At 42.6% G+C, this 144,179-nt stretch overlaps 1 protein-coding gene across 4 annotated transcripts; it reads right to left on the reverse strand.

Moving 5' to 3' along the window:
* Positions 1 to 7,090: 7,090 nt before the first annotated feature.
* On the reverse strand, positions 7,091 to 80,047 carry IL1R1 (interleukin 1 receptor type 1). Of its 4 annotated transcripts, XM_059134411.1 has the most exons (14): positions 79,715 to 80,039; positions 76,599 to 76,697; positions 31,618 to 31,694; positions 29,981 to 30,072; positions 28,579 to 28,645; positions 25,355 to 25,589; positions 25,057 to 25,246; positions 24,094 to 24,262; positions 22,128 to 22,193; positions 17,040 to 17,157; positions 15,162 to 15,313; positions 12,616 to 12,759; positions 11,694 to 11,861; positions 7,091 to 10,344 (listed from the first exon to the last, which is right to left on the reverse strand). In XM_059134411.1, exons 5-14 carry the CDS (start codon positions 28,637 to 28,639, stop codon positions 9,926 to 9,928), a joined length of 1,722 nt encoding a protein of 573 aa, XP_058990394.1. In that variant the 5' UTR covers positions 28,640 to 28,645; positions 29,981 to 30,072; positions 31,618 to 31,694; positions 76,599 to 76,697; positions 79,715 to 80,039; the 3' UTR covers positions 7,091 to 9,925. The 4 variants fall into 4 exon arrangements, with proteins under 4 accessions (XP_058990394.1, XP_058990392.1, XP_058990393.1 ...); XM_059134409.1 differs by lacking the exon at positions 76,599 to 76,697; XM_059134410.1 differs by lacking the exons at positions 76,599 to 76,697; positions 79,715 to 80,039 and adding an exon at positions 41,490 to 41,757.
* Positions 80,048 to 144,179: the final 64,132 nt, after the last annotated feature.

Raw genomic sequence — 144,179 nt, forward strand, 5'->3', positions numbered from 1 at the left:
AGAGTGTCTGACAGCAACAGAAACTTGATGAGTGAGGATACGGTTTGTTCTCATCCTCCCACTGACCCATCCTCCTCACAGTCGTTTCCAGTTGCAGACATTTTTGCAATGGGAACATTTTTGGAAGTTTTATGCTGTTAGGCAGAAGCCATGGGTAATGGACTCTTTCCAATTGTTTTGTTTTGTTGTTGTGATTGTTTTCTCAAGTGAAAGAATTCCTCCAAGGATTCATCGCCTCATCCTGAGAGCAGGTGTGAAACAACAGTCTCTGGGCGAGGGAGGCATTGCTGAGTTCAGGTTGGTTGAATTTTACCCTCAATCTAGTTGCTCACACAAGGCTGTGTTGCATATATGGAAGAGTAGCAGGGCGGTGATTTGTGGCGAAGGTCTCACCTATGAATGTACATTTTACATAACGGACAGTGGCTTTTCTGTGTTCTAGTTAAATATCTAATAATTTCCCACTGAACCAAACCTGCACGTAAAGTTCTCCAGGGATAATGAAGCAGAAATATGTTCTCGTGTAACAGGAAAATGCTCAGAAACCCAGATTAGGCTAGGGTGAGGGGGTGGAGGTTCTGCCCAGATCTTTATACCTTTAAGGTTCTTATGTTCTTACATTTGTCCTCCCCGGGAAACTTGAAATCTACAGTAGCAATGCTATGGCAGGCTGTTGTTGCTGAGATGACATGAACTTCCAGAGACGGACAAAGCTGCAGGGCAACAGCCTTTGGTTTCCTGAGGTCCCTGGCTGGCCCTCTCCCCCAGGCTCAGTGATCAGCTAGCTCCTGGGCTCACACGCCGAGCACTCACACAGCCCCTGCCACACACCGGAAGACATTCTTGAGTGCTGGAAACAGCTGTAGAGAAGACAGATCCTCTCAGAGCTTGCAGTCCCATGGCTGGTGTGTGTGGGGACAATAGATATGGGAGAGTCACTGAGTAGGAGATGGGTTTACGTATTCACATAATTATAAAGGGTAGGAAATATGATGAAATGATAGCATGCTGGGAAAGGCTTCACTAAGGAAGAGATCCCATAGCTGAACTGACGACAAGTAGCCCACCAAGTAGCTATCTGGGGAGAGAGTTCTCCTTCTAGTAGGGACAGCTAGCATAAAATCTCTGAAGGAGGGGAGCATTGGCACATTTCAAGATAAAATAAGACCTCATGTTACTTGACTTCACTTACATTAATTTCAAAACTAGGAAAAATTAATCTGTGCTGTTGATAGTCAGAATGGTGGTTTCCCTTGGGGCAGGGGCTGTATGTGTCTTGAGGGGGCACATGATGGAAATGTTCCGGTGTTGGGCATCTTCCTTTCTCAATTTAAATGCTGGCAGTGGAGGTAAATTATGTCTGTAACACTTCATGAAGCTGTTCCTATATGTTCTCTTCTCTAAATGTAGGTTATACTTCGATTAAAAAAATCAAAGAAAATTTCCCCTGGATGCTGTGTGAAGAATTGGTTATGAGGAGTGGGGTAGCAAGAGGAGAAACATGGCCCCAGGTAAGAGGCTACAGGAGTAGACCAAGAAAGAGGTGATGTGGTTAGGTCTAGGTCAGTGATGGTGGAAATGAACATATGGAGACCCATTTGGTATACCCTTGAATGTCTCTCTGTTCTCAATTTCAGTCTACCTTCAGTCTGATTCAGAAAATCACAAAATCACAGGGCTGGAATAGAACTACAGTTTAGCTCTGTGTTGGGTAGAGTAATATGCCCCCTCCTATACAAGGGGCATTGCATGGTGCAATCATCAAGATTTCTAAATCCTCACAATTTAAGGCCTTTTATGTTACACACACACACACACACACACACACACACACACACACACAAAATCATAACAGCCTTCCCCCACACCTGCCCAGCACCAGTTGATCTGGCTCAGGCATTGCCTCCCACTAGAGACATCTGCTGTATATCACCTGGTTTAATCTTGCATCTGCTGTTTGGATTTCTTCATATCCCTGCTTAACTTAGACTGGGAGGAATTCATTCTCTCCATGGCAGCCCAGTCCGGTAGCAGGCCTATTAGCAAACCAATCCTTCCGAATGAGAGGAAGAAATGTCATCCACTTAGGGATTATCTTTATACCCTGTGGGTCCATAGAAAGAAGAACCTCGTCTTCCACATTGCCACACATCTAATGTTGCTGATGTTCCTACAACGGTCCTTTTCCCCAGACCAAGTACCTGACATCAGAGACTCCACCAGGTCACAAGGCCACTCAGCTGCTGGCTTATGTCCTGGCCTCTGACAAATGGAGGACATGGGACTTCCATCACTATAATTATAAATGTTCAACTTGTGTCGATATAACCTATGGTCTGACTGGACTTGGGTGCCATTTTGGCTTGTTCTTGCCCCACCTTGCTCATTCATTCATTCATTCTAGAATTACTATACGAGAACATTATAAATACTTTTTTTCACTTTTGTTGCTGCTAAACCATCTTACCACACCTATACTTACACATTCTTTTATTGTAAGTGAAGGGTCTTACATTTATCCTTAATCAATGTCATCTGTTGGCTAAAAACTGGAAGTAATCTAGCTGTCCAAACAAAGCAGAAAAGCTAAATTATGGAGCATCCATTTGATAGATTTAATTGTTCCTCTCAGATCACATCTCAAATAATAGTAACATGGGCAAATATTTTTACTAAGTTAAAAAAAGTTAGGGAATTAAACTGCACATATTAAATGATCTCAGTTGTATCAGTCAAAAAACAATAAAATGTTAGTAATTAAGGGCACCTGGAGGGCTCAGGCTGTTAAGCATCTGACTTCTGCTCAGGTCTTGATCCTGGAGTCTGGGATGGAGTCCTGCCTCCAGCTCTCTGCTCAACGGGGAGTCTACTTCTCCATCTCCCTCTGCCTCCCTCACCCACAACCCCATTGCTCATACTAACTCTCTCCCTCTCTCATACCCTCTCTCAAATAAATACATAAAATCTTTTTTTTTAAATGTTAGTAATTATTGGGTGCCTGGATGTCTCAGTGGGTTAAGCCTCTGTCTTCCGCTCGGGTCATGATCCCAGGGTGTTGGGATCGAGTCCCGCATTGGGCTCTCTGCTCAGCAGGGAACCTGCTTCTCCCTCCCTCTCTACCTGCCTCTCTGCCTACTTGTGATCTCTGTCAAATAAATAAATAAATTTTAAAAAATGTTAGTAATTATTTTCTTAAACATTATATTTATTTGTCAGAGTGAAAGCACAAGCAGGGGGAGCAGCAGGCAGAGGGAGAAGCAGGCTCTTTGTTGAGCAGGGAGCACAATGTGGGGCTCCATCCCAGGACCCTAGGACCATGACTAATGCTCTGAGCCTAACGGACTGAGCCACCCAGGTGTCCCTAAGTATTTTTTTTTTTTAAAGATTTTATTTATTTATTTGACAGAGAGAGATCACAAGTAGGCAGAGAGGCAGACAGAGAGAGGAGGAAGCAGGCTCCCCACTGAGCAGAGAGCCTGATGCGGGACTCGATCCCAGGACCCTGAGATCATGACCTGAGCTGAAGGCAGCGGCTTAACCCACTGAGCCACCCAGGCGCCCCCCTAAGTATTTTTAAGTTGTAAGGTTATAAATGACTTTTTTCTTACTTGTACATTTTAGAAATTTTTACATTCTCTCAAACCAATATTGTTTTCATAATACAAAAAGTTTTTTTTTTTTTCAATTCATTTAAGAAAAATGGTTCTAATACCAACAACTTACAGAGGGATTCCTATCCCCGCTTGCTAACAGCCTCCGTAAGCCTTTACTCCCTAATTCCTGCATCATCAGGTTCCACCAGCCAACATTTCGTGAATGTCCTCCCACCCAAAATCTCTGATAACTCCCCTATACCATCTCCGAATGATAAAGAGCAGATATTTCAGTCAGGGATTTAAGACCTTCTATGGTATAAATTCATTTCCTGAAGTTCCATCTCTTCACACTTTTCTCTTTGGCTAGATTTAAGTGTTTTCTGATTTTGAAGTGTTCTCAGTGTCTGGTATAATGTGAGGCAGATAATCAGCACTTTTAAAACAATTCAAAAGTAAACTTGAGAGCAAAAATATTTCCCCTGCGTTTGGGAATTTGAGGGAGGACATGGAGTCCATCTTTAGGAAAGAAGAAATCCAAAGAAAGCAGGATTACAGGACGTACTCTAACTATAGCGTTCAGGCAGACAACCACCGTGCACGGCTGTGAAGGTGATGAGAAGCTCGACTCTGTCTGAGGCTAAGTAGGACAACTGAGGTAAGATACGAGGAGAGATGCAGCAGCAGCCACCAGGCAGGACTGACTGACCACAGAGTGAAAGAAGTGGGTTCCCTTGGGTGCGGTTCCTCAAGCAATGCCCCCACCCCCGCATACTAAAGAAGTCCCAGGAGTCCCAGTCTTAGGCTATATTTAGTGAAAGGAAAACCAGGGAACACTATGGAATGGTATCAGTGCAGCTTGTCCCTGATCCAGAAGAGGGATCCCAGTGACACTTGGGATCACTTCCAGGTCAAAGGTTCTGAGAAAAACAAGCTTCACTGACTTTCACTCTCAGTCAATTCATCTTCCAATTCCCAGCACAGGCTGGGTTCATGTTGGGGGTAGCCTCCTACCTGGGGCCATGTTTCTCCTCTTGCTGGCTTAAGGTGAACACACAGGGTCTGTGTGCTTTAATCAGCCAAGACCTGAGCAACACGTGTCAAGATGAACATGTTTTTTGTTTTGATAGGTTAATACTCAACTTTATTTTTTTAATTTAGTTATTTTTTTCAGCATAACAGTATTCATTGTTTTTGCACCACACCCAGTGCTGCATGAGATCCGTGCCCTCTTTGGTTAATACCTACTTTACATAGTGTTCTCTGTTTCCTATAACTCTTCCTCTCCCTAAAACAAATATGTGCACACACACACACACACAATCATATTTTGGCTGTAAAATAAATGTTGATACAGCAAAAGAAGATCTCTCTCACCTATCTCCCTGTGTACATTTTTTATGTGTGATCTATTTTTCCTATTTTATGAATTCTGGTTACTGCCGTGATCCATTTGTGCATCTTATCTCAGTGAAAAAGGAACAACTAGCCCCATCCCAATTCCAGAACATTCTCTTGCTACCTGCTACCCTCTCTTTGGCTTTCACATCAAGCCCAACTCACCACACTCACACATTCTACCTTGAAATGTGTGATGAAAAGATTTTCTTCTGACAAATTAGCTTGAGGAAATCTGACCTGGAACGATGCGCAGTTCAAACCTGCATTTTTCCAGGATGAATTGTACATTAAAAATAACAAGCCAGATCCTGACTTGGTAAAACTGAATTAAATACAAGCTATTATCATTTTTAGAAGTTAACTCCAAAATGATGTGCTTTTTTCTCTGCTCAGCAGGGAGACTGCTTTTCCTACTCCCTCTGCCCCTCCCCCTGCTTTTTCTCTCTCTAATAAATAAAATCTTAAAAAAAAAAAAAAAAAAAAAAGATTATATACCTTCCTCTCCCTCCACACCCAAAACCCCAGAATCTGAAAAAGATACATTCAGGATAAATGGATTTTTTTGTTGTTGCTTTATCTGATCAAAAGGCAAAATTAAAAATATATATATTTTGAGGTTCTTTCTCAGATGCTGGACAGAGGCTTTCCATGCATAAAAATCTTGAAACACAGGAAGTTCTATTTCACAGATGAGAAAACAGAGGTACAAACCAACAAAGTGCTTTGCTCTCGCTTCAAAACTATGACAGTGCAGGAATTTATAACCAGGAATTTTTCTACCAGAGAACATCCCGACTAAGAAAGAGCAAAAAACAAACAAAAAACAAAGCAAAACAAACTGTATTCTGAGGAAGTTATTTGGTAAAGAGAATAAAAATCCTCATTCAAAAAAAAAAAACCCACTTTTAATTATTTTTTTAAGATGATTGTTAGCATTGACATGTTTGTTTGTTAAAAAATATATTAAGTGGTAAAATAACCAAAATCTGGTGGAAAGCTCTCTGAATGTTTCTGGTAAGAAATTCTGTAGAGGCAAGTTTTCTGGATAGCTGATCCCCAAATTTTCAGAGGTTCTTGCATTTTTTCATTTTTACTGAGAAATCCTCCAGGAATGTGTGAAATCCCTTTCTTTAGAAACCAGATATCCCTTCAAGTCCCTGGGCAGCAGAGGGCCAGTGTGAATGAGCATCAGTCACCGGTCCTCGGTGACACAGTAATGCTGATCCTCAGTCCTCGGTGACACAGTCACTCGGGGGTTGATGGGAGCAGGGCTCTTGGCCTCTGTGTCACACAGCTTCATCTGAGCATTTGTACTTTATTTTTCCAATAGTTTGACTTCCCACTTCCCTCGGTGTCAGCTGCCACTTCTGGTTTGCAGATTCTCTTATGCAATTCCATTCTATTTGCGGATTCTAATATGACCAAAGTTTATTCATAGAACTGCTACTAACCAAGCTTCCATTTACTGAGGACCTGCTGTATGTCAGGCACAGTGCCTGTCAGAAGATACCTCATCCTTCTAATCCTTATACAGCTCTATGAAGGAGATATTATACCCATTTTATAGGTGAGGAAACTGGGGCTCCGATAGTTTGTCCACATTTGCACACCGAGGAGGAGGCAGAATTTAGGGTGGGCCTTCAGACTCTGGGCTGACCTGCCTCCCTTGGGCGTGCTCCCTGGGTGCTGCCAGAGCCACCTGCTTGTGAGAAGAGCTGGGAGATGAGAACAGAGCAGCACTGACGGGCCAGGGCTCTCTCTGATCCCTAGAGTTCCTGAGCATTTGTGAGCTTGCGCTGTGGACACCATGTTGGCTGATTTCGTTCACTTCCAGTGTCAAAGGAGAAAAACAACAGAAACTTTTTGTAAAATGTAAAAAAGTCCATACAAATGCTGCCCTTAACTTTTTTGAACTAGTAAACAGCAAATAATTAATCCATTTTAGAAGCAAGCAGACAGGTAGACTGGCCCTGAAGCTACAGATGGGATTCAGGGCTCAGTGGCTGGCTAATGGCCTCCAAATACCCCAGGCACCAGGGGAGTGTGCCCAGTAAGCCCAGGACATGGCCATGCAGAAACAGATTTTCATGAGAATATTCAATACCAGGTTTTGCCAATTTTATTGGAAAATAAATTCAATCCATTGACCAGTGATACATGCTGTACATGAATCAGATGTTTTACTGTATAAAAATACTTGGTATCTGCTCATAATCATATAAAGACATTTCTAAAAACCCTTCATTATTAACCAGTAAAAATATAATTTTTCAAAAATACCACTGGAAAAAATGGCTCAATAACTTTTATCACAAATACACAAAGAGGCAGTAGGAGAAGGAAAATACAAATTCTGCTAAGCCAGTTTTCACTACTGGCGAAAGGCTTTCTTGGCAAACTTCCCTTCAAACACTTAGGCTTACCACCATCAGATAATGCAGTAAAATCTAATTAATGAGGAAGGCCTGAAAGGAAGAGCTTAGAAGAGGTTTTGGGGGAAAACAATAAAACAAAGGAAGTTCCCAGAGTACTAAGAGTGTCGCTCCTTCCTCCGGAATCCTCCCCTGGGAAATGGGAGTGACATGGTGACATGCGCTTTCCTGTCAGGGCTCCTCCTGGTCCCAGGCACATCCCTTGATTCTTGTCCCTCCCTGAACTCCAGGTGCAATGCCACTGGTAATTCTTGGTCGGTCTCCCCGCTCCTTATTTTTCTCGCCAACTTTGCTGCTAAGTCTAGGTTTCAGAATTGGCTTCCTTGGTGCAACACACACAAGTGTATTTTATAGATGACAGACTAAAAATCATCAGCAACCTAGGTTTTAAGTAGCTGATAGGCCTTTTGGAAGGACAGCCCCAAACCCCAGCCCTGTGTGTGCTGCCAAATAAAAATAAGGCTATTTTTTTGGAAACAGCAGTTCCAAAACCGTGTTATTACTCGAGGCTGCCAGCTCAGATCCAAGAGAAAGCAGGGGGAAAGTGAAGAGGCAGAGCATTCAGCTCTGTTTCTGTCTAGCTCTGACCACTGTGGAGGACGGGGATACACTGCGCCAGTTTGCGTTCAATTGTTAACAATGAACATTGAAAATAAAAAAACAGAAGGCCTGTCCATGTCCATCAACCTTTAAAATGGGGCAGGTGGCATGTGAACTTGGCTTTTCAGTTTTCAGGGGTTTCTCTAAGGAGTACCATCAAGTTCTAAAAAATAGTTTCCTATACCAAAAATCTAACTTGCTTTCACTTTTAATTCACTAAGAAATATTTACCTTTCAGGAAAGAATATATGAAAGCAGAAACAGTTTTCAGAAAACCTAACCAGAATTTTCATCAATTCCAACACTCAGAAGTTTAGAATTTGGTTTCTTAAATGCAAGCCTTCCTAGACTCAGCCACCATCCTGGAAAACAATCATTTCTTCTCACAAAAGAGCTAGGGGTAGGACTGAAAGGGACATTTATTGACCCGAAGTCAAGTGTTCAAGACACTACTACACTCAAAGCCAGCAACACAGTTGTGAGCCCTAGGTCCGACAGCACTAAGAATGTATTTTGTTTAAAAATAGGTCACTTGCTCTCTCTATAACATTAGGATGATTATGAAACTTAAATCTGATCATCTGTGGGCATTTTTCAATAAGAAAGCCCTACCCAAATCTACGTCAAGTAGGCAAATTACTTGGAAGGCACCCCGACGAGGAGAGACACCCACAGCCTCCCGAGCCAAGAGCAGAGTTTCCAGCTGGAGACAGAATGCCTTCTCATAAAGTGACAGCCAACAGACTAAGTGCTACCAGACTCAGAGGAGAGAGCTGGTGTCCTAGGGCAGTTTCCTAGGGAAATCTCTTAAAGAGAGCTGGAGTAAATTTCAAATTCCATAAAACTTTGGTCCGCTGGAGAAAATTCGAGAAGGCATTCTGGTCAGAGGAGACAGGAGGAGAAGCAGATATGAGGGAGCAGGAGTGGTGGGCGTGAAGGCACACAAGGCTGACTTGGGAATTCACACAGCAGGACGGGGATGGGAACAGCCATGCAGACAGACCGGGGAAATAGGGCGTTGGCTCCTCAACCAGGAGCAGCCCCGCAGAGGGCTTTTAGTAAGAGCAGGAGAGCTTTTAGTAGAGCAGCACTTCATGCAGGACACCTAATCAATCTGTGGGCCTGGAGTGTGGCAGAGAGGAGGAGGAAGTGACTTGGAAGCTGTCCTTCCAAAGAAGCGGTGAGTCCAGTGGAACGCAGAAGAGGAGGGTAGAACAGAATGGTCATTCCAGTGAGGGAAGCATGCAGAGCTGGATCAGGTCTCGGCAATTCCTGCTTTACAGTCTCTCTCTCCAGCACAAAGCTAAGGTTATTTCAAAAACATGCAATCCTGAAGAATCCCTCTTTTCACCAAAATGAGAGTTATAAAGGTCTGTAAAATGAAATGCGGTCTTTGGAAAAGGAGAGCTGGCTGTCGATGCATATGGAAAAGTGCGAAGCAAGTGGAAAGTTCTCCTACCCTTGTCTGTGAAATACCAGTCTCATTTTGCCAAGGAAAGCCAGTGGGGGGGGCGGGGGCAAGGAACCAGGCAGTACCCAGACTGGGCCACGGCCCCACCCTTGGACTGTAGACAACTTCATAAAACCGTTTATAGATGCTAAATATTTCCTGCTAGTTCTTCCCTCTCATTTGCGGTCCTGGTGCCTGTTAGCAGTCCAAACACTCAGGCAGGGCATCTGTTGCTTTCTAAAGGATTTCCTAGCCCTCAGTTCTGAATTGGGCTGACCTGCTATCACCACCACATTCTGTTCCCTTAACGATTTGATTCCAGATGACCTCAGGGATAAGGGACACCACAGGTGCATTTTATGACTGTACAGTCAGTGGGGGCACAGCCCAGCCTACAATGCCTGAAGACGGGAGTCACCCAAGGAACTCTGGGCCAAGCTTCTCCCCTGCTACCCGAGAGGCACCTGCACCTCCTTCTGCAGTGTTTTCTTAGAGTCTGGCCTTGTGGCCCAGGAGAGAAACTGGGGTTTGGATGAAGGGGGCTGCGGCTGGACTGGCATATTGTATCTGACGTTCTTCCAGAACCTTGTCTTTGCAGACCATGACCCCTCTCTAAAGTCCCCTGACCAGCGTATAGCCCCATGTTTCTGCCTGATGAATTTAATGGTTTCTGGCATTTTTTCATAGTCTTGGATATTCTCCAGTTCGAGCAGGACAACTTTAATTCCATCCTGAACAAAAGCATTGTACATGGCTATCTGCTCTTCAGATGAATTCCCCAGGCAACCCAATCCTGTTGCTTCTGGGACCAAAATGACAATCAGTCTTCTGCTTTTCCTTATGTTTTCATTAGTGACGTCAACAATGTCTAAAAACATGAAGCACAGTAAGAGTGAGTAAAATTTCAATTAATAATCATTCTCTCCCAAACCAAAACCCCACAAGGTTTTTCCCACCCCATCCCTTTTGTCTTCTAATGCTCTTTTATCCCATCCTTTTTTTTTTTTTTTTTTAAAGATTTACTTATATGAGAAAGAAAGAGAGAGCATGAGCATGGGAGGGGCAGAGGGAGAAGCAGACCCCCCGTTAAGCAGGGAGCCTCTTTGGGACTCTATCCAAGGACCCTGGGATCATGACCTGAGCTGAAGGCAGCTGCTTAACCAACTTAGCCACCCAGATGCCCCCTCTTTTTTCTCATCTTAATTAAGATGAAAGAAGTTTCTGATTTTATAGACCAGCTCAAAACCTGACCCACAAAAGCTGAATATTTCATTTAGGACTCAATCTATTTCTGGTAAAATATTAAAACCTTAAACCATTTGATTTCTTCCCCTCCTGTGTTGCTGTCTCAGGTGGAAAGTAACTATTGGATCTAACGAGTTGTGAAGTTTTCCAAAACTAAATAAACTTAGTTAATTACTCTACCAGCAAAATATGAGAAAAGTAAGTATTTTGCATTTAATAGATGTGAAAATCGCCATCACACACCACCAAGGAGGTTCTTAAAACGGCCAAATCTGTGTACCTACACCGTGGTCCTTCTAGAAAGACGAAACCTAACTTTAGCAATTATTATTATTATTATTTTTAAATTTCTTTTCAGCGTAACAGTATTCATTGTTTTTGCACCACACCCAGTGCTCCATGCAATACATGCCCTCCATAATACCCACCACCAGGCTCCCCCAACCTCCCACCCCACCCCCACCCTTCAAAACCCTCAGGTTGTTTTTCAGAGTCCATAGTTTCTCATGGCTCACCTCCCCTTCCAATTTCCCCCAACTCCCTTCTCCTCTCTGTCTCCCCTTGTCCTCCGTGATATTTGTTATGCTCCACAAATACGTGAAACCATGTGATAATTCACTCTCTCTGCTTGACTTATTTCACTCAGCATAATCTCTTCCAGTCCCATCCATGTTGCTACAAAAGTTGGGTATTCATCCTTTCTGAAAGAGGCAAAATACTCCATAGTGTATATGGACCACATCTTCCTTATCCATTAGTCTGCTGAAGGGCATCTTGTTCTTTCCACCGTTTGGAGACCATGGCCATTGCTGCTATAAACATTGGGGTACAGATGGCCCTTCTTTTCACTACATCTGTAACTTTTGGGTAAATACCCAGGAGTGCAATTGCAGGGTCATAGGAAAGCTCGATTTTTAATTTCTTGATTATTTTTACAACGAAGACTTTTACTCTTTTCCACGACACACTCACCTTCCCCAACATATGCATCCCTTCCATAAATGAACAGTTTATATCCATACTGTTCTTCTAAGACCTCAGGCAAGACTTTAAACACAAAAATATCCGAGGGACAGGTGGACCCTTCCCCAAGAGTCTTTGGATATAGTATGTAAGCATCATAGATCTTTCCATCTGAAGCTAGAGGAGAAAATGTGAAATATTTAGATCCAAAAAAAGGAAAGAATTGGTAACATCAGTCTTCCCAACATGCAGTTCAGAATGAATTATGAATTTGTGTGTGTGTGAGCGTATGAATGAAGCAGCTATACCAAAAATACATTAACTTTTTAAAGTGGTACTCTCCTACAAGTCTCTATTTTATTGTGTCTCACTCTGAATGTATTCTTTATTACTGAATGGCCTCCTCATGGGCAGAGATTCTTTTCCTCTGGACCGGGGAACTATCCTTTGCAACCTGGTCTTATCTTCTTTCCTGTGTCTTAGCCTTGAATTCTATCCATTCTTTCTTTTATGTAGTATTGTAGTATTAATTTTTTTTTTTGCAAGGTTTAAACAAAAGAGAAAGCGAGAGCTTCCCTGATGCATGAAAATCATCGTTTCTTTCCTCTGAAGGCAGATCGTGGGGACATCTATGTCCTACCCAGCAAGGGGCCAACCCTCAACATTACTAAACTGGACCAGCAAACAAATGCTCTGAAATGCCTGTTTATCCCTCTGTGAGGAACACGAAAGCAGGAACTTGCAAAGCAATGCTATTCAGCCTGTTCAGTCCCCAAACAATAATGATGTATAAGAGTAACTACTATGCTTGCTTGTATATGCCACTTTTCATTTTAAAATTTAAGTAAAAAGTTTCTAATTTATCTTCTGTTATCTCTTAACTACCCCCTCTCTCCAACAAGGAAAAGTTGCCCAGAATACAAAATCATACCTTTTGCGGGGAGAAAAACATAGCAAGAATCCCGGTACCAAAGCACAATGTCAACCTTGAAGATTTTGTAGATGAAAACAGAGCATGTAATTATTACTGTTAACATGACAAATACACCAATTGTGTGCTTCCTGAAATCAGGCACTATAGCAGAGAAGAGGAAAAAAAGATATTAGAACCAAAAGAATTAAAAATTTGGACATACCAAATTAAATATTATCATCTCAGAGAAACCATTTTTGGGACTGTTCTGCCATCCCAAATCCCAGATGATATTAACGTATTCATTATTATCACTTAATAAAACATACTAATGTACAAAGCCATCTAGAATTGATACTTTATAAAACTGAGGTGCACTGTATTAAACTTCCACCTAAATTTTACAATACAGTTGACCCTTGAACAGTACAGGTTTGAAATGCATGGGTCTTTTTTACAATACAGTTACTTTTTTTTTTTTTTACAATACAGTTACTATAAATTATGATTTCTTAATAACATTTTCTTTTTTCTAGCTTACCGTATAGTAAGAACACAGTATATAATACACATAACATACAAAATATATATTAACTGTTTATTGGGTCAAGAGCAAGCTATCAGCAGTAAAGTTTTGGGGACTCGAAGTTATACTCGAATTTTTGACTGGGATAGAAGTGCTGGTGCTCCTGACTCCCATGTTAGTCAAGGGTCCACTATATACGATAACACAGAAAAAGTGCCAAAGCGCATAGGATAGAGCACTTCAGAGTAAAACAAGTCAAAGTCACTCAAAACCCTACAGAAGTTTCTGGAGCTATAAGAATCAGGTGAGGAAAGCTGAAGTCTAGGGGAAAGGAAAGAAGGGGCTTAGGAATGCCAAACAGAATGTGTCACTCTTCCACATTCTTCTAGCTTCATTCCCTCCAATGATTACAGTGGAGGAGAGGCAGAGTAGCAAGGTGAAGGAAAGTAAGGGGGTATGGTGTAGAGAAGAAAGACGAAAAAAGTGCCTTCTAAATGTCAGGGCTCATGTAGGCATCCAGAAGAGAGAGTCTAAAAGCTCTATTATTTTAATTTCCCAATCTGGTCTTTGATCCATCTGCAGCTGATTTAAATATGAAATAGGAACCAAGATATATACCATTTTTCAGACCAATATCCAATTGGCCCAATGGATAGTTCACACTAATAGCCTTAATTATGGTAGTTTCACACAAAATCATGATACCTGTAGTGTAAATCTTCCAGATTTGCTATTTTTATTCAATACCACCTTGATTATTCTTGCCCCTTAACAGTTCCATATGACTTTAAAAATAAACCTGCCCACAACAACACACCCACATAAACACATACCCAAACTTGCACAAATACTGTTGGAATTTTGATTGGAATTTTTTTTGAATCTATAGATTCATTTGGAGAGAACTGATATCTTTATAATACAAAGTCTTTCAATCCATGAACATTGTATATCCTTCTACCTATTTAGGTCTTTTCTAATTTATCTCAATGACTTTTTTTAGTTTGTATCACAGAGGTTTTAAATAGCATTTGTCAGGGGCGCCTGGGTGGCTCAGTGGGTTAAGCCGCTGCCTTCGGCTCAGGTCACAATCCCATGATCCTAGGATCGAGCCCCGCATCGGGCTTTCTACTCAGCTGGGAGCCTGCTTCCTCCTCTCCCTCTCTGCCTGCCTCTCTGCCTGCTTGTCATCTCTCTCTGTCAAATAAATAAATAAATAATCTCTTAAATAAATAAATAAATAAATAGCATTTGTCAGATTCATCCTAAGTATTTGATAATTTTTGATACTATTATAAATTTAATATTTTAAGTTTAATTTCTATTTGTTGTTAGTATTTACTGACTACATAGAAATACTGTATGTATGTACATATATGTGTTTACATGTAGAGAGGCACTAGTGATCTTGTTAAATTCATTTCTAATTCTAATAGTTTGTCTATAGGTTTTTAAATTTTCTCCCATGTACATATTCATAAATACCCTATATTTAATCCAACTACAAATAATCAAAATATTTCACAAATATTTTTAATATTGTGTTTGATTATATAATTGAAAAAAAACCAGTAACTTCTGACATCCTCTCTGGAAAGTGGATATTTAGGCTTCCCCTGTCTATTATGCTGTCATTTACTTAAAATGTTCATTAAATACCTATGATATGCCAGATTTTAGTCACTACTAGCTCTGGAAATAGAATGACTATTACGATAACTGGTCAGCACCATTACAGAATTTAAATCAATAAGCTAAGTATGACAGATACTGTGACAGGGGCATAGGGTTCTCTGAAAGTATATAACAGAGGCACTAACCTTGTCTGTTTGGTCAGAGAGCTTGTTAAGGGCAGGCAAGAGGACAGAAAGCTTCTAGGAGAAGAAATGGTACAGCTGACAAGTGAAAGAATAGAAGTTTGCCAGGTTAAGAGGACTCCAAAAGCATTCCAGGCAGAGGAAACAGCACTGCAAACCTCAAGGTCATAGACTCTTGCAACAGTAAACCAAAACTGCATTTCAAATATTCTGTTGTTTACCTGGATGTATTAATTGGATATATGCTGAACTTAGGCCATCTGTATTCTTGGCTATACAAGTAAATGGATATAGATAAAACCTACTTTCCACTTCTGAAATATTAAGAATGGTGATGACTGTATCCTTTCCCCTTTCTGAAGGATTTTTCACTCTGTTCAAAAGAGAGAGAATAAATGAAGTTGTTTAGGGAAAACTATAACTGAGACACATATACATGGTTTATCTCTTTATTCACCACATGAATTGCAGCAGAAATTATCACCAGCCCTATGCACAGGAATAATAATCATCAGGCTGTTAGCAATACTGATCTGAGATTTTATAGTGCAAAGACCACTGTCTGTAAAAGACTTAGAAGCAGAGATCAAAGTAAAATTACCAGCTTCCAAGAAGAAAAAGATGGATGTGCATTCTAGTCACCATGAGGGCACAGAGAAGAATGCATGAGACGAGGAGCCTGGAGCAGATGACCAAGGAGAATGCTAAGGAGTCGGGAGTTGATCCCTAGAGAGGAAACAGAAAGCCACTAGAGACTTGAGACGTGGAGCCCCTGATTCTTGGTCTCACTTAACGAGTCCTTCCTAAACTTTTTAAAAAACCAGAATACAAACTCAACAAGGCAAGAAACAACAAATGTTGGAGAGGATGTGGAGAAAGGGGAACCCTCTTACACTGTTGGTGGGAATGCAAATTGGTGCAGCCACTTTGGAAAACAGCATGGAATTTCCTCAAAAAATTAAAAATAGGGGTGCCTAGGTGGCTCAGTGGGTTAAAGGTCTTTGCCGGTGGCTCTAGTCATGGTCCCAGGGTCCTGGGATTGAGCTCCACATCAGGCTATCTGCTCAGCAGGGAGCCTGCTTCCTCCTCTCTCTCTCTCTCTCTCTGCCTGCCTCTCTGCCTACTTGTGATCTCTGTCAAATAAATAAATAAAATATTTTTTAAAAAACTAAAAATAGAACTACCCTATGAACTGGCAATTGCACTACTGGGTATTTACCCCCAAAGATAAAGGTGTAGTGAAAAGAAGGGCCATATGCACCCCAGTGTTCACAGAAGCAATGTCCACAATAACCAGACTATGGAAAGAGCCGAGATGCCCTTCAACAGACGAATGGATAAAGAAGATGTGGTCCATATACACAACGGACTATTACTCAGCCATCCGAAAGGACGAATACCCAACTTTTGCATCAACATGGATGGGACTGGAGAGGATTATGCTGAGTGAAGTAAGTCAAGCAGGGAAGGTCAGTGATCATATGGTTTCACTTACTTGTGGAACATAAGGAATAACATGGAGGACATTAGGAGAAGGGAAAAATGAAGGGGGAGAAACCGGAGTGGGAGACGAACCACGAGAGACTATGGACACCAGGGAAACAAACGGAGGGTTTTAGAATGGAGAGGGGGTGAGGGGATGGGCTAGTCCAGTGACGGGTATTAAAGAGGGCATGGATTGCATGGAGCATTTGGTGCTATATGCAAACAATGAATCATGGAACACTACATCAAAAACTAATGATGTACTGTATGGTGACTAACGTAACACCATTAAAAATAAAGAAAAAAAACCCAGAACAACATGAAGGGTAATTCAGGAAAGTTGCTTCATTGGAATGTTATAACATATTTATCCAAATTCAAGAGAAAGCCTTCCAAGTGGTCTGTTATTTGCACCACAATGACATGTACTTTTACCTGAAGTGTAGAAGATCTTCTAAGTCCTGTTTAGCTCAGCAAAACTCAACAGGGACAGCAAAACATCAAGGGCCTATCAACTAACTATCTCTATCCAACTAAACCATCAAGGTTGTATACATTTCATGACATGAAATTTAATACCAAAACTTCTCTGTTACATATTTTAGCATACTTACAGCACATATTCCTCTGCCAGCACTGAGTCGTCATCGTCAATTGCTGACCCATTCCACTTCCAGAAGACAGAGTCACTAAACTGGCCACTGACATTGCAGATTAATTGTAGCTTGGATCCTGCAAAGCAATGTAGTTTTAATCTTAGCAATTGACTTTTATCTGATCTATCTAGATTAATAAATGGCCATTGAATAAAGATTTTAAATTATAGAAAAGTACAAAGAAAAAGAAAAATTGCCCTTAAACCCACCAGTTGGAGATAACTGTGATTAGTAACTTCATGCCTCTCATTCCTCATCTTCTCTGTGTACACATGCAATTTTTTAAATGGAGTGTTATGGTCTACCATTTGCAAATATTGTATCCTGGCAATTCCTGCTCATGAGATCAGCCTTCCAAAATAGTCTGTTTCAAGGCCGTTCACTTTTTTTTTTTTTTTTTTGAGTTGATGGTCTATTTATTGAATTTTGGTCAAGGCCGTTTACTATTCCATAATACAAATACATTATGACTGATGCTTTTCCTATTGCTAAACACAATTTGTTCCTAATTTTTTCACTATTAGGATTAATATTCTAATGATTATTCTTGCACATCAATATTGTACATATACTGAAGCACTACTTTGAATCTGGAAGTACAGATTTAAAAAGCTAGCCCCCCGACCCAAGTGACACTATATTTGACATCACTTTTTCCAGCAGTATAAGTGAGTGCTTTTTATACCCTTAGTCCCCAGATTCCAAATACTTTTGGTCATTTACCAACAAGAGAAAAAAAAAATTCCATTTAAATTTTCAACAGCATTGCTTGAAATCAGGGTGAATGAACGTGTCCTTTATAAGTTTAGTATTCATTTGCCTTTAAGAACTGCTTGTTATGGGCGCCTGGGTGGCTCAGTGGGTTAAGCCACTGCCTTCAGCTCAGGTCATGATCTCAGGGTCCTGGGATCGAGTCCCATATGGGTCTCTCTGCTCAGCAGGGAGCCTGCTTCCCTCTCTCTGCCTGCTTCTCTGTCTACTTGTGATCTCTCTCTCTGTGAAATAAATAAATAAAATCTTAAAAAAAAAAAAACAAAAAGAACTGCTTGTTATGCCATTACTTAATTGAGTCTCATATAAACCTCATTGTTGTGTGGGAGCTCTTTATAATAGCCATGACATTAACTCTTTATCATGCATGAAAACTATTCCAAATACTGTTCAGAGTTCACTGCTTTCCTTCTATTTTTATTTATGGAAATTCTTTGAGTACAGATATTTTTATCTTTTACTTGGTCAAATTTCTGTTTTATCTGTTCTCACAATTTTTTCTAAAATCGGGAAAATATCTATGTACATTTTCATTGAGGTATATATAATGTTTTCATCGTTTTGATTGTTTTAGTTCTTTACTCTATCTAGAATATAATTGGGTATGGTATGAGGGAGAGATTTAACCTAAGGCTTTTGTCCAAATAGCTGACTGATCATTTCCAGAACCACTTATTGAATAACAATTTGTAATGCCACTTTTATTAGAAAATAAATTATTTATTTGAGACTTTCCTGATTTGAATGTGTATACTGATGCCAGTGGTACCACAAATCTTAATTACTACAGTGTTAGGGTAAATGTTAGCATCATTTCGATTACAGTTTTCCTTAATTTGGTGTTTCTCAAGATTGTTTTCATTACTGTTCCCCTTTGGAGCCTTTTAAGACATTTTTATCCTAACTGCTTCCCTCCCCGTGAATTTTTAATACCACAGACACAGTATATCGCTTTAGATTTTTTTCCACTAAGAACAAATTTTCTCCCCATTGGAAATAAGATCACTCCCACTCTGTCGATATGTAAGCTTTAAATCTCAATTTTCCTGAGAGGTCAGAATTTGTGCGGTTTTTTTCTCTCCTATAAATCCTATATATTTTTTAAAGATTTTGCTAAGAATTTTATAAACAGCTCTATGACTTGTTGCAAATGGGATCTCTTTGCCCATTATGTTCTCTAGCTTGTTATTGCCAAACACGTTTACCATTTTAGAATATCAATTTTAGTCACTTGCTTGCTTCTACAAATACTTTTATTTTAATAAAGTTAGTATAGACAATGTCCATTTAAAACCCCTATACCTAGGCCAAAAAGTACAAATAAAATAAAAAGAGCAGTGCTCTGTTGCATACACTTCTGCATTAAAAATTTTATTAACTACTTATGAAAATCACAAGTTTTCAGGGAGTCTTATGACAAGATCTTTCTTTAATCTTAAAATGGTTTATCTTCAGTGAAGCCATCTTTGGAGTTAGTCCCTATCTTCACCATCTCTACGGCCCCTCAACTTCAGCCCAGTATTCCTGTTCTTTGGGGCCGACCCTCAAATTATAAAAGCAGCTTTAAGTTAAGGAAAGACCATTTTTCCACAGTTCAGTTCTCTGAGAAACTTTCATCTCCTACTGAAAGCCACATGTCCAGAAGGGAAGTAATCACGAGCCAGAATTTCAGGGCCAGTTGGAAAGCCATTATGAACACTAGCATCAGCGAGTTATTTACCACAAGCCTGAAGACGCACAGTCCTGGAAAAGGGTGGCCCCTCTGTGCACATGTGTAATTTGTAAAAAGGAGAGGGCGACAGGAACTGAGGTTTCATCACCAAAACTCAGTGCCAGGAAAACAAACGATAATGACTAATGGACACCAGAATTCACACCACCAGATGCCTTAAGGAGGGAAGGGGCCAGTCTTCAATTCCATCTTGAACACCACATGACAAAAGAATTATTTTTGAAACTAAAAGAAGATTGAGGGGAAAGAAGAAAACAATAAAAATAATATCTAAACTGTGGTATGAACTCCCTGTTTGTTCCTGATAAACTTCAATCACAACTTCCCCCCTTCCCAGCTCCCCTGGACTCATTATCAGCAATCCTCTGACCTTCAAAGAGAACCTTGAGTGAATTCACGGGAACATCCGGTCTTTGACAGTAGGATTCTTTGAGTTCCTGAGATATGTCGTCCACCACTGTCACTTCAAAGTGAATCTCACTGCCACCATGTCCGGTGACTGAGTTTAATGTACGCTCTTTCCTTCTCATCCCTCAAGTCCCCCTCAAGTTAAAGGTTTTGCCTCCTGGTTAAACACAGTGATGACTGCTTCACCCAGAGTCTCCTCCCCGCAGTAGTGGTCTCAGGGAAGCAGGACCTCGCTCGGGGACTTACAAATCCATCTCTTCCCCACAGCATACCTTCACTACACCTTGAATATTAATTTTGTATCTGGACAATTAATAATATATTAATTCTAACCTCTCCCTGGTAACTCTCTTGAAAGTAATACACATATTATATGATCTGAAAATAATAAAGTCCTTTTCTCCATTACAGTAAGCATGCCTTGGTTCTTTTATGTATGATGTTATCAACAGGGCCCTTCTAGAATATGTAAAGCAATGATGGTTATTTGGGCATCTTTGCTTGGAGGGTCTATGCCTGTAGAACGTCTCACACTAGTGTCATTGTCCATTAAGAATATTAGGGACTGGGACGCCTGGGTGGCTCAGTTGGTTAAGCAGCTGCCTTCGGCTCAGGTCATGATCCCAGCGTCCTGGGATCGAGTCCCGCATCGGGCTCCTTGCTCGGCGGGGAGCCTGCTTCTCCCTCTGCCTCTGCCTGCCATTCTGTCTGCCTGTGCTAGCTCTCTCCCCCCCCCTCTCTCTCTCTGATAAATAAATAAAATCTTTAAAAAAAAAAAGAATATTAGGGACTATTAGTTTGAATCAATGTTATTTATTAAGTTAAGGAAGTATACCCCAGTTCTATTTTTCTAAGTCATTTTATTGGTACTGAACCTTAGCATAAGCTTGTTTGACACCCTTCAGGATAATCATATGACAGGGTGACATGTGCATCTGGTCAACGGGGTATATTAAAATAATTATTTCCTAACATAAAGCTATTTTTTAGATTTGGAGATCAATGCCACCTGAACTTCAGAAGCCTAAAATGTATGCCTCTAGAACACAAATTCTAAACAGAAGCTATGGCCAACAGGGCAAAAAGTGGTTTGTGAGGAGAGGGCAAGAAAATCCTAGATATTGCAATGGTTTGTGGCCCGGCAAAGTGCCGTGGTAGAGCAACAGATATACAATAGATCTGTGGCGTTAAAACTAAGAAGGGGGGAACCTGGTTGATTCAGTGGGTAAAAGCCTCTGCCTTCGGCTTGGGTCATGATCCGGATGGAGCCCTGCATTGGGCTCTCCGCCCCGCACTGCCCCCTCCGCCTGCCTCTCTGTGTACTTGTAATCTCTATGGTCACAAATGTTTTCCTTCTAATCTCCGTACAGCTATTCCCTGTCTTCATGCAGTGACTTTTACAGAAAAGAACTTTGCATGCCAGCCTGGCTTTTGATCCTCTGATACCAAAATCTGTTTTTATGTTTGGACCAGTGGTTTTCAAGAGAACATGCGGTGATGGGAAAAATGTTCTATATTTGTGCTAATATGGTAATCACTGGACACATATGGCTATGAAGCCCTTGAAATATGGCTAATGTGACTGAAGGGCTAATTTTTAATTGAACTAAATTAATTAATTTACTTGATTTAAAGTTACATGTACATAGCCACATAAGGCTAGTGGTTACTGGATTGTATAAAGTAGGTCTGGATGCTTATAGGATTATGTCTTTGCTCTTGAAATAAAAACATTTCACTGACTTGGTGGTCATTCTAGAAAAATACTTTTCCTTTTTGGTCTGATATCCTGCCCTTCAGTCTAAAAGCTTAGTTCTGATCTTAAGAAATCCATCCCATGCCAGTCAGATAAATTACATTTCTCATTCCTAGTCCTGTTGAACTTAGCCTTTGGCTGATGTTTTCATGGGTAATAAACATCCACAGGAAAGTGAGGGCGGGCAAATCAGATGTGAGTAGATTTCTGCTAGGAGAGGCAGGAAACCGAAAGAAACATTTAAAGACATACTTTGTTTTTATTTTCCCACTAATTACAGATCTACTCAGTAAAGGGTTTTGGTGATGTGTAGCAAAGGTAGAGTTTATCTTGAGTTCAAAATAATGATTTCAGCATAGGGTGATTGGAACCCACTTACCCAGTCCTACTTCCACCGTCTCGTTAGCTGGACTCACAATTACAGGCCTCAGAGGCTTGTATTCTTCTGAAAGACAAACATCCACAGGGCTTCTTAGTCTCTTACAGATCAGAATCTCAACTGATGACAACAGTTAGCAAAATGTACGAAGACATACCACGTGGCGGCGGGCCAGATATGCCCCCACGTGCCCAAAGCGTAGTCGGCAGGAGACAGAAGACAAGAGATGAAGGAAAGAGGCCAATATGGATGTCATGACTAAGTACAATGCCTGCTGGTAAGCCTGGGCCCTGCGCAACCCGTTGAGTTTGGTGCTACAAACACACACATCACAGGGACTCCAGACAAGTGCCTCTCGTGAAGCAAATCAGAAACAGCAAGTAGCTATGGAGAGGGACTTCCGTGGATGATGCATGAACCGGAGACACCACCCACGCTAAACCTGCTTCTCTTTATTAACTGCAGTCATGACCCAAGAGTGCAATGCCAGGTGATTTGGCAGAATTTATTTAAAAGGGCAGCAGAATATCAAGGAGCTCCAGAAATTTGTCTGTGTTTTATTTCCAAAAAGATTGACTTCGAAGGTCCATCTGTGGCCAAGCCTGAGAAACTATGAACTGAAATGCCCAGTATTCCACCACAGTAAAAAATAATAATAATAATAATAGCCTCCATTAGGGCAGGGTCTTGTCTCTTTTGTTCCCTAATGTATACCTAGAACAGTGCCTGGTATATAGTAGATGCTCAATTGATATTTTTGAGTCTGTTCTATGCAAACAAAATATGACCTCTTCTCTGAAGTATATTATTTCTATAAAAGGGATCAGAAAAGACAGAGTATTTAAAAATATATTTGACCTATTAAAAAAAGTCCCTAGTTCTCTCTAAAATTCTCTCTGCTGGTCTGGTTTCTGTATATCAAGAAAGACAAACCAGAGCTACCCCACAGCTGCTAAGATGGTTGTAAAGTAAAGGGTGTTGAAAATTATGATTCACTAATGCTTATAGGAACTAGGCAAGGAATTCATTTTGATTCAATAAAATTAATGTTTGAAATATAAGTTATTAGGGAATTGAGAAAACTTCGCTCTGTGTAGGGTGATTGTGTTTAGGGTTTACCCGAGACAGGCCCCATCTATGCCGGTTGTCCCAGCATAACCAATAATAAGGTCCCTTTAACTTTTAAAGTCATGGTTAGAGGAGCTCTTGTTACTGAAAGTTTACAAAATCTATTTACAGAAAGGCTGAGCATTCTGCCCATTCCCAGGTAATTTTTAGGAGTGCATTTTCTTGTAAAATCACTTTTAAGGTGAAACACAGTTAACAGAAAACTGAAAGCCTCGGGAATATTTACAAGAATAATTATCAATGCCTATTTATTTCTCCTTTGTTTTGCACCAGGCACATGATCACAGGATGAGCATACTTGGTCACTAATCTTCCCAACAACTTTGGAAGGTTGTATCATCTTACAGAGGAGGAAACGGGCTTAGAGAGGGAAAGTAACTGAGCTAACAAGAAACTAACAAGAGGTACAGTACACTCTAGGAATGCAACACATTCCAAAGCCCATTAGCATCCACCCCATCAAGATCAAGTAGATGTTCCTTACTGCTAGACACTCAGACTCCCCAAGCAAAAGCACTCAGGACTGCCCTCCCTCATACTCTAGTCACAAGGAACCCCAGAGCTCTCTGGAAGAACCATCTTCAGCCATGGCAAAGAACAAGCCTCTTACTTCAGTTGGAAAACACAGCTCTTACCCTCTAATTAGCACTGCATCTGAAGCAGGAATGCAAAACGTGTACACAGGATTAGCAACAAAAAAGCTAAAGCCATGCGACCTTTGGCAAGTTATCAAGCTTCTCTTGGGTTTAGTTTCTCCCTAAACAATGAAGGTACCATTAGAACCATGTTTACTGGGCCTTCCCAGATTCAAACTCCTAGGATTAGAGCTATGACTCACCTATAGTCTTCAGTTCTATAACCCGGGTAACACGATATTGCTTTCCCAAGTACATGTAGAATATTCCACAAGTATATTTCCCATTATGTGCTGCAGTCACATTTGCTATAACGAGTCTATCTTTCACTCCACTAAAGTATATATTGTCAAGAAGTAGAGGTTTGCAATCCTAGAAAGATGGAGAGGAAGGAAGTATTAAAACCAATTAATGATTTTCCCCAACCTACTACCAGCAAAAGAAACTCCATTTTTCCATATTGGCAAATATTTTATGCATGGGGTGTGTGTGTGTGTGTATGTATGTATATATACATATTCATATATATTCATAGATATATATATTGAAAACCTCAGGAAAATTTATAATAAATCATCATACACCCATTTTACACCAAACACATGACTGCAAGCTGAGCACATATATGAATATATATGACTATGTTTCTTGTGTACGAGTTTTAATATAGTATTTTTTTGTTTGCAATAATCCCAATCACATTTCCAGGATATTATATCTTTATGCCTATGAGCCTTGCACTTTGAAGACAAGTGAAGACAAATTTACTTTGCAAGGAAAACATGTTTGAGGGCAGAATGCTAATGCCACAGTTTCTTAGTAATGCTATACTTCCTTTCTGCGTTGATATTAATTATTTTGTATTTCTTAACCTCTAACAAGACAATTCCCCATGTAAGTTCCGACAAACTAGGTAGATCAAAGTTACCAAAACATGAAGTAGAATGCTACCCAATCCAGTTTCAAATAAAATTAACAGAAAGTAAGACTTTCATTAAATGTATGCAGTCTAACAATTTAAAAAAAAAATTCCTATTAAGTTTCACCATGCAAAAGCAACCAATACGTCAAATGAAAAAGCATTCTGCAGATTCACCCTATTGTCTAGGTCAGGAAACTTTTCTGTTTGCTGGAAAAGTAAAATACCATATTGAATATAAAATTACCTTCTGCCACTGTATTTTTGGTAACTCATTATTTTCATCTTTAAAAAAGTCCATATAGGGACACACAAGTTGTCCATCTGCTGCAACAGGTAGTCTCTGCGTAAAGATAGTTTCTGTGTTGTAACACAAGTTAGGTTCATGCTGTACAAACCTAATGGTTGTTTTAATTTTGAGGCAGTAAGTTGCATTCCTAAAATCAATCAAAATAGGTGAATTCAGCACAATTAAAAATGTTTCTGTCCTTACCTATTGCAGGCACACAGAACACATGTCTGCAACATATCGATTCTTTTCTTACCTCACGGTGCAAAAGTAATACCCCGAATCCTCCACCATGGCAGGAACAAACCAAAGTTCATCTTTGTGCTGATGAATCCTGGCACCTACATCCATAGATATAGGTGTCTTGCTGTCATTTTTATACCAAATTATAGGGCCTTTCTTTTCATTTGGGTTAAGGAAACAGGAACGTACATCAATTTCATATGCAGATGAAACTAAAATTACTCGTTCTGTCCGTTCCTCACATATATCTTGAAAAGGGAAAAAGAGAAAGCAATGTCTGTGAGAAATTCATCCATTTCTTCATGCAATATTGACATTTAAATGCATCAATCATAAAATGTATCAATTCATATTATATATGAGTTTTAACAGCTTTATAACGAAAGGCATGATCTTGGAAGACTGAAAGATTTATATTCAAATCCAGTCATGCCACTTACTCTCTGTGTGCCCTTGGGAATGTTATTTAACCTCTCTTATCCCCTCTTTATTCATCTAAAGACTGATGCTAATATAGCAGGAGAGAGATCTGCTTCAGTACAAAATGGACTAGATTTGCCCTGTCACCTGAACAACTGAAAAAATGGACCAAGTATATGAAATATTCAAAACACTGAACATCGAGGAACAAAGGACAGAAATGCCAGAAAGATGGAAAACATAGTAGGTGAACCCTACAATTTTCCCAAGTTACTGCCTAGAGAAAGATTCTAGGTCATGACATTGCAAGGAGGAAACACAAACAAGACCAGGGTTCTGTCTGAATGGCGAAGACAGAGGTGGAAATCCAGGTAAACCACGAGTTTGGAGGACAGAGCAGGAAAGGGATTGGAGATGTATAGATACATAGACAAAGAGAGGGTTTTGGAGATCTGTACAGTCTCCCTCAAGGTTTCAGCTGAGTACCAATTAGTATAAGCACATAAGGAACTACCCAAGGTCAGAGTGAAGATTGCCAAAAGGATTGGAGTGAATATCCACTGGACCACATACTGCTGTTCTCAGCAGCTGGAATGGAAAACCTCATGGCTCATGGAACATCAGGTAGAGAACCCAGAGGGTTTTGACCCTGTAGATGGAGCAAATTAGGCCTAAGATAAGACTTTTTCTGATCTTGACTAATTAAGCTTAAAAGCAAAACCTGAAAAGATCAACTATTTCCAAGTAACAACCCTGTAGCAGAATGGTTCAAGAACATTTTTAGTAATACGAAAACACCCAGCACCCAAAATGGTAAAATCTATACTGTCTAGCATTCAATCAAAAATTATGAGGTGTACAAAAAAGTGGGAAAATATAATCAATGATGAGAATAAAATCATCAGGGCGCCCGGGTGGTTCAGTCAGTTAAGCGTCTGCCTTTGGCTCAGGTCATGATCTCAGGGCCCTGGGATCCAGCCCTGCATCAGGCTCTCAGCAAGGAGTCTGCTTCTCCCTCTCTCTCCATCCCTCCCCTCACTTGTGCTCATGCTCTCTCTCTCTCTCTATCTCTCAAATATATAAATAAAATCTTTCAAAAAAAAAAAAAAAAAGACAAAAGTAATCAAAACTGACCCAGAAATGATACAAATCACAGAATTAATAGGATTAAAATAGTTATTGCCACTGTGCTCCATTTCTTCAAGATATTAGATCAAACATGTTGAGACATAAAAAAAAATATTTTTTTAAAACTTGAATTTCTAGGGACGCCTGGGTGGCTCAGTTGGTTAAGCGGCTGCCTTCGGCTCAGGTCATGATCCCAGCGTCCTGGGATCGAGTCCCACATCGGGCTCCTTGCTCGGCAGGGAGCCTGCTTCTCCCTCTGCCTCTAGCCTGCCACTCTGTCTGCCTGTGCTTGCGCTCTGTATCTCTCTTTATATATATAACAACAACAACAAAAAATCTTTAAAAAAAAAAAACTTGAATTTCTAGTGATGAAAACTATAAAGTTGACTTAAAAAATACATAGGATATGATTAATGGCAGATTTGACACTACAGAATAAAAGATTAGTGAACCTCAAGCCATAGCATTATTAAATCTCTTTAAAGATAATTGAATGTTTAAAGTAAAAATTTAAAAAGTATTGTGATATTTATAACATATAAAGAAATAAAACATGGGAATAATCTGACAAAGCTCAAGAAGGGACAAGTGGGTGTGTATTGTTCTAAGTTTTCTACAGTATATGTGAAATAGTATAGTATCACTTGAAAGTAGACAGCAGTAAGTTAAAGATGGATACCATAAGCCTGAGAGCAGTTATTTTAAAAAAGATAAGCTATTAGCATAAACCAGACAAAGGATATATTGATGGCAAAAAAGCACATGAAAAGAAGTTCACTATCATTAGCAGGAAATGGAAATTGAAATTACAAACAATTATTACTCCTTTCAGTATTAAAATCAAAAAGGTGGACAATATCAGGTGTTGGTGAGATGTGGAAATTTCATTTACTGCTGGTGACCACATAAAATGGTACAACTGCTTGGAAGACACTTTAGTAGGTTCTTAAAAAGTTCCACATAAGCCTACCATATGACCCAGCCATCCCCCTCTCAGATATTGACCTAAGAGGAATGAAAATATATGTCCACTCAAAGACCTGAGTGCTAACTTTCATAGCACCTTTACTCTGAATAGTCAAGAACCAGAAATAGCTGAAATGTCCATCAAGTGTGACTGGATGAACGGGGATATACCCATATAATAGACAACTACCATGTAATAAAATAATATCTATCCATTTATACAATATGAACAGATCTCAAAATAATTATGCTGACAGAAAAAAGCCAGACTAAAAAATAAATAAATAAATAAACAAAAAAGCTAAAAACAAAAACAAAGACACTGGATGGAGACATCCAGATGTCTCTGGATGGTTCTCAGCTATGGGTTCCTAAGGGCTGCTTTTAACACCTCTTCTGACTGAAAGCCAGGATCTCCCATCACACTCCTCAATCGGCAACAAAGTTGGAGAAGGCCTGGCCTTGACATTGGAGGCCTGGAGCTTAGCTGCTGCTTTGACACTAGCTATGTGAGCTTAGGCTCTTAGCCTCACTGTGCCTCAATTTCCCAAATCACAAGTGAAGCAATATATAGTACAGTTCTGTGATCAGGAGGCTCTCTGTTCTGGGATTCAACAGAAACAGGTGAGAAGAAAAAACTGACTCTGTCAGGGAAGATACTTCATGTATTCTAAATAATAGGGCTTCTCAGCAGACAAGAAAATGAGGAAATGCTTAACTTACCAGCTTCCACAGAAGAAATCAGTAGAGCTATAAAACAAACAAGCCTGAGTAACAGTTTCATATTCTCCTGAAAAAGAGAGGAATGGGTGTGAAACAAGAATTAAAATGTTATTATTCCAGAAAAATCTCTAAAACCATATAAACTAACTCCCACCTGCTTCCACCCTCATCCTCAAGTCATGATGATGGGTTATTAGTCTCCCTGCCTCAATGTGATCCTCTTCTGGACCTACCTCACAGCAGGAGGACTGCATTCCTTAAATATCCTGTAATTCTGACATTTTACTCACATAAACCAGCCTTCCCCCACATTTGCCCAGATTAACTGCATTATTATATTTACTATCTTATATATATATAATATATAATATATAATATATATCATAATATATATTATATTATATACTAGTATTATATTTACTAAACTATATTTAGATTATTAAAGTAAGAAGTCTAGCAACCCAGCTTATTAGCTCTTTCTGTAACTGTGTGAGTGTGTGTTTTAAGGCTCCATGATAAAGAGGCAGAAAATAAAGGGTTAAAATATTTCCCAGTGGCCAGTTCCAGGCCCATCAATTGCTGGTGTTAGTTATCTGAAACAACGTAACGATATCAGGAAACTTAATGAACAGTGCCAGTGGTTAGTTCATGCAATTACAAGATCGGACTTGTTTGATTACTAAGCATGGGAGAAGAAGCGGAAGGTGCCGGGGTGAGTTTTATACAGATTATATCTCAAGATGTAATTTGAATTAAGTGTGGGAAAATGCTGACTCATACATGTCCAAGGCTAATGGCCTGCCACCGCAGGGCAGTGTGGTGTTAGACACAATGGCTCCCTGGGTCTCAGTTCCCTCATATGTACCAGTGAGGGGGCAGTCAGATCATCACTGAGCCATTCCCACTCCGATAGTGGAACATGGAAGCCAAACCCCCTGGGTCCAGGTTTTGCTTTGCCTGTTCCAGAACTGTTGTGAGAAAAACCAGGGGAGAGAGCAGCCCCTTCCTCTCAACAGAATCTTAGGGCAAGGTGGTCAGCTCCGGGCCATGAGGTGGGATTAAGAGTCCTATGTCCAAGGATGGACGGTGAAAGTGAGAGATGTAAAGACGCACTCGAGACTAAATGAACCATGCTCCTGACAAAAATTACCACAGGGGCTCCTGGGTGGCTCAGTGGGTTAAAGCCTCTACAGCTCAGGTCATGATCTCAGGGTCCTGGGATTGAGCCCCGCATCGGGCTCTCTGTCAGCAGGGAGCCTGCTTCCTCCTCTCTCTGACTGCCTCTCTGCCTACTTGTGATCTCTGTCTGTCAAATAAATAAATAAAATCTTTAAAAAAAAAATTACCACAAACCCCACGAGGCCCCCCACACAACACAGAAATTTCAAGGATGATGCCAAACCTGACTAGACTTGCACTGCCAATAGTTGAAAGGCTGGCCAAGTGAGGAAGTCTCTCAACAGCATCTGTGTTGTGCTATTTGAAGGCAGAGTGCTAGAGCCAGAGACCAAATAATAATAATAATAATAATAAAAATGAACGAAATAAAAAAATAAAGCAAGAAGTCACTCTTCAAGATGGCCACCATTTAGGCATAAGTCCCAGGTGATCACAGTTGCATCCCACATACCCCCTTCCCCCCCACATCCCTCCATCCTCTGGTCAATGCTTCCATTCCCCATTTGACAAGACAGGGATGACATGAGCAGTATTTGTGGTTGACACCTGCTGAAGGTGAAATGGTTATCATGTGTGAGGGGCACTGAATCGTCAGGTAAATGGTCACCCTCAAATGTAAGCTATCATAACCACCCCCGTGCTGATGACAAGTACAAGCTTTGGTGAAGTGTTTCCAGTTATCCATTCATCCCTTCATTCGGTCGCTGCTAAATTTAGCAATTGTGTGCTGGCTATCTACTGCACGCCTGCAGCTACACGTGGTCCTGGGAACACACAGGAATAACAACCAGGGTCTGGCTCAAGGAGCTAGCTCATCAGCCAGCGGGGAAAGCGGGCAGGGCCACAGAGTTATCCAATGATGCAGAGGTGTCTCTGGGGAGAGCAACACCCAGGGCCCTAACTCAGCCTGGAGGAGGGCTCCTGGAAGGGGTTACCTGAACCTCAGGAGGTGGTGGGGAGCACATCTACTTCTGGAGCATAAAAGGTGGGAAGCCAAGGTGGGAAGGTGGGAAGCCAAGAAGCAAAGCTGGGGACCAGTGCCCAGAACACAGAGCCCAGCTTGGAGTTGGGACTGCAAGTCGCAGGTGGCAAAAAAAGAGACTCACTTAAAGGTATTATGCTACAGGGTGGTGTACAATCAGATTTCACAGAGATCTTTGGCACCTGTGTGGAATATAAACCGGAGAAAAGAGGGTAGGTGGAGAGAGCAGGCTGCCATGAAGAGGGTGTCCACATGAGAGCGGATGTGGCCTGAGCCAGCCAGCAGTGAAGGACAGACAGAAAGGGGGTGGATCTGAGAACTGCTCAGAGGCCTGCGAAAGGAGGGGTGACGAAGCGGGTCTGGGATGCACCAGCCCTGATTCACTCAGGTGGGGACCAGTGAGGGCTGGGCCCGGTAAGAGGGACAGGTTCCAGCATGCACAAGACAGTCCGAAGAGAGGTCCAAAAGATGTCACTCACAGCACCACTGGGCCTGGGTCTGCTGGGGCTAGCTAGCAGTGTCGCCTCCAACAGAAACGGAGACTCCGAGTGTCCACTGAAAGCTGAGTGACACGGACACAGGGCCCGGAATGTGCTGGAACTGGACAGCACACCGTACGCTGGGAGCCATCAGCACACCGGTCATAACCTTAGTGATCGGTAAGTGACCCTGGAAAGTGGGTGAGCAGTGGCCCTCAGTGGGGCCACAGACCCCTTCAGAAATCAGATACGGAGTTGTCCCAGAGGAATGTGGGCAGGCAAACAGAACGTTCTGTGCACCCTGAGAGACATGCCGGGATCACCTGAAGCTGAGGCGGCAGACTCCAGCCGTCTATGGGAAACGGCCCATGGGCCGGCTGAGAGGGAAGCAATCGTTACCTTGGAGATGGCTCTTCCTTGTGTGAAGTGGTCCTGCTTCTCAGCACGGAGTCAGCATCCTCAAGGGGCGACTCTACCTAGAGAAGGAAGCATGCACACCAGTGTGAGCTGCAGTGAGGGAGCTTCTAGGTACTGACCTCTGCTCAGACCTTGAGAAGTGTCCAAACCAACCAAAACAAACTGACAAAAATGAGTCAGCATGTTTAAAGGGCACCATGCTCCACAGTCCTCTGAGACAACGGTTTCAGAAAACTGAGGGGCAGGGGGTGAGGAATACCCAGAGGTTAACAACCACCACCACTCTTGGAATAACTGCACGAAACCTGGCACTTAGCTGGCCCAGGGAGGCAGAAGGGGGGCACCACCTGTGGGACCTTGCCACTGTATGCCCTGGGAGAAAAGAGCTCAGAGAATGAACCAGATGCCAGGAAGAACATGAACAGGACCTTTTTAAGAACAGGCACACTGTGCATCCTCAGGCTTCCCTCTAGCAAGCTTATCGATACACCTGCATTCCCAATGGCAGAATCTGAAAGAACTTCCCGAAAAGCTGAACTGTGATGTGCCCTATAGGAATTCCACCATCCATTTCCTGGTTTTTACGGTTTACTTGGGATACTTCGGAGTATTTGCTTCAGGTCTGATTGATTTCCTCAAGCCTTTGCAACACTGGTCAGGCTGAAGCATAAGGCCTTTTCATGTCCGATCCGTAAAACAGCCTGACTAATGCAGCACCAAACACTCCGCTTAGATTAAATGGACTAAGCAGCACCTGACCATTCGTGTTAGGTTTACAGGAAGGTACACAGCATCACATTAAGGGGCCAGAGGCACAGAGGCTTATCCACATCAAATAAAACACAAAATCAAAGGCTCCCTGATCTTCCCATCCTCTGTCCGAAGCACAGTGCCCTCCCCACCTCCATCAGTGTGGCCCAGAAATGAGCACAGCATGGAGGGGGCCTGTAGGGAAAGTGTCAGAGAAATGAACAGAGTGAGGACAGGAAGAAGGATGCGCAAGAGGAATGAATGGATTTGGAAAGTCCAGGAAACCTCTAGCAGACTGGACTTCCCAAGTCCCCCCAGACCACTTCCCTTTCCCTCTTCCTCTTTGCCCCGAAAGTCTCTAAAAGAACTTTTATAGTTACTGTCTCTTCTCCCCATCCTCTGCTATTGGTTCATGGCTTCTGCTTCTTGCCATCTGCCCTTCTCCCTCTGTAGTGTCTCCACAGGGCTCCCCAGGCCTGTCACTTGGTTCTAACCTTCCCACTCCGCCTGCTTCTTCTAGGACTTCCCACCAGCTCTGAGCCGATTCTGATGTGAGGCTTCTCCCAGGGGCCCCAATAGACGCCCCCCCCTCCTCCACAGCCAGGAACACCAAGTCCCATAGGTTCCACCTGACCCAGGGCACCTGGTGCCTCAGACCTCTGGCTCTGGGACCCAGGGCTCCCCTGATGGCTGCCCTTCCCTACCTGGGCCAGGAGAGAAAGGTACAGTCTCCCTCTCCCATACTCCTGTGAAGAGGGCTCCATCCTACTCCTCTTGTATTGTGGTAAGAGCTCAGGAAGGAAGCGAGGACGGGAGAGAAAGATTCATCTACCCAACATCTTCACGTTAGACTACACAGGGAGGAAAACCTGTCCTCGAATCAAGGGGGAGAAAGGTTGGAAAACAGGTACTAAGTGTGAGTCAGAGAAGAGAAATGCTAGGGGAAGTATTATGAGGCTGGGAACCACACTGGAAAGGGAAGATTACTACCTCAGGGTGACACAAAGGCTGCAGAGCCAGGAAGCCAGGGAGGACACTGAGGGAGAGCAGGAGGAGCAGGACCAGACACTGGGCACAATTCCCTCCAGAAGGGATACTGGCTAAGTCAACCTCCCTTGTCCAGAGGCAACTGGGCAAACTCTGCTGTGATTTTTGAAATCGGTTTACAAATAAAATTCAAAATATATTTTTAGAAAGTACTGTCAATAAAAAAGTCACAGATCTATTCTATTGTGTTATTTATTATTCAGAGGAATTTTCCACATAAAAGAATGAAGGGAGAGAGGATTAATGCTCCCAATAAATTAACACACACACGGCTCCTTTCCTACCCTCACAGGCAGTGACATCTGTATTACACATGAAACTCCACCCTGCCTACCATCCCCTCCACAGCCGATTCCAGCAGGAGTGCAGGGGTCTGGGTGGGGGCGGGGGGGGCACCCTGAGGTACTGACACCGGACCGGGCCCCAGCATGACAGGGGGCCCTGGCTGGTCACCCCGCCGCCCCCAGCAGCCTGGTCCATTCCCATGCAGGTAGGAAAACAGGAAGCAGAGCTTTCTATGACCATCATGCAAAAAAGCAATCCATCATGGACTTCCGGAGTACAGTTCCCCTCACTCTTTGTGATCATAATGTACCTGGAAACTGGTACACACCATGGCTCTGTGGCACACGGCAGGCATGTGCGAAGCCTCTTGTTTGTTAGAGAGAAAAGTGGAAATGAGACCGGAGCGCAGCTGACTCCAGCAGGCACTCAACTACAGAAGCAGAGATGGGGTGTAAGGGTTAATGATGAGCAGGCCTCCAACAGAAGATCCGCTCATCCATCCCCTAGCGCCGTCCTGTCCGTCTGTGAGGAACTCCATACCCTGCACAGATGCAGTGAAAGTGACAGCTGGGGGATGGAGGGACAGACGCCAGAACCCACGAGGCTTCCACAAGGCCCAGGGGCTCCAGTGCAGAGGGAAGGGGTGCCTTCTCTATTAATGCCTTCTTATTCCTGAAGAATTTTCCCACAACCTTGAGGAATTTCCTTCTTTTTCCTGAGGAATTCCCCCACATTGTGTGTCTTGCCTGTCAGGCCAGAAGCCAGGCACAGGACAGAGGTGGCACGCATCAGACACATCCCAGACCTCATGAAGACACATGCCCCCTGTGCGTCCACCTCTGGGAGGGGGGCGGCGGGCACGAGGTTCTGGAAGCAGGCTGCGCTGTCCCACATAGCATCTGCACGGACGAGTCCCCCACGTGGCTTGTGCTCTTCCTGTTCATGTCAGCCTCCCAGCCGGACTCCCTAGATGGCCCCCCAGCTCCGTCACATATCATGAGGTGCCCTGAGAGTGCATAGAGATAGACATCCCACATCCAAATCTACCCTTCCCCCACCCATACAGCCCGGGCCACTCAGCAGACCAGGAAGGCATGGTGGCTGCAGAGTTCACAGGGGGAGAGACCTGTGTGTGTGCTCTGCCCAGGCTGTTTGGACAAGGAATCTCCCGGGTCCCAGGTGCCTGGATTATGGCCATGCTGGTGTGCACAGGCTCCAAGGAGGCACATTCTTTTAGCCCCACAGACTCCTGGCCATGTTGAGGCCCGAGGCCAGCTGAGAAGCAGTGCAGGACCCTCCAAAGTATGGGGCCTGCATGGGACTACTCTTACTTGGTTCTAAGGGTAGTTCTGCAGGAGCCACACCTCTGCAGAAACCCAAGAAGAGAGAGATGACACCAGCAAAAGCCTCCTCCCCTTCTTCCTTCTGGAGACCTGAAGGGCCCTACATCTGAAATTTAAACAGAAATTGTACTGGTACTTTCCACATCTCCACCTCCTCCCAGCTCAGTCTTCACACTGAGTGCCTGACAAATACATACACAGCATCATTTAATACGACTTCGCATCCCAGGCATTATTCGACATATGTATATATGTATATTTGACACAACAGAAAAATAGAGAATTGGGCTCTGACTAATTGACTGTAACTGGGAAGGGCCTGTGGACAGTCCCTGAAAGAAGCAAAGAGGAAAGCAGGTTCTTCAGCTCACAAATTGTCACAATCTCCATGTTCTGCTGAGAACCATCATGAACACATATGGGGAATGGAGCATGGTATTAAAATCAAATCTGTAATTATGATCTTCACCTGTTATAAGGACTCAAACAGCAATTACACAGTCTCCAGTTTTGTTAAGACCAAAAATGTCAGTTTTCAAGACAAGATGTATAAAGGAACTTACTCATAAAGCCACAAAACCATGTGATTGTGGAAAATTCTTTAGAATTCTGGGCTTACACAAGTCCCTATTTCTTAATCTAGAACCTGCAAATCCCCAAGAAGCTGTAGACAGCCAGGGAACTCTGAATCTAACTTCCTGGGATACTGATTTGCCTCAAGGATTTTCTGGGCGGAGTCATTTTTATATTAGAGAAAACATAGCTATATGCCGAAATGGAAAGAAAAATCTCTCAGAGCTAAAGTATGAGTCATCAAAGAAATGGCCCTTGAGGGGGCTACTTTAGAGAGCTAGACTTTTCATTTCTCAAGAGGAGTCCTTTGCTGGTAAAATCTGGGAGGCACTGTCCTGCATAGACAACAATCAACTCTACCTGGTCCTAGTCATGGGAAATGGAACCATAAGGGCCACACAACTTCACATGCATGAGGCCACACAGAGCAATCTCGCCCTAACATCAAGGAGGCCCCCCAGGATGGTTCCACGCTCAAGAAAGGAAGGAGACCAAGGATGTGGACACAAAGGAGTCTGGGAGTCACCACAGTATAATAGAACCATATCTGTTATGCAGAGAAGAGTGACACATACCCCACCATACAATGACATCCTAAAACCCTATTATGCATTTGTTCAGCATGGCTATCCCTGATTTTCCCCCAGAGAAAGAGTTCTACAGAACTATGAGTAGACAAAACCACACCCATGGTGGAGGCAATAGAAACACTCATCATCCCAGAAGGTCTGAGAAACACTGAAATTTTGGCCATCTTCCTATCAGAAAATCCAAATGCTGGCTCACAGCAGATTCATCTGGCTTATTTACTCACACAAATGAGACAAGAAAAGTTTTTTAATCATCAAAGGCTATCATGGACAGGGATATGGAGATGAAGGGAAAATAGTCACAGAGGTTTTAGGGGTCGCTAGGCTGTCCAAGTTGTTCAGCTATGACAAGGCATGAAGCCACCAGATGTGGTTTCACATGGGTTTTAACAGAAAAGGGAAGAATAAGGCACAGAGGGACAGGATTACCATCAGCAGAGGGCTAAGGACAGGAATGGCCAGACCAGAGCCTCTTGATGGCTGGACTGAATTTTCACACAGTGTCCATTTCTGCACAATGAACCTGTGCTTCTGGACCACAGCAACCAGACCCAGCAATGGGAAAGGCTCTGCTCTCCCGGCCCTTGTCTCCTCTCAAGTGATCTGCCTGACCCTGTTAGCCCTCCTGCACAGCTCCCATTCCACTTGCCAAGGGCTCCATACCTGAACCCTGCCTCCCAGGGCTTGTCCCCAAGCACCGCCCACCAGGCCACCACAATAGTTTCTGTTTCTCAAAGTGAGTGTTACAGGTAATCATGGGGGACTAGACATTCTCTACATGAATTTTTCTATGTCTTCACTCCTCTTGGTTTGTTTGTTTTTTTTAACGAAGATAGAATATGCATACAGTGAAACACATAGTAAGTCTTAAGTGTAGAATTCCATTAACTGTGACAACTGAATACCCTGGGAATACAGTATACCTGCGTAGGATTCTACTAACTGTGACAACTGTATACCCCAGGAATACAGTATACCCAGGCAGAATTCCATTAACCATGACAACTGTATACCCCGGGAATACAGTATGCCTGTGTAGAATTCCATTAACCATGGCAATTGTATACCCCGGGAATATGGTATACCTGTGTAGAATTCCATTAACTGTTTAACAACTATATACCCCAGGAGTACTCCATCAAGATACAGACCATTTCTATACTCCCCCAAAGTTCCTTTGTGCCCCTTACTAGCCACATTTCACAGCACATGGCCCCACCATCCTGATTTCATCACCACCAATAGGACCCCGTAACTGTCAACATGAGTCACTCTGGATGGCTGGCTTCCACCCCATCTGCATCCTGCTATGTTAGGGTGCAAAGTGACATTAGGGCTTTAATCACTTACTCCCAAGTGATGAGGGGGAAACCCTTGGTTTTCAAAGAGGCTGGTATGGCTGCTAAGGGAGCACTTTTGAAAGTGTGGAGAAGGGGACACTTAGGGTGATCACAACAAAGCACGGAGTAGTAGAGTCACTTCCAGAACAATGCAGGGCAGTTCCGCAAAGTAAAGACTCTCTTGTCCCACATGACCTCCAAGCCACGCACATCATTTACCATTTGGAGAGCCCAGCGCCTAATTCTATCCTACACTTACATAGAATATATATTGTTGGCACACGTTTCAGACATATTGAATCTTCCAGGAATGTGATTACTGTGAAAACAGAGAGGAGACTAGATTTGACTACCATATAGACCTTAGACCTTGAGCAAAAGTCACTCATCATTCAGGGGTACTTGGATCCCCACCAGGATGCCTCTGTTCCGGACCACACTTGGAGCCATCCCCTGCAACCCTATAGTCTAGTCTCCATGATACATTAAGTGGCTTCGCTGGATTCTAGTTTGGCTCTGCCCAAGCACCCATCCACACAGTGATTCTTTATATCTAGCTATTATACTAACTAGTTGGAAATTCCATTATGGGTAAGTTTTCTTATATCGTTTCAGAACTGTAAATATTTGCATTAAAGGGGGTAAGGGATTCTGAACTAGCTGAGAGGTACTGATCAAAGTGACAGCATGTAACTCTTGATTGATCTCACAGTCAGGAGTCATAGGCTGTATCTGTTGGGGTCCTTAACATTCTCTGGTTTGGGAAGCTGCATGTGCAGAACTCAGGGTGCACAGGCCACCTCCCCCACCTCCTACTAACATCCTAAGTCCAGCTGAAACTCAGTGACCCAACTGCACTGACAATGGAGAATCATTTCAAAAGACAGCCTAAAATTGCTCCTCCTAAATGGGGACGTGCAGGGGAAAGGTCCCACTTTTCTCCATCCCAGGAATTCTTTTATTTCTGAGCACTTTCGTTACATCTTGAAGACACAGATGGCTGTGCCCCACTAGGTATCCCCTCTCCTACAGCCGGCAGGAAAGTACATCAGTGTCGTCCACACTGGCTACACATCAGAACCACCTGGGGGCTTTAAAAACACCGGTGTCTGGGCACACCCCCAGACATGCTAGTTTGTTTGCTCTGTGGTCAAGTCCTGCCATTTCTCATCAGAGCGCCTCAGGCACTGCGAAGGTTCAAGCAAGGGTAAGGAACAGGCTTCCCTCTGTATTTGCAGCCACACTTGACAACTCTGCAAATCTGCATTTCATGAAAGTTTACATTTCTAGACTCACTGCAGGCCTACTTCATCTCCACTCTTGGTTTTCTTTCATCCGATTTTTAACCCATGGCATCTTATAAATCCTTTCTGGAACAGATAGGAATGGAAAAAAGAAACAAAGAATCCGCTACTCTGCCACATGTATGAGATGAGGAGACAGCGCCCAGTTCAGAGGCATGCAGGTGACCAGGGACCTTCAGAAACCCTAGCCCCTTTCAGTGCTTGGTGAGATCAGTCTGGAGCCAGGGCTCCTCCAAGTGCTCCCAAGCGCTGAGCATGGCCCTGAAGCTGCAGCCCACTTCCCGGGGTCACAGCACAAGGGTGGAGGGAGCGAGGAACAAAGCTGCTGACAACACAGATCCTGCAAGCCCGCGTGATGACCTCGAAACCTCAAAAAAAGGAAAACACAAACCCAATTCCTGTGCACAGCAGCAATGGGGAACATCATGGAGCTGAACCACAGCCAGTGAGTCCCGGTGCTTCCTAATGCCTGCTGTCCTTCAGCTGACAAGTTCACAGTGGGTCAATATGCAGCTGATGCTCTGTACCTCCATAGCCCCCGTGCTATGGTAATTTCACTGCAACTGTCCAGCTTTGAAGCTGATCAATAAGACGTTTTGTTGACATCTCTACCCGTTTCCAGGTGGACGCCCATCTCCCCTGCCCCCCCCCCATGCATCCCAAGCACACGCTTTCCATCATCCCCCATCCAAGTGCACAACTGGGCCCTAGAGTATATCTCAGCACCCTTGCCAATCCTCAGGAACCCAGGCGCCATGTCTGCACCCGTTACCTTCCTGCCTTCTCCACTGGAGACATTGAATGATGTCCTGCCTGTGAACAGCCAGGATGCACACACCCCTCTTTGCCATTCAAAGAGGCAAAGTTCAAAGAACTTCCTTATGCAGAGAGACTGCAGTTGTCCCGGGATTCATAGCCATTAGAGGGCAGGGATTTGCATCGCTTCTATTCACTGCTCTATCCTCTGTACTCAGAATACAACCCAGAATAGGAGATATTTAGTAAACATTTGTTAAATAAATTAGTGGATCTAATATTGAACAGTGTGTCACCAACAGCAAAAGAATTACTCAAAAGATATTATTTTTAAAAAAAATCCATAAAGAAAGCCTTACCACATTATCCCATACAGAAAGCATAGAGTGTATTTAAAAGGGGGGGGGGGTTAATTCAGCCATGTGAAAGTCACATGGAGAATTCAGGTCAAACACCCTTTCTGGAACCACATGGAGACTACCCAAGGGTGGACAGGTGTAAGTCATGCTCCACACACAGTACAGTGGCAGCGAGCCGAATAAGACTGAAAATAAATAAGGGGTTCCCTATCCCTTCACTCATCAAATCCCATCCCAAAGGCCCCTCATTTTTGTCTAGCTCAAAACACAATACAGGATGTGAACACAGAATATTAAATCAGAAATTAAAAGCAGTCAAGAGAGGAAAAGGTGCCCACAGCTGTACGTAAACAGGGTGGGAAAGAGGCTGCAAAGTTCCCAAGCACCCCAACCCCCAGCTTCATCCCCTGGCTCTCCTCAGTTCACCAGTAGTCATGGAGTTAGTTCCATTTGATACATTCACCTTCCACAAGCCTGGTACAAGCCAGGGTAACCCAGCCAGCACCTTCCAATGATGGATGGATCTCAGCTCACCTTTTCTCCACAGCATCCGTGGCCGAGACATCCCTTACTTGGTTTCTAGACTGGGGAGCTAAAACCCCCAGAACATGCCCATCTGGGGAATGTCTCGTGCCAGTGGGAATCACTGGGGATGCCCAGTGCTACCCCTGGCAGGAATCTGAGCACCCTCAACAGCACAGAGGAGAAAGACCTGAAGGCAGGTCATGCCAGAAGGCAGAAGGCAGAAGGCATAGGTCTGGAGTCCAAAGGGCTTCTGGACACCAGTCCCCCAAGTTAGTGTCACCCTATGTAAGCCTCTGCTTCACTCTGCTGTGAAAGGAAAGTGATAATATCCTGCTGGGGGGATAAAAAAGAAATGTAAAGGGTCTTATAAACTGTGAAGTACTGGCCCTGCCTACTGTGAATAAACGCCTTCTGCATGTCAGTAGCTACACCCAGCATCAGCCCTACCCTAGGGGGTTGGGGGAGGGAGGGGGCGGCACAAGTTACCCTCCCCAACTGTGTAGACCCTTCTTCCCCAATCTTGTTGACCAGACTGACCCATCTGAGCCTAAATCCCTGAGAGGGACACTCCCAAAGCAGCTGAACTTGGCCAGATTCAAATGCCTGAAAGCAATTTACTTAACTACCCCACCCCACCCCCCCCACACACACACACCCTGGAACAACCCTCCAGGACCGTCGCAAGCCCCCACCCCCACCCGCCACACACCACAGGCATTTGAACTACCCTTATTCCGGCTGCACACAGGAATACAAACACACACACACACACACACACACACACACACACACACACACCGCCAGATTACTCCGCCATCACCTTCTTCCACAACAAAGTGACAAGCAAGGGGGACAGAGGAAGGACGCTTTCTGCGCGGTCTGTGCAAAGGGGAAATGTGTCAAAGCCTCGGCGGGTACCCCCCACCCCCAACCCGCCTGCCCTGCCAGCCAGCTAGCCAGGCACACTGCAGATTACTCCTACCTGGGCGAGCCCCCGACGGCCCCGAGCCCAGCGCGCCGGGGCGAGCGCCCCGGGAGCTGGGCGAGGGGCTCGGGAGCTCCGGGGCGCGGGCGCACGGCTGTCACATGCCGGGGTTCCTCGGGGCGCCGGCCGACCGCGCTCCCGCCCCTCCCGGCCGCTGCCGCGCGCTCCGGGTCGGCTCACGGGTCCGGCGCGGGCACGAGCAGGAGCCGCACTGCCCTTGCGCCCGGGAACTGCGGGGCGCGGCTCCTGCAGCGCTAAGGCTCGGGCTCCAGCTCCCGCGCCGCGGGCGGGGACTGACGGGGGCGGGCGGAGACGCCCGGGCGGGCCCGGCGGGGGAGGGAGCCTGCTGGCCGGGTGCCCAGCGCCCTACGCGAAAGAGCCTGGGAGCCAAGAACGCCGCCCTGGCCCACGCATCCTCGCGGGTCCGGGGCCCCCGCCCCACGCGGGGCAGTGACGGTCATCCCACAAGAAGTGACTTTTGGAGCGATTCACTTGGACATCGTAACCTGGCTACCACCCAACTGGGTCCTGGGCATGAGTCGGACGAATCGAGCTCCCCACCAGTGGGTTTTCAGGTCAGCCACTGGAGCTTGAAGCCTGGCCCCCTCCTCACCCTGGCTTCTTACGCACTAACTTCTTGGTACTTCCGTCTCTTCTGTGAAAAGGGATCGTATCAGCACCCATATCATGGGTGACGTTAATTACTACTGTAAACCAGCACCCGCACAAGGTTAATACAACGCAGGAGTCCCTTGCTATTTGTTATTATTTATGTGCCCAGGTGAAAAAGGAGCTTACAGGTGGTACAGTCTTGATACCAGAATTCTTGGCCAGACCAGGTAATTCTTTTCAGCTTAAGACCCACTTACTCCCATCCACTCATTTTGCACGTGAGAATCGGTACTCAGAGGAATGCAATGAATGGCCAGGTGTGAACCTTGGTGCACGGAGGGAAGGAGGCTGAAGTACCAGAGTAGTTGCCTTGGGCTCTAAGCCCAACAGCCAGGGGCTTGGAAGTAGCTCTTCCCTTTCCACTCTGTGCCTCCAGCAAGTGACTGGACCCTGATTTGTTTTGAGGCCCTAATGAGCCATCCTCCTCTGAGGAGACATTGAGTAGATGATGATGGCTTCCCTCCTAACAGAACTCACACCCTCCCTTCCTATATCCCTTCCAGGCTGGGCAGGCGCTGGCCCAGACAAAGAAAATAGCAGCAATAATTCATCAGTGCAAATGCTGCCTTGTGGTCTGGAATGATGATAACCTCTCTTAATTTTTTTTTTTTTTATCTGGTTCCAGTGTTTGCATCTGCTTCCTCTTGCTCCAAGGAACGGGCTCAACTCTATGGCCAGTAACATGGTATTGTGAAAATTCATCAGATGGCCACATCTCTTTAGGATTCCTTTTTAGAGTGTGGTTTTTGAAACCTTAGGATCACCAGGAGAGAGATCTGGACCCCTGACTCCCAGATCAGTCACATGAAACTCTCTGGGGCTGAGGTGGCCCAAATGCCAGTGTTACTGAAACTCCCAGGTGGGGGTGACTGGGTGGCTCAGTGGGTTAAACCTCTGCCTTTGGCTCAGGTCATGATCTCAGGGTCCGGGGATCAAGCTCCACATTGGGCTCTCTACTCAGCAGGGAGCTGCTTTCCCCTCTCTCTCTGCCTGCCTCTCTGCCTACTTGTGACCTCTCTCTCTGTATCAAATAAATAAATGCAATCTTAAACACACACACACACACACACACACACACACAAACACCTTCCAGGTGATTCCAACGGGCCCCCAGGGTTGGGAACACCTGTTCTTCTAAGCCCAAGGCCCCACCGTGATGGTGATAGTTCACCAACAACTAGCATTGTTGGTGAAATAAACACATCTCACCATTTATACAGTGAAGGTTTTTAAACAGTTTACAAGTTGAGAGTAAAATTGATCTGTGAAGTCATGTGGAAATTAAAATTATACTTTTCCTTGTTTTTTTCTTCATATTCTGATGCTTCCCACCCACCCCTAGGCCAACTATCCTGCTAGACACATGGGCCCCTAGACTCAGATAAGACAAACACCCCTCTAATATGAGGACGGGTTTTGAAGCCCTCCCCTTCTCACCTATAACCACTGTCCTATCTGGCACCTTGAATTCACCTCCTCCCTTCTTCAGCCATGCTAACCACTTTCCCCGACTCCCTCTTCCCTTTGTTTCCTAGGTAGCTCATGTGTCCACCTGTCCTGCTGCATACCAGAGCTGAAGACTTGTGAGGCGGAGATTGTCATGCCTGTATACTCTGGTCTCAGTCACATGCACATGCTCTGAATGAGAGTGTGTCCTTCAGTGTGAGACATGCCCTTCACGAAGGCAATGCCAACTGTGTTTGAGAAACAGAAATAACAGCCAGAGTCTTGTGACACAATCTTAAGTGTGTCTCCCTCACTGCCTTCCCACCTCTGAGACTCCTCTTATTTGGAAGACTTGGCCACCCTCCAGACCACCTTTCTTGAGAGACCATCTCCCTGGGGATTTGGGGGCACCTGGATGGCTCTGTTGGTTAAGTGTCCGAGTCCTGATCTCAACTTGAGTTTTGATCTCAGGGTCATGAGTTCAAGCCCCGCTTCAGACTCTGCGCTGGACCACCGTGGATCCTACTTTTAAAAAAAGAGATCATATTTCATATGCCCTCCCATCAAGCTGCTCAAATCCCCTTCTTTGAGAGGAAGATCTAATAGTGCACAAGAAACAAAGTCCTGGACACCGTCAGGGACATCACAGTCCATCAGGACCATCATAGCAAAGCCCTATGTCCAGAATGGTCTGTGCCAAGGGGCAGCTATGACCATAGAGCTTCCTGGGCCTGAGGACGGGCTGTTTCACAAACGATGATGCAACACTCCCAGGGTATTTCAGTCCCCAGAGCCTCCAAAGGAGCTGCTAAGGGGTAAGAAGGGCAACGCTGAGAGCAGCCTTGGCAGCTGGGGACACTGGGGCAAGTGTGATCCCAGCTGGGGTCGTTAAGTCCAGAGAATGACCTATGGACAGAGACCCTCCCCAGACAGCAGGACAAGCAGTGATAGGCCATGCCCTTCACCTCCACCACCCCCAAAGAACCCCAGTGACTGTCCAGAAGGACAAAAGGGGTTGGGAGAGGGAAGGATTCTGCAAAGAAGAGATGGAGCCTTGAACCAGTGGAGACTCTGAATTGGCCAGATTTTTTTTTTTTTTTTCTGATGCTAGAGATGGAAATGAAGATCCGTGGGCTAAGTTGACTTCTGTTTGTGGAAAATAAAATTACATCTTCGCACACAGGGCCTCTGTGATTCTTGCTACACCTCTTTTTTGTTATTTATAGACCTGCCAGTAACTGCTCACAGAACCACAGTGTTCCCAGAGAGAGATTTAAAAACCACTGTCCTACATGGACTTCCTTCTACAGCCTCATTTTGTGTTCCTTTCACAAATTTTCCACCTCCTGACCTCCAAATAACCACTTTTTCAATCTGTGTCTTGTAGTACCTCCCACTACTGCCCCTTCTCGTTTTAATTGGCTCAGTCCTGTCCCTTCCTCCAAGCAGTTAGCTGTGGGTTTCTCTTATCGTCTTCCCGTTCAAATTCCTCCGATTTTGCAAGACCTTTACCAACCAGAAAGCAGCATGTGAACTTGAGATGGGAGCAGAGGAGAAAGTGGAGAGTATCATAAAATTGCCTCGGGCAGTACACTGTTTCTTAACTTCCTTTATAAGAGGAGGACGAAAAGACGGACAAGGCAGGCAGGCAGTCACACCAACTTCTTGTCCTAATTGCAGCTTTAATGTCACTCAGTGAAAGCAACTGTGCGCCAAAGGCTTCTTGCACCTGGTTTTTTTCCACGCTCACAACACAGAAACAGCACAGCAAGCTGCAGAGACTCATAGACTCGGTGGCTTCTAAGAACAGCTGCACCTAATGGAACCAGACGGGTGGCCTCTTTCTTATGCCAGGTCTTGATTCAAACATTGGTTCAACACATAAAAGTCAAAGCACCAGTAACCAAACCACCCATCCCCATCCAAAAGGTAGCTGTGACCAGCTTCCCACATCAGCTGAGAGGGGCCTGTTAAAGCCTTTGTCCTCAGTCATATATGAGACACAAAACAAAAATCCTGCCTTCCTTAAGACTCATTTTTTAAATTTATTTTTTATTTTCAGCATAACAGTATTCATTATTTTTGCACCACACCCAATGTTCCATGCAATCCATGCCCTCTCTAATACCCACCACTTGGTATCCCAACCTCCCCCCCACACCCCTTCAAAACCCTCAGATTGTTTTTCAGAGTCCATAGTCTCTCATGGTTCACCTCCCCTTCCAATTTCCCCCAACTCCCTTCTCCTCTCTAACTCCCCATGTCCTCCATGCTTAAGACTCATTTTTAAACATAACGAAAGTACTGGCTGCCTTAAATGCTTTTCCAGGTATTTCTACAGGGTCCCACCCTCTTTGGTTCTCTGTAATTTTCTGGTAACTCATCTCTGTGTTTTCTCTTTTCCACAAGCACCTTCCAAAATCCAGATTCATGTTGCGGCCTCTCAATTTTTTGATCCTTTCTAAACATCACTGTCAATTTGTTTTCTTTCAGTGGTTCCCTTTTAATATGATCACTGTAGTAGATGGAAGATGGCTGCAAATTCTTTGCTTTGCCAATCAAGAAGTGAAGTCTGATTTCCCTCCCCTTGAATCTGGGCTGGGCTCGCTGCCTTACTCAACCAGTATCAACCAATAGAATGAGGTGGAACTGACTTTTTGGAACTTCAGGAACCAGGTCATCAAAAAACCCTTCGGCTTCTTCTTAGGTTTCTTGAAACACTCACTCCTGGTGCCCGAAGCTGTCAGGTAAGAGGTGTTAGTCTCCTGGGACTGCCATCCTAAACCACATGGACATCATCACATGGAGGCACTCCAGTCTGTAGCCCCAGATGACAGCCAGAACCAACTCCCACCATGGGAGAGTCTCCAAAGGAGAACCACCCAGCTGAGTCCCATCAATCCCAGAACCATGAAAAACAAAATGGTACATTGTTGTTTTAAGTCACTGAGTTTGTGACACAATACTAGGTAAGCAAAGCAATGACCCTACTCAGGAATGTGTGCCGACTCTCTGTTGACCTGTCCCGTAGCATACAGAGTCAGTAGAGCATGCAAGTTCTCTTTGAATGAAAATGACACCTGGCCTCCCTCCTCCAGTATCACGTCTGGCCACTGCCCAGTTACTAGACTTCCTGAAAATTGTGATTATGACTATCTCACCAGCAAATAAAGGAAAAGTGAGAGTTTGGGGATAGTCGAACAGGTTTACCTTTAAATATGGTATTTTGAGTAAAAGAAGTAGCTATAACCTTGTACTTTTCAGCAATTGCTAACTGCAAGATGATTTAGTTTCTAGTGTTGTTATTCAGTGGTTTTCCAAGAAACAGAGCAACTCAGGAAAAGTAAATGCAGAAGATCTGTGCTATCCAATACATGGGACCTCCAGAAACATGAAGCTATTTAAATTATTTAAAATTAAGAATTCAGTTCCTCCAGTTGCCCTAGCTATACTTCAGGAGCTCAATAGCCACACGTCACTAGTGACTACCATATTGGACAGCACAGCCATAGACCATTTCCATCACTGTAGAATGTTCTATTGGATGTTGCTACTCTACAGTCTAGACAATTCAGGGCCTCTGGACTAGAGGTCCTTTTCTGGGGCACTAGTTTTCATCCAAAATAAACAATCTGCTCATTTTAAATCTATACCCAAGAAAGAATCTTCACACCTTCCTCTTTCCTTCTGATCAACTGTGTCATCATTCAGTCTACCTTTCATTGCTCAGCTAAATCATACAAGATCATATGTTTTCTCTATATTTTATGTGCTCATTTTTTGTAAGTACTTTATATTCATCAGTATATGAATATACCTTGTCCATAATTTTTTCATGTCTATATCCCAAGATCTTCAGGGAGAGGAACCATGTATTGGGGAAGGGGTGGATATCTCCATCCCCTGTCCTAGAATATTCGTATACAACTCTGAATGTCAGAAGCAGTCAACTGACCAGGTAAAAGGAGAATGCAGAGAAGTTTTTTATGATAAGTGTCACCCCAAGCTTTTATTGCACCCACAAATGATTTCTTGCAGAGACAACACTATTGTCCACAGTCACAAGATCATAAAATCAGCAACAGGATATTTATTATTTTTTGGTTTAAAAAGAGAAAGAAAGAGACCAAGATTCAAAGTACAATTGTGTTAGCATTGTAAAATCTTACATGCTACATTCATTCCTTTTTGTTATTCTCTAAGGAAAAGATCATTTACGGTGCTTTGCCCTATTGCTTTGACATATTAACTGTGTGCTTGTAAAGTAACTTGATGGTTTCCCAATCTGGACATCAAAATAATGACACAGAGAAACAGTCTCAGAGAAGGTTCCCAAGGAGAAGTGTGGGTGGCATCCAGAGCCCAGGCTTTCCTAAGAGCCTAAGGAACGAAAGTGCATAAGATTTTGAATGCAGAGAAAAGCCCTAGGAAGAGAGTTTTTCCCTATGCTGTCCCAGGAAAAGGAGAGGAAGTCGAGAATAAAACACAATGCTTAGAAAGTATTGAGCACTTTCTCCACCTTCCCCGCTCTATGTATGGAAGTAGTGAAGTAGATACATAGAAGTCTCAGGGAAAGGCAGCAACTGGGAAAGACAAATGCCGTCTGCAGAGAAACCCAAGCCAGGCAGGGCAGGGAGAAGAAACCACAGACAAGAACTGTGCAGGCACACGGTAGGTTCAAGGGCAGAACCACACCCCTGTTGCTACCCTCTCAAATGCTGATCTTGTACATCTTCTTTCCAGTTTATCTCAACGTTTTTCATATTACTGATATGAAAATGATGTCAATAATATTGACAATGATATTATCAATTGTAAAGGGTATGGCTTTTAAATTTTGATGCTTGACTATTTATTATTAGTATATGGAAATCCAACTGGTTTTTGCATATTGATCTTGTGATCCACAAAACCCATTTATTCTAGTAGCTTTTTATTGATTTCATAGGATTTTCTAAGTAAATCACCATGTTGTCTGCACATAAAGACAGTTTTACTTCTTCTCTTCCAATCTGGGTGGTTTTTATTTCTTTTCTTGATTTTTTACACCAGCTAGATCCTTTAGTACCATACTTAATAGAAGTGAAGAAAGTGGACATTCTTGCCATGTTCCTAATCTTAGGGGAAATCTTCCAGTCTATGATGTTAGCTCTAGGTCTTCCTTAGATGCCCTTTATCTGGTACACTTCAATTCCTAATTTTCTGAGAATTTTTATCAGGAATAGAAGTCAGATTTTGTCAAATGCTTTTTATGCATCTGTTGAGATCATTCCATGGTCTTCCTTTTTTAGTTTTTACAATTTTTTATGATTTTTTAACAATTTTTACAAGAAATTCTTTTTTAGTTAATACAGTAAATTATATGTATCAACTTTCCATTGCTAAGCCAACTTGGCATTCCTGGGATAAAGCCTTCTTGGCCATGATGTATTAGCATCTTTATATATCATTGGAATGGATTTACTAGTATTTTGTTTAGAATTTTTATGTCTTTCTTCCTGAGGAATGTTGGTCTATAATTATTTTTTCTTGTAATATCTTATCTGGTTTTGATATCCAAGTAATGCTAACCTCAAAAAGTTGGGGAGAACTCATGAGTCAGGAAATGTTTATTCCTCTTCAATTTTCTAGAAAAGTCTCTCAGAATTGATATTATTTCTTCCTTAAGTGTTTGGCAGAACTTGCCAGGGAAGTTATTTGGGCCTGCAGTTTTCTTTCTGGGAAGATTTTCAACTACAAATCAATTTCTTTAACAGATAGGAGCCTATTCAAGTCATCTGTTTCTTCTTCAGTGATATTGGTAGTTAGTGTCTTTCAAAGAAATTATCCAGTTCATGTAAGTGTCAATGCTTTCAGCATAACTTTATTCCTAATATTCTGTCATTATCCTTTTATTTATTTTTTTAAATTTAAGTTCCATTAGCCAACATATAGTACATCATTAGTTGCAGATGTAGTGTTCAATGATTCATCAGTTGCAAATAACATCCAATGCTCATCACATCATGTGCCCTCCTTAATGCCCATCACCCAGTGACCCCATCCCTCCAGCAACCTTCAGTTTGTTTCCCAGAGTTGAGAGTCTCCAGTGGTTCATTTTCCTCCCTGATTTCTTCCCATTCAGTTTTTCCCCTGTGATCCTCTGTGCTATTTCCTATATTCCACATATGAGTGAAACCATATGATAATCATCTTTCTTTGATTGACTTATTTCACTTAGCATAATTATCTTTCTAATATTTATTGTGTAGTGCACTGATATTACCTAAGCCCTGATATTTATATTTCTGTCTTCTCTTTTATTCTTGATCATGCTATCCAGACAGCTACCAATTTTACTACTCTCCTCAAAGCATCAGGTTTTGGTGTCATTGATTTCTCTGTTATATTTCTGTTTCCTATTTCATTGCTCTCTGCTTTGATCTTTATTATCTTCTGCTTGCTTTACATGTGATTTGTGTTTCTTTTTCTGGTTACAGTGGATGCCAAGGTCATGGACTTTACACTTTCCTGCCTATATATTTATTTGTTTATTTGTTTATTTTAGAGAAAGGGGAGCAGAGGGAGAGAAACTCTCAAGCAGGCTCCACATCCAGCATGGAGCCCGATGTGGGGTTCAATCCCACAACCCTAAGATCATGACTTGAGCCAAAATCAAGTGTCAGATGCTTAATCAACTGAGCCATCCAGGCATCCTAATATATATATATTAGGATATATATGTATATATATATATATATATATATATATATATATATATACACAGACACACACACATACATACACACACACATACTGTATATGATATATGTGTATATATAAACACACATACATACATACAGTGAAATACTACTCAGCCATAAAAATGAATAAAACCTTGCCATTTGCAGCAATGTAAGTGGACCTAGAGGGTATTAGACTAAGTGAAATAAGTCAGTCAGAGAAATACAAATGCCATATGATTTCACTTGTGTGTGGAATCTAAAAAACAAAATGAAACAGAAATAGACACATAGATATGGGAAATAGACCAGTGGTTGTTGCAGGGGAGGGGTTTAGGGTAGGCAAACAAGTGAAGGGGATTAAGAGGTACAACTTCCAGTTTAAAATAAATAAGTCGTGGGGCACCTGGGTGGCTCAGTGGTTTAAGCCTCTGCCTTCAGCTCAGGTCATGATCTCAGGGTCCTGGGATCGAGCCCCACATTGGGCTCTCTGCTCAATGGGGAGCCTGCTTCCCCCTCTCTCTCTGCCTGCCTCTCTGCCTATTTGTGATCTCTCTCTGTCTATCAAATAAATAAATAAAAATCTTTAAAAAAATAAATAAAATAAAATAAATTAAGTCGTGAGGATGAAAGTCACAACATGAGGAACATAGTCTATAATATGGTAGTGACTTTGTATGGTGACAGAAGGTAAAGGTGATCATTATGTAATGTATAAAATCATACTATGTTGTCCTCTGAAACTAATATGATATTGTATGTCAATCATACTTCAATTTTTAAGAAGAAATTTAAAATACTATAGTTCCATCTTTTCTTGACTGGATTTTCTGCTATGTGTGGCATTCACTTCACTTTTATATATGTTATAAACCTCACACCACATTATCACTGCTTCTTTTTAAATAGTCAATTTTCTCTTAAAGGAATTTAAGTCATGATTTCATTACTATTTCAAGGGCTCTTTATTTCTCTGGATAGCCCCAATCTCTGTCTACATTTTCCTTCTTTCTAAAGGATTGCCTTTAATATTTTGTAGTTAGGTCTGCCTGTGATGAATTCACGTTTTATATATTTGAAACAGCTTAATTTTGCCTTTGTATTTGGATATTTTCATTGTGTATAGAATTCTAGGTTGACAGTATTTTTTTCAGTACTTTAGAGACATTGCTTCAAAGTCTTCTAGCTTACACTACTTCTGTGAGGAATCTGCCATCTTGTCATCCTTGTTCTTCTGTGTGCTCTTTCACTGACAGCTTTTAAGATTTTATTACTTAACACCAGTTTTAAACAATTTGATTATCACAGAATGTAATGTATTTTTCTCTGTGTTTTTCAGGGTTCATTGAACTTCTTGGATCAACGGGACTGTAATTTTCATCCAATTTGGAAAAACTCTGGCCATTGTTCAAATATTTCTTCTGTCACCCCTCCTTCATCTGGGGGACTTCAGTCATATGCGTAACCATCTGCTTGAAATTGTCCTACAGTTCACTGATACTTCTGTCCTTCTCTTTGTTCATTTGTTTCTCTCCTATGTGTTTCATTTTGATAGTTTCTATTGTGTTTTTAAATCATTAATCTATTCTTCTGCTACGTCCAATACAGTATATTTTGATCTCAGACACTGCAGTCTTCATCTCTAGAAGTTAGAGATGGGTCTCTTTTTTATTTTTAACATCTTCTACTTCTCTATTTACTGTTTCAAATATATGGAATACAGTGATAATAACCTTTCAAATGTCTTGGTCTCTAATTGCCTTGGTCTCTAACTCTAACATCCGTGTTGGTTTTAGTTCGTTCTGATTGATTAATTGCTCTCCTCTTTATTTTTCTACTTCTTTGCAATCACAGTAATTTCTTTTTTTTAATATTTTATTTATTTATTTGACAGAGAGAGAGAGAGAGAACACAAGTAGGCAGAGAGGCAGGCAGAAAGGGGGGTGGAGGGAGGCAGGCTCCCTGCTGAGCACAGAGGCTGATGCGGGGCTCGATCCCAGGATCCTGGGATCATGACCCGAGCCGAAGGCAGAGGCTTAACCCACTGAGCCACCCAGGTGCCCCCACAGTAATTTCTTTTTAGATGACAAATAGTGTGAATTTAACTTGTTGGATGCTGGGTATTTTTGTGTTGGGGGATACATTTTTCTTATTGGAAGTGCCTCAGTTATTTTGGGTCTTGGCTTTATGACACGTTAGGCAGGGCTGTGGCAGCATTCAGCATGAGGCTCATTTTGCCCCACTGCTGAAACCCTTAATCCTCATGCCCTACCAAATGCCTATAAGTTATGAGGCTCTCCAGTCTGGCTTTTTGGAACAGAAATTATTCTTGGCCTTGTGTATGGTCTACTATTTTATTTACCCCTGTAGGATAGTGTATTTTCTGGCCTCAGGTAGTTGCCTCATACATATGCTCTTCTGTACTCTGCTATACTCTTAAGGGGGACGCCCTGCAGACTTGAAGTTCTTCCTCATTGCAACTCTCCCCTCTCTGGTATCTATTCTGTCAACTACAGCCATCTTGGTCTCCCTTTTTGTTTAGCTTTATCTCAATTCAGTTTGCTGGGAAGTTTGCTGGTTTCCACCTGGGTCTCCCTTTCCTATGGAAGTGGTTGGACTCTCTTCCTTAGCCTGAAAGCTCTCTCAAATAGGTAAGCAGGAGCAATCTCTCTGGGTTTCCTGGCCTTCAATGGAAGAGGTCCAGTGCCTTAAAAACCCTGGCTTCATGTATTTTGTGTAGTTTTTTTGTTGTCTGCGATGAGAAGTAAATCCAGGCCTTATTAGTCAATCTTGCTGGCAGCAGAACTTGGCTACACAGCTTCCAGAGTTTCCATGACAGTCGGCCGTGAACATGGCCATCTTTACACATCTCAAAAAATTTTTCCTTTTAATTTTGTTTGGGAAAGTTTTTTGAAATATTAATAAAACATAACCTAGAATTAATAAAGCTTAGCCAGGACTGAGACTTTTGAGGAAGGAAGTAAACTGTGAATGATATCAGGTAAAGGACAATGTGACAACTGATGGGTCCCAGAGGCAGAAAGACCAAGATTGTGCCCAGGGAGTGGAAAGGGAAGAAAGTGAAGGGAGGAGGAAGGGAAGGAAGGAAGAAAAGAAGTGGGGTAGAAGACATATAAAGTCCAAAGAACCAAGTTAATCTATCTCTAGGGTTGCAAAACCCAAGAAATTAAAAGGAAGAATTATTAGCAATTGTGATTGGTTGAAAACAGGTATCAGGAGGGCAAAGTTGAGAGGAAATTCTATGAGTGTTCAAAAAAATTGTTAAAAAGAACAAATATTTTATATTAGTTGTTCTCAGAGATCTCTGAGATCCTTTCAGAGGTCCACAAGGTCAAAACTACTTTGATAATGACTCAAAGATGGTACATATCTTCTTCACATATATATATTCTCTTTCAAGTATACAGTGGGTTTTCCAGAAGCTACATGATGTCTATCTCGAAGACTGAATGCAGAAGCAGATATGAGAATTTGTCTGTCTTCTATTGAGCCGAATATTCAAGAGATTTCCAGAACAATGTAAAACAATGCTACTTTTTCAATTTTTTTTGTTTTCAAAGTATATTTTTGTAAAAGAAATGTGATTTGTGTTAATAGGTGATAATTTTATGTTTATTCTAAGATGATCAATAAAATTTTATTTTTTATTTTGTTTTAATTTCTAATAGTTTCCAATCAACAGAGTTCACCACATAAACTAACCTCTTTAAAGTTCTCAATAATTCTTCGGATCATAAAAGGGTCCTTAGCCCACAAGTCTGAGAACCTCTGTTCTGCCTAAAGCTTTTGCAGCCTTATGGAGACCCCTGTGTACTTCATGGAAGTATCTTCCCAGGAACAACGATGAAGGGCAGATCAAGAAGTCAGAGGGAGAATCACCCCCAACACCATCTGCTTCATCTTTTACCCAGAATGTGAAATGATAACTCACAGAACAGCAGCCTCCATAAGCGCCACCTGCCAGAAACTGGGTCTAAACTCATCCCTGAGATCTGAAATGCTCTTTTAGGTAGTACAAGTCCCACCACAAATTTCTCAATGTTTGCAAAATCACCAGTGTTGTTTCTAATCTACTGCATCATAATGTCCCCACGCTTCATCTGATCCATGCCTAATAACTGATCATTTGTGAAGGAAAGAAATGTGTTAACTATCAAGCAACTATTACATGTCTGACAGTCATTTAGATGCTTTAATAGGACATCACATTTATGCTCACCATGCTATGAACAGCGTCACTCTCCCCTTGTTTTAGAGACAGAAACAAAGCTTAAGGAATTTGCCCAAGATTATTCAGTGAGTGGAATAACCTGTTGGAACTCAGCTCACTCTCCAAAGCTGCTGGTCTTTGCCAGTCACACTGCAACCTTTCACTGCCCTGCCATTTATCATTGTTGTGGTATCATTGTTTGTAAAGTAAAAAACACCTTAAAACATAGGAAGTCTGCTTTCCACAACTACAGGGAGAAGAGCCAAGTGGTTGCAAGTGTAGACAGTTGACTTGGACTGCTTAGGTCCCAGCTCTATCACGTACTAGCTGTGTGGTACTGAGCAAGTCACTAAACTTCTCTGTTTGCCTGATGGAAAAATAATGTTATTAATAGTACCTTTTTTATTGGGTTGTTGTGAGGACTGAATAATATGGACAGAATACTTAAACATGGTCTAATACATGGTCAATAATAGAGATGATCATTATTTGCCATACATCAGTTAAATTTGGGTACCTTACTCAGGATCTCTGAACCTGTAAAATAGGTATAAAATACCTGCCCAGTTATACCAGGGAGTTATTGAGAAAAATCACAGATAATGAATGTACCTGGAAGTATTTTTAACTGAATGATATGCAAATAAGCAAACATTATAGAAGCTCTATACGGCAAAAAATCCTAATGTGATGTCATTTTGAATAGAAGGTTTTCTGGTAAAGAGTACATCAGCATTTCTGGCTGACAGAGTATGTACTTGTCACCACTGCTGATAAATTCCTCATTCCAAAAACACTAACCAAAACCATATTTAAAAAGCCGGATATTTCTGCACAAACTGGCAAGGCTAAAGTAATCAAGTGTGAAATGTAAAAGAACTTGGTCCCTGCGATAGGGCAGTGCATTTTGCCAATATCGTGACGACTCTCAGGCACTGAAATCTAAACGTCCTCAGAGATAACAGAAGCACTTAAAACAAACCAAAGGTCAGTTCGAGACCAGAAGTTTCTCAACATTCCTTACGTAAACTCAGAAATTCAATTATTGCCATGCCAAAGTTGTTCTGTTTCTCTTCATTTTTCATTGTTAAAAAGCTCTACCAAACTTGAATCATTTCCTGTCTTGACAACAGCAACATCTTTTTCCCATTCTTTCTCCACTACTAAACTCCAAATCGCTATTGCCAAAGAAATGCTCCTTGCCAAAGAGGTAGCTGAAGCCCAGGACCTGGATGTCCCCCACACACATGCACACAAGAGAGTGCACACACAGCCGTAGCCCACCAGCCGTAGCCCATCTGAAGTCCACGTATCTTCTGGCACACTGTCTCTATAACCTTGTGATCTTGTTCATAACCTTCTATGCCTCCTACCGTGTAAGCCCCATGAGGGTAGGGTTTGGGTCTGTTTCTTTCACTGTTGTACTGCCATTGTCTAGAAGAAAGCCTGACATGCAGTAGGTGCATTTTAAATTATTTACTGAATGAATGAATGAATCACTTAACTCTGCACATTGAAGGCTCTTAGATGTTTGATTTCGGTATTTTTCATTTGTTCCATTTAACAGTGTTTTACCTTCTTTGCCCCAACTCTTCCACAATCAATTTTTTCTTAACCATCTTTATTTCACCAGGAACTAGCCATGAATATGCAGGTCGTTATCACGAAAACAACTTATCTGTTCTAGGTCCTTCTAAGGGTAGGTGGGGAGCAAAGCCAGCCAATGGGACTTTACAATATGGAGACCTGGAGCAAAGTGTTTCTCACCCTCAACCATACAGCTGCCATATACTAGAAAGGACCCAGAAAAAGGATTTACATAAGAACTTAGCCTGCTGTTCCAATTCATGGCTTGCATTTGGACTAACAAGTGGGCTGGAAAGAGAATTGATGTTCAAACCCTCCTCTTTCAAATGCAGACTGGATAGCCACTGGCCCTAGATACAGGAAAGGGGCCTCATGAATCAGAGAGATGACTGAGTCAGTGGGCCCCACTTCTGGATGTACACCCATGTCTCATGCACATTCCAGAACCCTACTTCCTCAGCAGAATCTCACCACAGATGGTGCCTGGAAATCTGTATGACTAAAGAGCTACCAATTGCTCCACAGATCAACACCTATTAACCAACAATCCCCCTAAGGGCTCTTCCAACCCATGATTATGAGAAAATAGATCTTCGGAAGGGGAACAGCACACCCTAGGGTATTTCTAAGTCTAGATGGAAGTACTTTAGGGTGTCTCTTTGGGCAGGTGCTTCATTTAGTGGACAGAAGTCTGGGATACTAGAGGTTCTGCAATACCCAGGACAGTACCATACAACAAAATGTCCTTCATACTACAAAACTATCAAATATCCCACCAGACCAGAATGTGAGTAAAACCTGAGCCTGGAGCCTAACTCTGTTTTTCACAGAATCACAGAGTAATTTTTGTGCCATTTTAAGATGTACTCAATTTTCAGGAGATGCAGCTACCACAAAAATTGAGGGGAGGTAGAACTTTATTTTTTCTGGAACTTTAAAAAAGATTTTTACACCACCGGAGAAAATCACATCATCAACGGCAATGCCACTAATGATAGGTGAATCTCCAGAGAGACACAGACTGTTTTCATCTGTTTGTAGTTTGCAGCTGCCACATTACAGACCTCTCTGGGTGTCCCTGCAAGCATCTGACAATTTCTTTGTGTCTTCCGGTTCAGTCATACCCAAGTCTGTACATGTGGAATTGAATGTGAAATAACTTTCATTTCTCCTTCACATCATGGTTAGGGTAATAGAGTTAAATATTTTTTTAAGATTTTATTTATTTACTTTAGTGGGGGGAGGGAGAGTCAAAGGGAGAGGGAGAGAGAGAAAACCTCAGACTCTGTGCTGAGTGTGGAGCCTGATGCAGGACTCAATCCCACAACCCTGAGATTGTGACCTGAGCCACAATCAAGAGCTGGACACCTAACTGATTGAGCCACCCAGCTGTCCCTATAGTTAAATTTTTAATATCATGTGTTGATAGGATCTGTTATCAGTAAATTTCATTATAGAATAGTAGAGGGCATTTGTAAAATACTTTTCAAGAAAAAGAGCATTAGGTCCATTGAAGTAAAGAACTACTGATCAAAACCATTTAATTCATCTCTCAAAATAAAGCTACTGGTTGGAGATGACATCCTACTGTCTTTGATTCTACTTTTTCACCGTTAACTTCCTCCCACTTGGTGCTCTATTTAATGATAAGTCTTTTAGGAAAATCATTTCAAATTCCAAGTTTGGCAACATCCAAAGCATCATAAAAGAGGTCTTTTATTCATAGGCAACCCTCCCAGCCCTACCTGTGAGAGTCTCAGCCTTCCTTGTAAACCTTCTTTGAAATATTACACCCAAGACCATGAGAAAGCCTCAACGCAACCAGGCTGACTGACACTCTGGAGTCATAAGTGCCACAGGGAGGCTGAAGGTTCTTAACATTTTGTGCTTCGCCTTTTTAAACATCTCCCTTATTCTCATGTCTCACCTGTGTGCCCCCAAGAGGATATTGGCTGCTGAATGTAACTTAACTCTGAGCTAAGGCCCTCAACCCTTGTCAGAAACTCTTCCCTTTAGTTTCTCAGGAAGCCCTCAGTCCAAGAAACAATAAAAAGGTTTCTGAGACTTATGACCAATGGGGAAAAAAACACTGTCTGTGCCAAGTTAAATCTCAGCTCAGAATCATTCTCTCACAGAGAGATGACAAAGTTGCAAGAATAAATTCTCTACTGTGGTTTTCCCCCCAAGTCACTCTTCAGGGAGAAAACAGCACATGCTAAATGATCAGTGGGTTCTAGATAGTTGGGGAGTGGCTGAGAAAGAGGCTCCAGGAGATCTCCCAGCCATCTGCCTCGAGACCTAGGAGGATGACCACTCAGCCATCTCCTGCATTACCCTTGTCAAACCTTTTCCTGGCAGAGTAGTGAGGGTACCATCTGAGATAACCTCACTCAAAAACCTCCCCTCGCCCTCTTCTACCCTCTCCCCTCCTTTCCTCTCCCGACAGTTTCTTCTATGTCCCCTTCTTTGCTCTCCATCCACCAAGAACAATCCATAGAAGACACTCTATTCACATTTCTATATTTTCTTGGAATTGTACTAGTGTACATTATTTTCAACCATAACATTTTATTGTTGCATAAATGTAAAGCATGTATGCAAAATATCTCCCCTGGCCCTTTCATTTACCATTAATTGTAGTAAATGTGCTTTTGATATACTCATATTTGCTTTCAGCTTGGAATTCTGGGAATACTCCATTCCATAGAACCTAAGAGTATTTATGAGAAAACTCAGCTTGCTTCTCAAAGCGGATTTCACGATGCTTTTCCCAACAAGATAAAAAATGCAACTTCAAATGTAATAAGGCCTGACATTGGTACATGGTACCAATGGTACCACGACATTGGACATCTGTGGTTAAATGTATTTGATGGATGAAACTTTGACATTATATTATATCATCCTTTGAAGCAACACACATTGGACCGGGACATAATATCACCTTAAGGAAATAGACTAAATGTACTTGGTATTTAACTCAAGGCTACATTCAATCTTTCTGCACTCATATAGATGCCTTTGGGTTGGTGTCTACTCAGTGTATAGCATACCCTTATTTCTTGGGAAAGTAAACCAACTTCCCTGACCGCCACTTCCAGTCCATAGGTATGGGCATAGGGAGATACTCTTGGCCTTGGATGGCTGGGCCAAGAGTACTCACTAGATCCAAAGCTGGAATGTTTACATACTCTATCTCGAGGATTTTGCATTGAGCCTGAAATATACAGAGTTAATTTCTATGTGTCATGGATGGAGTCAAAACAAATGTTTTGTTCTTCTTTGGACACAGCTACATCTAGAAGAATGAAACTAGACCATTCTCTTACACCATGCACAGAGATAAACCCGAAATGGATAAAAGACCTCAACATGAGACAAGAACCCATCAGAATCATAGAGGAGAACATAGGCAGTAACCTCTTCAATATCAGCCACAGCAACTTCTTTCAAGATATGTCTCCAAAGGCAAAGGAAACAAAAGTGAAAATGAACTTTTGGGACTTCATCAAGATCAAAAGCTTCTGCACAGCAAAGGAAACAGTCAACAAAACAAAGAGGCAACCCATGGAACGGGAGAAGATATTTGCAAATGCCAGTACAGACAAAAGGTTGATATCCAGGATCTATAAAGAACTTCTCAAACTCAACACACACAAAACAGATAATCGTGTCAAAAAATGGGCAGAAGACATGAACAGACACTTCTCCAATGAAGACATACAAATGGCTATCAGACACATGAAAAAATGTTCATCATCACTAGCCCTCAGGGAGATTCAAATTAAAACCACATTGAGATACCACCTTACACCAGTTAGAATGGCCAAAATTAGCAAGACAGGAAACAACATGTGTTGGAGGGGATGTGGAGAAAGGGGAACACTCTTCCACTGTTGGTGGGAATGCAATTTGGTGCAGCCACTTGGGAGAACAGTGTGGAGATTCCTTAAGAAATTAAAAATAGAGTTTCCCTATGACCCTGTAATTGCACTCCTGGGTATTTACCCCAAAGATACAGATGTAGTGAAAAGAAGGGCCATCTGTACCCCAATGTTTATAGCAGCAATGGCCACGGTCACCAAACTGTGGAAAGAACCAAGATGCCCTTCAATGGATGAATGGATAAGGAAGATGTGGTCCGTATACACTATGGAGTATTATGCCTCCATCAGAAAGGATGGATACCCAACTTTTGTAGCAACATGGACAGGACTGGAAGAGATTATACTGAGTGAAATAAGTCAAGCAGAGAGAGTCAATTATCATATGGTTTCACTTATTTGTGGAGCATAACAAATAACATGGAGGACATAGGGAGATGGAGAGGAGAAGGGAGTTGAGGGAAATTGGAAGGGGAGATGAACACGAGAGACTATAGACTCTGAAATACAACCTGAAGGTTTTGAAGGGACATGGGGTGGGAGGTTGGGGGAGCCTGGTCGTGGGTATTAGGAAGGGCACATACTGCATGGAGCACTGGGTGTGGTGCATAAGCAAGAATTCTGTTATGCCGAAAAGAAATTAACAAAAGAAAAAAAATGAAAAGGGACTCCTTCCTCCGCTGACAGACAACCCCTCCCCCACCAGGGCTGGTTCGGCCTTTCAGGAAGCCAGACTGCTTCTCTGCCTTTGGGTTTCCAGAGGCCCTTGTGAATGTTGACTAAATTTCTTCCTTTCTGCTTGAGAAAGTTTAACTCATTTAAACAAGCCAGTGGCTCTTGCCAGTGCCAGCTCCTGTTGTCTGTAATCAGATCTAGCTGAAAGCCCTCATTCTTACCAGATTTTTTCATAGATTCTTAGATTTGGTTGTTTTTGCAAGATTTGGCTCTCCTCTGTTTCATGTCCACTCATTCATTATCGTGTGTATGGGGTGGGGGTGGGGGGGAGAGAGTGACAGAGAGAACAGGACTGCCAAAGGACAAGGTATTATTACTTACTGATAACACATTTTCTTTTTCCAGAAAGACACACTGAGAAGTCAAAATATCATCAGAAGTGTTCTGAATGATCAAGGATTCAGACAGGAGGATTATTCTAGCATTTAATGGCTTCAGTTTGAGGGGCCTTCATCCTCACCCTGCACCAGGACCTCTCAAGGACTGACTGGCCCACAGCCTGGCTGGGCACTACCCCATTTGTCTGGGAGTCCTTATGTCTTTGCTCTGGGCTTCTTTGAGCCGGACCCATATTTTCTTTTGCTGCATTCCAGGGTGAGCATGGAAGCCAATCTACTGCATCAAGTTGCTCCAATCCCATTTATATTAATTCAGAGAGTGATACTATATACTGGGATTTATATTTCTTGAATACATAAACAACATATATTTTTTCTGGGTCACCCTGTGCTTCTGCTGGGCCAGTGACTTCATACTTTTGAAGAAGAAGCATCCATTACTTTGGGAAGAGGAAGACAGAGGCTAGAACAAACAAGGGATTGCTCATTTTTGAACTACAGAATAGAGTTTAAGGCCATGACCAGGCAATAGCCTAAGCTAAAATGTCATTCACTGTAATATGTGTAATAGGAAAGAAAAAAAATGATGCCAATTAACTATGACCTACCATCTATTGTAAAATGTATCTTAAAATGTGCTGAAAAGGTGTGCCAGGCTTTGTTAAGAGATCAAAGGGATTTATTTGGAACTCCACAAACTGGACTTCACATCTTAAAAGTCAGGGAGGTGGACTGAACCCATACACTGAAGACTAAGCAGGGCTAGACTAGGGCAGTGGAGACTTTCTACCACACAGCTGGGCAGGGAATGTCCTGAAGCTGACGGGAAGAGCCCACAGAAATAGAAAAAGGAGAAAACAAGAGCTAAGTTCCTATAGTCACATCTGGAAGGGGGAGCAGAAACCTATGGTCAGAGGGCAGGTGGCCTCCTCCCTTTGAGGTAGCCTGGGAAGACAGCAATTTTCTCAGAGAAGGGGGACGCAGAGACTGGCTTCTGGCTAGGCAAGGAGGATGGCACAACTGACAAGTTGCCACTGGCAGAGTGGGAAGGGCCTCCAAGAGTTCCTGACACTGGGAGAATGGACAGAGTCCAGGGGCCTCACACCTGCAACAGTGGCAAGGCTCAGAGTTATCAGCACTGGCTGATAGCACCTAAGGACAGGACAGCCACCACTGACAAAGTGGAACAAGACATCTCACCAGGGCCAGATTGGGTTGGGTCCCTGTCCACAATGCCAGCATGGGAAGCAATCCTTATTGGTGTTAGAACGACCATAGGGAGAGGACCAGAAAAATAACAAGAGGGAGGAACCCTGAAAGGCTATCTACCAAGACTTACTGAGATTGAAAATAAATTGTGACTGAGACAAGACTTGTATTTGGGTAAAAACCTTGACATGGACCCAACATGCTGGAACTCCTCTATTATATTTATTCATTCAATAAATAGTTATTTCACATAGACTACATAGCAGGCAGTGTTCTAGGTACTTGAGATATATCTGGAAACAAATGAGACAAAACCCCTACCCATGTGAAATTGACATTCTCTAGGGTGCAGACAGGCAATAGACAGTAAACATAATAAAGAAGGAAACTATAGCATACGAGAAACTGAATGTGGAAAATGTGTCCGCCTCAGGAAGATTGAGCTTGAGAGCAAGACTGTGGTTAGCTACACTATATCTATTTCCCATCTGAGCCCCTATACTTACTTATCTTACACCAGCATTGCCTCTGTCAGAATAACACTGAAGGACAGAAAAATGAACACAGGGTAGAGCTTCTCCTCAGGGAACTGACCATCCAATTTGTGAGTTTCTATGGTGAGCTCCATGGAATTATGAAGGAATTATGTCTTTTCTTCATGGAACAAATATTTACCAAGCACCCACTAAAATACGGGCCAGGCACTGGGGACTCCCACAACACACACATACACAACACATAAAACATTTACAACACATACACAACACACACATAATATAGACACACACAACACTTTGCAACACACATGACACATGGAAAACAGTCATACAACACAGCCATACAACATACGATATACAAACACACAAACACATTTATACAACATATACCCTAAAAACATACAACAAACACAACATTCAACACTCACATCACACATACATCAAAGTCTCTGTACTGATGTATTTTCACAAGAAGGACCATATGATGGAGATGAAGGTTGATCTAGTCAAATAAACTGGTAAAAGTTACTTATACTGAGGTAGTAACTGAAAGCTCTGAGACCTCGGGGGAAACTCCAATGGAGCTAATTCAGGAAAAAGCCTTTTGTCCACGTGAGTTGCCAAAGGAGCCACTACAGAGTTCTCTCAGTAAATCTCATGATTTACTGCCATGAGAATGATTTCCAACTAAAATCCACCTGCACAGCTAAGAGTGAATGGTCTGCACTTACTATGTCATTCCCACTGAGACTCCAAATTCTGTCCCTGCTAGACCAAGAAGGACATCTGGCACCAGGTGTACCTGACATCTTCCTCAACACCTGGGGCTTAAATGAATGTTACAATTGCCTTTTGAGGTAGTGTCAGCGGATTTCAGTTCCAGAAGTTAATCTGATGCCATTACGTTTGAAATAATAACTTGATAACTGCATACAATTTGTTTTCTAATTTTCGATAGACTAAAAGAAGTTCAAGGTGGTTTCCATGATAAATATTCCAACTTCACATGAGAGTACAAGGGGAAACTCTCCTTGGACAAAGGCATATTTTTGAAACACTTAAGGAGCTTATGTTGTAATTAGTTATTCTTGAGTTATTGAAAAGAAGATCCAAACTAAATTCTGCACGACATTACAGTTTTTACCATTATCCTCTAGCAAATGTTTTCTTTGCTTCCAGAGTTGTACTCTCATTTGGAGCAAAATGTATATATATATATATATATATATATATATATATTTTTTTTTTTCTGTTCTTGCTACATTGCAAAACATTCTTTACTATGCCAGAGGACTGAGTTTGATGGAAAACCCCCAGGAAGTAGTAGCTTTGGCACTTTTTCAAAGTCTTAATAAGTAAGGATAACTCTTGAAACTCAAGTGTTTGGAACAGAGTAAATGTTTTCTGCCTCTTAGTATCCTCCACCCACAAAGGCTATTTCCGAGAAGCCCCTGTTACACATCCCCAAGGAGCCATACACTCTTGGACATACATTTAAAAACACAATAAGCTGCCTCAAGTGCCCAAGTCAAAAGGCGAGACTCACCTACATAAACAAATAAGCAGGGAACATGCCAGAAGAAAGTTAGGATGGAGACTCAAAGACAGCACTTTGAGTACAGAACTAACTGAAGAGAAATGTTGGCAGCTGTTTAATAGTCTGAGAAGTCAGAGGTAACTAACAGTAATATATGCAAACACTTGATTTTATGATATCAACAAGAGAGCCAAGCGAGAAACAGCCATACATGGGGATGCCACAAACAGCATTGACCCACAGGTAAGAGAGGCCAAGATGCCTCCAGCTCTACTCTTTCCAGATGCACTGCATCAGCTTCAGGGCCCCCTCTGTCACCTTGCCAGGATGGTGAAAGCACAAGTGAAGTTATTATTGTGGTAGTTACCCATGGTAGGTGCTTTGCATTGTTATTTTTGGTCCCCAAAGATAAGTGAAGAAAGTGTGAAGATTTCAAGGGTAGAGTCAGGAGGTCTTCCCTTTCCAAAATTGGACATGTGGTTTGATGAAATATGGGACATTACTGTCCAATATTTAAAACCAAGATGTTAAAACTAAGAGTTTACAATATTTACTTTGTCATTTATCTAAGATCCATATGGAAATAAAGATTATCTTTTTGAAGTGATTTTTCTCCCTTTCCTATTTATCACTAGAGTCTCTCAAACTGGGTCAAACATTTATTGCAATGGGATAACAAATTAACATGAGAACAATAAGAAGCAGAAATAATAATATATAGATGTGCAAATTTTATCTAGAAAAACGAAGTCTGTGTAGTCATTAAGACAGTGTGGTATGGGCATAAAAACAGACACATAGATCAATGGAACAGAATGGAAAACCCAGACATGGATCCACAAATTTATGGTCAACTAATCATCAACTAAGCAGGAGAGAATACCCAATGGGAAAAAGACAGTCTCTTCAACAAATGGTGTTGGAAAAACCGGACAGTTACATGCAAAAGAATGAAACTGGGCCACTTTCATATACCATACAAAAAAATAAATTCAAAATGGATGAAAGAGCTAAATATGAGCCAGGAAACCTTCAAAATCCTAGAGGAAAACATAGGCAGCAACCTCTTTGACCTCCACCATAACAACTTCTTTCCAGACATATCTCAGGAGGCAAGAGAAACAAAAGTAAAAACAAAGTATTGGGATATCATCAAAATGTAAAGCTTCTGCACAGCCAAGGAAACAGTCAACAAAACCTTTCCAGCCTATGGAATGGGAGAAGATATTTGCCAATGACATAGATGATAAAGGGTTAGTATTCAAAATATATAAAGAAATTCTCAAACTCAACATTCAAAAAATAAATAATCCAGTTTAAAAATGGGCAGAAGACTTGAATAGACATTTTCCTAAAGAAGATATGCAGATGGCCAACAGATACATGAGAAGATGCTCAACATCACTCATCATCAGGGAAATACAAATCAAAACTACAATGAGATACCAGCTCATACCTGTCAGAATGGCTAAAATCAGCAACACAGGAACCAAAAGGTATTGGTGAGGATACAGAGAAAGGGGAACCCTCTTACAATGTTGGTAGGCATGCAAACTGGTGTAGCCACTCTGGAATACAGTATGGAAGTTACTCAAAAAGTTAAAAATAGAGCCACTTTAAGATAGCAATTGTATTACCAGGTATTTACCCAAGGATACAAAAATACAGATTTGAAGGGGCACGTGCCCCCTGAGGTTTATAATGGCATTATCAACAATAGCCAAACTATGGAGAGAGCCCAAATGTGTTGTCTATGGATAAATATAAATAAATATATATATATATATATATATTTTTTATTTATGTATATTTATATATAGTGGAATATTACTTAGCCATAAGACGAAATGAAATCTTGCTATTTGCAATGACATGGATGGAGCCAGAGAGTAGAATGCTAATCAAAATAAGTCATGCTGAAAAACAATCTGAGGGGTTTGAAGTGGTGGGGGGGTGGGAGGTCGGGGTACCAGGTGGTGGGTATTAGAGAGGGCACGGATTGCATGGAGCACTGGTGTGGTGAAAAAATAATGAATACTGTTATGCTGAAAATAAATAAATTTAATTAAAAAGAAAACAAAACAAACAAAAAATAAGTCACGCAAAGACAAATATACAATTTCACTCATAGGTGGAATTAGAGAAACAAAATAGATGAACATATGGGAAAGAAAAGAAAGGAGAGAGAAGCAAACCTAAGAGCCTCTCGTTTCAGAACAACCTGAGGGTTGCTGAAGGGAGGTGGGTGGGGGATGGGCTAAATGGATGATGATATCAAGGAGGACACTTGCTATGATGAGCAGCGGGTGTTATAGGTAAGTGATGAAACACTAAATTCTGCCCCTGAAACCAATGTCACACCATATGTTAACTGACTAGAATTTAAACTAAAATTTGAAATAAAAAAAAAAAGAAAAGAAAAATGTAGCCTGGTCATAAACACACTAGGATTAAATAGAAATGTCTGCTAACATGATTTTCTGATTTCCCTTGTTCCTTTCAATGGGAGAAAGGGAGAGAAAAAAGCAAATTCGAAAGGTTTTCGGGACAATAACCATCCTCTTTATTTTATTTTTAATTTTTTTTTGTACCCTCCAACATGTGCAACAAGGCAAAGCACTCAGTAAATACTTTGACACCTTAATGTCAAACTTAGAAGTGATCTCAGCTATAGGGAGAGTCATATCTACCCCCCTTCTAGGCTGATGCACTAACAGCACTTACCGACTTTCTTATAAATAAAATTCCCAAAATACACTGAAGATTATTTGGATGCAATGAAATTAATCCAGAAACATCATTTGAATGATGTGTATTGGTCATTTATTTCAAAATCTAGCTTACCTTTACATTTTATTTTTGTATTTTGAAAAGAAGACGAAGAAAAAAAGTAGTTGCCATAATTACTTAACAACCAATGTGCCCCCAATTTGTTACATAAATACCATGCTACCTTCAAACCTATTAATGGCCATACCTAATCTTGTTTTTTCACTGCTGAGGAATCAAATATTAACTGATTTGTGTAGAAGTTAGTGTAGAAGTTCTGATTTGTACTTCCACAAATGACAAAGAGCATACAGTCCATCCCTTCAAGAACAAGATGTCATTTGATGGAATTCTTATATTAAAATTTTAGAGACAAGTTCATGTGGGTGTAGGAGGGGTGTGGAAAGGGGGAAGTTCTTAAATTTCTTCGGCAGGAGGAACAAAGGAGGCAGTAGAAGTTAGAGAAAAGGGGATTAAAGTTTGAACCACCTGAATGCAATACATCCACCTGTCAATGTATAACTGGCCTGTGTAACCTACGTGGGCTTCTTTCTCACCTCCTCAAAACAGATGGTTAGACCAAAACACCCTTTTCTTCCAAACAATCCAGGTTTGCAGAATAAGTAATACTAGGCAAGCTGCTTCTTGCCCTTTGCTTCAACGTTGGCAGTCAAAGCCTGCCATGCTGGGTCCCCCACAGACCCTGGGACAAAGCCAGATCACTGGGTTTCAGGTCCCAGAACCACCTTGCTCTCCCCGGATTCTCTTTGCGAACATTTACCTCCTTGCCAGCTCCCCCAGAGGCTGCTTCTTACCCTCCCCCTAAAATGTCACCCTTCCTCCTCCAGCTCAAGAGTTCCTTCCCACCCTTCCAAGTCCTTCCCAAATACTGTGTACTCCTTCCACAGGAGCCTTCTAGGGTTTCCCCACCCCTCCAACCAGGGGAAATGCGGGACTCTCTCCCGCTCCCCTGAACCCTTGGCTTCACCTCCCTGCCTCTGATGTCACTGGCAACCCCCAATTTCATTTTACAGGAGCTCTTCACTCCCCTAATACTCAAATGCGTAAAGATAGGCTCTTTCTCTGACTGTAGCTTCAACTGAGCAGACGTTTACATCTTTGTTAAGTAAATGACAGCGACTACAGTTACACTACTAAGGCCCACCATGTCTTAGAAAATTCAAACCACATGGGTGGGACAGAGAGAGGCTTTGATAACTTCTGTGGACAAGGTATTCTGGGAAATGGACCTAAATTCCCCCAGCAGGCATGATTTGACAATCGCTCTGGACAGCTTTGTTCTAGCCAGCTTCTTGTTTACTCGGTAGTTTACTGAATTTATGGCTGTCTCCTTCCCAGGTCAGCGGTTCCCAACCCAGGTTACACTGGTTGCATGGTAACAACCACCTGGTGAGTTTTTTTTAAATCGCTATGCTGAGACCCAGAGCAATCACATCAGAACCTCCCATGGTGGGGCCTTCAGTAATTGTTTTAAAGCTCTCCAGGTGATTCCAACATGTAGCCAGGACTGATGACCGCTGGTCTAGATGGTAGAGGGTAACCCTATGCAGCAGACCTTTATTCTATTTGACAAAACTGTGTGGTTCACTAACACAGCAAAACCCATTTTCTACAGGGCCCCAGTAGACTGTGGCCAGGCAAAGAAAGGGACAGTTCAGCCTCAGGAACACACAACAGGTTTCCCTAAAACAGTAAGCTATAATTTGGACATCAGTTCCAGACTCAGGGAAGTACCCATCTCCACCACCCCTTCTCCTCCCCCTACCTCACTCCCTGTGGCATTTTTCACTTTCCTATGCACATAGTTTCTGTACACTTGTCACATTATCTTACCAGCATTCTAAGCAATTTCAATGCGGAAAAAAGAAGTTTAGAACTCTGATCTTGCTGTTAAATAAACCTCAGAATTTGAGGTTAATGATAAACACTTGAGCATGGTGAGAGATGTTGGGTGTAATTTCCCACATTATTACAATAGCAAAACTGTAACCTCCCTTTCTCCTTGTGAATCAGCTCAGGAACCCACTGTACTAATCTAGAGAAATGTTTCATCCTTGGGGGAAATGTATTCAAAAGAGGTAATCATGTCAAGTTCACACTAGATTTTTTAAATCAATGAAATCTAAGCACACATTCTATCACTGATTATAACCATGTATTTTCCTTCTGGGAAAGAAATCCCATGAATCTTTGCACTCCCAGCTACATTATACATATATGTACATCAATGTAACTATATAATATGTATGTATATCAATATAACGCTGTGTAAATTTCGGGTACGCAAGGTGTTAATCTGATACATCTATATATTGCAAAATGATTAGCCTGAGCTAACACCTTCAACACAACACATAATTGCCACTTCTTTTTTGTGGTGAGAACATTTAAGATCCACTATCTTGACAACTGTCAAATATTTAATACAATATATTAGCCATAATCACCATGCTGTACCTTAGATCCTGAAAATTGCCAATCTCATAACCAGAGGTTTTTATTCTTTGATCAAAATGCCTCCATGTCCCTTGAATTTCCCCTCAGCCCCTGGTAACACCACTCTGCTCTGTTGCTCTGAGTTCAGCTTTTTTAGACTTCACATAGATGCAGTTTCATACAGTATTTGTATTTCTCTGTCTGGCTTATTTCACTTAACCTAATGCCCTAAAGCTTCATCCATGTCATTGTATATGGCAGGATTTCTTTTGTTCTCATGGCTGAATCATAACCCATTGCATATATGTGCCACATCTTCTTCATCCACTCACCTGTGGACGAATATTGAGGTCATGTCCATACCTCATCTATTGTGAATACTGCTGCGATAAACATAGAGTGAAGATATGGCCTCAAGATCTTGTTTTAATTTCCTTTGGATATGCACACAGAAGTGAGACTGCTGGATCATTTGGTAGTTCTACTTTTAATTTTTTGAGGAACGTCCATACTACTTTTGGTAGTAACTATACCAATTTACATTCCCACCAACAGTGCATAGGGCTTCCCTTTTTCTACAATCTTGCCAACACCTGTTATCAGTAACCTTTTGATATACAGATGATTCTTCAATGGAGAGATGATACTATTTGTGAAACCAGGTTTCTCCCACCTACTTCAGGCACCATCTGTTGATGCTTTCCAGAGAAATAGTTATCAAGTTAATTTGTACTTTGCTATTATATATATTTCATTTGTATTGAATTTAGTTTAAATATTATCTACTGACCATTTCAGAGGGTAGAAAATAACCCGCACACATAATATTTTTTAAAAAATCTGAGGGTTTTGAAGGGGCGGGGCTGGGAGGTTGGGGAGACCAAGTGGTGGGTATTAGAGAGGGCACGGATTGCATGGAGCACTGGGTGTGGTGCTAAAACAATGGATACTGTTACGCTGAAAAAAATAAATAAATTATAAAAAAGATAGCTTACAGATAGCATGAGCCAATTTGGATGATAAATTCCCATCAGAGGTAGAAGGAGGGAGGCTTCTTGTGAACAAACTCTGAAAAAGGTCAACACTCATGAAAACATAACTACTTCATCTACATCAGAAAAAGAGCAATTCCATACACTTGTGTTTCCCTTCTTCATCATTTCGGCACAATGCAATACAAAGAAGTTTGGGAGCCCAACAGACACAGGTTCATAACCTGATTCTATTAACCAGCTATTACCATCTTGAGAAACCACCTGCTATCTCTGGGTCTCTGTCTCCCTCGGTCCAAATCTATATCAGAAGCACAGGTAACATCACGGGCAGCAATCATGGGCAGGAGACAGATCAGGGTGGGGGTGGGGGTGGGGGCAGGGAGGCAGCAGGGTGTTCACTGTTGTACTCCCAGGATGGAGCAACTGCTAGTCAGCCTGGTACTCCCAGGATGGAGCGACTCTAGTCAGCCGACAGCAAAGAGATCAAGAGACCAGCAAATGAAGTTACAGATAATAAAAGATCTATGAAAAGTTACCCCAGGATTTCCAGTCAAGTGCTACCCTCTCATTAACTCCGAGAATAGAATTAGAGAAACCACATCAATCTGGGGGTAGGTGCACTCATGGCTTTGGAATGTGTAGGTTTTGTGGCCCATGTTGAAATATGCTATTGGCAAAAATGACTGAGTGGCTACTGTCATCAAAAGCCAAGATGGAATTCATTGTCAGCCAAGAAGGGACACATTGTCAAGAGGTTCAGCCTCCTTAGAAACAAGATGGGATAATTTATAAGCACATTCACATCCCATAATTTTCCCCTCAAACTATAGAAAGAGGCAGACATCCACAAAAGACACAAACATGCCATCACCTAGTTATAGAGAAATATCATTCATTCAGTGGCTCATTCGTTCATTCATTCATTCATTTCAGGAATGCCTGACAGCTTCAGACATCAAAATTGCTAAAATCCTTCCTGAAATTTTAGTTTTTAAAGCAAACCATGCCATTGTTTTGGACCAACTGAGCACAAATGTAAGAAAAACAAAAGCCTAAAAATCCAGAAATCCTAAAATATTTATTTCAGTCATGATTAACACAGGCACATTTCAAATTTTACAAATATGTCTCTGGACTTTTTTTTTCTTTTTTTGGTAAAAACTCCTTTTGCTACCTTTCTTACCTGTCACTCTCACTTAATAATCCCCTGTCCTACTTTGTTTTTGATTGGACAATTCTGTTTGGGTTGAGTACCTAAAAATCACATGAGGAGTCCTTTCCTATCAGAAGCAAACCTGCCGTCTTTTCCCTGGACCAGGAGAGGTTGCCTGAGCTTAAGTTAAGAAGCTGACCTCATATTCTTCCTGTTTCCTACTTCCATGTTCCTATGTCCACAGAAACCTGCATCCCTTCTGCCTTTTCCACGGGCCAAGAGATCCTGGAATCTTCATTCCAGATGCCACACACACACACACACACACACACACACACAAATCCCCACTCTTCTCTGGCCACAAATGACTGCTTGTGCCATGGAGATAGAACCTGAGTGCCCACCCAGTCATCAATACTCTGTCCCAGGTCCCTGTGTTTCTTCACAAGATGGAAGAACTTCTTGGTTTCTAGCCTTACCATCAGGCTACTGAGGCTGTGGTCCATCCACACCCCTTCTGAAGGGCCTTCCCAGCACTGCAGACTCATAAGCAAAGCAGTCCCATAAGAATGGAACCAGAGGGACCAGAGCAAAAGAGGATACACAGTGGAGAGAAACCCTCTCCCCAGAGATCTCCCCAGACAATAAAACTTAGGAATTTGCTCCATTCTGGAGCACAGATAGCCATGGCTTCAGTGCTCAGAGGACAGTCCCACTCTGTCCCTGGCCCACTCAGTGGTCTTGAGGAAAGCTCTCCATTCTTCATCTCTAAAGGTAGAATGATAACCCTACCTGCACCTCCAGGGCAGGATGTGGGAGAAGCGCCAGTGCCCAGAGGGCTCCCCAGCACCAAGCAGATGCTCAGGGCACACAAGTGACCCACAGTGCAAGGCCAGAATTCTCATCTAGAATCCAGAAGTGACCGGGCCCTTTTGCTATTTCTTTCCTGCCTTCCTTTTGGTTGCTGACATTTGACTTGGTCTCAAAACTAGACTGTAAGATGCTGCTCATTTTCTAAATCTTTCTATTTTCCCTCCCACCTCTTCTTCTTCTTCCTCTCAGGGGCACTGAGCACTAGGCTTAGCCTAGCCTGGACATGCAATAACGACACTTGTCAAAATGATCAGTTAATTCAGTAAGGTGTGAGATAATGAAAGAGAAAGGCCTTGGTAAACTGAGTTTTATCTCTGGGAGAGGTAGAATGTGTATTAGTGGTACGTCTCTATGGCCATGTTTAGACTAAGCTTTTGTCACTTGTCACACACACAGGAATTTAAGGCTAGACAAAGAGTGAAGTGTAGGCTGGCACCAGCCCTCTACCAGATGTCACTGATGTCACTATCTCTTGTGCCAAATACAATGACTTCTCCCTGTAATGTCCATCATCCAGGTAAGCATTTATGGTCTATGTGGGTAAGATTTTACAGACTCTGCCACCATCTTTCCAGCCCATGACTGAAGACTATCTGAAATTCAGAATAAATTCCAGCATCTTGACAGTGGCCCCAAATGCCCACAGTGATCTGCCCCCCTGCCCCTGTCTCCAAGCTCACCTCTAACCCCCCATGCACACACCTGGTCAGCCCTGTACATACCTTCTTTTGCTCCTCCAACAGGGCTCTACATTGCTGTTCTCTCTACCCTCCACCTGTGTGCCTCAGAACTCCTGCTCTTCAACCAGACTCCTATCACCAGGCTAAGGCAGATCTCAGCTCATCAGTAACCTTCTTGGCACTGGCCTGTCTCTTTCATGGTGCTAATCACAACAGGTATAATACATGCTACTGCCCCGATGTTTTGTGTGGCCTTTGCAGGCAGCAACTAGACCACCCTCACCCACTATGGCATCCCATGGCTAGGCACCCAGCAAGGCTTCAAAAAATAATCACTGGGTAAACCAAAAGTTATGATCACAAACAGTTTTTAAAACAATCCTAATATTGCTACACACCTATTAGAATGGCCAAAATCCAGAACATCGACAACATCAAATGTTGGTGAGGATATGGAGCTACAGGAACTCTCATTCATCACAGGTAGGAATGCAGCACGGCACAACCACTTTGGAAGATAGTTGGTTTCTTGCGAAACTAAAAGCAGAACTACCACACAATCCAGAAATTGTGCCCCTTGGTATTTACATAAAAGAGCTGAAAATTATATCCACACAAGAACCTGAACATAGATATTTATAGGAGCTTTATTCATAATTGCCCAAACTTGGAAGCAACCAACATATTATTGAGTAGATTCATGGATAAATAAACCGTGTACATCCAGATGGTGGAATATTATTTAGTGCTAAAAAGAAATGAACCATCAAGCCATGAAAAGTCATGGAGGAGAAACTTAAATGCATTCTACAAAATAAAAGAAGCCAGGCTGAAAAGACTATACACTGCTTGATTATAACCATATGGCATTCTGGGTAAGACAAAACTATGAAGACAGTAGTAAAAAAATCAGTAGTTGCCAGGGTTTTCAGCTGGGAGTGGGAAGAATGAATAGGTACAGCACAGAGGACATTTAGGGCAATAGAAAACTCTGTATGATATCATAATGATGTATGCATGTTATTACATACTTGTCTAAACCCATAAATGGCACAACACTGAGAGAGAACCCTACTATCAACCATGGACTTTGGGTGATAAGGATGTGTCAGTGTTGGTCCATGAACTGTAACTAATGTTGGGGAGCATGTTGATAATGGAGGGAAGAACTTATATGTGAAACCTCTATACCTTCCCCTCAAATCTGCTGTGAACCTAAAACTGCTGTCAAAAAATAAAGCCTAAATAAAGAAACCTCCATGATGAAATGAGATATGAAAATTTAAAAAGCACACTGACTTAACTTCTTCCCACAAAAGACCACAAAAGTCAAATAAGAACCAGTTGGCTAGCATACTGTGTTGACAAGAGCATGGGGAAACATGCTCTCAAACATTCCCAGAAGTATTATCTATTATAACCAGGTGGGAGGTGGATGGGCAGTTTTGAAATACATATCAAAATCACAAATGTCCAAGTCTTTGACCTGCAATTCCACTTCTAGGAATTGAGCAAATAAACATGTTTGTGTGTACTTCTGCAAAATGACACAGGTGAGGCTGTTATTCATTGCAACACTGGTTGTAATAGCAAAAGATTGCAAACAACTTAAAAGTCCACTGAAAGGTTAAAAATACACCTTGTTAAATGCAGATATGGAACAGGGTGCAGAAGAGTATAAACCATTAGGGTATGTGATGGCTTATTTTATGAATCTATTTGCCTGAGCTGGTGTGTGTCTATGAAGGGATTTCTGGATGAAACAAGCCTTTGAGCTGAGTAAATCAGGCATCATCCAATCCCTTGAAGGTTGAAATAGAACAAAGAGGCAGAGAAAGGTTCAACTCACTCTTCATGACTACTTGAGCAGAGACATGTATTTTCTTTTTGTGTTCCTGGTTCTCATGCCTTCAGATATGGATTAGAATCCACACCTTTAGCTCTACAGCTCCCAAGCCCTGGAACTGGGCCACCTCCTTTCCTGGGTCTATAGCTTGAAGACAACAGACAATGGGACTTCTCAGCCCCCATAACCACATGAGCCAATATTTTATAATCTCTTCTCTCTCTCTATTTCTCAAAATAGCCCAATGATATGCCTGATTTTACCTATAAAACCAATAGAAGATTGATGTATCTATTTCCTGTTGGTCCTATTTCTCTGGAGAACCCAAATACAGGGTAGAAAAGGTAGAAAAAATTATTAACAGTTACTCAGCTACTTGTTGGTGGAAAGAGATGTCTACTGGTTGGGAAAGAGATGTCTGAGAAGAAGTGAGAGGAAAGATTTCACTGAATAACCTTTTACATGTTATTTGTTGATAAAATAATTTTTTTAAAGTAAGCTCCATGCCCAGTGTGGAGCCCAACATAGGGCTTGAACTTACCACCCTGAGATCAAGACATGAGCTGAAATCAAGAGTCAGATGCTTAACCAACTGAGCCACCCAGGCTCCCCTTGTTGAAAAATATTTTTAAATTTCAAAATCTTACTGAAAAGTTTAATAGAAAATTGTGTAAAATACTATTTTAAATTACATTCTCATACTCATCTTCTAATTGAAAAACTAAACAAAAAGAAGATAGGTAAGCTTCCCAGGCGAAAACGGAGCCAGCCCCCCTCTCCTAAGCTAGAACTTGCCTTACTCTGTCCCATCTTCCTTGGAGACATTCTTTGAACAATCTTGGTGTAGAATTGGGTGCTTGGTGGTTGAAACCTATAAGGAAAGTGTCCCTGCATATTGAATATCAATGCGTCTAGAATGAGGTAATAAATTGGATGATCCTGCCAGGGAATGTTGGCCTGAAAATCAACTTCAGGTACCATTTCATAATGGCCCACATAGATTCAGAGAGACCAAGGCAGAGCACCCCCATCTCCCCAAAATTCCAAAGTGAGGGGCTGCATTGACTGAGTTTCTAGGCCTAGCACCTCCAAATATAGAAATGGACTCAGCACTTTTGGATGAAGAACCAAGCACATCAGCACTCAACCGTCCAGTGCAGCACATAGGCTAAGAAGTTTAATACACTTGATATAGATTGATGGGCTTCACTAATCCCTAGCTCATCTCATCACCTCTTGGCCACTTACTGAGCTTCTCAGAGTCTCAGTTGGTTTTGTCCTTGAGCAGGTATAATGATACCAGTCTTGCAAGATTGTGAACAGATTAGACATAAGAACTTAGATCAGCATGTATTCTTTGGTGCGAACTCAATGAATGGTGACTATATACTCAAGTGAACAGCACAAACATCATCAGTTGTCCCAAACCTATGTGCCATTGTCTCTAGAGTTCACTCAAACCTACCCTCACCAACCTGTGGACTCTAAGTAAGACTGCGTGGTGAATCCCAGCTGTGCACCAACTACTGGTGTGACTTTGGGCACATCACTTCTCTGCACTTCAGTTTCTTAATCTGCAAAATAAGATCGTAACAATGACTACCTCACACATGAGGCACTTAGAACCATACCTCACATATAGTCAAGTGCTCTATTAAGTATTAGCCATCATTATTATTTATTCGGCACCAAGTTCACATCATTGCTAAGCATCAGTTTGGTTCTGATTCAACAGCGTAGCACTGAGCTAGGGGTCAGAATGAAACACTGTAACACATATCATATTCATACCAAGTCCATGCAACTTACACTCACAAGTCTATGATCTCCATTTTCCTGGTTCTACCCTTGGCTTGTATTCATTTGCTTAATATCCATTAAGAGCTTTAAATGTTCATTCAATTAAAATGGAAACCAGCCCAAATGAAATTAAATAAATCAATTTGCCACAGAAAATCTCCATTTTCAAAATCTTCTGTGATTCCTTTTTAAGAAATTCCTTTCCATGAAGAATTAGGTAACAATGTTCTCAGCTCCCTTCTGTGGACTCATTAAAAAAACGTTCATTGAGCCCCCCTCGGTATCAGACCCGAACGGGGCCCTGGAGAGAGTAACACAAATAAAACAAGTCCCACCTTTGAGAAGGGGAACTGAGCAAAGCAAGTGGTCAACAACAACACAATAAAGAAGAATGGCGTGCTGTCCTGCACGCAAGTGAGATAAGTAAGCAACAAAATAGAAGCCACCTTCAATCTAAAATATCTCCATGTACTGCTAGAATATACCGAATACTAGGGCTGACTCCAAGAACTAAAAAATATGTTACAACACACACACACACAGTTTCTAAGTCTATAATTAGAACACATTGTCAAAATTTCAGCATGCAGTTCTCCAAACACGACATACTTTATAAGGTGAGAATATAAATAAACTTCGTAAGAACAAGCAATCACAATTGTACTGTTTTATATTTTTCACTTTTTTTCTGTTCAAAGAACGTTCCTCTGTCTCATCTCTGTTCCCAGTACAATCGTGTAGTGGGATGAAACGTCAATCCTTATCTTCAAATTTTATAGACAAAAAGGAAATAAAAGACTGAGTTTTGTCCTGGGTTGTTCAAATGGTAGAAAGAGCAAAAGCATTTGATTCCCCACGCTCTCAGCAGGCCTGCTGAGCGACATCAAATGAGGTCAAAGTCCCCAGAAATTAGGTTGGCATAAGTTACTGTAAGAAATGATTGCTTTGATGTACACAACCAAAAAGGACAAGAATCTGAACCCAAAGAGGGCAGAATAGGAAGTGTAAAAGTTCTGCAAAGGGTTCCCTTAAAACAAATCAAAACAACAAAACAGGCTTTGCCAGTTATCAGATTAGCACATTTATTAAAAAAAAAAAAAGTCAAAACCCAATGTTGGTGAAAGTGTGGTAAAATGGTATTCATGCAGTGCTGGAGGGAGTGTAAATTAATAGCACTTTCCTAGATTAAGTCTAGTGGCATGGATCAAGAGCTTCAAAAATGCTCATGCCCTTTGACCCTATTCCCTCTGGAAATCTAGTCCAAGGAAATAATCAAGAAGAGACACAACATTTTCATTTTAAGTACATTAGTTCTGTAATGTTGATAATAGAAAACAAAACACGCCGATATCTAACAACATGACTTAATAAATTGTATAATGTGATCAAACAATTTTTGTAGAAAGAAATTGGCCTTTCTCTCACGATGATAGGTTTTTATCTTCCATCTTATTTATTGATCTATATGTCCTTTATTTTATTTCTGACAGTGAGGATATGCTAATCCTGTCAGTCTCGCAAGGGATGTTTTTGGAAGTGAATTTCAGCCATTCCTCCAGCATGCCCGGCAAGGTTTTCTCCTAAGTAAGGGAGCAAGCATGTGCCCAGAAGGTGTTAGGGGAAAGAAAATGAGCAGCCTTCTGCTGACTTGAGAAAGGCAATAAGCATCTCTTTAAATTCATCACCAGAATTAAGAAGATTAAATTCATCTCAAGAAGTACTCCCTGCTCCTTGTGGGCAGCCTTATCTACTTACTTTCCCCCAAGAGATCCACACATTTCCAGAGAGCACAACCCTTCTCTTGGCCTCCAGTACAAGCGGTGGTCCCCAGAGGCCCGTAGGTGAATAGCGGGATTCACAGACCAGCTGCACCATCTGAAAACATCCTCCCTAACCCTGCTCCCCGAGCCCTCTTCACCATAGTGCCGATGAGCATTTTGCATAAAAGTTAGGAGTTGTCAATTGAATTGAATTGCATTGAACAGTAAAGCTCATTTTGCTTTCTTTTTTGTGTTCTCATTTCCTATCTTTAATCTTCCAGATTCTCTCCCATTTTCTTGTTCTTTCCCACAGAAACGCTACTCATAGGATTATGGAAGTCAGGCACATCCAATAAAGAAATACTGGACAATCATCTCTTCCGAGTTCTCCCTACAGCTCTGGGAGTAATATTTGTAAAGCCTCAGGAATGACATTTTAAGCCTTCACTGGAAGAAGCACATATAAGCCTTGCTAGTACAACACATTATAACTTTAAATGCAACCAATGCGTGTCTGTTAATAGTAAGGCAATCCTTCGGTCATCAAACATCGGGCCAGATTGTGCCCCTCTCAAACAGACAAAGCTTAATGCAAATGGATCAATTTGCATTCTAAGATTCTAATTCAAACATCAGCAGCATTTTAAAGAAATTCTTATTTACAATACCCTTCACTTAAACTTCACGATTTACCAAACGTCATGCCCCTATTTACAGCTCTTAAGTAGTATATAGTTATAAAATATATTTCCCATATCTTTCATAATTAATCTTCCATAGAGTAAAACATACATTATCATAGTTGATCTTTTAATATGACTCCCAGACACATCTTAAGATTAAATGTGCCTACAGAGCCACATAATTTCAAGAAATTCTTAAAATCCTGTTTTCAACAAACAGCATCACATGATCAGTTTTATCAAAGTCCGTTTGTCCCTCCCAAATCTTTCATCGGTGTAGAAATACGCAAAAAGAAAACGAGGAGGAAATAGGGGAACAAAAACCAGAAGTGCAGTTAATCATCTTACCATCTCCTTTCTTCATCTTGGGGACATTTGGAGATGGCTGGCCTCGCAGGAGGCGGTGACTTGGAGGGTAAATCCACAGCAGTTTCTTTCCCCCAATAAGTCAGCTGAATTGACGTTGGTTCTTAAAAGCAAAAGTGAATTCTGAAGACAGCCCTGGAAAGACTTGCTAATTCCTCTTTTCTTTTTCCAAACAGCTTTGGATCTGGTCTGCGCAGCACGAGAGAGTCCCTCACGTCTTGTCAGGCGACCCAGTTTTGCCGCAGCTGAAAGGAGACTCTGAGTGACGTGTGTGTCAGAGCCTATGGGGGCTTTAATCCTCAGCAGTGACACATGCAGGGAGCTATGAACAGGAAACTCAGAGCTGGGCAGACAGCCAGAATCATTCCGAAAACGTGCCAAACCCTTACGAAATACCAACACACTTTACCGCACACTCGCATCGAAATGCTTCACAATCCTGTGTCTCTCTCCCATGTGACTTTGTGTTAGACCTAGACAAGGCTTACCAGCATGTCCAGCCCAGCAGGGGTCCCATCAGCCGATGGGTCAAGGCCAAGACTGGGGACTCATACCCTCTCCCTCGGCTGCCAGCCTCCCGATCCTTCTTGTGACGATAGCCACAGGCGAGAGCTTGGAGGACCTTTTCAGTTCCTTTTATCTTTCAGCCCCGGGCCCCTTCATGATATGCCTGTTCACCTGCCACAGGCCCTGGGAACTCAGCCAGGCTCTCTTGTCAGTGTCCTGGAAGTGGGAGACCCACTGATCACCCCTGGGCTTGGTGTGATGATGGGACAGTGGCAGGCAGGAGGGGAGGAAGGGCTGTAGCCAGAGCCTCTGGCTTCCACCGGAGGGAGCCGAGTTCATGCAGGAGAGATATACTGGCCTGCTGCCTCTTTTCTCTTTCTCCTTTGGCCCCTCCTATGCCCCACATTCTAATTCGTGTTCTCTACAGGACACGGGGTCCAGGTTTTCACAGTGCAGCTCAAAAATCTGCAGCATGCACAAACCTCCCATGTTGGCCTTTAGGTTCCTCCATAAGCCTTGTTCCCACTGCCCTTTGCAAGAACCCCTTGGGCTGTGCCCATCTGGAGGGCCATCGACTTGAGAAGATGCCGCTCAAACTTGTGTTTGTGTGTGCTCTGTAGCCACTACCCTCCCACTCCCTCTCCTTCTTCTCTTGAATGTGACAGCGCCTGCATGTGCATTTACCCCTTCTCATTGCCCCCCTTCCCATACTTCTGACCTTTACCACCATTCACAGAAGCTCACCGCCCCCCCAGCTGCATCCTGGGATGACCGTTTCCGCCACACTCCCGTGTCGTGCCTCTGTGATAACAACAGACAGCAAGAGGGGCCACTTGTTATGTGTCAGACATTTTTCTAGCACATTTAAATTTTTTAGACCCATTTTAGAAAACGTGTAGAAAAAAAAATTCAACACCTTCCTCAAGGTCCCTTTCCCACACAGGGTGGAGCCCAGATGAGCCCATTCAGTGTTGCTCTTCACATCTTACCTGGAATCAGTGCCGTTTGTTTGGGAACATATGTACTCAGGGACAAGGCGGTTTCCTCACGCCGTGGTGGTATCCTTTCCAGAGGGTGTCCCGGAATGCCTTCCCATTCTGGGTAATTGCCAAACAGCCATGATTAATTGGTAGATTAATGAAATTTAATTGAGAGACCAAATGTTCTACTTTTGCTGCAGGCAGGGATTTTAATAACATAAAGAATAAGCAGAATGGTCTTGAGGCTTAAAGCAACATTCCTGCAGTAGTTTGCTAATATTTTTAAAACCTATCTAAAATGTGAGCAAGGGGGGTGCCTGGGTGGCTCAGTGATGATCTCAGGTCATGATCTCAGAGTCCTGGGATCGAGTCCCGCATCGGGCTCTCTGCTCAGCAGGGAGCCTGCTTCCTCCTCTCTCTCTCTCTGCCTGCCTCTATGCCTACTTGTGATCTCTCTCTGTCAAATAAATAAATAAAATCTTTAAAAAAATAAAATAAAATAAAATAAAATGTGAGCAAGGGGCACCTGGGTGGCTCAGTGGGTTAGGGCCTCTGCCTTCGGCTCAGGTCGTGATCCCGGGGTCCAGGGATAGAGCCCTGCATTAGGCTCTCTGCTTGGAGGGGAGCCTGCTTCCTCCTCTCTCTCTGCCTGCTTGTGATATCTGTCTGTCAAATAAATAAATAAATAAAATGTGAACAAGCAGATTTAGACCATCTGGCAAATCAACAGATTGTTGTTAAAGACATAACCCCAATGAGAAAGCTGAGAAGACCCTCGAAGGTCACACTGAACTTGCCGCCTTTCCTCCAATATGGAGTAGATCTGAGCCTTGAGGGACTAACTCCATCTCCAACTCTAGGGTTGGCCCCACTGGTCTGAGCCAACCAGGGTCATCCCACCGTTCCTTCCAGAGAGGTCATGGGATGGGCACAACAAGGCAAAGCCAGGCGGCATGCGGCATCCTCCTGGCCCTAGTAAGGGGGCAGTCCAGTCAGAGGAAGGCTTGGGGCTTCCACTTGACAATGGTAGGAAGCACCCCTTTATGGCTGATATGAGAACCCTTCTTAAGATGACAAAAGTGAGCTTGAGAATGAAGTCCACACAAGGGAGGGGTTTCCAGAGAACTTCAAAGAAAGTGCTAGAAACCGATCCAACCCATATTATCTCAGGGATGTTCAGTAATGAGAACCAACATCTACCTTTTGGTATTGCCAGGTCAGCCAAGCTGGGCTTTCAAAGTGTCCTGACTAACACGAACTCCCGCAGCAGAGATCAGTGGTAGCTGGGGAGCCAGGGGAGGGGCATCTCAGGGGAAGGAGGTTGACCCCTTTTCCTCTGTGCAAGCAGCTTGCCATCTCTCTGCCTCAGTTCCTCCCTGCTCCTCTATCTCCTCCCCTCCCCCTTCCCCTCTTCTCCTTTTCTTGCTCCTCTCCCGCCTCCTCCTTGGCCTTCTTCTTCCCCCTCTTTCCTCTCTTCTGTATCCTTCTTCTCCTCCCACTCTTTCCTCCCATTAAGAAAGAGAGAACACCAACGGAGAGACTCTGAGTGGACAAGAAGAGGCCAATTAGGAGAGAAGAAGCCACAGTTAGCAGGGCATTTACAACTTCCAGACAAACACCAGCTCACGAGCATAAGTTCCAGATGAAGCTCTTACGCTCTTCGAAACACACTAGCGGCTTCCGGGTTTGCTGGCCAGGAATGACTGATGCTGGAAGATAAATGATATTTCATTCCAGAGATGCTTCTGGCCTCTAACTGGATGCAAGACTCTCTTCTAAGCATTTTGGAATTAGTGGGGAAAAAAATGGGGGGGGGGGGGTGCCTAGAAGACCCTGCCTTGGCCTCAAGAAGCTTACCATCCAGTAGATAGCTGGCTGCAGACGCAACAGTGGGCTTAACCCATCATAGGTATTTGCCTCCCAAAATAAGAGTTTGTGACCCCATTTTTCCCTAATTGGTTTAGTTTATCATCTTATCTAACCTTCCAGTGAAGAGGAGAGAGTTCATTTCAAGGATTTTTCTGACCCTCTTTCCCGCTCCAGACCATTTCTTCTCCTTCCCTCTTTCCACTTCTCAGCAAGGAGAAAAGTATGTCAGGACATGCATGAACACACACACACACACACACACACAGGCACACACACTTCTCCCTGGGATTTCTCAGTTGCTTAGTTCCTCCACAGAGTTTAAATATATATATATATATATATATATATATATATATATATATATTCATAATTGGCAACAACAATTCAATACCAGAAGTTAATGGAAAATCTCCAAACTCCAGGATCCTTTATAAATGCTGGAGCATGGAACTCACTGTGCCAAGCCCAGAGCATTTACTATTCAAACTATAGAAAATGTCATTATGACACACTGGTCTCTGCAGAACCCCAGAACGTTCTGTATTTATCCTTAAGAGGTCAGAAACAACTCGTGTATTTTTCCCAGAATATTCTTAAGAAAAAGTTTACACATTCAGGATTGACTTGCATTTAAGAGCATCTTTAATGTGTTCGTATTTCTTGTGTTTCCTATGCAGCAACGGATGAGGGAGGGCAACATGAAGAAGCATAGGCAATGTCTTTGAGCATGAACACCTGTGTGGGTGCACATGTGTGTGTCTGTGTGCATGCATGGCCATACCTGGCATCTAACCTTGGTTCTCCCGCCATAGGCTGGGAGTCCTTAAGAAAGAGTAAACCTCTGTTTTGCAGTCCAGCAATTTTTCAATTAAATGGACACTGACCTGGGCCCCAGGAGACCCAAAGGAAAGAAACTGCTTTAACTTCATCATGTGTCTTTGGGGAAATCACCTCTCTGGACTTCAGTTTCTACATCTGGGGGGGAAAATGCAGTGTAGTCGAAGTCCTTGTGACATAAAGTACAGCCAGAGGCCAAGAGCATCACCAGGGAACAGGTCAGAAATACAGACTCTCAGGCCCCTACGCCAGTACTATTGAATCAGAATCTGCATTTTTTAATACAAGTGCCCAGGTGACTCATGGACATATTTGGGTTTGAGGACCACTGGTCTGCATGATCTCTGAAGTACCTTCCAGTGACACATTCTGTTAGTTTAACCTTTGTTCCTTTAAACAGGAAAATTAGCACATCATGCCAAATGGCCGCCCTGTAACCTTTGTGGTTAAGCCCTGGGAGAATCCGGCTTGGGACTTGCATGTTGATTTCACTCCTGCTCCAGGCAACCAACATATAAACAATCAGATTGTCCCCATACCCTTCCAGACCACCAAGTCACGTGATGTCTTCCAGCTTCCTACCAAACTTCTTAGGAGGAGGTCATTCTTTAATATTTCATTATGTCCAGAGAGCTTCCTCAGCCATCACTGGGTCTGAGGGTTGTTGCAAGTAGAAATTAGTGAATAGGAAAGATTTTAGATGAATTATTACAGAGCTAGTCTTTTAGCACTTAATGAAGCTGTGATCACTGAGAGAAAACATGAGTTGACTAAGAATGAGTCAAGCCTGGTAAGGCTCATTCAATCTGTTTGATGGAGTTATAGATGGGGAGATTATGCAGAACACTGCAGACTCAATGAATGGAGAGCTCATGAAAGCAATTGCAAGCCTCTTTTTTTTGTGAACAAAATGAAGAATACAGTTGGTAGAACTGGATATTTTCATAAACACCCATGCTCCATGGCAAATGGGACCACCTAAAGAGTGGTCTCTGGTGGAAAACCTCAGGGACCCTATTTGGCCCCTCCTAGGAAAATGGCAGCCTGGCTGCATGTTCCCATGGTCATGGGTGACCCACCATGGGTGACCCACCAGTAAGTAAACAGTAGAGGATAATGAGGGGAGGGAGGATTAGAAGGAATACATTACCCCCCAGTCTCCACAAAAGCAAATTCAAAGTTAGAAAGCAGAACTGGAAGAATCTGAAGCCAAAAAAAAAAAAAAAAAAAATTAGCAAGTGAGCATTGGCAAGAAGAGCCAGGAAGTGTAGGGGTGGATCCTGGTAATATTTCCAGAGGCCATGTATGAAAGGGAGGAGGTCACAAAGCCAAGTTAGAGGCTGGAGGCCGAGCTGGTGGGCCCAGTGCAAGTCCCTGCAGCCTAGGGCAAAGCTGGAATATTTACATGATGGAGGACCCCCTAGGTAGAATAGACTGAAAAGCACTGAGTAAATCCACAACCAAAAAGATCCCACTAGGAGGGAACCACAGCGCCAATCTAACAAAACAGAATTAAAACAGAGACAAATGTAAAACCCTGTTCTTTTTTCCCAGTCCTAATTTTGTAATTACAGGACAGGGTACACAAAAAGCAGAAGTATCTGTGGAAAACAAAGTCAAACCCATGTGGGCGATCTTGATGGATTAAGAAAGACATCCTTGATGAATCTTGAGTGCGATCAGAGACTGCATGCTGAGCTGCCCTGGTGGAAGCATGACTTCTAACACAGGAGAGGGTGGTCACTCTCAAGATCAATCTGCAGAGCCGTCTTTTCTAAACATGTTCCCATCGAGGCACACTCAGGCTTTCCTGGCCTGAGAAAGCCATCCAGGCTCTTCTGTTGGTCAATAAACGAAGGGGATTGATAGCAGCACACCTGGAAACCATCAGGCCAGACGAGGGACCAAGGTATCCTACCGCAGAGATGGAACTAAGACAATAGGGCAGAAAGTTGTAGAGGCCAATATAAGAAAGACCTTTCTAACAGTGGAGCTCTCAGCCGTGAAATGGGCCAAATCCAAAAATGCTGTGTCTGCCCCATCCCAGAACCACTCAAACAAAGGTTACTTGGGGGGTGCGGGTTTGAGCATGAACCTCTAACAGAACTCCCTTCTACCATCTCTTCTTGGCCCTCTGATTTTTCTTTCAGTTTATAGATTGTTTTGTTTTGGTTTGTTCTCATGAAAAATCACTGTTAGGCAGGGCATTTTCTCTCCATTCACACACTGAAATAGAAAATTGGGCTAGCAAGGGCAAATCCAAGACTAGAACTTTTTTTTTTTTTAAAGATTTATTTATTTATTTATATAAGAGAGAAAGAGAATGCACAAGAGCAGGTGAGGGGTAGAGAGAGAGGGATTGAAGCAGACTCCCCACTGAGCACAGAGCCCAACACGGGGCGCAACACGACCTGAGCTAAAATCACTTAGCTGACTGAGCCGACCCGGGGGGTCCCCGAAGTCTAGAATTTCGATCTACAAACTTCAACTCCTTTCCTTGTTTTCTCTCCAGCTGTACACTTCTGTGAAGTTTGGGTACTGTTTTCAGTTCATCCAGTGCATAAGGAATTCACTGTCTTTAATACGGTAAGACAGTGTATTACTTATATTCATAATAGGTCAAGTTCTAAGTGAGTTCCAGTGTAGTAAAAGTGTCTGACTTCTTGTGCCATTAAACATTAGCTGATGGAGTGCGTGGGTGGCTCAGTGGGTTAAGCCTCTGCCTTCGGCTCAACTCATGATCTCAGGGTCCTGGAATCAAGCCCCGCATTGGGCTTTCTGCTCAGCGGGGAGCCTGCTCCCCCTGCCCCAACCCGGCCTGCCTCTTTGCCTACCTGTAATCTCTCAGTGTTAAATAAATAAATAAAATCTTTAAAAAAAAATTAGTTGAAACTATTTTGTCTTCATTTGCTCTTTGATGGAAGTTAATACTGTTACTAAATCTGTAGGAAGGATCAAAAGGTTCTGATTACTACAGATTTTTTTAAGTAATTTTGTTATTAAAAAAAAAATATATATATATATATACATATATATAGCTATAATACAGAAGATAGGAGAAATAAGGTTTAGAAAGTCCTTCCATGCTACCTACTTCCTGATCACTGTTAGCATTTTGGAATATTTCCATCTACTCTGTTTTTCTATGCACATATGTTTTTGTAATCACTTTCTCTTTCAAGTAAAATGTGCCCAATGTGGGGCTTGACTCATGACCTTGAGATCAAGAGTCATATGTTCTACCAACTGAGCCAGCCAGGTGCCCCTCTGTGCCATCTCATTTGATTTAACATTATATCACAAGCAGTTTTTTTGTGCTTGTAATTACATGGCTTTCGTAATTATCATTTTTTGTATAAAACTTTTGCGCAGGGCATACGACCTCCTATTCTGACCCATTTCCCCTTCTTTGAAGTCCCGTTATGGATAGTTTACGTAGTTCCCTTTGCAGCTTTTGTTTTACATTTAAAAATTAAACGGACTTTTCCACACACTACAGTTCAAAAGCCTGGATGGACGGACAGTTCCACGTCATTAACCACCGTTATTTGGGAAGGAAGGAATTGCCAAGAATCCAGGATTGTTCTTCTCTTCATATTTTTCTGTACATTGTAGTATCTTACCAAGAGAATAGAAACTTCAAAACTTTATAGAGTATGAATTAAAGGCTCAGTCATTACAAATGGAACTCTCATGTGCTCTTGCCCCTGTGATCTGATACTTACAGAAATCACAAACACCACTACCTTCAGAACAAGGAAGTCAGTAGATCATGTATTATTTTAACTCGCTTAACGTCAGAAGCCATTATGAAGTGCCTTGGGAGGGAGTGCGTGCGTGGCCAGAAAATATCATTTTCCATGTTTGTTATTCCTATATCCTCATAGATGAAGATTTCATGAGCAAAAACACATTCATTTTCCAGCTCACTGCCACGGTGGTTTCGGTCATAGAAACCACAAAAATAAGAAGGTCCAAACGTACCTCTTGGTTAACAAAAGGCTGTAAGACTACACTCAGTTCTTGACTCAATTTCAAACTCTGTTGTTCTTTACAACAAGTAGTTCTCCTTTAAAAACCAGTTCAATTTCATTACTTCATCTCCAATTCCCTTAATGTGGAGGAATCCTAACTAATCATGTTCCTTAAAGTTATTATAAGTAATTCTTCCTTTAAAAGTGTTATTTCCACTTCCTCTCAAACTTCCTCTCTAAGAAACTTGAGTGTTATTTGTCTAAAGGGATGATTCTTATTAAGATATTTTCATGATATTCTCCGTTATCTGTTGTCAGGAGAGAAAAGACCTTTATCTGGGATGAGAAATTCAGGTTCTAACAGCAGTCCTCAAGTGGGGAGGTGCAAGGGCATGCAGAAAACCTTAAAGACACTGATAATGTTCTATTTCTCAGATTACTTGGTGGGTTCATGGATGCAGGTTTTTTATTTTAAGGCTTTATTCATTACATTTATCCCTTTGTAAATTTTGAGCATTTTGTAATTTAAAAATAATCAGTGCCCCTCTCTTGCCTTCTTGCTTTGATTTTTTTCTTAAGATTTTATTTTTTTATTTGACAGAGAGAGAGCATGCATGCACATAAGCAGGGGGAGCAGGAGAGGAAAAAGCAGGCTCCCTTCTGAGCAAGGATTCCCCACATAGAGCTCAATCCCAGGACACCAGGATCATGACCTGAGCCAAAGGCAGACACTTAACCAACTGAGCCACCCAGGCACCCCTTGCCTCCTTCTTCAAAAGAAAAAAAAAATTTTTTTTGGAGTGAAACTTCATCAGATAAAACAGAATTTATAAACAGGCAGAATTTTTCTTCCTCATAGATTCATTGGTGTTCTTTCCTGCATTTTTAAATCATCACTGCATCATCACTACTGGCCATATAGGAATTGGATGTATGTGACTCTCAGAGGAAATGTCCGGTACAGTGATGTGGCAGTTAGAAAAGACACTGTCTTGGAGCAGGGAGGTCAAATCCAAAGGTTAAACTCCCAGAAAATGCTGCCAAGTGGACCTTGATTAGGTTTTGACATACGTATAAACCTGTGAAATCATTACCACATCAAGACAATGACTATACCCATCATCCCTAAAATTTTCTAAAACCCCTTTGTAAATTCATCCCTCTTATCCCACCCCAGGCTGCTGCTGATCTGCCTTTCTATTACTACTGATTAGTTGGTATTTGCTAGAATTTTATGTGGATTGAATCATACAGTATATGGTCTTTTTGTCTGTCTCTTGTCACTCTGTATATTTATTTTAAGATTCATCTATATTGGGGGACACCTGGGTGGCTCAGTAAGTTAAATATCTGCCTTCACCTCAGGTCATGGTCCCAGGGTCGTGGGATAGAGTCTCACATTGAGTCTCCTGCTTATGCTCTCTCTGTGTGTCTCTGATAAATAAATAAATAAATAAAATTATTTTTAAAAGAAAAGATTCCTCTATATTGTAGTATGTACCAGTAATTGGTTCCCTTTAATGCTGCATAGTATTCACTGGATGGATATACCACTGTTTTTATCCATTCCATTGCTGTTGGACATTTCAGTGGTTTCTGGTTTAGGTCTATTTTAAGTAAAACTGCTATGAATATTTGTGTACAAATCTTTTTGGGCTTTCACTTCTCTTGGGTAAATATTTTGGAATGAAATGTCTGAATCAGATAGTAGGTATATTTTGAATTAGAGGGAAAACTACCAAATTGCCTCCCAAAGCAGTTATACCATTTCACATGCCCACCAGCGGTATTTGAGAGTTCCATTTCTCACACATTCTCATTGTTACTTAATCTGGTCAATCTTTTCCATTTTAACCATTTTAACAGATATTTCCTGAAGAACTAATGATGTTGAGTATCTTTACAGGTGCTTTTTTCCAACCATATATCTTCTCTGATGAAGCATCTATTTAAACCTCTTGCCAATTTTTAAGTTGGACTTTTTGTTTTCTTACTGTTGCATCTTGAGAGTTCTGTGGATATTCTGAATATAAACCTTTTATCAGATACAAGATTTGCAATGTTTTCTCTGACTCACCTTTTCTTTCTCTTGAGTATCTTTAAAAGAGCAGAAGATATTTAATTACGATGAAGCCTAATTTATCCATCTTTTTCTTTTACGGATTATGCTCTGGGTTATATATATCTTTGCCTAACCCAAGACTCTCAATGTTCTCTCTACTTTCTTCTAGAATTTTTATTATTTTAGGTTTTACTTTTAGTTCTATATTTTTAAGATAATTTTTGTAGCGGTGTGAAATGGGGACTAATATTTCTTTCTTTCTTTTTTTTTTTTTTAGCATGTGGGTTTTCATTTCACATATGGATGTCCAGTTGTTCCAGCATCATTTGTTGAGAAAACTACCCTGTTTCCAATACCTTTTTAAACTTTGTCAGAAATCATTTGTCCATATGTGTGTAGCTCTAGTTTTGAACTCTCTGTTCTGTTCCATTGAACTATTTGTCTGCCTTTATGCCAATATCATACTGTCTCGATTATTGTAGCTTTATGATAAATCTTTAAAATGGATAGTTCATGATAAATGGTGGTAAGAAAGAGCCCTGTTGTGGGGAGAGGAGGTGAGGTGCAAAGGTTAAGCTCTTAGGGGACAGCTGTCTTTGTTCCTCTACCTCGCTTGTGTGTGTGTGTGTGTGTGTGTACATGTGTATCAGGATATCAGAGAACTGACTACTATTTCTTTGCTAAATAAAAATTCTCCTAGGAAATTTCCTTCTACATATCTCTACTGCTAGGCTTTAATAGCAGTTTCTAGAAAATCAATCAAGTATAAAAACTGTGTCACCTTCATAGTTTTTTAAAGTCTAAAGCTGCACCTCCTCACATACACTGATCGACATTCATGTGTCCAGGTCCTAGATTCTTACCTCTGAATATAGTAATGCATGCAGCCGTTTCCCAAGTTCAATATCCAGTAAAAATGAACTTCAAAATTTGGTAAGAATGGATTAATAGCTTTTCTGGGGTAACTGTGTGACAAACCTGAAGACCTTGTGGATCAATTACTCTAGCCATAGAGCGTGCATTATCTGGCATAAAGGTATTTGTTTGTTTGCAAATGACATCTGATAAAGGGCTAGTATATAAAATATATAAAGGACTTAGAAAACTCAACACCCCCAAAAAACAAAACAAAACAAACAAACAAAAAAAAAAAACAAAAAACAAGTAATCCAGTTAAGAAATGAGCAGAAGATATGAATAGGCATTTTTCCAGAGAAGACATCCAGATGGCCAACCGACACATGAAAAGATACTCAATATCACTCATCATCAGGAAAATACAATGAAATTCCACCTCATACCTGGGAGAATGGCTAATATCAAAACCACAAGAAACAACAGGTGTTGGTGAGGATGTGGAGAAAGGGAAACCCTCTTGCACTTTGGTGGGAATGCAAACTTTCACAGCCACTCTGGAAAACAGGATGGAGATTCCTCAAAAAGTTAAAAAATAGAGCTACACTATGATCTGGCAAATGCACTACTAGGTATTCACCCAAAGAATACAACAATTCTAATTCAAGGGGATACATGCAGCCTGATGTTTACAACAGCCTTATCAACAATGGTCAAATTATTATGATGATATCATATATGTATATATCATATTTTATATATATGTACATATATATATCACTCAGCCATGAAAAAGAATATTACTCAAAAAAAGAAAGAAATCTTGCCACTTGCAATGATATGGATGGAGCTGGCGAGTATTATGCTAACCAAAGTAAGTTAGTCAGAGAAAGACAAATACCATATGACTTGTATGAGCATATGTGGAATTTAAGAAATAAAACAAATAAGGGGCACCTGGGTGGCTCAGTGGGTTAAGCCTCTGCCTTCGGTTCAGGTCATGATCTTGGGGTCCTTGGATCGAGCCCTGCATCAGGCTCTCTGATCAGCAGGGAGCCTGCTTTCCCGTCTCTCTCTCTGCTTACTTGTGATCTCTGTCAAATAAATAAATAAAATCTTAAAAAAAAAAAAAAAAGAAATAAAACAAATGAACATGGTGAAAGGGGAGGAGAGGGAAAACCAAGAAGTAGATTCTTAACTAGAGACAACAAATTGGTGGTTCCCAGAGGGGAGGTGGGCAGGGATATGGGTGAAATAGGTGATTAAGGCCTGAACTTGTGATGAGAAGCAGGTATTGCATAGAAGTATCAAATCACTAAATTCTACACCTGAAACTAATATATTACTTTATATGTTAACTAACTGGAATTTAAATTCCAGAAACTTGGGAAGGAAAAAAAAAATTTTTGTCTGTTGGGTTGCTTTATTCAGTTTTTTATTTTGTTTTGTTCTGCACAGGGTTTTACAAGGTTTTGCTAGTCTTCTCAGTAAGATGAGTTAGGTTGGGGACTTTTTTTTTCTGACCCTTAGAAAAACTGCTCTTTTTTCCCCCCCAATTTGGTCTTCAACTCACTCTTCCCTTCCCTGACCACCTTTAACCACTACCTACCTTGGGCAATTGGGGCCACAGAAACCTAAATCCCTACAGAGGTTCTACATTCCATCACAGGAATCACAAACAGTCCATCACACCAAGTACTATTTTCTCATCAACCTCTTCATGAATAAAGGTGGAAATCAATTACTACTCAGCCTCTCATTCCAAAAGGCTCTCATTCTAAGATGTATCACAGAGAGACATCTATATGTACCTTTGGTTTAAGGGTAGTGTTATCTCCCTTTCTGGACTCCGAGTTTTTTAAGGGCATCTTAGCAAAACTTCACTTGATCCTGAATAAAAACATATTGAGAAGATAGTCCCTCTTGGCTTGCAAAAACCCTAGTCCTGGAACAGGAACATGGAAACACATCTCACCTTGGACCCCCCTCCAGCCCTCATTGTCTCAGACATCAATTTTGACTTCAGCCTCCTCTTGCTTCCCTCTTATGTGTCCCACTATACAGATAAACCCCAGATCTGTAGAGCGAGATCTCCGCTTCTAGAGGAACCAGCCCTGCAAGTGTGCTTCCGTGGGCTCTGTTCTCTGAGTTTATATGTGGTGTGCAAAATAGAATTTTCAATGTCACTTTTAGCATAGGCCAAAATGTTATTGAACTCATTAATGAGGAAATGAATAAGGAAGACCAAAATAAGTTGATTTAAAGAACACTGAGAAACACAGGGTTCGTATAATCATCTGGAAATGAGTATCAAGATACTTCTGCTTCTGGGAAGGATGTGCTAGAGAAGAGATACACTGGACCTTGCCACAGTAATTGGGCAAATATGGACATATTTAAGTAGCTGTATTTTTTAAAACATCAGAGCTGTGAAAGCGATAAGGAGTAGGGAAAAAATTTCCGGGGAATACGGAAGAATTAGAATATTTGCTTATGACTTCCAACCCTTGTTTTCTCTACTGGCATTTACCAATTCAGGGTCTGAAAACTTTTCAAACGCAGAGTGAAATCTGTTTGAGTTTTGAGGTAATTCCAATTCAAAATCTCCTAGAGACTGCTTGTTTTCTTCTCAAGACATTTGCCAGATTGTTACTCTCTATGGTACTGAACATTGGAAAACAGGGCTGCGAACCTCTTGAGTGCATATCTGGACCTCCCAATTTTTCAGGGCTAAGGAAACAGAGACTCGTGAGGCTCTTTATGAAAAGCCCAGAAAAGCCTCAATCATGACACCCCTGGGTAAGCCAGGTTCTAACATTTCTTCTTAAAGCTGCACATCCTGATTGGTTTGAGCTAACCAATGCCTCATTTCAACTGCCTAACAAAAAAGGAAACTCTTTCAAATAAACAATAAAAATAATAATAATAATTCAGGGCGCCTGGGTGGCTCAGTGGGTTAAAGCCTCTGCCTTCGGCTCAGGTCATGATCTCAGGGTCCCCACATCGGGCTCTCTGCTCAGCAGGGAGCCTGCTTCCTCCTCTCTCTCTGCCTGCCTCTCTGCCTACTTGTGATCTCTGTCTGTCAAATAAATAAATAAAAATCTTTAAAATAATAATAATAATAATAATTCAGATTAATAATAGTATGGTCCTCTTGCACACGTTGTCTGATGAAATTAAAAACTTCCTGAAGGGGCAAGAAAAGATGACCAATAATGAAGAGAAAAAAATAAAACAGACAACAGAATTATTTACACATGACCAAGACATTATGGCTAACAGATGAGGATTATAAAATAACTACAATTAATACAATTCAAGAAGATGGGAAAAAATACGACCTAAGTAGGTGAAAGGACAGTAACATCAACAAATGAGAATCTATAAAAAATAACCCAATAGACAGTCTGAAATTAAAAACTTTAACATTTGGAATACGAAAGTAATTAATGGTGGGGTGCTTGCTTGGGTGATGCAGTCTGTTAAGCATTAGACTCTTGGTATCAGCGTAGGGCGTGATCTCAGGGCCATGAGACCGAGCCGCACCTCGGGCTCAAATAAATAAGACTTTTTTTTTTTTAAGGCTATTGATGAGTTAACAACTAATTACACACAGAGTCAGGGTGTAATTGAGAGACAATTTAACAGAAAATGTCTAAACTAATGCATGACTAGAAAAAAGAATAATTTTTAAAAGGGCACAAGAGACATGTGAGACCTATTTAAAAAGTCTAACATGTAATTAATCTTCGAAGGGAAAGGGAGAAAGAGCAACTCAGAAGCAATCTTTGAAGAGGTAATGTTAGCTAAGTTACAGTGGGAAGTTATTCAAACAAGAGGGCTGAAGGCTGCCTGCAGAACGGAGGACAGGACAAGATAAAAGCAGGGAAGGGGTGTGTTTTGGTTTTGCAGAAGCAGCATTTCCAGCCAAAGCGTAACCCAAACCAGGTGTCTCTCCTGACAGCCCCTTATGCGAGCCAGTTAGAGCCAGACTGGAGCTGAGGCCCTGCGCAGAAGCCCCTCTGACTTGTCCTGAGGTTACCTTTAGTTCATCATAATACAGAGATCTCCTATGGGCAGAGCTTTCCACCATTTTTTGAACATGCCATGTACGCTCTGGCATGCTGACATGGGAGACAGAGGGGACTGAGCCAAAAGTTCCATGCAAGCCCAGCTCCCTACCCACTAAAAACACTGACTACAGCCAACTGTGCTAACCCCACAGGGAGACGGTGCTTTGAGAGTTCCCAGTCTCCTTACTTATAGAATGAATAATAAAGAGTTCTTTGCTTTACTCATTTCCTTGGGTTCGATTTGACACACCCGAAGTGGTGAACCCCTTTAGATTGGTTACAGTAATGGCCCCCAATTTTTTTCAATTATTGAACCTCACATTCAAGTTCACTCTTCTAGAGCTGTCACTCTCCTGTATCATCAATGGGCTGCATTTCGTTTAATAATTGGTCTTCATTTAAATAGGCTTTCCCTGCCAGGGTTTTTATCTGGCCTTTCTCTTGAGCCTCAAGCACTAGCCTACATACAGTTGTTTTTAAATAACTGGTAACTATGGTTGCAGGTATTCGAGGAAAATAGTTTAAAAAGGAATCATCAGTAGTCCTCAGACCTATTCAACCATTCAGACCTTTTCCTCAGACACAGGATCCAAGTAGCCTGAGATGGAGATCCCATATGCTTGGGTCAAGCCCAGCTCAGGGGATTACCCTCGACCACTCAAAACTTCCAGCTCTTTGATCAAAAAAAGGCACTGGTAGGATTACACACAAGGAGATGATATCACTCCAGACCGCAGCACTTTGGGGACCAAAGCAGCTGGGGAGAAGGTGCCTTCCCAAAAGAAAAGAAAAAGATTCTATTCTAGGCACTCTCAGTATAAGTCAGCAGCTGACAGGTAGGAAAGTTGTATCTAGTTTGCATTTCCTTTCTGAACATCCTCTGAAAGAAAGTGCTCTCTAGCTTGTGGAAGTGAGTCAGCACATGAAGCTTACCCTCCTAATGCAAGAACTTCTTGGAGTCCAGGGCAGGACTGGATGTCCTCAGAAGCCTGTCAGCAATTACCGCTATGCTAACTCATGAACCTGCCCCCACAGAAGCCCCTGGTCCCACAGGAATGACCCTGCTAAGCCTCACCATGCTTCTGACATCATTCCTGTTCTCACATGAAAGGGCCACAGGTCCAAACCCCACCCCTGACGGTAGCTCCTGGGAGGAAGTCGTTCTTCACATGAGAAGCTCCCTGCTCATCGCATGGTTACTTAGGGAAGACACTGGAAAGCCCTAACAATATCTAAAAGCCAGACAGTGTTATAGGCTGAACCCTTAGCTTTCACTTGCACTGACCAAATAGCTCCTGGCACTAAGTCTCTCTGAAAGGTAGCCTGACTGATGGCACACCCTCTTGAAACATATGAAGAGAAATAGAAATGGTATTGTGAGAAGGACTAGGACTCTGTCCCCAGGAGTTCTTTTTGTCAGAGCAGGGTGAAGAGAGAAGAGCAGGAAAACCAATGCCTCTGTTATCACCTGCCCATGGCGGAGGGCGTGGGATCATCATGGCACCATTTCCAAGAAACGGCTTAGTCTACCCTGATTCCAAAGTTTTACTTCAAGTGAATCAACGATGTCTGAAAACATAAAGAATGCACTTTGATTGAAAACATTCCAGATGCACTACACATCCTTGGCTCCAGGACAAAAAAAGCAATCATTTTTGGGAAAATACAGTTAGTATTTTTTTTTCTCTTGTGTTTTCAACCAGAACTGACCATGTGAAAGGGAGTTTTCCAGAAATAACATTCAAATTAAAGGAATGGATATAAAATGTCATGGACACAATATATAGGAGAGGGAAACAAAAACAAAGATAACTATAAAACCAAAAAGAAACAGAAGAAAATTTGAAGAAAAAACCGGCGGAGGAGGAAAAGAAGAAAATGTGTGTGTGGACAGCAGGGTGGTGGGCTCTCTGGCCCACATCTACTGATTCAGAAATTCTGTGAGGCTGGGAGACTGAACAATCTGTACTTTCCAGTGATTCTGAGATAGGCTGAAGTTCGAAAAACACTGAACTGGAACATTCTGTGACCCATATTTTTACTTCTTTAAAGGTGGGACTGCATTTTCTCTGTCTCATGTTAGTGTCCCAGTAAAACGGGCTAGTAGCGACCATGAGTGACTGGATGGGCAGTTCCTAGTACAGTCTCTGAGACAACCAAGAGAGGAGCCCCAGGAATCACCCTTGTCCAGTGAGCCCAAATCCACCAACAACCTGACACCCTTACTACAGCTTCCGGGTAGCAGTAACCCGCAACACAAGTTTCCGGCATATCCACTCTGGTTTTCATGGGAGAATCAAGGTGTTATTCACATCTAAGGAGCCCTGGCCTTCTAATCAGGGGTGCAAGATCTCTGGCTTTCTTCCTTGGCAGGAAGATGGATTACTCAGTGGTAGCTGAGGTCCTTCCCAAACTTCTGACCCAAGACTGGGGAAGGAGTGTTATTTCCTGTCCCGGGGTACAATTAGTCTAACTCAGTCTTCATTTGTATTCTACTACAAAAACCTTGATCATGTGTAGGGCAGTGGCTGAAACTGCTGTGCTGCCAGACTGACGAATAGATCCTCTGGTAGGTTGTAGAAGAGACTTTATTTCTGGTTCTTGCGAGAGTGCCAGACAGGCCATTGGATGTGGTTCCCATTCTCCCAACCAGTTTCAACTAATGCAGCATATTTATACAGGATTTTTTAAAATCTCTGCATTTAGAAATAGGTAGTTTCAGATACTCATGCTTTATTGAGAACATATTCACATATCATAAAATTCTCCCTTTTATTTTTTTTAATTTTTTTTTAAAGATTTTATTTATTTGTTTGACAGAGAGAGATTACAAGTAGGCAGAGAGGCAGGGAGAGAGAGAGAGGAGGAAGCAGGCTCCCTGCTGAGCAGAGAGCCCGATGTGGGACTCGATCCCAGGACCCTGAGATCATGACCTGAGCCGAAGGCAGCGGCTTAACCCACTGAGCCACCCAGGCGCCCCAAATTCTCCCTTTTAAAATTGTATGATTCCATGGGTTTTAGTAGATTCAAAGAGTTGTGTGTCCATCAGCGCTACCTAATTTCTGAACATTTTCCCCACCCCAGAAAGAAACTTCATGTGCTTAGGTGGTCACTCTCCATACACCTTGCACCCACCCCTGGCAACCACAGAACTACTTTCTGTTTCCATGGATTTTCTCTTTCCAGACTTTCCATGTAAATGGAATCAAACAATATGTGCCCTTTTGTGACTGGCTTCTTTCAGTTAGCATAGTGATTTCTAAGTTCATCCATGATGCAGTATGTACGATACTACAAATCTCCCTAGCTATCTGAAAGTTCACTTTATACCATTGGCTTTTACAAAAGACATTAGTACCTATTTTTACTAACTAAAAGATGTCCGATGAGATTTTTTTCACTTTTAAGAAATGGTAATTGTTTCTTCCCCTTACATCATTTCAGCTTATGAAAGGTTTTTTAGGAACAGCCTAGTCTTGAAGAGTGGGTGAAATCTAGACTTTATTCCTTTTTGTGGCCAGATAGTATTCCATTGTGTGGATATATCACATTGTGTTTGTCCATTCATCAGTGAATGGACATTTGGATTGTTTCTACATCTTAGCTATAATGCATAATGTTCCCAGTAACACTGGTGAACTTGTTCTTTTGTTGTTAATTATGTTAGGTATATATCCAGGAGTAGAATTACTGAGTCATAGGGTAACTCTATGCTGAGCATTTTGGAGAGCTGCCCAACTATTTTAGACCATCTGAGTGAACTCTTGCCAGCAACGAATGAGTGTTCCAATTTCTCCACATCTTTACCAACATTTTGTTATTACATATCTTTTACAATTTAGTCATCTTACTGGATGTAAGTTGGTATCTGATTATATTTTGATCTACATTCCTTAACGAATGATGCTGAGCATCTTTTCAAGTGCTCATTGGCTTGTTCAAATGGTTGTTTAATGGTTGTTCAAATCCTGTGCCCATTGTCCAACTGGGTTCTCTGCCTTTCTATGTTAACTAATTGAAGTTTTTTATATGTATGGATACAAGTTTCTTATCAGAAATATATAATTTCAAATATTTTATCCCATTCCATGGGTTATATTTTCACTTTCTCAAAAAACAATAGGTTTTAGTTACAGTAAAGTGCAACTTTTCTATTTTTCTTTTATGAATTGTGCTTTTGGTGTCATAGCTTAGAAACTATTGCCCAGTCCAACATCATAAAGATTTACACCTATTGTTTCTTCTAAGAGTTTGATCATTCTTGCTTGTACAGTTGGGTCTATGATCCTTTTTGAGTTAATTATTGTATATGATGCGAGGTAGAAGTACAAACTTTTTCCTTTGTCTGTGGATATCCACATGTCCCAGGACCATTTTTTGAGAAGACTGTTCTTTCCCCCCATTGAATTGTCTTGGCTCTCCTGCTGAAGTCAGTTAATCCTAAATGGAAGTGCTTATTTCTGGACTCTCAATTCTCTTTCAGTGGTTTTTATGTTTAGACTTAATGATAACACCACACTGCGTACTGTAACTTTGTACTAACTTTTGAAATTGGGAAGTATAAGGCATTGAACTTTGTTTTTGTTTTATTTTCAAGATTGTTTTGGATGTTCTGAATCCCTTGCACTTCCAAATGGATTTTATGATCAGCTTCTCAATTTCTGCAATAAAGGAAGCTTGGATTTTCACACAGATTATGATAAATCTGCAGATCAATTTGGGGATTATTGCCATCTTAAAAATGTTAAGTCTTCTGATCTGTGAATATAGGATATCTTTTGATTTATTTAGGTCTCCTTTTACTTCTTCCAACAATGTTTAATATTTTTAGCATACCAGTCTTGTACTTCTTTTAAATGTTACTATTTTATTCCTTTTTATGTTATTAGAAATGGAATTGTTTTCTAATTTCATTTTCAGATTTTTCAATGCTACTATATAATATACTATTAGTTTATACACCAATCTTGTATCTTGTAAACTTGCTGAACTTGGTTATTAGTTCTAACAGTTTTCTGTGGATTCTTTAAAATTATCTGAAAATAAAGATAATTCTTCCTTTCCCATATGAATGCCTTGTTTCCCTGATCAAATTGGTCTAGCTAGCACTTACAGTTCAATGTTGAATAGAAGCAGTAAAAATAGATATAAATCTTTCTGTTCCTCCCTCTGATCTGAGGGAGGAGACGTTCTTTTACCATTAAGTATAATGTCAGTCATGAATTTTTCAAGGATGCACATTATCTACCTAAGGACATTCCCTATTCTAGCCTGTTGATTTTTCTTTTTTTTTTTTTTTTTAAGAATTTATTTATTCATTTGAAAGAGCAAGAAAGATCACAAGTAGGCAGACAGGCAGGCAGAGAGAGAGGGAAAAGCAGGCTCCCTGCCGAGCAGAGAGCCCAGTACGGGGCTTGATCCCAGGACTCTGAGATCCTGACCTGAGTTGAAGGCAGAGGCTCAACCCACTGAGCCACCCAGGCGCCCTGATTTTTTTTTTTATCATGAAATTTATCACGTTCAGTGCTTTGTCTGCATCTATTGAGATGATCATGCGGTTTTATCCTTTATTCCAATAATACAGTGTATTACATTGACTGATTTTTGGATGTTGAAACAACCTTGCATTCTTAGAATAAATTCCCTTTGACCGTAGTACATAATCCTTTTATAAGTTGCTCTATTTGGTTTTCTGGTATTTTGCTGAAGATTTTTCTGTCTGTATGTATCAATGATATTGATCTTCTTTTTACTTTTCTTATCATGTCTTTGTTTTAGTTTCGGAGTAATATGGGCTTCATAGAATGAGTTGTCAAGTGTTCCCTTCCTTGTCTGATCTGTGGAAGAGTTTTTTGAAGGACTGACATTAACTCTTCTTTAAGTGTTTGGTAAAAATGAGTATTTTCTGGAGCACAAGTAAGCCATCTGGGCCAGGGTTTTTCTTTGCAAGAAGTTTTGTGTTGTTGTTACTAATTCAATTTTTTTTAATTTATTTTTTATTTTCAGCATAACAGTATTCATTATTTTTGCACCACACCCAGTGCTCCATGCAATCTGTGCCCTCTCTAATACTCACCACCTTGTACCCTGACCTCCCACCACCCGCCCCTTCAAAACCCTCAGGTTGAGGCAGGAGGAGTCAAGATGGCGGAGAAGTAGCAAGCTGAGACTGCTTCAGCTAGCCGGAGATCAGCTAGATAGCTTATCTAAAGATTGCAAACACCTGAAAATCCATCAGCAGATCGAAGAGAAGATGAACAGCAATTCTGGAAACAGAAAAACAACCACTTTCTGAAAGGTAGGACCGGCGGAGAAGTGAATCCAAAGCGACGGGAAGATAGACCCCGGGGGGAGGGGCCGGCTCCCGGCAAGCAGCGGAGCAACCATGCACAAAATCAGGACTTTTAAAAGTCTGTTCCGCTGATGGACATCGCTCCAGAGGCTACACCGGGGCGAAGCCCACGCGGGGTCAGCGTGGCCTCAGGTCCCGCAGGGTCACAGAAGGATCGGGGGTGTCTGAGTGTCGCAGAGCTTGCGGGTATTGGAACGGGAAAGCCGGCTACAGAGACAGAGCCGACAGTAAGCTCGCAGCTCCGTGTTACCTTGGACCGGTCGCAGGCTCGGTGAGCTCGGAGCGCGGCCGGAGGTCAGGCAGACGGGAGTAACTGGGCGCTGTTCTCTGAGGGCGCACTGAGGAGTGGGGCCCTGGGCTCTCGGCTCCTCCGGGCCGGAGACCAGGAGGCCGCCATTTGTATTCCCGTCCTCCGGAACTCTACGGAAAGCGCTCAGGTAACAAAAGCTCCTGAAAGCAAACCCGAGCGGATTACTCACCCCGGCCTCGGGTAAGGGCGGTGTAATTCCGCCTGGGGCAAAGACACTTGAGAAGCACTACACCAGGCCCCTCCCCCAGAAGATCAACAAGAAATCCAGCCGAGACCAAGTTCACCTACCAAGGAGTGCGGTTTCAATACCAAGGAGAGCAGCAGAATTCCAGAGGAGGAGAAAGCCAAACACGGAACTCATGGCTTTTTTCCTGTGATTTTTTTTAGTCTTGCAGTTAATTTAATTTTTTCTTTTTCATTTTTTTTTTTCTCGCCTTCGGGTAAAATTTTTTTTAACTGTTACCTTTTTCTTTTTTAACGATTTTTTACTAGTTTATCTAATATATATATTTTTTATTTTTTACATTTTTCTTAGGTGTTTTCTTTTTTAAAAAATTCTTTTCTTTTCTTTTCTTTTTTTTTCTTTTCTTTTTGTTTTTTTTTTTTTTCTTTCTTCCTTTTTGAACCTCTTTTTATCCCCTTTCTCCCCACTCACGATTTTGGATCTCTTCTAATTTGGTTAAAGCATATTTTCCTGGGGTTGTTGCCACCCTTTTAGTATTTTACTTGCCCCTTCATTTACTCTTATCTGGACAAAATGACAAGACGTAAAAATTCAACACAAAAAAAAGAACAAGAGGCAGTACCGAAGGCTAGGGACCTAATCAATACAGACATCGGTAATATGTCAGATCTAGAGTTCAGAATGACAATTCTCAAGGTTCTAGCCGGGCTCGAAAAAGGCATGGAAGATATTAGAGAAACCCTCTCGAGAGATATAAAAGCCCTTTCTGGAGAAATAAAAGAACTAAAATCTAACCAAGGTGAAATCAAAAAAGCTATTAATGAGGTGCAATCAAAAATGGAGGCTCTAACTGCTAGGATAAATGAGGCAGAAGAAAGAATTAGTGATATAGAAGACCAAATGACAGAGAATAAAGAAGCTGAGCAAAAGAGGGACAAACAGCTACTGGACCACGAGGGGAGAATTCGAGAGATAAGTGACACCATAAGACGAAACAACATTAGAATAATTGGGATTCCAGAAGAAGAAGAAAGTGAGAGGGGAGCAGAAGGTATACTGGAGAGAATTATTGGGGAGAATTTCCCCAATATGGCAAAGGGAACGAGCATCAAAATTCAGGAGGTTCAGAGAACGCCCCTCAAAATCAATAAGAATAGGCCCACACCCCGTCACCTAATAGTAAAATTTACAAGTCTCAATGACAAAGAGAAAATCCTGAAAGCAGCCCGGGAAAAGAAGTCTGTAACATACAATGGTAAAAATATTAGATTGGCAGCTGACTTATCCACAGAGACCTGGCAGGCCAGAAAGAGCTGGCATGATATTTTCAGAGCACTAAACGAGAAAAACATGAGGCCAAGAATACTATATCCAGCTAGGCTGTCATTGAAAATAGAAGGAGAGATTAAAAGCTTCCAGGACAAACAACAACTGAAAGAATTTGCAAACACCAAACCAGCTCTACAGGAAATCTTGAAAGGGGTCCTCTAAGCAAAGAGAGAGCCTACAAGTGGTAGATCAGAAAGGAACAGAGACCATATACAGTAACAGTCACCTTACAGGCAATACAATGGCACTAAATTCATATGTCTCAATACTTACCCTGAATGTGAATGGGCTAAATGCCCCTGTCAAAAGACACAGGGTATCAGAATGGATAAAAAAACAAAACCCATCTATATGTTGCCTCCAAGAAACACATTTTAAGCCCGAAGACACCTCCAGATTTAAAGTGAGGGGGTGGAAAAGAATTTATCATGCTAATGGACATCAGAAGAAAGCAGGAGTGGCAATCCTTATATCAGATCAATTAGATTTTAAGCCAAAGACTATAATAAGAGATGAGGAAGGACACTATATCATACTCAAAGGGTCTGTCCAACAAGAAGATTTAACAATTTTAAATATCTATGCCCCCAATGTGGGAGCAGCCAACTATATAAACCAATTAATAACAAAATCAAAGAAACACATCAACAATAATACAATAATAGTAGGGGACTTTAACACTCCCCTCACTGAAATGGACAGATCATCCAAGCAAAAGATCAGCAAGGAAACAAAGGCCTTAAACGACACACTGGACCAGATGGACATCACAGATATATTCAGAACATTTCATCCCAAAGCAACAGAATACACATTCTTCTCTAGTGCACATGGAACATTCTCCAGAATAGATCACATCCTCGGTCCTAAATCAGGACTCAACCGGTATCAAAAGATTGGGATCATTCCCTGCATATTTTCAGACCACAATGCTCTAAAGCTAGAACTCAACCACAAAAGGAAGTTTGGAAAGAACCCAAATACATGGAGACTAAACAGTATCCTTCTAAAGAATGAATGGGTCAACCGGGAAATTAAAGAAGAATTGAAAAAAATCATGGAAACAAATGATAATGAAAATACAACAGTTCAAAATCTGTGGGACACAACAAAGGCAGTCCTGAGAGGAAAATATATAGCGGTACAAGCCTTTCTCAAGAAACAAGAAAGGTCTCAGGTACACAACCTAACCCTACACCTAAAGGAGCTGGAGAAAGAACAAGAAAGAAACCCTAAGCCCAGCAGGAGAAGAGAAATCATAAAGATCAGAGCAGAAATCAATGAAATAGAAACCAAAAAAACAATAGAACAAATCAACGAAAGTAGGAGCTGCTTCTTTGAAAGAATTAATAAAATTGATAAACCCCTGGCCCGACTTATCAAAAAGAAAAGAGAAAGGACCCAAATAAATAAAATCATGAATGAAAGAGGAGAGATCAAAACTAACACCAAAGAAATACAAACTATTATAAGAACATACTATGAGCAACTCTACGGCAATAAATTTGACAATCTGGAAGAAATGGATGCATTCCTAGAAACATATAAACTACCACAACTGAACCAGGAAGAAATAGAAAGCCTGAACAGACCCATAACCAGTAAGGAGATTGAAACAGTCATTAAAAATCTCCAAACAAACAAAAGCCCAGGGCCAGACGGCTTCCCGGGGGAATTCTACCAAACATTTAAAGAAGAACTAAATCCTATTCTCCTGAAACTGTTCCAAAAAATAGAAATGGAAGGAAAACTTCCAAACTCATTTTATGAAGCCAGCATCACCTTGATCCCAAAACCAGACAAGGATCCCACCAAAAAAGAGAGCTATAGACCGATATCCTTGATGAACACAGATGCAAAAATACTCAACAAAATACTAGCCAATAGGATTCAACAGTACATTAAAAAGATTATTCACCACGACCAAGTGGGATTTATTCCAGGGCTGCAAGGTTGGTTCAACATCCGCAAATCAGTCAATGTGATACAACAGATCAATAAAAGAAAGAACAAGAACCATATGATACTCTCAATAGATGCTGAAAAAGCATTTGACAAAGTACAACATCCCTTCCTGATCAAAACTCTTCAAAGTGTAGGGATAGAGGGCAAATACCTCAATATCATCAAAGCCATCTATGAAAAACCCACCGCAAATATCATTCTCAATGGAGAAAAACTGAAAGCTTTTCCACTAAGGTCAGGAACACGGCAGGGATGTCCATTATCACCACTGCTATTCAACATCGTACTAGAGGTCCTAGCCTCAGCAATCAGACAACAAAAGGAAATTAAAGGCATCCAAATCGGCAAAGAAGAAGTCAAATTATCACTCTTCGCAGATGATATGATACTATATGTGGAAAACCCAAAAGACTCCACTCCAAAACTGCTAGAACTTATACAGGAATTCAGTAAAGTGTCAGGATATAAAATCAATGCACAGAAATCAGTTGCATTTCTCTACACCAACAGCAAGACAGAAGAAAGAGATATTAAGGAGTCAATCCCATTTACAATTGCATCCAAAACCATAAGATACCTAGGAATAAACCTAACCAAAGAGACACAGAATCTATACTCAGAAAACTATAAAGTACTCATGAAAGAAATTGAGGAAGACACAAAGAAATGGAAAAATATTCCATGCTCCTGGATTGGAAGAATAAATATTGTGAAAATGTCTATGCTACCTAAAGCAATCTACACATTTAATGCAATTCCTATCAAAGTACCATCCATCTTTTTCAAAGAAATGGAACAAATAATGCTAAAATTTATATGGAACCAGAAAAGACCTCGAATAGCCAAAGGGATATTGAAAAAGAAAGCCAACGTTGGTGGCATCACAATTCCGGACTTCAAGCTCTATTACAAAGCTGTCATCATCAAGACAGCATGGTACTGGCACAAAAACAGACACATAGATCAATGGAACAGAATAGAGAGCCCAGAAATAGACCCTCAAATCTATGGTCAACTAATCTTCGACAAAGCAGGAAAGAATGTCCAATGGAAAAAAGACAGCCTTTTCAATAAATGGTGCTGGGAAAATTGGACAGCCACATGCAGAAAAATGAAATTGGACCATTTCCTTACACCACACACAAAAATAGACTCAAAATGGATGAAGGACCTCAATGTACGAAAGGAATCCATCAAAATCCTTGAGGAGAACACGGGCAGCAACCTCTTCGACCTCTGCCGCAGCAACATCTTCCTAGGAACAACGCAAAAGGCAAGGGAAGCAAGGGAAAAAATGAACTACTGGGATTTCATCAAGATCAAAAGCTTTTGCACAGCAAAGGAAACAGTTAACAAAATCAAAAGACAACTGACAGAATGGGAGAAGATATTTGCAAACGACATATCAGATAAAGGACTAGTGTCCAGAATCTATAAAGAACTTAGCAAACTCAACACCCAAAGAACAAATAATCCAATCAAGAAATGGGCAGAGGACATGAACAGACATTTCTGCAAAGAAGACATCCAGATGGCCAACAGACACATGAAAAAGTGCTCCATATCACTCGGCATCAGGGAAATACAAATCAAAACCACAATGAGATATCACCTCACACCAGTCAGAATGGCTAAAATCAACAAGTCAGGAAATGACAGATGCTGGCGAGGATGCGGAGAAAGGGGAACCCTCCTACACTGTTGGTGGGAATGCAAGCTGGTGCAGCCACTCTGGAAAACAGCATGGAGGTTCCTCAAAATGTTGAAAATAGAACTGCCCTATGACCCAGCAATTGCACTATTGGGTATTTACCCTAAAGATACAAATGTAGTGATCCAAAGGGGCACATGCACCCGAATGTTTATAGCAGCAATGTCCACAATAGCCAAACTATGGAAAGAACCTAGATGTCCATCAACAGATGAATGGATCAAGAAGATGTGGTATATATACACAATGGAATACTATGCAGCCATCAAAAGAAATGAAATCTTGCCATTTGCAACAACATGGATGGAACTAGAGCGTATCATGCTTAGCGAAATAAGTCAAGCAGAGAAAGACAACTATCATATGATCTCCCTGATATGAGGAAGTGGTGATGCAACATGGGGGCTTAAGTGGGTAGGAGAAGAATCAATGAAACAAGATGGGAGTGGGAGGGAGACAAACCATAAGTGACTCTTAATCTCACAAAACAAACTGAGGGTTGCCGGGGGGAGGGGGTTTGGGAGAAGGGGTTGGGATTATGGACATTGGGGAGGGCATGTGATTTGGTGAGTGCTGTGAAGTGTGTAAACCTGGTGATTCACAGACCTGTACCCCTGGGGATAAAAATATATGTTTATAAAAAATTTAAAAAAAAAAAGAAATTAAAAAAAAAAAAAAACCCTCAGGTTGTTTTTCAGAGTCCATAGTCTCTCATGGTTCACCTCCCCTTCCAATTTCCCCCAACTCCCTTCTCCTCTCTATCTCCCCATGTCCTCCATGTTATTTGTTATGCTCCACAAATAAGTGAAACCATATGATAATTGACTCTCTCTGTTTATTTCACTCAGCATAATCTCTTCCAATCCCGTCCATGTTACTACAAAAGTTGGGTATTCATCCTTTCTGATGGAGGCATAATACTCCATAGTGTATATGAACCACATCTTCCTTATCCATTCATCCATTGAAGGGCATCTTGGTTCTTTCCACAGTTTGGCGACCGTGGCCATTGTTGCTATAAACATTGGGGTACAGATGGCCCTTCTTTTCACGACATCTGTATCTTTGGGGTAAATACCCAGGAGTGCAATGGCAGGGTCATAGGGAAGTTCTAGTTTTAATTTCTTGAGGAATCTCCACACTGTTCTCCAAAGAGGCTGCACCAACTTGCATTCCCACCAACAGTGGAAGAGGATTCCCCTTTCTCCACATCCCCTCCAACACATGTTGTTTCCTGTCTTGCTAATTTTGGCCATTCTAACTGGTGTAAGGTGATATCTCAATGTGGTTTTAATTTGAATCTCCCTGATGGCTAGTGATGATGAACATTTCTTCAGGTGTCTGATAGCCCTTTGTATGTCTTGATTGGAGAAGTGTCTGTTCATATCTTCTGCCCATTTTTTGATATGATTGTCTGTTTTATGTGTGTTGAGTTTGAGGAGTTCTTTATAGATCCTGGATATCAACCTTTTGTCTGTACTGTCATTTGCAAATATCTTCTCCCATTCCGTGGGTTGCCTCTTTGTTTTGTTGACTGTTTCCTTTGCTGTGCAGAAGCTTTTGATTTTGATGAAGTCCCAAAAGTTCATTTTCACTTTTGTTTCCTTTGCCTTTGGAGACATATCTTGAAAGAAGTTGCTGTGGCTGATATCGAAGAGATTACTGCCTACGTTCTCCTCTAGGATTCTGATGGATTCCTGTCTCACATTGAGGTCTTTTATCCATTTTGAGTTGATCTTTGTGTAAGGTGTAAGAGAATGGTCGAGTTTCATTCTTCTACATATAGCTGCCCACTAATTCAATTTTTTAAATTTGTTGTAAGTCTAGTCATACTGTCTTTTTTGTTGAGTCAGTTTTGGTAATGCCTTCTTAGGAGGTTCTTTAGTTTATTGGCATATAGTTACTCAAAGTATTCCTTTATAATACCTTTTCTGTTTCTGTGAGGCCACGAGTAAAGTGACCTCTTTCATTCCTGATTTTAATAATTTAAGTGTCTCTCTCTCTCTCTTTTTTTTTTTTTTTTTTTTTTTTTGGTCTTGGTCAACCTAACCAAATTTGCCCATTTTTCAGGAAACCGACTTTTGGTCTTGTTGATACTCTCCACTTCATTTTCAATTTTCTATTTCATCTATTTCCATTTTTTATTTAATTTTTTAAATTTATTTTTTTATTAACATATAATGTATTATTAGCCCCAGGGGTCTGTGAATCGCCAGGTTTACACACTTCACAGCACTCACCAAAGCACATACCCTCCCCAATGTCCATAATCCCACCCCCTTCTCCCAAACCCCCTCCCTCCAGCAACCCTCAGTTTGTTTTGTGAGATGAAGAGTCTTTTATGGTTTGTCTCCCTCCCAATCCCATCTTGTTTCATTTATTCTTTTCCTACCCCCAAACCCCCCATGTTGCCTCTCCCCTTCCTCATATCATCTATTTCCATTCTAATTTTTATTATGTACTTCATTCTGCTTCCTTTGGATTCTATGTTCTCTTCGTTTTCTGGTTTCTTATGGTGGAAAAATAGGTTATTTATTTGTGGTTTTTAAAAATATAGTCATTTACATTCCTATATTTCTCTCTGTGTATATTGCTTTAGTTTTATCTCTGAAGTTTGGTATATTGTGTTTTTAGTTTCTTGCTTCTTTAAGTATTTTCTAATTTCTCTTTTAATTTCTACTTTGATTCATTATTTAGGATTGGGTTGTTTAATTTCCACACAAGAAATTTCTAAATTTCTTTCTTATTGATTTTTAATTTTATCCTGTTGTGATTGGAGAACATACTTTGTATATTTTGATTCTTCTAATGTATAGAAGATTACTTTATGACCTAACATATATTCTATCCTGGAGAATGCTCCATGTGTAGTTGAGAAGAATGTATATTTCACTGTTGTTGGGAAGAGTATTTTGTATATGTCTGTTAGGTCTAACCCACAATGGAAAATTCAGTGTCTACCATCCAATCAAAGCTACCAAGCATAGGGGATGCAGTCAATATTTTAGTAGCATTGTATGGTGACGGATGATAGCTACACTTGTGGTGACCATAACATCTGTACAGAGAAGTTGAATCACTATTTTGTACACCTGAAACTAATGTAACATCATGTGTCAATTCTACTTAAATAAAAAGAATTTTTTAACTACCAGCATGAAGAAGCAGGAGAACATAACCCATAATGAGAATTTAAGACAATCAAAACTACCAGAGTTAACACAGATTATAGAATTAATAAACAAGACATTAAAACAGCTTTTATGACTGTATTCCACATGTTCGAGATGTTAAAGTAAAGATCAAACATATTGAATAGACATGAAAGAGATTTTTAAAGATCCAAATCATACTTAGTGAAATGTAACTAACATATCTGAATTTTGTTTAGATTATATTTATTTATTTGACAGAGAGAGAGAGAGATATCACAAGTAGGCAGAGAGGCGGGCAGAGAGAGAGAAGGAATCAGGCTCCCCGTTGAGCAGGGAGCCCAATGTGGGGCTCGATCCCAGGACCCTGAGATAATGACCTGAGACAGAGGCAGAGGCTTAACCCACTGAGCCACCCAGGTGCCCCACACGTCTGAAATTTTTTTAATGAGTGGGATTAATGGCAGATTTAAAAGAATCTGTTGCAAAAGAAATGTTTAATAAGCTTCAAGAAATAAGAACAGAAATTACATGAGAGACTGTGGACTCAGAAACAAACTGAGGGTTTTGGAGGGGAGGGAGGTGGGGGGTGTTTAGGTGAGCCTGGGTATTATGGAGCACTGAGTGTGGTGCATAAACAATGAATCTTGGAACACTGAAAAAATAAATTTTTTTTAAAAAGAAATTACCCAAAATAAAACAAGAAGAAAATTTTGGATTAAAATGAACAGAGTGGGGCACCTGTGTGGCTCAATCAGTTAAGGGTCTGCCTTCGGCTCAGGTTATGATCTCAGGGTCTCGGGAATGAGCCTCACCTTGCACTCCCTCCTGTGAGGAGTCCCTTCTCCCTCTGCCCTTCCCCTGAAATTGTAAAAAAAAAAAAAAAAAAAAAAAGAAAAGAAAAGAAAGAAAGAAAAAAATAAAAAAAAGAAAAAGAAAAGAAAGAAAGAAAAAATAATAGGGGTACCTCGGTGGCTCAGTTGGTTAAGCATCTGCCTTCAGCTCAGTTCACAATCCTAGAGTCCTGGGATGGAGCCCCTCATTGGGCTGTCTACTCAGGAGGAAGCCTGCTTCTCCCTATCCCTCTACCTGCTGCTCCTCCTGCTTGTTCTCTCTCTAAAATCTTCCTTTTAAAAATGAACACAGCACTGATAAATTGTGTAATAACTGAAAGTATCCAAATACACGTGGAATTGTAGTCCCCAGAGCAGATAGCCAAGAAGTAAGGCAGAATGAGGTGATGGAAAAAATTATTTGAAGAAATAATGACCAAAGATTTTCCACGTATGATGGAAACTATAAACCCACAGATCCAAGAAATGCAATAAACCCCTAGCACAAGAAACCTTAAAAAGACTATACCAGGGCACATCATAATCAAGTTGTTTAAAATCTGTGACAAAGAGGAAACTTTTAAAGCTGCCAGAGGAACAAAGACAAAAACCATGGATTTCTTATCAAAAATGAAGCAAAGTAGATGACCTTGGATGAATATCTTTAAAGCACTGAAAGAAATAACAATTCTGGGTCAACCTATACTTTTTTATTCAGTGAAAATACCTTTTGAAAATGAAGGGGGAAATGAGGCTGTTTTCAGACACATGCAAGCTGACAGAATTCATCACCACCAGACATACTGTAGTATGTGAAATGTTAAAGGAAGTCCTCCAGGCAAAAGGAAAAGTATACCAAATGGAAGCCTAGATCTACACAGAGGAATGAAAAGCAACAGAAATGACAATACCTTGGAAATATATGTAAGATTTTGTTATTATTTAAACCTATTTAAAAGATAATTGTTTAAACCAAAATAACAGCAATGCATTGTGGGGCTTGTAACATGTGGAAGAAAAATCTGTGATACTAATAGCAGAAAGTCTGGGTAGAGAGAAACGAAAGTGTTTTAAGATTCTTAAACTACACATGAAGTGGTATAACATCTCTTGAAATTAAGCTCTAAGAAGTTTAAGGGATGCTTAATAAACCCCTTCATGGCATAGACTGTAACTGACATGATTGGGCACCTGTCATCCACTGCCAATAGTGCCAAGAGACTGATCTTAAAGTTACTTGGGTCAACCCTTTCCTGGTAAAAATTTAAATGGCTCTGATAATCTTCCCCCATAAATTATGAAGGCTAAAACCTATCTTTCCATTCCTTTTTTTTTTTTTAAGATTTTATTTATTCTTTTGCAAGAGAGAGAGAAAGCATGAGGGGGGAAGGGTGAAAGGGAGAAGACACCCTGCTGAGCAGGGATTTCCCAATGTGGGACTCGATCCGGGGACTCCAGGCTCATGACCTGAGCCGCAGGCAGTTGCTTGACCTACTGAGCCACCCAGGAACCCCTCTATTCTTACCTATCAAGATACCCTTTACATATCTTGTGATGAAATAGATCTATGGTATCTGGGCCTCCTTGGGACACTTCTGGAAATTGTAGTAGACAATTAGGAATGTGTGGGGTGGTTTTGCTCTAAAAATTTGCTCCTGATGAGTGGGTAGACATGTCTTGAGTCTCCAATAGGCATGTGGGAGAAGACCGAGAAAGGTATAAACCCTCTTGTGGATAGCAAAGAGCTTGTCCTATCTGGCAGAATCCTCACCTTGCCTTTAAAACAACACCCATACCAGAACACCTACTTGGGTAAGTAGAGGACTTAAGACCCACACTTGGAGTCATCTATTTCAGTGCCTGCTTTATATTATTTTCTCTTTCAATTTCCATATTCTTTTCCATTGAAGGAACTCTACAGACTCTGAGTCATTGAGTGCTATTATGAAAAATAGTCCCACCTTTTCACTCAGCAGGACCTCAGTGAGAAAATGGGCACGCTCCTGAGGAGACATCACAGTGGATGAAGGAAGGCTGCAGATCTTTGTCACTCTCTCCTTTGAGAGAGGTGGTTTGTTTTCCTTCTGCTTGCATCTGGTGTGAATGCTTTACCCACAGGAAGCAGGGAAAATGTGATGCCAGCCGCGGGCCAAGACCTCACCAATACCCAGCAGCTTCTGGTTTTATATTTTGGAGAGTTCTGAATTCCGTGTAAAAAGTAGTCTACCCTGAAGGAGAAAATACATGAAACACCATACAGAGAGTCCCTTAGACAACATGGAAAAGAGACTCCCTGTCAGTAGCTGTCCTCACCAAGATGCCGACCGTGTGAGGGAACCACCGTGAACCTCCATCATCCCAAGGAAGCTCCCACATGACTGCAGTCTTAGCAGATGTCACATGGAGCAGAACTGCCTAACTTACCCCACCCACCCACAATCTCAGGGGAGAAAACAAAATGGTGGTTATTCTACTGGACGGACTTGGTGGTGGGCCGGGTGGAGGGGTGTGGAATTGTGCAGCAATAGATAATTAAGACAGCCAGCAAAAAGCTTAATATTTGAGCCTCTTTAAAAATTACCAAAACTAAATTCAAAAACCAAACCTCAAGCCTTATGGTGAAATTGGAGACCATGTGCTGGCCATCACTAGTCAAATAAAAAGACCATGGGTTGAGAGTGAGACAGCTGGGTTAAGAATTGACTGAGCTACTTATTAGCTGCTTGACCTTAGTAAGTCACTTGACCTTCGCATCTCCGTCTGCTCATCATACAGTTAACATCAATTTTAAGGGGATTGTGAGGAAGGCCGAAGGAAACCATATAAAAGAAGCTTTTTACTGGGTAAGGTAGGATTGCATTTTACCTCTCCTCTTTTCTTTGAGCTTAGAGATTGTTAAAGGCTCTTCAAAAGGCTATCCTGCCTTGGAATGGCAAGAGGATGTGAGATCTAGGCTATTAAAGAGGTACTATTTTATCCATTTGACATCCAAGAAAGAGTTCTCAGGTGGTTCGTATGTGCTCAGACTTGTAAGCCATTTCACTGAGGTTTTGTGAAATACCAGGTAAGGGGTAACAAGAGCAGTGGAGGAGTCACACCAACTGTCAGTACCTGGTGGGGGTGGGGGTGGAGGTAGGAGTAAGGGAAGGCACTAATAGCGGAGATTTTTCAGTGATTGAATTTTTGTTTCTGTTCCCATTCATGGAGGCCACGCCTCCTCTTTTCATCCCAACATTTTCAGAACCATCATGTTGCCTAATGGACCCTTTCATTGCCCAGGTGAGGTTTTGTTTCTTTATTTGCTTATGATCTATCTCCCCCACTAGGATGTCAGCTACACGAGAACAGAAACCTGCCTACTATATTCACCATATTTTAACCATGGCCCTGAGAACAGTGCTCTAAACACTCATGAAATACCTGTGCAATGAATGTATCAGTCTGCCCAGGCTGCTGTAACAAAATACCACAAACTGGGGGTACCTGGGCGGTTCAGTCTGTTAAGCTTCTGCCTTTGGCTCAGGTCATGATCTCAGGGTCCTGGGATCGAGCCCCACATTGGGCTCTCTGCTCAGAAGGAGTCTGCTTCTCCATCTCACCCTACTTCTGTGTTCTCCCTCCCCCACTCTCTCTCTCTCTCAAATAAATAAATAAAATTTTTAGAAAAGAAAAACAATACCACCACAAACTGGGTGGCTTATGAAGAGCAGAAATTTATTTCCCACATTTCTAGAAGCTGAAAACCTGAGGTCAGAGTGTCCACATGGTCAGGTGAGGGCTCTCTTCTGAGTTGGCAGACTTCTCATCATATCCTCATGTGGTAGAAGGAGGAGGGAGCTTTGTGGGCTCTCTCATTGGCTCTTGTCCCATTCATGAGGGCTGTACAATCATAACCTCATCATCTTCCAAAGGCCTCACCCACTAATAGCATCATCTTTAGGATTTAGGCTTTCAGCATATGAATTTGGGGAAGACACAAACATCCAGGCCTAGCAACGAAGAAATAAGAGACCCTCCCGCTTTGGCCCCCAGACTGCACCAGGAATGAGGCCTTGGGAATCTGCCTCTTACTGAGTTTTCTAAGTGGTTGATCCTCACATACTCTGAAGATTGAGAACCACCCGACCTAATGGCTGGATCAAGCAAGAGCATTTAGGAAAAACAAAGAGATTTAAAAGGTTTCATGATATTCCAGACCAAGAAATACAAAGCAAGTTTTATACCTACCCCCAGGGCTGCTTCCAAACGGACCAATCAGCCTATTTTACTTGGTTCAAGTTCAAAACTGGCCAGAAGTATGCTCCCTCAGCACTTGCACTGAGAGAACCTCCTTTTGACAGTTCTTTGACACTATTTCTAGGCCCATCCGTGGCTGGAAGACAAGCCCTGATCTTGTCCTGACGAGTCAGTGTGTGTATGGCTCTGGGGTTAATCTGTCAGAAGATGAAGTTGGTAGGAGACTGACAGCCTGCTTGTCTGAGGCGGGCAGGCAGTGAGGGGGCCCCAGCTTGAGGGCCAGACAGATGAAAGTTCAAATCCAACTTCTAACTTCAGTCTTTACAACAAACTTATTTTAGATAGATCAGAGATTGAAACAGTGGGTTAAGCCGCTGCCTTCGGCTCAGGTCATGATCTCAGGGTTTTGGGATCGAGCCCCGCATCGGGCTCTCTACTCAGCAGGAAGTCGGCTTCCTCCTCTCTCTCTCTGCCTGCCTCTCTGCCTACTTGTGATCTCTGTCAAATAAATAAATAAAATCTTTAAAAAAAAATGTTAAAGAGAAAAATTAAGTAGCAGGTATTTTTATAGTCAACAAAGGAAGAACTACTCAGCATGACCTCAAAGTTAGTGACTATGAAGGAAAATAGTGTCATTTCAGCTACATAAAAGGAGATCCTAGGGGCGCCTGGGTGGCTCAGAGGGTTGGGCCGCTGCCTTTGGCTCAGGTCATGATCTCGGGGTCCTGGGATCGAGTCCCGCATCAGGCTCTGTGCTCAGCAGGGAGCCTGCTTCCTTCTCTCTCTTTCTCTCTCTCTGCCTGCCTCTTCATCTACTTGTGATCTCTCTCTGTCAAATAAATAAATAAAATCTTTTAAAAAAAGAAAAAGAAAAAGTGAGATCCTTTAATCCAGAAAAGACAATATTAGAAAAAAATTAAGTTTGCCAAACAAATGAAAACTTAAGGCAAAATGTCGGCAGCATGCATCACCCACAAAGGGTTAATGCTCATAAGAAATGAATAATTCCCACAAATCCAAGTCAAAACTGGGCAAAGCATATGAATACCCCATCTACAGAAGGAGAGAAGCAGCCCATGAACATGAAAACTATGTTCAAGATTACTAAAAATGAAAGAAATATAAATTACCGCAATAGAAAAATAACTTGTTTTGGCGGAGACCAAAAGAGTTCTAAGAAGCAAGCGCGGGATAAAAGGAACCAGGTGCGGCTATTGTAAACATATCTTGTTAATATCTTTTTTGGATGATAAAGTGCCAATGCCAAGCAAAAGTTAAAGGTCACGGGACACCTGGGTGGCTCAGTTGGTTGGACGACTGCCTTCGGCTCAGGTCATGATCACGGAGTCCCGGGATCAAGTCCCGCATCGGGCTCCCAGCTCCATGGGCCGTCTGCTTCTCCCTCTGACCTTCTCCTCGCTCATGCTCTCTCTCACTGTCTCTCTCTCAAATAAATAAATAAAATCTTTAAAAAAAAAAAAAAAGTTAAATGTCACATCCCATTTCACCCAGAAATTTTATTTCTCAAAGTTTATCCTCAACTGGCCTTGGCACAAGTAAGCAGCCCTGTGTATAGGGTACAAAGCTATGGGTTTCTTTTAATAGCATTTCCAACCTTTAAAAATTTGGACAGACTCTCAGAGTCCATTGTAGAGAATGTATGGCCCAAATGCTTCCATGTAACATGTGTTGGCCAGTCCTTGGCCACTGGCCAGGGGACAGGTGCATGAAGGACTCCAACTAGGGTGAATCACACGACTCTGACTTGGCATGTGAGGCAGCAGCTATTTATTCTCTCTCCCTCATCACTCTGATGAGGGACTCTAAAGCCTGGTGCTGCTACAACAGTCACTTGCCACCATGAGGGGAAGCAACATTCTAGGAAAACCAACTCGGAGACAAGGACACATGAGAGGAAATGCCAAAGATAATAAGACCAACAAACTAGAACCACTGGATTAAGCCCACCTCAAAGCTACATTTTCCCATGGACTTCAGTTACATGGGCCAATAAATGTCTTCATTGGTTAAGCCTCTTTGAGTCACTTTCTGATACCACAGCCAAAAATCTCATGATGGAACCATCTGTAGGGAAGCGGTTGAAGAAATTATGGCACAGGGATGCCTGGGTGGCTCAGTCAGTTAAGTGTCTGCCGGCAGTTCAGGTCATGATCCCAGGGTCCTGGGATCGAGTCCCACATCGGGCATCTTACTCAGTGGGGGGTCTGTTTCTCTCTCTGCCTGCTGCTCCCCCTGCTTGGGCTTTCTCTCTCTCTTTCAAAAATAAATAAATACATCTTTTTTTAAAAAAAGAAATAAATTATGGCACAGCCATGTAATAAGGTACTGTGCACAGGGTAGGGTAAGAAGTATAGATAGGTGTATAAACAGTGTTGTGCACAAACTTCCATTAATAAGGAAAATGCTAGGGAATTATATGCATCATATCACTCCGTTTAGTTAAAGAAAATAAATTAAGCTATAGAGGGAGATATAGATTAGAATCAGAGGGGAGGAAGAAGCTTTTATTTATACCTTTATGAACTGATTTTTTAAGGTTTTGGCAATAAATACATGTTACTTTTAAAGTACGTGTATATGTACGGATATATATTTCAGTTTTTAGAGAGCTGAAGTGTACTAGATACCATCATCTAAAAAGTTACAGTCTAACAGATACTAAGGGCATAGGCTCCAAATATCATCATTTTTACATGAGATCAATTTGCATAACCTATTGCTTATTTAGTTTTCAATCACTTTCTCCAGTTTCTTGCCTGTTGAAATAGAATGTGTGTCTGGATCTCCAGAATAATAAGAATAAATAGAAATTACCTCACAGGGCCTGGCACAAAATGGCCAATAAATCCCAGTTCTCATTATTTAATTTTTCTTAAAGGGAGCCCCTTCTGAAATTTATTTTTGCTTGGAGCCCAGTGAAGCTACCTTGGACAGTCCATGTCTTCAAACACCCTAAAAGCAGCAACAGTTCCCTGGGTCCAGCTCAGGACCTGGGCTGGGCCTCCTGACCCTGAAAATGACACGGTCACAAACACAGCTCCAGGGAAATTGGGAGGGGCTCTTTATGGGAACCTTAGACTCACTGACCCAACCAGCTGAAAAGGAGCCTTGGAAAAGTCATCTGGCTGCCCTGCTCATTTTTCAGAGGATTAATCAAGACAAATCCCCTGGAATTTTCCTTAACTGGATGTCACCTCCTGTTTTCAATGTGAGGAATACAGATGGAGAGCTGACAGCCAGTGGAGTCTTGAGCCACATCCCCAGGGTTCTTGGAGTCAGGCTTTCCTTCCCCGGGGTGGGTGAACTGAGAAGCAGCTCGGTTAGGAATGTGGTCTCCCCAGAAACCAGCAGCCTGGGGCTCTGCGCCTGGCTTTGAGGCCTCCTTCCACCCCAGCTCACAGCTCTGTTTCATTTTGCAGTGATGAATGTTGAACACACACACACACACACACACACACACACACACTTTGATATTTTTTAAGGGCCTTCAGTAGAGCTTTATTTTTTTTTAAGATTTTATTTATTTATTTGACAGAGATAGAGAGAGCACACAAGTAGGCAGGACCCCGGGATCGTGACCTGAGCCGAAGGCAGACACTTAACTGAGCCCCTCAGGCGCCCCTCAACAGAGCTTTTGATTGCTCTCAGGGTAGCAGTTCTTCTAAAGGAAATGTTGAGCCAAGCTTGGCTTTGAAGCTACCTTTCCCAGACATATGTACATGGGTGTAGGCATACATAATTTCAGGAACATTTCCATGCAGGTTCCATGTGCTACAAAGACTCAGGAAAGATACTGGAATCCATGCAGATTTTCACATAAGGAGGGTAACATCCTACTGAGTCTTTTGAAAATTTTACAAAGTACAAAAGAAACAAAAGCTCATGGTACTCGTCTCTGGCACACAGGGGCGCTCAGTAAGTATTTGTGGGATGACTGAATGGCTTGGCTCTGGGACCTGACACAGATGACTTGCTTCTATTGGGCCCCATTTCCTCTCTATGGATGGGAATAATCACACCTGCTCTGTGGGATGGTGGTGAAGGCTGAGGTGAAATGTTGTGTCAAGGAAAGGCCTGCTGTGAATATAAGACACTGGGCATGGAGGGGAGGCCAATCTTGGTGTCCAGCTATGCCTATCAGAAACCAGCAGGCGATCTGAGGTGAACTTCCCAAGGAAGTATACCACCACACTCCACTCTTATCTCCCCTAGAAGGTACATCCTCCCTGCAGTCAGGTAGCCTTATCAGTGTCCCCACATGGCAGGCTCAGCCACCTTTGTGCTCTGGTTCAGACCAGGCTCCTCCAAAATGAGTTTCCAAGCCTGTCACCTGCTTAGCACAGTTGGCTCTCCCCTTCAAGTTCTTCAGTTTCAGCTTTCCGAGGAGCCTCCAAATCACGTTCCAGGGCCACCTCTCTCTTCTGTCCTCTCCCGTGCTCACCACCCTCCCTATAAGACAGTGGGCAACTTTCTTGGATGCTCCCCTAACAGAAGCAGATGCCAACATGGCCACCATGTCGACTGTCCAAGTGCTCACCTTAAAAGTCATGAGGAAAGAGTTTTGTCTTATTTTTGCTTTTCTTTGTTGTAATTCAAGAAACATATCCTTATGTATCAAGAGCCCAAAGCCTGGAAGCCTGGGGCATAGAGTTTATGTCATCATAACTGGGTGTACACACTGGAACCAGCACATAACACAAGAAGTATGAGGGAATATGACTGGGTTTGGGGCTGGAGTGGAAGTGGGGTGAAGGGACCCAAGACAAGGAGGCATCTGTGTCTAGGTTTCTAGGCAACCCCTGTGTTGAAGGCCCATCTCCAACATGGAGGCTGTGGGCTGGGAGCAAGGGAGTTGGGGGGAAGGAAATGAGATGTCTGGGAAGATGGCCTGAGGGAGGTCTCAGGGTTCCAGGAGACTTGGTGAGCTGCAGGAGGCCTCAGAAAAGTTCCTTGGCTCCCCCAGCCTCCCCCAGAAAGCATGTCCCTCATGAGATCCAGGACAAAGCCAACAGGCAACATGGGGCAGCTCTCAGTGAGAAGGGCCAGGCAGAGAATCTTGAACCAGTCTTAATACTTGAGGAGACATGTAAGACTGAACAAGCCTGCGTTTTCTTGAACTGGAAAGATGGCATTTTTCCACCATTCATACAAGAAAGTTCCATTTGGGTATAATCATGACTCAATGTCCTATCTGCCATCCAACATCTACCCGCCTCCCCTGGGTAGCCAACAATCCCAGTTTGCCCTGGACCAACCCAGGGTTAATATGGAGGCCCAAGAACTCAGTCCCAGTGCTAACAGAGGCTCTTCTCAGGATGTCCCAGGTTGAGTGAGGAGCAGAGACTGTGTCCATATTCACAATATGTTCACTCAACCAGCAAAGCTGAGTGCAGCTGTCCCCACACTGAAGTCTGATGGGGGAGGACCATTCTTAAATAATGAAAATGCAGCATGATGAGGGGACATATAAACTAACACAATGACATAGCACTGCATACCCACTAGCATGGCTCAGACTGAAAAGACTGACAACAACAATGTTGACACAGATGCGGTGCTCCAGGAACCACATACGTGCTGGTGGGAATATAAGTGATGCCACTAATTTGGAGGAAAGTGATACTTCTTAAATACAACTATATATACACCTACTCTTTAACCCAATGAGTCCAATCCTAGATATTTTCCCAAGAGAAATAAACACATATATCAAAGTACAAAAGACCTGTACTTTACAGTAAACTTAGTCATAATAGCCAAAAGGTTGGGAAAGATGGCAAACAAAATGGTGGCATATTTGTATGATAGAAGAACGCTCTTGGAATGACCTACACACACACACACACACACACACACACACACACACACGAATCCCCACAACCTTCCACTGAGTGAAAGAAGCTCAACTCAAAAACCACAAACTCCATGTTCTATATATAAAAAATACTAGGAAAGACAAAGCTCACCTGTAATGACAGAAATGAGGTCAGTGGTTTCCTGGGGCTGGGATGGACAGCAGTGACCAGGCAGGGGCACAAGGGAACCTTTCATGGTGCCAGAAATACCCTATATCTTGCCTGTGGTGGTTATTCCACAGGTTTATACTCTTGTCGAAACATACCAAGCTGCATCCTGAAAATGGGTGCCTTTTCCTGTTGTAAATGATCCCTTAAAAAGGTTGATTTTTTAAAAAATCAGAACCAGAGAATGCAATAGGATGCAATAAGGTTTTGTAACAAGCAGGCACACAGAACACTGAGGGGATGAAGGAAGCCTTGGCCATGGGACTGGGGCAGAAAACTCAAAGGAATGGAGCAAATGGAAAACGGAAGGAAGCATACCCCCTGCAGAGACCGCCCATCCGTGCAAGGAAGAACACCAACCCTGCGCTGCATGAATGGCACAGAAGGGGTGGGTGGAGGCCACTGTATGGAAAATAAGAATCAAAAGTTAGGTCAGGGAGAGTTTGCAAAAGGCCCTCTGGACTCTACCTTTGGGCTAGTGTTGCTCAATCACGATGTCCTGATTCATGGAGAGAGCAACTGGGTGGCGTGGGGCAAATACTACTAATTAGGACTCTGTCAAGGGGATCCCTGCAGTGTAGACCCCTCATGTACAGGCTGCTGTATTTTCTTAAGGGAGGGAGGAGGAGGGCATTCCCTCTGAATGGGACCTTCCCTGCGCTGCAGAGTGACAGTCAAGGGCCACTGCTGTTGGTAATGGTTGGGAAGATTTCTGGGCTTCAGAAGGATGCTCCAGCTAGAATCAGGGGAGGATTGGAGTGAGGTGAAACTAGAAGGGAGGCCAGTTACCAGGCTGGGTTTGGGTTGAGGCAGTGGAGACACAGGGAAGAACATAAATATATGTTTTGGTAGCAGATGCAGCAGATTTTGGAAGATTAAGAGCACTTGGGTGGTGGTCATCTGGTGGCTAAGTTCAGCGTCTGATTCTTGATCTCAGCTCAGGTTTTGATCTCGTGGTTTGAGTTTGGGCCCCACGTTGGGTTCCATGCTGGGCATGGAGCCTACTAAAAACAGCAACAACAACAAAAAGCACTAGGAAGTTGGGTAAACCATGAAATGTTGCCTTGGTGAGTAGGCAGGCCATCATTCAGGGCAAGATCGAGAAGAAGGGGGGCAGTTGGGGAGCGAGTGGTCTTGTGTCCAGTGGCCCATGTTTATGATCTTCTCTGCTCTTTACCAAAAGTCAGAACAAAACCATCCTCAATTCTCTCTGCAGGGCACATTAGCTCCACATCAGGCTTCCTGGAAGCATAAGCTTTCCCTAGGTCCACCCCACTGACCTACTTCAGACCTGAGACAAGAGACCGGCCCAGCTGAGAGGGGTGCCCACAGACTCTCACTCGCCAACAATCCCATCACCTGCTCTCTCTGCATACGTGGGTGGCCCTAAGAACTCCATTCACTCTGGGCCATGCAGACCTAGCCTAATGGCACTTCGATACAAAGCCCCATCCCAGTGACAGTCAATGGGTTCTAACAGAAACAAGCTATTCTGCAGGATACAATGACATAAGGCTCTTGCTTCAAGGGGTGTATCAAGAAAACCCAGCACACTGGGGAGTTTGTGTAATCAGATCCTCCCGGTGCAGAGTTTTCTGGAAGTAAGTTTGGAGTCCAAACAATTTTACCCCTGTCTCTACATTCTCAGCCAACCCTCCTTATGGGGAGGTTAAGAACAGACATGAAATTCTGAGGCACTGATCATGTATGACTTTAGCGGGGTATTTGCAATAAATTTAGAAAACAATAGAAGCACACGGTTCAAAATCACAGTCTAGAGAAGTCTAAGGCGAGCCTATTGTTTGTCCTGGGGGAGTGAATGTGCAACCGGGAGTCTGGTAAACAATTCCCCTGAGGAGATGGGTTTGGTGGGAGGAAGGAGCTACTTGGTAGGGTTGCCACTCTAAGGCTTGGAAGCTAGGCTGGCGGTATGTCTGTCAGACAGGGTCAAAAGGTGCCATGACTCAGAAGTTACTCTGCTTCTCAGAAAGAAGCAGTTCTTCGTCCGTTTGACTCAGCCTTCCATGCCGAGCTGCCACACTGAGAGCTCCTCACCCCACTGTCCTCAGGGCCCCTCCTCCACCCACTGGCCAGGACACCCCCGACTCACTGCTGTGGCTGTGTGTGTCCACAGCTTGTCAGCACCCTCCTGCCCAGCCAGATTCCGTCTTGGGTGATGTTTATGTTTCCTGTGACTGGATCAGAAGCAGCTGGAATTGGTCAGGGTGGGCCCCATAGCACTCCCCGGGGATGACATCCCCGAGGTGGAGGGCGGTATCAGCAGCAGGCCTGGGATGGGGGCTGGAATTACGGAAAGAAGGGACACTTCCAACTTTCTGAACTAACAGTTTTATTTATTGAAAAATAATAATTGGGCCTCAAGAGTCAGGAAAAGGGGAGGAAATAACATTTCTTAATATTCAGGGCTCAGTTACATACCAGCTGATTCTTTTTTTAAATGTGATTACTGGCTTCCTGGAACAGATAGACTTGCGACCCAGCGCTTCTCCAGGCAAGGGGAGTGATGGAATCAGGAAGCAGGGTGCTAGCCCAGGCTGGAGCTGCCACTTTCTGGGACCGTGGGCAAACTACTTAGCCTTTTTGTGCCTCAGTAACCCCACATGTAAGAGGCATGGTGAATAGAGATGGTACCTAAGGCACAAGGCTCCTGCAAAGGTCATCTACCCGTGTATGCATGAGCACCTAGCGTGTTCAGTCACAGTTCTGGAGGGATTGTCCTGTCTCAGGCAATAAAACAGACACGGATTCCAGTCCTTATGGAGAAGGAAGTGGTGAGTGGTTGATGGGGTGAGACAAAGACTTGGGAGAGACATCAGGGGCGCCAAATTGGTGATGACATGCACACCGAGGGCACTTGTGAGGCCCCGAGAGTGAGTGCCTCCTTAAACTGTGTTCTTTGGTACCAGGAACTAGGTGGGGGGTACAGGGAAGGGTTGATCAAGCCAGGCAAAGCATCTTGTAAAGCCCTTAATAAATATTGGCTGCTCTTAAGGGGAACAGAAAAGCGCTGAAATAAAACTAGAAATTCTTGAAAGAGTCAAGAAGATAGGGCTATTTAGTGTTGGAGCAAATAACTGCACATGCCTCGAAGCATGGGTCCCCAGCTCTAGCTGCATTTGAGAGAGGCCAAGGGTGGTAGTACATGGGGTGGGGGGGGGGGGGAGGAGGCGTAGATGTAGGCAAATCAAAACAAAAGCATTCATGCTGAAGCACAAGCAACCCGAGATCCTGATGTAATTGATTGGGGAGAGTCGGGGGGCCGGCATCAGGCTTTCAAAACTCCCCCCAGGGTCTCCAGGGCACAGTCAGGATTGAGAACTACTACCCCAGGTGGGATGATGTCCGAGTCATAGTGCAGTCACCTAGCGGGAGCACACTGCATGCCAATCACCTTATTAGAGTCTTTACGAGAATCTTCTCATTTCTCCCTCATCTGATTCTACCAGGTCAGTCAGAGTATCATCCCCATTTCACAGATCAGGAAACAGAAACTTCAAGGTTTTATGTAAATCTCTCAAAGTCATGCAGTTCACCACCTTACGCTGCCTTTCAGTCACAGCCCTGACAATAACTAATGTTTTTAATGAGTCTACTACGTTTTCGGGGTAAGAGTCAATGTGTGCAAGGAGCTCTGCTTAAGAACCCAAAACACGGTGTCATTTATCTTACAAAGATGACCGTGCAAAATAGTTACAAGTTTCCGAAGCTGGGTATTCACGGCAGTGAGCTCTGGTTCCTGGAAAATCCATTTAAAAGCACATATCTGGATGGTGCCCGGTAAGTGAGATGTGTCTTCTCTGTGAGGGTAAATCAAGGGACAGATAAGAGGCAAGGGGGCTTGTCAACTCTGACACACCAGAAATGGAGCACGGTACCACTTAAAAACAACGGTCTCCTCCCTGAACCACCGGGTGAAGTTGAAGAGGAAACCTAAGTTTCCGGAGGGGAATTAGCCAAGTCACAAAGGAACCACTAAGTGTGGGAGGCCACACAGGAAAGAAAATCCCAGATGGATAGAAGCTTCTGGCCATAGTGTCCCGATGCAGGACCATGATAATTAAAAAGAAGCATTGGCAGCCACCCCAGAGTGGGCTCATAAGAAGAGACATTAGGCAGCTTCCCTGTGGTTCTGGGACAAGGGTGGGCCCTGGAGAAGCTGAGGCTTGGGTATCAAGACATGGGCAACATGGCTGGGTATCAACGCTGTGGTTTCTTCTCTTCTCCTGCCAAACCATCGCTGCAAAATCCTAGTCTGCCACTTACTGGCTGTATGACCTTGGGCAAGTTACTTAACCTTTCTGAGCCACAATAAGTGATAGCTAATACTACTGCTTATTGTTATTAAAAGTGGATGCAGGGGCACCTGGATGGCTCAGTGGGTTAAAGCTTCTGCCTTCGGCTCGGGTCATGATCCCAGGCCTACTTGTGATCTCTGTCCGTCAAATTGAAAAAAAAGTGGATGAGTATTGGGGTACCTGGGTGACTTTCTCCATTAAGCGTCCAACTCTTACTTTTGGCTTGGGTCATGATCTCAGTGTCGTGGGATCGATCCCCATGTCGGGCTCTGCACTCAGTGAGGAGTCTGCTTCTCTCCCTCTCCCTCTTTCTCTGTCCCTCCCCCTGCTCACTCTCTCTCTCTCTCAAATAAATAAAATCTTTTTAAAAATTAATTAATTTTTTTTAAAAGTGGATGAGTTTTTATAGAATTAGGTTATGCACAGCCCATCATCACAGAGCACTGTGTTGGGCAAACTTCTGCTATAAAATACGAGATAGTAAATACTTCAGACATTGTGGGCCAAGAAGCAAATATTTGTCCTGGGTGGGAAGCCCATTCTAGGCCCAGGTGCATCTGTTGGAGACAGTCTCAGGAAGAAGAGCACCCTGTAGGCCAGATCAGTTCGATGGGGGAGTTGAAGGGGATTGAGAGCCCCTACTCTCAATTCTCTTTGCTCAATGAACCCCAGACCTTCTCCTCCTGGAGAGCCTGTCTGCCCTCAGGAGGCTAGAAGTGAGGTTATTGAGGCTCTAGCTCCCAGACTGGGAGCCCAAAGCATAGTGCCAGGCAGGTGCTGGGAACAGAGTGGGGAACGGCAGAGACAGGGTCACACCAACCTGGGTTTGTGGTGCTCAGCCAGTACCTCTGGGCCATACAAAACAGGTGATAGGTGGCACTTGGCCTGGGGGCTGCAGTTTGCTAACATTTGATGTAGCAGGAGAAGCTTAAAGGTAACCCAGTGTGAGTTTTGGAGAATGACTAATGAGCACACCCTCACCAACATTGTCCAGAACAGGACCCCATCAATGGGTTACAGAAACACTTCTGTGGGTCACTACTGGTGTAAGAAAGAGAATGGAGTCTATCTCGGTTTTCGATTGCATCCATGTATACGGATGTATGTCCTGAATGCAATGTCAAATGGGTCTCTTACTGAGGACTGCACTTTAGGCATCCTTTTTGGTTTCTGTATACCTCAGAAGAGGTTCTCTCCTCTATTCATCAAATATGTATTGAACACTTACTATGAAAACTGAGTGACAAGCTCTTTGAGGAAAAAGGTCAAATCATAACCTTCTGCTTTCCCTGAAACCTACCATCTTGCCTGGCAGGTAGGAAGCAAAGAAAGGAAAGGAATCTGCCTGCATGTGAGGCCAATGTCTACTCCTTGGAGGCCTCTGGTGAGGGGCAGGTCTTTGCTAGCAACCCCCCACCACAGATCTCACAGGCTCTTACAACTAGAACTTCATACAGAGCCTCCAGTCCAGTGGTTCTCAGACTGTGTTCAGAGGAACCTTAGGGTTCCTTGATGTGCCTTCAGGGTGTCCAGGGCACAGGCTCTTGCCTTCCCTCCCTGACTGCAAGGGAGTGGCTTTGCATTTTCTTCCCGTATTTTGAGGTGACCTGCACATTTCTTCTGACCAAAGCTGCTCCAGTTCCTGAACATTAAACACCAGCCTCCTCAGAGATGTGCACTCATGTGTACCCGAAGGGAAGAACCACCTCCCACCAATTTTCCAGTAATTGCTCTGTGACCCTCAGGGGAGGGAAGGCCTTGTGCTTACACTAAACAAACTTCAAAGAGCTGTTTGAAAGGGAAAACTGGTCACAAGTTCTTGAAAAGAGGTCAAAGGACATTTGATAACAGGGGGAGTGATTATTTATTCAGAGTGTGACATGGAAGCTCTGTGGGAGACTATGAGCCCTGCTCAAGCAAGTAAAATTGCAAGGTCTTTTTGGTCAGGTGAGTTTTCAAATTTTAGGATGTGTAGTATCAAGTTCTGTTGACTATCAGAGGTCTGGTTTCCTCAGGAGGATATGAAAATAAGTCACCCCAAACGTACAACTGAAGCTGTCTGCTACCGTGTCTGAGCTTATGAGACCCAGAGAAAGAGTCAGGGTTCTAAGTGGGACCCAACTAGCATGTGACTTTAGACAAAAGGCTCAAGTGATCCTCAACATCTCCACCTACAAACCCAGCGCAAGCCCATCTTTCTGCCTCTCCAAGTAAGACGACACAGATGGAACAATTTCAGGTCTTTTGATACTTAAGGTGTCATGTTATTCATTTTCCCCCAGTCATTTGTTTCCGGGTCTTGAAGGAAAATCTCACAAAAAGGGGAATTTTAATTAATACCAATTCACTGAGCTCTCAGCATAGCCTGAGAAAATGGTGACTTTTTCCAGTTCTCGAGGGGATTTCCTAGGAAGGGAGGTGTCCCTAGTGATTCCACAGCCTCATCTCAAGAGAGAAAAAAGAATCACTTTCTTTTTTTTTTTTTTTAAGATCTTTCTTTCTTTCTTTCTTTCTTTCTATTTTATTTATTTGACAGACAGAGATCACAAGTAGGCAGAGAGGCAGGCATAGAAAGAGGAGGAAGCAGGTCTTCTGCTAAGCAGAGAGCTCGATGCAGGGCTCCATCCCAGGACCCTGGGATCATGACCTGAGCCAAAGGCAGAGACTTTAACCCACTGAGCCACCCAGGTGCCCCAAGAATCACTTTCTACAACAGCCTTGTGTTGGACAAACCATTCGCCGAAACAGCATGATGTTGAGCATAAGTCAAATAATGTTCATGAACACCAAGTTTCATTTGAATGCGCCAGCCCAATGAGAGACACACTGCAAGGCTTTGCGATTTGTCAAGAATACATCCCAAGCTTTTCATTTCGACCTAATTTTCTACCTTGGGCTCTGGGTGCAATTAATCGTAGGCACTAAAAATCTCAGGAAAGGAGAAAGCTGTCTGGAAATCCTGAGAAAGAAGGGATAGGACCAGATTCAGGGACTGCCTGAGTTTATGATGGTTACCACACATGTCCATGCCCCCCTACAGCTGTAGTGCAGTGCTGTAGCCCCAGAAAAATCAAGCACAGGATGGAATGCAATCACCAAACAATTTACCTATGAGATAGCCTTACAAAACAAACCAGAAGTATATTCTTCTATGTTTAGAAATGAGAAAACAGTGATACAAAGACAGAAGCATGCCACATGAGTTGTAGAATGAATGAGGACATGTCACCCAGTTCTCATCAATCAGATGATACCATGCCCATGGCCACAGTGAACAGTCCAGGGAGAATCATAGGACATAGCTGAACAGAAATATCTGAGAAGATTATCTTTTCCCAGGTGGGCTGTTGCACAAATATAAAGGTTGAGCTACCAGTGGCTAATATGCCCACCATATGGAGAGAATCATTAAAGAGACAAAGATAAGGCTCCCTGATGGCGCCTGGATTCAACCATATCTGCAGCTGTGTTGTCCCCAGGTTTTACTTTACTGTCTTTTAATCCAATAGATTCTCTCTCTCTCTCTCTCTCTTCCCCCCCTCCCTCACATGTTACCTTGAGATGGGTTGTCACTTACAAATAAAAAAAAACTTACTAATATAAGTGCTTAGTTATAAGGAGTGAGATTATATGCAAAATTTTATATTTTTAGTCATCTTCATATTTTTTACCATAATTCAAAAAAAGTGACTTATGTTTTATATGTAAAAAACATATAAATTAGAACTCTTGAAAATATTATCTTCATAAATATGTCAATGAGAGAATTTGCCTGCTCATTGACATGAAGTTAATCCTTGGTCAACTAGAGTCAAAATGGGGACTTTCCAAACTGGGATGTATAAGAGATTTTGTGCTCTGAATGCCATCCAAGGGAAACACTTCTAAAACACAGAATGCTCGGTGAACCCACTTCAGTCTTTCAATCCAAGAGAAAAACATTTATAGCTGTGAAGTTATAAAAACACTTCCAAGAATCTAAAGTCAAGTGTTTTCTGGAAGATCAATTTGCTGCTTTGCACTCACTAGGATGTGTTATTAATAAAATACCTGTTAAACGATGGCTCTGAGCTCTGGTCTGCTGCTGCTCATGGCCAGGATTCCTATGCCAACCTCGTTCACTCCAGAGTCTGTGAGATGCTCTCACCATCACAGTGTGAACAACGCATGAGGCAGCCACTGCCATAGGCACAGTCCAAACTCTGGCCTGGCCAGAGACATATTCTGCTAGAGAAACCCCTGAGAGCAAAAGTAATGATTCGGTGCCCAAGATCAGAGAGCTGTTCAGGGAAGGAGCTGGAATCCCAGACCCTAGTAGGGGTGTCCCCAGCCCCTTTCACTCTGGGTCTCATTTGGAAATGATGAAGAAAATCCATGTGGCAAGTATATCAGTCCCAAACCATTGCCATCCTCACCTCTGCATGTCAGAATAGAACCCAGGCCATGTGATTATCCTCCACAGTGCTGTGACACTTGGGCCCCTGGGATGACACTTGACCCATGACAACAGTACTCAGATTCCACGGCCCCAAGACTGTAAGTCAAGGAATGTTGGTTCTGCAAGGAACTCCTGGGTCACTTAGGGATGCTTCTTCTACATTGGGGAGAACAGAGGCCCAGAGAGAGGAAGTGATGTGTCTAAGGTCACATGGGCACACCTGGTGACAGACCTCAGACCCAAACCTGGATCTCACTCACCTGCCAGAGCACTCTGCCTCAAGAGATTTCCCATCTTCCCACGTGCTTGCCTTCCACTGGTGCCCAGTGCCAGACCTCCAGCTCCCAGTTAATCCTGTAAGGTGACAGGTGTGCAGACTCGCTCGGTTTTGCCTGATCCCAGCTCCCCCGAACTCTGGAGACATCCACTATACCTATAAAAGAGGGATTTTTTTTCATTTTCCTTTTGTTTGAAAAATTGGTTTTAATGTTTTGATAAGCAATTCTAAGGCATAATTTTGAAAATGTTCAAAAGTCATTTTGAAAACAGAGCTTGAATTATTTCATTTTGACTCATTTGTGTGTATGTGTATAGATATAGACATATATAGACAGACTCAGATACACACACGTAGATGCATATATACTTTTCCATATACAGAAATACATATGGAGAAGGGAAGGAAGAGACAGGCAGAAGAGATCATATCCCATAAAACAGTAGCTGAAACTCTCCACCCCCAGCCCTTATCAAGCCTTTAGCATGGCTCACATCTCTGTCTTTGACTCATACTGAAGCTGGGGTTCCCTTTGCTCAGCAAGGCCTCCAGAAGCACCTACAGAAGTGGGCACTCATGGTAGCTCGCAGCAGCTGGGCCCAAACCAGCCAGACTCCCAGAATTCCTTTCTGTTGGTCTGCCCACTAGCTGTACTCTTTCAAATGATTCCAAGTTACTAATACTGAAGAGAGGCAATCAAGAAAGAAAAGCAGGGATTGCATCGTGGCTTTAGGTGCAAAGTTACAGAGGTTGGGACGGGCAGATCCAAGTGGCAGAAAGTGACTCATCACTGTAGGACTAGAAGGTGAGCACCCTGCAAAATGGCTACCTTGAGGAGTCCTGGGAGAAAGGACAAATGAACCTTTGACAGCGAGGGGGTCAGGAGGTCTGAGGTGGGGGAAGGGAGAGGAACAGTCTCGAAGTGGCTTGGGGTTGCATGTGAGATTCAAGCCCTCAAGGGGACAGGAATGATTCTTCACCCCACTCTCCAGAGTAGAAGATTTTCACCAAGCCCTTAAGTCAAACCGGCTGCTTGTGGACAGCAGAGTATTGACTGTAAGGCGGGCAGACGATGTGCTCCAGCAAAGAGGGTTTGCCTGGATGCCCGACTAGAGCAGGCAGCTAAAAATGCTAAGTTTCCTTGTCTCCATCCTATGCGGCTGGGTACCCAACTGCCTTTTAGGTTCACACCAGGTTCTCTGATTGGAAAGCCTGAAAAGGGTCATGGGGAGCTATGTGCTGTCAAAGATGGGATGCACAGGGTTCCCCAATAGTAGGGGAACCTGCAGCCTGTTCTGATTAAACCATCCCTTCCCTTTCCCTGTGTGCCTACTGCAAACATGGAATTAGGTGTATTAATTAAGTAGTTCATTTGTTTTCCCCTTGAAAGGGTTCTCTTCAGGTAATTAGAGTATCTTAAAAAGCTGTTTTGGAGCTTGACATAAAGATGGACTTGGGTGTTAGACGGGGAAGGCCTAGAAAACTCTCCTTCTACTGGCAGAAAAGGAGCAAGGTCAGTGCTCAAACGTTCCCACATCTTCACAGGGTTCAAACTGGGGAAGAAACTAATGATTCTGGACCAGCAAGTCATCACCACACACACACACACACACACACACACACACACACTCCCCAAACCATCCCCTCAAGAGGAGAAGACTATACTATTGACCTGTCAATTCTTGGTGACTTCTTAAGAGTCCACATCCAAGCAGACCTTCATGATCACCGCAGGGATGGAGACCTTGATGAATGACCAATCTGAATGGCCCTGCAGGATCATTTCCAGCTGAGCTGGTAGCTAACTCCATAGGTCTGAGCTAGCTAACCAGAAGAAAAAGCCGCCATCACCTCCTGAGTTCTAGAGGCCTCCCCTCTCCCTCTAGGTCACTTTTTTGAGCAGAGAACATCCATTTTTGCAGTCACATAGTCCCTGTCGCTGGATCCCAGGTAGAACTTTATGAATGGGGAGCCCCTTCAGTAGAACAGACTTTGTGCATGGCCTCAAATGCTGGGTGATGAACACGTCAGAATTTGTGTGGGCTCTTAACCAAGACATTAGGGAAGCCTGCCTGCATCTGAATGTCTCCAGAGGCACACTCCTTCTGAGTATTCACTTCTGGTTTGTCATCTTTCTGTTTCCTCAGTCTCCTTCCATGGCCTCTTCATGTTACTGTCATGTTACCTGCTTCTGCCAGCCACTCCCCCTTTTAAAAGAACTGATTTGAATCCTGTCTCTTTTGGGAGGCCAGATAACCAAGTACCAAAGGATAAATATACTCTTGGAGAAGACCAGAGAACTTTCCTTTGTGGAAGAGAACCAAAAAATCAGGAAAGAAGCGAAGTCCCACCAAGACCACAAGCCTTTTGAGCATCTGTAACTAGGATGCTGGAACCTCAGAAACAACAGAGGAGAGAGCCACACAACACTAAGAAGAACCTTTCCAAGGTCCGTTCAGTAGAGTGAGCCCAGAAAGCCCTGTTCACCTACAGTGAGAGCTATCTCTCAAATCTGGTCTCCCTGGGCTGCAGGCAGCTTCCTCTGCCACTTTGTAGAAGGATGCTTTGCAGAAGCCATTAGCAGAGCCTCCCCTGATGAGGGAGTGCCCAGTTTGAGCTCTGCAGTGTCTGACACATCATGCAATCGCCAGCGCAAGAGCAAAGGGCTCGACACCAGTCCCTCACATAGTGCACACACGGTCACAATTGAATGAATTAATGAAAGCATGAGTGAGTGAGCAAATGAGAACACAAGGATCTTGATCACTAGAAACAGTTCATGGAGCTCATGGGATTCTGCCAGTAGGACTCGGTCCTTTAAAGATGATCCTTGGCAATACAGAGACTCTTTCAAACTATTGTGTCAGCTGAATTAAAATTGAGAAAAGCAATACATTGAGTGGGATGCAGAAGCTATTCAAGTTCAATCAGTGAAGAGGACCAGGAGGAGGACAGACAACTGCCAGAGCTCTCTGGGGCAGTATCTGTGGCCAGTTCTTCAATGAGGAAGCATCAGTGGTTAACATCAGGACAGTACTGTGCCTACACCTGTGCATTGTGCTGAATCGGTGTACACATATTCACGTGGACCTTTGACACTCTGGATCTGGTGGTAATATACTCTTTGGGTGGTTCTTATAAAATCTTGAATCCAAGGACTTCTTTGGGCATGAGTGGGGAGCTGTGGGTGAACCAGGTGGAGGCAATATCTATAGGCCTGGGGCCCACAGAAGGCAATCCAAGAAAGAAACATTCTCAAAAATGGGGCCTGAATAGGGTGGATCCGGGTCTTCAGGTGCTACATCTTACCCAGAAATGTTACAACACCTGCAGTAGCCAGCCTCTAAGATGATCCTCTCCAGATGATCCTCACTTTCTAGTAGGCACGCCCTGTACCTCAGCTACTTAATCAGGACCGACTGGCAGAAATAAGAGCAGAGGCCTCCTAAGGCTAGGACATAAACAGCACTGGAGCTTCCACAGTGGCAGAGAGGAAGCCAGCCACATGCTATGAAGACCCTCAGCTGCCCTGTAAGACATGTGCAAGGTGGGGAAGGGAGGTCCCCTGCCAACAGTTCCCTGCCAACAGTCAGCACCACTTGGTCAGCCATGAGCCTTTTTGGAAGCAGAACTCCCGGTCCCAGTCAAACCTTCAGATGATGACAGCCCCAGCCGGCATCTTGACTACAGTCTCGTGAAGGTCTTGAGCCAGAATGCAGCCCAGCCAGCACTCCTGAATCACTGGCCCTCACAGACTGTGAGCTAATAAACAGTCGTCCTTGTTCAAGCAAGGGAAATTTATTAAACAGCAACAGATAACTAATGCAGTGTCTATTTCAGCTTTCAGAGGGCATTTCTTTACTCAATTCCAAACTCTTAACTCTATTATCTGGATAATTGAGAGTGGCAAATATATGGCTCATGTACCTACTACCCCAACCCTCCTCATATTCAGGAAATACAGGAGGCAATTTTGGAAGACAAAATAAAAAGCTAAACAACATATGTGTATATCCATATGAATATGTACATACACACATATACATACACACTCACATACACATATATACACATATGCATGTGTACTCTCTCTCACTGCCCCAACCCCGCTTTCTGTCACACACACACACACACACACATACACAGTACAAAATTAGAACCTTGAGAATTTTGGATTTACTTTAACCTATGTAAAATGGGTAAAGTTCGATACATGAAAGGTTCTCTAAGGGAAAGGAGTGTACCCCAGCCAGGAGAGCTTTGACCAAAGTTAAGTGTGTGTTGATAAAATATCTAGAAGGGACATGTTTAGGAGCCAAACCAGGAAAATCAGGTGACCCAGGAACACAAGGTGCTGTGAACTTAGCCAGGCTCACTCCTAACATTTCTGAGGCTTGAAATGAGAGTCCAAAGATGGGCCACATACCATGTATCTGGATATTTCTAATGTATTTAATATAAACTTAGGAATGCTAAACCTGAACTTCTACCTGTTTGTGTCCGGGGCCTATGGCTAGCAACCAGGTGGTTCTCTGACCCTAAAACTTTGGAGGATTCCCCACCATCCCCACCAAGCCACACCTCACTCTTCTGACTCAGAGTTTCTAAGCAGTTCCAAAACCACATCCTCCCAGCCAAAGGGAGGAAGAGACTATAATTATCCAGGGAACCCAGCTCCTGCCAAGACACCCACTTTCAGCAGCTGGGGGCAGTTAACTTTAAACAAAAGGAGCAACTGTCTCTGGGTCCTCAGAGCAGACCTGTGATTTTCCCCTCTTCCCACACAAACCCAGTGCCCCCACCACAATATACCTAGCCTCAGAGGGGTCCAGTTTGTTCCAAACAACTTCCTTCCCATAATCTCTCTTTGCTCAGTGTTTGGCCAAACCTTCAAAAAAATTCCTTAGGAAACTGAAATTAAATTAAAAAAAAAAAAAAAAGAAGTCTTTGAGATTTGTAGCTTATTTCTCTAAAGTGTGGGGCCTGGGGCAGGGCCATCTTACAGACCTAAGGGCAGTTCTGAGCCCAGCCATCATGGATACCATTGCTAGAGGGTGCTCTTAGTCAAGGCCAGTAGAGGAGTTGCCATACTCCTCCTTGATCAGGATGCAGTTGAGGGGATAGAAGCATCTCATAGTTGACCACTAAGATCCCCCTCAGCGGAGATTCCATCTTTCATGACCCTTTAATATCCCTCACTGACAGCTAGTCCTTGGGTAGAATTTTACATCCCTCATTCCTTTCAAATGAGCGTAAGGGATTCTTGCTATCCATGTGAGCACTGACCTGCTCAGGCTTAGTGAAAAAGAAATAAAATAAGGTCGGGGGAATCCAATTTTGCCAACTTCACTCTATGAGAATGGGTGCCTCAGTCTCCCTGTCTGCTCCTTCCAACCTCCCAAAGGGTGAGAGAGTTATTACCTTAAGGATAAAGACTAAACAATCCTCTTCTTGGCCCCTTGCCCATATCAGCAATTCTATCTGGTGCTCCAGGATCCCAGGGATTCTATAGATGAGGGATCAGTAGATCAAGCCCAAGGACAGAATTCTGCCCACTCCTGTTTTTCCAACCATGTCCACATCTTTACCTTATATCTATGGCTGCTTCTGTGCTGAAATGACAAAGTGAGTGGTCGAGATAGAGAGTGTGTGGCCAGCAAAGCCTGAAATATTACCATTTGACTCTTCACAGAAAGAATTTGCTGACCCCTTCTCTAGATGATGACAGCCATTAAATATTTCTAGTACTTACTATGTGCTGAGCATTGTTCTAGGTACCATACATATTGTTATCACATCCTCACACCAAGCTTTGAAAACATCCAATGAAATTATGCCAGTTTCACAGATAAGGAAACAGTAGCAGAGAAAGCTTAAGGAACCTTCTCCAATGTCACCAGCATAAGAGGGGCTAGGGCTCAGTGCTGGCCAGTCTGGGTCCAGAATCCATGCTCTTAATGGCCATACTAAACTGCCCGAAAATTCTGTCAGGAAAATTCCACATACATTACTGGTGGATTGATTTCATGCAGCCTTCAGACCCCAAATTTAGCCCCACAGTTACCTCCATAAATCACTTGGAGGGGATATGCCCACTATAAGGAACAAATGGGCATTCTGGAATTTAATAGCTTCTTAAATTTGATTAGAATGAACCCATCTATGGGAGCCTGAACATCACTGGGCACCAACAAAATGAAGTTTCTGGCTGCAGTGTGAACCTTCCTGAAGACCTCAGTGACTCCACTCACACAGGGCAACTAATAAAGTCTTTTCTGAGTCACCAGCCAGGCCCTTCAGTGCACAGTCCATCAGTCACCCTGGGACACAATTCTGGAGAGGCCAAACTTTGCCTTTGCCTTAGCACATCTGCAACCCTTCCCATAAGTGACCCTGTTTTATCAGTTTGCTTCAAAGAAATGTTAACAGTAAAGTCCAGCTGATTAAAGTCCTCCACTGAGGGAAGAAATGACTGTTTATTTAAGTTCCTTGCTTTAGTGAAGCATGATTATTTCCATTCTGGAAGTGTTTTTCGGAGAAAACCAGCCAGCCATCGTTCAATAGTGGCTTTCAAAGCACTGGTTGATATCAATGAGAAGCAAGAGGAAACTTCTGAAAACAAGGCCATTTGATGGAAGATCCCAGAAGACTTCATGCATCCTGATCAAATAGGCTACTGGCTTCCTCCAACTGTTGGCCTGAATCCCAGTTGTCAGCTTGACAAGGATTTGAACAGCCCCACCTAACCACACAAACAGGAAGGTCTACTGCATCTATCGAATGTACTGGAAGTGATACACTCTCTCCCTTTCTGGCCATGTGAGGAGACAAGGGCATGTGTAATTGATCTCAGACATTTCCATTGTCTTGGCCATCTGCAGAGCAGGGTTGGCTGTGTTGCAAAACCCTGTGCAGATGTCGTGGCCAACTTAAACATCTCAGATGAAAAATTGCTTTTAGGTATAACTAACTTCCTAAAGTACTTCTGTCTTAAAAGGAATCCTTTGAAGGAGCCAGAAAAGTTGTTAAAATGTCTCTAACTCAACTCGTCTGTTTGGCAAATAAGAAACATGAAATTCCACCGCGTTTGGTGACAGGTGGCTAAGAGCTCACCATTAGCCCTGATACAGCTAGAGAAAGTCGGTCTGATTAATGAAATGGAAGAGGAATATATGCATTTGGTAAAACAGTGCTTTGAAAAGTAGTGTTGTTCCCATTCCAGCACATCTGTCCTCCTCCCCAGAGACAGCGACATTAACCATGCTTCCATGCATCCTCAGAAACATTCCAGATTGAGACAGTATCGTCGGTATATACACAGATAAACTTCTCTCCCACAAACCAGTGAGTCAGTGTGATCGCTCTGGGTGTTGCCACAAGCACAACTAGGACTGTTTGTATTGATGACATGCCACCAGACCCACGCCCACTTCAGAGAGTCATCACCTGCCAAGTCCTGCACGGGCACCCTCCACGCTCATTCCTGTTGGCAGAACACAGCCCCAGCTGACACTCTGCATGCTGCCCACCTAAAGTTGGGCTAAATGGACTTAAAGGCAAAAGCCCTGAACCCTGGCTGGACATTTAGTGAGGTTACCTATAATAGGCATGTGGCATGGCATGGCCCTTGGTATTTCACCAGATTGGGGGAAATCCTTTTTGTCTTAGACATTTATGCAGAAAGTTATTCTTCCTGCCAACAGAGCTGAAAACACCCTTCCATCAGGATGCCTGGGTGGCTCAGTCGGTTAAGCGGCTGCTTTGGGCTGAGGTCATGATTCCAGTGGCCCGGGATGGAGTCCAGCAGTAGGCTCCTTGCTCAGAGGGGAGACTGCTTCTCCATCTGCCCTCTGCTCCCCCTGCTTGTGCACTCTCTCTCTCTCTCTTTCTCAAACCTCAATTAAATGGGTGTAGTTAGAGCTGCCTTGCCACTCCCATGGGTTGTTGTGAGGATAAAATGAGTTTGGTATAAGCCAAATAAAATTATGAGTTCATGATTTTCTAGCCTATAGCCAGACTCCAGGAAAGAAGAGAAAGAAAGACCCAGAATCAGAGGGGGTTCACCAGCTAGACCAAGGTTCCAAGAGGAAGGAGATGCTCAGGGACAAGGTGAAGTGGCCTGAGGAGGGCTTTGTCTGTAGTACACAAGAAGAAGACTATGACACAGGGGAGACTCTTTTCCCTCAAGGGCAACCTCAAAAGGTTCAGGTTGTTCCCACTGATTTCTGGGCACATGTTGCTATGACACCCTCTCCACAACTTCTTCTAGATCCCTGGCAAAACCTGTTCTTAATTCTGTGCCACCTTTGGGGACAGCATGTTCCATGAACTTACTCCCTGTTCTGTGTGTGTGTGTGTGTGTGTGTGTGTGTGTGTGTGGATCTTCCATGTATTTCCTGACATACCCTGCTTCTCCTGCTCCAGGAGAAAATGGACAAAGTCGATTTTCAGTTTAAAAGTATCTTTTTTAAATAGTTTTACAGATTTGTATTCTCCAGGCTGTCCAGTCCCAACCACGGGGCCTGCCCTCGGGCACCCTCCCTGATTTGTTCAGCCTACAAAAACCACCCTTGGTTTGCAATGAGTAATTGAATTTATTGCAAGCAAGACTTGAGTCTGTGGGGCACACATCAGCATCTGCTGAGAGGGTGCTGTGCCTGGAAGGGGGCTTTGGGCTGGGTACAATGCAAGGGGACACCAAGGGAATGATAACTTCCCAGTAAGCCAGGAAATGAACCAACAATCAGAGAAATTGCTGTAATTCAAAATTCCCCAGAACCTAGGCTCAGAGAGACCAGGATTTGGTAATCATGATCAATGTCATCTGAAGATTATGACAATTGAAGGATCATTTATTCTGTGACAAACCACCACCATTTATTATTTCATTTAATTTAATCCCTAAAGCCACTTTATGAGATAGGCATTATTGTCCTAGTTCATGGAGATTTTAAGGACCCTGTCCAATGTCACACAGTGAGCAATTGGCTGAGCTGAGATTTGAACCCAGGCTAACCTGGTGCTTAGTCAGCCACCACATTACGACATCATCTCCCTAGACTGATGCATTCTGGAGACATTCAGGAAGAAGGTGGGATGGTCAGAGGTGAAGGATAATTCTGAGGCAATTTGTGGCCAGATTTTTTTAAATATGAAATGAATTAGAGTAGGAGGAGGACATTGTCGGAAAAACAGCTCTCAGAGCAAAGGGTCTCGTGGAAATGCAAGAAAATACTTTCATCTTTAGTATCTCTAATGCCCTATCTTATGGATCAACCACTCTTGGTTAAAATGTTTGTTATAGAAATTGATACAAAAAAATAATTTTTAAATTGGCATTTCTACTAAAAACAATAATCTTCACTTGGGTTCTTCTAAGATTTGAGGGCTGTCCCTGGTCAGGTGAGAATGTGTTGCTTAATTACCTCTGTTGCCAGGATCCTGAAAAGTTGATTCTAGAATGACCTGTCTGCCCTGGTGCTCACCATCCTGGGCACGCAAGGCTCACAGAACCCCAGGGCAGCATCCCCTCAGAGCCATGATCCAAGTCCCACCCCTCAGTCAAGTGGAGCCCAGTTCTAAATTCACAGACTGAGGATTCCCTGGGGCTTGGCAGCACCAAATGACATCATATTCACAGCCATTAAATAGCTGATTCCAAACTTTGGATATATTCCATCTACATGTTTGATGTGAAAAAGCAAACACCAAAAATTGAGGAGCAATAAGAATGTCATCAGCTTCTCTGCTCATAGTGTGCATCCTGAAAGGCAATTATTCCACTTCCTGGGCTTAATGGCTCATTCACCTTGAATTTCTCTAAAAGAAAAATATCTTCCTAGCAATGTCAGGCACAGAAACACTGGGACATCTCCACCACTGCTGATAAAAATGTAAGCATGTAGTACCTTTCAGAGGGTATTTTACTTAAAGCCCTTGGAATGTACATCCCTTGGGCTCAGCAAATTCAGTCCCAGGAATTTACCATAAGGAGCTATTAAATAGGTGTTGGCAGAGTCAAGGATGTTTATTTTGGCACTGTTTATAGTAACTAAAAATTAGAAACAACTTAATGCCCTATGGTAGAGATTGGTTAAATAATTTTTAAGATTTTGACTCAAGGGAATGTCATTCATACCATTAAAAATTTTCTTGTAGACATGCATTTACTGATGTGGAAATATTAACCGCAACTCTACTCGACTGTTTTGGGATTTTACTAGATACCACCTTTTCATGAATGACTTCTATCCCCTTCTTTAATGATATTCAAAGGACCATTTCATTGCGCTTGTCCCCTCAAACATCAAATGGCTTCCTCTAATACATCCTAGAATGTTGAGTAAATCCGATTTAAATTACCTATTATATAAGCTTATGGTACCCATTCTTGACTTGCCCAAGTGGAAATCCCAGGTTTGATAAATGACCTCCTCTGGAAGTCATCATCTCCTCTGGATCCTGGTCCTACTTCGGAACTGCCCCAAATCTAACCTGACAACTTCAAGATACAGCTAGTAGAGAAGCAAGCATTGATTATGCTAGACAGGAAACCTAGGGACCAAAACCAACTTTCGAGATATACAAATACTTCAACATGATCCAAAATGTGGGAGTACACAAAGAAATCTCTAACTTTGCCGATGACTCAATTCTTCCAAATGATAAAATGGCAAGCTGTTCAACTGCAAAAGATCCAACAAAGAAATGAATAGTAAGCAGGAATTTATAGCTGTACTTCTCTGGAAGTACTAATAATTATACTTTTCCTTCAGATGACTTTCAGAAAAGTCATCTCTACTGTTTTTATAAGACAAACATGTCAGCCTATCCATCATAACCCTGAGAAGAAACACAGCCATTCACTGTGCCCATTTCTTGGCAACATTTACCCATCACCCCACTGAATCAAAGTGTAGCAAAGCCACTGCTATCAGAAACGGGCATTGTGCATTTACCCAAAACCAATTTCTAGCTGTATTTGGAAAAGTATGTGAACTTTAGGTTACCACATCTTTAAAAAGAGACTCAAGGAAACTCTCAGAGCACAAATAATGGTTGCAAAGATATGTACAAGGTATACAAACATTAGACAAGAAGGCAGAGAACTGGATGAAAATCCCACCCACTGACAATGGGTGTGGCTTGGGCAGAATTGCCCTGGAGTTCAGAGGATTTGGTCAGGTAACATTCCTGAAAGATCCTCTCACGATGGCTGGAATTTACTAAGGGCTCAGAACAATCCTGATCTGCCTTTTAATGGGAAGTAGGTGATGGGATGGGAGCCCACCATGTTGAGGATTTTCAACCAGAAAAGATCATGGCACTAGGGATACTAATGTTATCATATAAACCAGGAGAGTATGTACGATGAGACCCCCTCCCCAAGACCCTTGAGAAACCAACCAATGCCCTGTCCCACCTCCAGAGAGCCAGCACTTGGTGGAAAGCACCACAAGGACCCCAGACCCATTCAGCACAAGATCTGAAAGCAGAGACAGCCAGTAGAAAAAGGACAGGAGCCTGGCCAGAGGCAGCCATCCGTAGAAACTTCAAAGGCTTTCCCTATCCCCCTGTCAACCCCAACCAACACAGAGGTGTTCATTCAGGGGAAACTAAGAGGGTATAGGATGACAGACCCTTCCAAATACACAAGAACACAACACACACACGCATGCATGCACGCGCGCACACACACACACACACACAGCCGTTGGTAAATGGAAAACATATGTCATGAGATTAAATTTTTTAAATGATCAATACTAAATCTCAGCAATCAGAACTAGACTGTTGCAATAACTCAACATTACTGGAAAATCATGGAAATGGACTGATGAGTCATTAGGGGGATCCCCACCCAGAGGAAAATGTGTATGTCAGGACACAACTGGCAGTAGTTATCAAAACAGAATTTACAAACTATGTCATGCTTTTGCCTCCAAAGAGGTGAGATGCCTGAATAAATTAGTTACACAATCGGTGAAAGATACCTTTTTTCCATCAACACCTATGCGATTGAGGTCGCTTGCAAGGTGAGGAGGGCGGTGGTCTTATGTGCATGGCCAGTCTTCTGGACCTCACAATGGTACTGGACACCAGTGCTTCCTGCTGTAATCCCTCCCCAAGCCTGGACATGAACTCAACAAACAAGCTCCTCACTTTCCCAGCAGCCAGCTGGTCACCTCAGACCCCTGGCCTCATCTGTGGGTACTCCCCCAAACTGTGGTTGTACTTCTGCTTTACTTCCCCTCAGAAAGCCCACGATAATCATTGCTTTACCTGCAACTCCTCCTGGAAATCTCACACTTTACAACATTCCTGCTGCTCTGTGCCCTCTGGAGATTCAGGTCCTCTGCTTAAAAGTCAATGCTGAGAATGGAAGTGTGCTTTCCTCTCCTACGGGCAAGTTCTTCAGAGTCTTGATCCCAAATCCCAGTTGTGGATCATAGAGAAAAAGAGAGAGATGCCCAAACTTCCCCGTGATTTGTAAATGTGTATATTATTGGAACTTAGTTGAAGCAGGGACATTTTGGCCTAAATTTAAAAATGGTACATCTTCTTCTAAGAAAAGTAAGACTTCAGTGACTACTGGAAACAGAAAGTAGTGGCTAGGTTCCAGTTATCTACTACTGAGGAACAAATTACTTCAAAATTTAGAAACTTAAAATAACAAGCCTATTACTTCATCTTACAGTTTTGTAGGTCAAGAATATGGGTGGCTGGGTGACTCATCTGTTCCATGTGGCATCAACAGAGGTCATTGGCGCTTGGTTGGAGGAGGCCTGGTGTAGTGGGTCTCTGATACACTGGCACCTTGGCAGGGGCACCAGGGACACTGAGCTCAGCAGATGCTCTTGAATAGAGCACTTACCTGGAGCCTCTCCAGCCTGGCAACCTCAGGGAAGTTAGTCAACCAATATGGCAGTCCAGGGCGCCAAGAGCAAGTGTTCCAGTCAAGACGCCCAGCTGTAAGCTACAGAGATCCCTGTGGGCAAACTTTGAATGGCTCAGGAAGTTACTCCTGCCTCACTCTATGAGTCAAGCAAGTCACTAAGACCAGACTGCATTTAGAAGGAGATTTAAATGTCACTTTTGGTGAGAGAAGTTGCAAAGAATTTGCTACCATCTTTCTTTTTTCTGACCATCTTTTGTCTACCACAGACCCTGCTGTTGTCCCTTTCACTAGTTTATGCTTGCATTAGGGCATCGAGTTTGCTCTGCAGATGACACAGTGTCTTCCCTCACTAGCTCCCAAGGACGTGATTCATCTTTTGCAGGTGCTGTAGCCGGCAGCAGACTTAGCATCACTTTTAGGCCTGGTAGAATTAGTGACTGTTAGAAAAATATCACAGCAACACTGATACTAACATCCATTCCAGCAGAAAATGGTGGTAAGAGTGTGAGTTTCGCAGGCACAGCCTACCTGGGTTCAAATCCCTGCTCTGTAATTTACTGGCAGTAAAAATAATTGGGCAAGAGGCTAAAATTTTCTGATCCTTGCCTTTTAAATGAATACGATACCTACAGCAGGTGTCTCAGGGGCCCCTCACCCCTGATCTGTATCCATTCCTTCAAGTAAAATATTATGGGGGACCTTCTGTATGCCTTCCAGGAGGTCCCCGGGACAAGAGCCCCAGTGGTCACACCCATAAACCACCCTTGACATGTTTTTTCCTTACTTCCTGCTTCCCTATCTGGGCTCCCTCCCTCCTGTTTCCTGGAATCACCTCCCCCATGAATGATCTGCATCCAAGTCTTCCTCCAAGAATTCACCTTCAGGGGAGCCAAAACTAAGGGAATTCTCATGTTGTAGGGCTGTTTTAGCATAACATAAGCTCAGAGCATGAGAAATGTCTGGCTGGCAAATAGTTGTCCCAAAACATGCTCTTTCTCTACCTTTCTTAGATGTCAGGACCACTCACATTTCCCCTGAACACAACCAGCCCTTTCCAGACCCATTCACTGCTCAGCCTTCCCTCCCTCCACTTGGTGAAACCCCCACTTACCCCAGTGCATCCAGCTCTGACCTCCCTGAGCCGATTACACCTCCCAGCAGCACACCTCTCTCCTTGCTGTGCCTTCCACAGTCTTGCGCTTTGTCACACTCATTACATTGTCTTTGCTGGTCTTCCGTATGAGA

This window comes from Mustela lutreola, chromosome 9 (genome assembly GCF_030435805.1).
Source record: "Mustela lutreola isolate mMusLut2 chromosome 9, mMusLut2.pri, whole genome shotgun sequence".
In the NCBI taxonomy this organism is placed as follows: domain Eukaryota; kingdom Metazoa; phylum Chordata; class Mammalia; order Carnivora; family Mustelidae; genus Mustela; species Mustela lutreola.

What these genes read in the sequence shown, in the direction of transcription:
- IL1R1 (XM_059134409.1), bottom strand. Translation starts at nt 28,639, where the DNA reads ATGAAACTGTTACTCAGGCTTGTTTGTTTTATAGCTCTACTGATTTCT. An exon ending in GACGGTGGAAGTAGGACTGG is followed by an intron (nt 17,158 to 22,127) that starts GTAAGTGGGTTC and finishes ATTGCTTTGCAG; the next exon opens with GATCCAAGCTACAATTAATC. An exon ending in GGATGCATATGTTGGGGAAG is followed by an intron (nt 10,345 to 11,693) that starts GTGAGTGTGTCG and finishes TCATGTTTTTAG; the next exon opens with ACATTGTTGACGTCACTAAT.